Below are 144,179 nucleotides of genomic sequence, written 5' to 3' on the forward strand. Positions count from 1 at the left end.
TGAGGAACATGCATAACAAGTCAGTTTTACCATAGGGCGAACGGCGTAAATGCAAAACTCCCCGAAATCAAAACAAATTCGTTTTTTTTTCAATTTGACAGCGCAAATGATTTTTTTTCCGGTTTCACAACATATTTTATGGAAAAATTATGCCTGTAATTGCAAAGTACAATTGGTTTCGCAAAAAATAAGCACTCATATAAGTCTCTAGGTGAAAAAATGCAAGCGCTATGGACTTTTAAACATAAAATGGAAAAAGCAAAAGCGCAAAAACGAAAATTGGCTTTGACCTTAAGGGGTTAAAGGGACCCAGGTCGCTCTTAAAGGGACCGATTTTGCTCTTAAAGGGACATATTTTGCTCTTAAAGGGACCCATTTTGCTCTTAAAGGGACCCATTTTGCTCTTAAAGGGACATATTTCGCTCTTAAAGGGACCCAGGTCGCTCTTAAAGGGACACAGGTCGCTCCTAAAGGGACCAAGGTTGCTCTTAAAGGGACCCATTTTGCCCTTAAAGGGACATATTTCACTCTTAAAGGGACATATTTCGCTCTTAAAGGGACCGATTTTGCACTTAAAGGGACATATTTTGCTCTTAAAGGGACCCATTTTGCTCTTAAAGGGACCCAGGTCGCTCTTTAAGGGACCCAGGTCGCTCTAAAAGGGACATATTTTGCTCTTAAAGGGACCCATTTTGCTCTTAAAGGGACATATTTCGCTCTTAAAGGGACCCAGGTCGCTCTTAAAGGGACACAGGTCGCTCCTAAAGGGACCAAGGTTGCTCTTAAAGGGACCCATTTTGCCCTTAAAGGGACATATTTCACTCTTAAAGGGACATATTTCGCTCTTAAAGGGACCCATTTTGCTCTTAAAGGGACATATTTCACACTTAAAGGGACATATTTCGCTCTTAAAGGGACCAAGGTCGCTCTTAAAGGGACCGATTTTTGCTCTTAAAGGGACATATTTCTCTCTTAAAGGGACCCAGGTTGCTCTTAAAGGGACCCAGTTCGCTCTTAAAGGGACATATTTCGCTCTTAAAGGGACCCATTTTGCCCTTAAAGGGACCTATTTCGCTCTTAAAGGGACCAAGGTCGCTCCTAAAGGGACATATTTCACTCTTATAGGGATCCAGGTCGCTCTTAAAGGGACCCAGGTTGCTCTTAAAGGGACATATTTCACTCTTAAAGGGACCCAGGTCGCTCTTTAAGAGCGAAATGGGTCTCTTTAAGAGTGAAATATTTCCTTTAAAGGGACCCAGATCACTCTTAAAGGGACCCATTTCGCTCTTAAAGGGACCCAGGTCGCTCCTAAAGGGACATATTTCGCTCTTAAAGGGACCCATTTCACCCCCTCAAGGGACCCAGGTCGCTCTTAAAGGGACCAAGGTCACTCTTAAAGGGACCAATTTATCTCTTAAAGGGACATATTTTGGTCTTAAAGGGACATATTTCGCTCTTAAAGGGACATATTTCGCTCTTAAATGGACCCAGGTTGGTCTTAAAGGGACCCATTTTGCTCTTAAAGGGACATATTTCGCTCTTAAAGGGACATATTTCGCTCTTAAAGGGACATATTTCGCTCTTAAAGGGACCAAGGTCGCTCTTAAAGGGACCGATTTTTGCTCTTAAAGGGACATATTTTTCTCTTAAAGGGACCCAGGTTGCTCTTAAATGGACCCAGTTCACTCTTAAAGGGACATATTTCGCTCTTAAAGGGACCCATTTTGCCCTTAAAGGGACATATTTCGCTCTTAAAGGGACCAAGGTCGCTCTTAAAGGGACATATTTCACTCTTATAGGGATCCAGGTCGCTCTTAAAGGGACCCAGGTTGCTCTTAAAGGGACATATTTCACTCTTAAAGGGACCAAGGTCGCTCTTTAAGAGCGAAATGGGTCTCTTTAAGAGTGAAATGTTTCCTTTAAAGGGACCCAGATCACTCTTAAAGGGACCCATTTCGCTCTTAAAGGGACCCAGGTCGCTCCTAAAGGGACATATTTCGCTCTTAAAGGGACCCATTTCCCCCCCTCAAGGGACCCAGGTCGCTCTTAAAGGGACCAAGGTCACTCTTAAAGGGACCAATTTATCTCTTAAAGGGACATATTTTGGTCTTAAAGGGACATATTTCGCTCTTAAAAGGACATATTTCGCTCTTAAATGGACCCAGGTTGGTCTTAAAGGGACCCATTTTGCTCTTAAAGGGACATATTTCGCTCTTAAAGGGACATATTTCGCTCTTAAAGGGACCAAGGTCGCTCTTAAAGGGACCGATTTTTGCTCTTAAAGGGACATATTTCTCTCTTAAAGGGACCCAAGTTGCTCTTAAAGGGACCCAGTTCGCTCTTAAAGGGACATATTTCGCTCTTAAAGGGACCCATTTTGCCCTTAAAGGGACATATTTCGCTCTTAAAGGGACCAAGGTCGCTCTTAAAGGGACATATTTCACTCTTATAGGGATCCAGGTCGCTCTTAAAGGGACCCAGGTTGCTCTTAAAGGGACATATTTCACTCTTAAAGGGACCCAGGTCGCTCTTTAAGAGCGAAATGGGTCTCTTTAAGAGTGAAATATTTCCTTTAAAGGGACCCAGATCACTCTTAAAGGGACCCATTTCGCTCTTAAAGGGACCCAGGTCGCTCCTAAAGGGACATATTTCGCTCTTAAAGGGACCCATTTCCCCCCCCCTCAAGGGACCCAGGTCACTCTTAAAGGGACCAAGGTCACTCTTAAAGGGACCAATTTATCTCTTAAAGGGACATATTTTGCTCTTAAAGGGACATATTTCGCTCTTAAAGGGACATATTTCGCTCTTAAATGGACCCAGGTCGGTCTTAAAGGGACCCATTTTGCTCTTAAAGGGACATATTTCGCTCTTAAAGGGACAAAGGTCGCTCTTAAAGGGACATATTTCGCTCTTATAGGGACCCAGGTCGCTCTTAAAGGGACCCAGGTCGCTCTTAAAGGGACATATTTCACTCTTAAAGGGACCCAGTTCGAGCGAAACGGGTCTCTTTAAGAGCGAAATATTTCCTTAAAAGGGACCCAGATCACTCTTAAAGGGGTACCCATTTCGCTCTTAAAGGGACCCAGGTCGCTCTTAAAGGGACATATTTCGCTCTTAAAGGGACCCATTTACGCCCTCAAGGGACCCAGGTCGCTCTTAAAGGGATCCGGGTCGCTCTTACAGGTACTTAGTTCGCTCTTAAAGGGACCCATTTAGAGCGGCTTGGGTCCCTTTAAGAGCGACTTGGGTACTGTTCCTTTAAGAGCAGCTTGGATCCCGTACCTGCTACATGGCTGCCTCAGCTCTGCTATTTTACTGACTGACCTCTGCTATTTATAATGGTAAAGACCATTGCTCGGTTACCATGACAATCTTACTCATGTCAGGGAGACAAAATGGTTAAGGACCTTCCATATATTACATCTTCTATTGGCCAATAGTGGACATATGACTGTGGATGGTGTGATACAATGCATGACGAGACCTTAGAGTTTCTATTGGCTGCTATATTTTAGCTATTTGCATTTGTGCTGTGATTGGCTGTCAGCAGTTAGAGTGTGGCCATTATTTGCAATGGGCCATTATTTTCTATGGAAAATTTGGGGTCTTTAAACGTAAATTTCGTAAAAACGACAAATCCGATCGAAACGAAAAATAGATAGCAGACCACACACCGCCGAGGGCTTCGAAACGCAGTTTGAACGGAGTCTGTGCGCAAAGCGGTTAGGGCTGTATTACGCGCAGAAAAATGGCTGGAAGAAGAAACGGAAGAAAAAGAAGAATATGGATTACAATATAGTGCTTTTCAAGCACTATAAAAATTGGTCAGCTCTCCTAGAACACCGTTCACACTAGGCAGGAGCACGTACAACAGCAAGATACAGACCCACCACAGTCATGAAAATAGGTATTAGACGGATCTTGCATGCCCAGAGCATAGGCGTATAACACGCCATGGAGAGGCCATTAAAGTGTAGGGTCTGCCTCGATATGAGTCCACCTTATCGTGGTGAGGCAGTTTACGCTGTTTGCAAATAGTAACCAAGAGACTCATTATTTTTGTGGGAATTTTTTTGGGCAGTTGGGGGGCTGCTTTTAACTATTTTCATGACTGTGGTGGGTCTGGCTGTTGCGGTGAGCTGTTGCATTTTTCTGTGTTTTTGTGTGTTTGCAATTTCAGCCATGGCAACGTGGTCCTGCCTAGTGTGAATGGTGTTCTAGGAGAGCTGGCCAATTTTTTTCTTTTTTTTTTTTTTTCTGCATTATTTTGGGGGGGGGGGGGGTGGAACCAATTGTCTGCATTTCTATGATTTCTTATAGGAAAATTTGCTTTGGTTTAAGAGTGGATTTGGGTTGACACAGAATGGGGTTGACAACAGAGTGACCAAGTTAGATGAAGTAGCAGCTGAACCACCCAAAAATTTAGCCAGACACAGCATGGTGGTGACAACATAGTGAACAAGTTAGATGAGGTAGCACCTGAACCACCCAAAAATTTAGGTTGACATACTGTAGCATGGCGGTGACAACAGATTGACCAAGTTAGATGAGGTAGAGGGTGAACCACCCAAAAATTCAGCCTGACACAACATGGCGGTGAAAACAAAGTTACCAAGTTAGATGAAGTAGCAGGTGAACCACCCAAAAATTCAGCCTGACACAGCATGGCGGTGACAACAGAGTGGCCAAGCTAGATGAGGTAGCAGGTGAATCACCCAAAAATTCAGCCTGACACAGCATGGCGGGGAAAACAGAGTTACCAAGTTAGATGAGGTAGCAGGTGAACCACCCAAAAATTCAGCCTGACAAAGCATGGCGGTGACAACAGATTGACTAAGTTCGACTGAGGTAGCAGGTGAACCACATAAAAATTTAGCCAGACAAAGCATGGCGGTGACAACAGATTGACCAAGTTCGACTGAGGTAGCAGGTGAACCACCCAAGAATTTTGCCTGACACAGCATGGTGGTGACAACAAAGTCACCAATGAGATTGCAGTCAAAAGATTGTAGTTGACCCTCCGAAAAAAAAAAATTTTGAGTGTCTGTAGTTGATCCTCCTAAAAAATTCATTGGTGAGAGGGCCTGTAGGTGGCCCTCGGTTAACATTGTTTGAAGAGAACCAGTTGGCCCTCTGAAAAATTGCCTGTTGGCTCAGCATTTGTGTAGGAAGAAATGGAGGAGGAGGAGGAGGAGAGGATACATGAAGAATCTTTATGTTGAGCTGCTTTCCCTCTGTGAAGAGTAGAATTTTGGTGAAATTCAGGCTTTATTCAGCCTGTCAGCGCTGTCAGTTGACAGGTGGGTATGCTTATCAATGATAATGCAATCAGCTGCACCGTAGACCTGCTCTGACAACACGCTACAGGCAGGGCAGGCCAGCACCTCCAAGGCATACAGCCATGTGGGTCACGTGTCCAGGTTTGCAACCCAGTAGTTATATGGAGCAGAGCAGGGCCGTTTCTGCCATGAGGCAGAGTGAGCTTTCTGTCTCAGGCGGCAGATTCTTTGCTCCACTAAGGGCCGGCACAATCCCTTACTTTCACTTTCACTGCAGGCACATCACCAGGCACCTCTGCCTCCTCAGGCCCCTCTGCCTCCTCCTCAGGCCCCCTCTCCATAGCTCCATGACCGACAGCTTTGTCACTGGGGGCGGCTCCTAGCTGCTGGCTGTCTGTGTCGGAGCAGTGAGAAGGGGGAGGCAGGCCCAGCACCACAGCAGAGCCAACACAGCAGGTGGGACTGGAAGCTGTGTGTGCCCTGTCCCCGCCCATTCAGCCTGATCTCCTGACCCTTTCACTGCTGGCCTGGGATGTGACATCTGCTAGAGAGGAGACAGATACAGGAGGTTAGTGTGTGTGTGTGTGTGTGTTTGTGTGTGTACTGTATATATATATATATATATATATATATACTGTATATATATGTATGTGTGTGTGTGTGTGTGTGTATATATATATACAGAATATATGTGTGTGTGTGTGTGTGTATGTGTGTATATATATGTGTGTGTGTGTGTGTGTATATATATACACAGTATATGTGTGTGTGCATCTAATCTGCCCTGTATGTACAGCAGATGGGACCTGTATAACTATGGAGTGATCTTAGTAGCTGAGCCCAGTTTATGCCCAGGGTTCCCGCCTGCTATCTGTCACCACTGACTGGCATTCTGTTGTGGTATTATCTCCCCCACAGCCCGCCTGTACACACATTGTCCTTGCTAGGGAAGCAATAGAAAATCCTTAGATGCCATAGTTATAGCCGCACACTGTAATAATACCATAAGAATTAGTATACACTACTTACATTATTAGTGCAGTGTACTGTAAAAACATGTTAAAAAAAAAAAATGAATCCACTGTATAAAAAATGAAAATCACCACTTTTCCCTGTTTTTCAAATTAAAAAAAAATGTAGACAAAGATATATATAACTATGAGTGTATGTTCACACTATGGAATACGTTCGGAAATTTCAAGTAGAAACAGACTGACACCACTTGAAGTTCCACCTGTCCCACTGACTCAATGATATTCTCAAGCTCAATTCTTTGGGCGGACGGCGGATTGATCTTAAGAATATCATTGAGTCAATGGGACAGATGGAACTTCAAGCAGAGTCCGCCACAGGGCCTAAACTTGAAACTTTTGAGCGTATTCCATAGTGTGAACATACCCTGAGACTATAGAAACTATATATATCTATAGAAATATCTAAACTAAACAAAAACTACATTACTTTTCCTGCATGGTGAATGCCATAAAAAAATATATTCGTGCAATATATTCACTATTGGTATATATGTGCTGTATATTGCTGCTAGTATATATCTCTGTATGTATATATCTGTTTATGCAGTTGGCTACTTAGATTTCTTAACTTCTAATTGTTAATTGGGAGGGAGGGGGCGCTATTTCATTTCTCGCCTCAGGCAGCAGAAAACATAGAATCGGCCCTGGCTGCTAGGAAGCCTACACTGTGAGCATCAGTGTATCTACACATGATGTCAGTGAGTACCACCTAGCAGCAACTATACAAACACAGCATGCACGCTCCACACACTGTACACACACAGCATGCACGCTCCACACACTGTACACACACAGCATGCACGCTCCACACACTGTACACATACAGCATGCACGCTCCACACACTGTACACACACAGCATGCACGCTCTACACACTGTACACACACAGCATGCACGCTCTACACACTGTACACACACAGCATGCACGCTCCACACACTGTACACACACAGCATGCATACTCCACACAATGTACACACACAGCATGCACACTCCACACACTGTACACACACAGCATGCACGCTCCACACACTGTACACACACAGCATGCACGTTCCACACACTGTACACACACAGCATGCACGCTCCACACACTGTACACACACAGCATGCACGCTCCACACACTGTACACATACAGCATGCACGCTCCACACACTGTACACACACAGCATGCACGCTCCACACACTGTACACACACAGCATGCACGCTCCACACACTGTACACACACAGCATGCACGCTCCACACACTGTACACACACAGCATGCACGCTCCACACACTGTACACACACAGCATGCACGCTCCACACACTGTACACACACAGCATGCATACTCCACACACTGTACACACACAGCATGCACACTCCACACACTGTACACACACAGCATGCACGCTCCACACACTGTACACACACAGCATGCACGTTCCACACACTGTACACACACATCATGCACCCTCCATTCACTGTACACACACATCATGCACCCTCCATACACTGTACACACACAGCATGCACGCTCCACACACTGTACACACAGCATGCACGCTCCACACACTGTACACACACATCATGCACCCTCCATACACTGTACACACACAGCATGCACGCTCCACACACTGTATACACACAGCATGCACGCTCCACACACTTTACACACACAGCATGCACGCTCCACACACTGTACACACACAGCATGCACGCTCCACACACTGTACACACACAGCATGCACACTCCACACACTGTACACACACAGCATGCACACTCCACACACTGTACACACACAGCATGCACGCTCCACACACTGTACACACACAGCATGCACGCTCCACACACTGTACACACACAGCATGCACGCTCCACACACTGTACACACACAGCATGCACGCTCCACACACTGTACACACACAGCATGCACGCTCCACACACTGTACACACACAGCATGCACGCTCCACACACTGTACACACACAGCATGCACGCTCCACACACTGTACACACTCAGCATGCACACTCCACACACTGTACACACACAGCATGCACGCTCCACACACTGTACACACACAGCATGCACGCTCCACACACTGTACACATACAGCATGCACGCTCCACACACTGTACACACACACAGCATGCACGCTCCACACACTGTACACACACAGCATGCACGCTCCACACACTGTACACACACAGCATGCACACTCCACACACTGTACACACACAGCATGCACACTCCACACACTGTACACACACAGCATGCACGCTCCACACACTGTACACACACAGCATGTACTCTCCATACAGAGCATGCACACTCCATACACTGTACACATACAGAATGCACGCTCCACACACTGTACACACACAGCATGCACTCTCTATACACTGTGCACACACAGCATGCACTCTCCATACACTGTACACACACAGCATGCATGCTCCATACACTGTACACACACAGCATGTACTCTCCATACACAGCATGCACGCTCCATACACTTTACACACACAGTATGCACTCTCCATACACTGTACACACAGCATGCACTCTCCATACACTGTACACACACAGCATGCGCGCTCCATACACTGTACACACACAGCATGTACTCTCAATACACAGCATGCACGCTCCATACACTTTTCACACACAGTATGCACTCTCCATATACTGTACACACAGTATGCACTCTCCATACACTGTACACACACAGCATGCACTCTCCATACACTGTACACACACAGCATGCACACTCCACACACTGTACACACACAGCATGCACGCTCCACACACTGTACACACACAGCATGCACGCTCCACACACTGTACACATACAGCATGCACGCTCCACACACTGTACACACACACAGCATGCACGCTCCACACACTGTACACACACAGCATGCACGCTCCACACACTGTACACACACAGCATGCACACTCCACACACTGTACACACACAGCATGCACACTCCACACACTGTACACACACAGCATGCACGCTCCACACACTGTACACACACAGCATGTACTCTCCATACAGAGCATGCACACTCCATACACTGTACACATACAGAATGCACGCTCCACACACTGTACACACACAGCATGCACTCTCTATACACTGTGCACACACAGCATGCACTCTCCATACACTGTACACACACAGCATGCATGCTCCATACACTGTACACACACAGCATGTACTCTCCATACACAGCATGCACGCTCCATACACTTTACACACACAGTATGCACTCTCCATACACTGTACACACAGTATGCACTCTCCATACACTGTACACACACAGCATGCGCGCTCCATACACTGTACACACACAGCATGTACTCTCAATACACAGCATGCACGCTCCATACACTTTTCACACACAGTATGCACTCTCCATACACTGTACACACAGTATGCACTCTCCATACACTGTACACACACAGCATGCACTCTCCATACACTGTACACACACAGCATGCACTCTCCATACACTGTACACACACAGCATGCACGCTCCATACACTGTACACACACAGCATGTACTCTCCATACACAGCATGCACGCTCCATACACTTTACACACACAGTATGCACTCTCCATACACTGTACACACAGCATGCACTCTCCATACACTGTACACACACAGCATGCACTCTCCATACACTGTGCACACACAGCATGCACTCTCAATACACTGTACACACACAGCATGCACGCTCCATACACTGTACACACACAGCATGTACTCTCCATACACAGCATGCACGCTCCATACACTTTACACACACAGTATGCACTCTCCATACACTGTACACACAGCATGCACTCTCCATACACTGTACACACACAGCATGCACGCTCCATACACTGTACACACACAGCATGTACTCTCCATACACAGCATGCACGCTCCATACACTTTACACACACAGTATGCACTCTCCATACACTGTACACACAGCATGCACTCTCCATACACTGTACACACACAGCATGCACTCTCCATACACTGTACACACACAGCATGCACTCTCCATACACTGTACACACACAGCATGCACGCTCCATACACTGTACACACACAGCATGTACTCTCCATACACAGCATGCACGCTCCATACACTTTACACACACAGTATGCACTCTCCATACACTGTACACACAGCATGCACTCTCCATACACTGTACACACACAGCATGCGCGCTCCATACACTGTACACACACAGCATGTACTCTCCATACACAGCATGCACGCTCCATACACTTTACACACACAGTATCCACTCTCCATACACTGTACACACAGCATGCACTCTCCATACACTGTACACACACAGCATGCACTCTCCATACACTGTACACACACAGCATGCAATCTCCATACACTGTACACACACAGCATGCACTCTCTAATTGCCACTCCCCTTCATTTGGAGGCTTGTCCTGCGCCAGTTTGGCACTTTATGTCTACATGTGGGGTATTTCCATACTACATGTTTTGTGTTTTTTTTTCCCTTTCATCCCCTTGTAAAAAGGAAAAATTGAAGGCTGAATTAATGTTTTAATGTAGTAAAAAAAAAATTAATTTTTCCTTTTACACGCCACATTGTTCTTAAAATCTATGAAACACCTGTGGGGTCCAAATGCTCACCCCCTTGTTACATTCCTTCAGGGGTGTAGTTTTTTAAATGGTGTCCCTTTAGGGGTGTTTTTTATGTTTTGGCACCCCAGAGCCTCTGCCAACCTGAAGTCAAAAATGACCAAATATAACGGTGTTGAAATTCACTAGGCGCTCCTTTGTATCTGAGGCTTGTGGTTGCATCAAATAGCGCAATAGGGCCACATGTGGGGTATTTCTATAAACTGTAGAAACGGGGCAATAAATATTGGGGGGCATTTTTCTGGTAATAGGTTTACAATTATGAAAGATATTGGATTACAAAAAAATTTCTGCACAGAACATTAAAATTTTCTATCTTCTTACATACTTAGCTTTTATTTTTGTGACTCACCTAAAGGGTTAAAAAAAAACTTTCTGGATGTGTTTTTGGACAGTTTGGGGGGTGCAGTTTCTAAAATGGGGTGCTTTGTGGGTATTTCTAACATGTAGTCCCCTCAATTACACTTTAAACCTTAACAGGTCCCTAAAAAAATCTGATTTTGAAATTTTTGTGAAAATTTGGAAAATTGCTGCGAATGTTTAAAGCTTCCTATTATCTAAAAAAAAATCAAAACTAGTTTAATAAATGCGGCCAACATAAATTAGAAATGTTGCTAATGCTATTTAATATATAATTTATGTGGCATAACCATTTTCTGTACAAGCAGAAAAGTTTTAAAGTCGGAAAAATGTAATTTTTCCCAATTTTTCACGTTATTTTGTTTCTTTTCTCATAAAGATTTGTTAAAGTATCGACTTAAGTATCGAATTTAACAGAAATGTAAAGAACAATATGTCACGAGAAAACAGTCATAGAATCAGCCGGTTAGGTAAAAGCACTCCCAAGTTAATGAATAAAGTGAGACAGGTCATATCCATAAAATTTGCCTTGGTACTTCAGGCCCGGTCCTTAAGGGGTTGAAGTGTACCTGTTGTGTTTTTTTTATTAAATTTTTTTGCAGAAATCAATAGTACAGGTGATTTTTAAAAAAAAAAAAACTTTGTAATTGGGTTTATTAGGCCATTATCTGCATTCAAAAAGACTTTCCCCAAGCCCCCCTCCTTTCTCTCCTCTACTGCTCATTATCAGGAAATCTCGACTCTTTTACATCAGTCGGCCCCTGAGTAACCTATGGAGTGGGCAGGGGGAGGAGGGAGATTATTCACCAGCAGAGAGCAGAGAACAAAGGGTTGCACAGCGGGACCTGTGTGAAAGCCGAAATTCAGAGGACAGAGAGGTCAGTGCTGACTTCAGAGGAGATATCCCTGTGATGTAGCTGTAAATTAACTCCTGTCCTGTTTTGTTGTCTCATTTCCCTCAACCCCTCCCCTCTCCATAAGAGAATCATGACGACAGAGGGGAGAGCAGAGGGCAGAGATAGCGTCCGCTCTTCTAAGGTTATAACATAACCTGAAAAGCTTTGTTGCATACTCTGCCCACCCTTCCCTCTCTCACCTGCCAGCTTCAGTGACCAGGACATTGGGGGACTCCAGTATCAATGGTTACCATCAGGATCGATTCGCAGAGCCTCAATACGAATGGAGAGATATCTCTCCCTCTGTAGCCCTATAGATGCTGCACTTGCTGAGACACTCATCCTGGGATTGTTAATTAACCGTTCAGCATCAGTGATGGGAGGAGGTTAAGTTATTAAACGAGTATTTCTGTGAAAAAAGATATATTTTCGAATCAATGTCAGAAAGTTATATAGGTTTGTAAATAATTCCTATAAAAGATCTCAATTCTTCAAGTTATCAGCTGCTGTATGTCCTACAGGAAGTGTTGTATTCCTTTCCAGTCTGACACAGTGCTCTCTGATGCCACCTCTGTCCATGTCAGGAACTGTCCAGAACAGGAAAGGTTTCTACTGCTAACAGTATGCCTACAAACTCCAGGTATGTAGGATCAAGCTTTTCCCTTCTTAGGGTGCGTTCACACCTACAGGATCTGCAGCAGATTTGATGCTGTGTTCAGTTATTTAAATTAAATATGCTGCAGAAAATCTGCTGCAGATCCTGTAGGTGTGAACGCACCATTAAAAGGTTTATCCAGCGCTACACAAACATGGCCATCTCAAGTTCAGGTGTGGTTTGCAATTAAGCTCCATTCATGTCAACAGAACTAAGTTGCAAAACCTGCACCAAAACTGGAGACAACAGAAAGTGCCCCCCTCCCTCACTGCTGCGCCCTGCACTATAACTATGAGCACTTTTAACGAGTGCTCATAGTTCAAAGCTGTAACACTGACAGAGAGTGGGAGCTATTAGCTCCCTCCCTGTCAGTGACTCTTGAGGCCGCATGCAATGTTTTGTTTGCGGTCACAAGACCCGGTTCTCTCCCTGCTGTCCCAGCGTCGCGCTTGAGTGATGTCACTTGAGCACCGCTTGGAGAGGAGACCCGCGGGCCCCAGGTAAGTATGAATGGGCTTGCACAGTAGAAGCACAGGTTCTGCTCCAGATGGCGAGGCTTCTCCTCTGGCACTAGGCAAACTCTTACCACCTGCATAGGCTCTTCAGATGCTGATGGAGGTGAAGAAGCAGGTGGCCTCTGGAAAGCTGGTGCCAGCCGGCAATGACAAACAAACTCGGGTTCCTGGCAGACCTCCATCTCCCTCTGAGAGAAGTGAATGTCTGTCCGAGTGGCCAGGTGTATCAAGTCATTCAAGTAGGACAGGAGGTCCCGGCTGGAAAGCACATCATTCACCTCACTGGAAAGGCCTTTCTTGAAGGTGGCAACTAGGGTGACGTTATTCTGGCCGAGTTCGGCTGCCAGCGTGTGGATTTGAAATGCATAGTCACCAACAGACGAGTTCCCCTGACACAAATTGAGAAGGGCGGTCTCCGCAGACACTTATGCTGGACTCAAATGCACTCAAACAAGCTTTGGAACTCAGATAAGAAAACCTGGAGCTTAGCAGTGATCAGATCATCCCGATCCCAAAATGTCTGATGACAAAAGCTAACCTTAAAGCGTTCTGTGGTGAATTCATTGGCCAAGAGCTCGATGTGCATGAAGCACAAGGACACAAAACCCCTGGTCACCACCATACTTGGATGGCAACGCCAGGTGAAGATCCAATCCAAGAGGAGATGTTACTGGCACATGAGGTGGTGGAGGCACTGGCGAAGCATGTTGAGCAGAGGCAAGCTGCTGTAACATGGTAGACAGTTGCTGTAGCTGCTGTGATTGCTGGGACTGCTGTGCGACAATTCTGGTGATCTCGCAGACCACTGGCACCTTGCCAGGATCCATGGTTGGAGCATACTGTCACAACTAAAGCGGACCAGGGAGCGGAGTCTAAGGGGCCGCTGGTCTTCACCAGTGCCCATCTAAAGGCAGGATGGTCTTGCTACAGCAGTTGACCCTCAGGCCGCTACCCCTGGCTCGGCTTGCTAGTGGCAGGGGGTGAGGTGCAGTTGGAGACAAGTAGGCTGGTAGGCTGAGACTCAGTAGGACTCACTGCTGGAAACGGCATAGCAGGTGGGGGGGGGGGGTTGAGGATGACCAGTCTAGGGTGGCAGGATGACCAGACTGCAGTGGGGGGGCAGGCTGGGTGGATTGAACAGTTTAGGGTCACAGAAATTCGGTTAGAATGGAAAATTAGAAGTGAATTTTGATAAAAGATTCCATATAAAAGTTATATAATGGCAAGAAATAATGCTGCTTCACATGTACACACACAGGAGAACTTAGGCCTTATTCACACGTCCCGTAATTTATGGATCCGCATTTCCGTATCCGAGTTAGTGCACATTGATGTCTATTGGGCTATTCACACTATTAGTAGATGAAACGGATGAAAATCCCAGTGTCCCAGTGTGGACCCAGATTTTTTTACGGATCTTCTCATTAAAATCAATTGTTTACGGATTGTTTATGGATTGCAATACGGATGACTCATAGGTCACAAGGTTCTGTTTCTAAGCAACCACAGACTGACAAGCGATCATGTGACTTATTTTAGGGGTTGTGCCAACTAGTGCTATTTTTTTTTAACCTACTCAACTTTATTAACTTTTATAAAGCAGTCAGTAGTAAAAACGGATTTACGGAAATATGGATGCAATACGGATGTACTACGGATGTCCAATCCGTAATTTTTAGCGGGTTGTTTCAGGATTAGACAATATTACTGAACGTGTGAATAAGGCCTTAGCGAGTTGTTTCAGGATTAGAAAATATTACTGAACGTGTGAATAAGGCCTTATTCTGAAAAGTTACCTGAAATGATGGCTACACTTAAAGCGTAACGGTCATATTTTTTTTTATTGCAGAAATCAGTAGTATAAGCGATTTTAAGAAACTCTGTAATAGGTTTTATCAGCCAAAAAAGCCTCCTTCTGTACTCAAGAAGCAATCTCCCAGCCTCCCCCCCCCCCTGACTTCTTATCTGTGCATTATCAGACAAACACGTCTTCATAGTAACATAGTAACATAGTAACATAGTAAACAAGGTTGAAAGAAGACAAGAGTCCATCAGGTTCAACCTAGGAAAATCCTACTGTGTTGATCCAGGAAGGCGAAAAACCCCTATGAGGCAGAAGACAAACGCCCCACCACAGGGAGAAACTCCCCCCCCCCCTCCCCCCCTCCCCCGACTGCAATGGCAACCAGAACAATCCCCGGATCAACGTATCACCAGAAATCTAATGCCCATAACTTGTAATATTATATTGTTCAAGAAAAGCATCCAGGCCTCCCTTGAACTTATTTACTGAATCAGCCATGACAACATCATGTGGCAGAGAGTTCCACAGTCTTACCGCTCGTACAGTAAAGAACCCGCGTCGATGCTGATGATGAAATCTTCTTTCCTCTAGACGTAGAGGATGCCCCCTTGTCATTGTTACAGACCTAGGAGTAAAAAGACCACTACAAAAATCTCTGTACTGTCCATTCATATATTTGTACATTGTGATCAGATCGCCCCTAAGACGTCTTTTTTCTAGCGTAAATAACCCCAAGCGTGATAACCTGTCCTGGTACTGTAACCCACCCATTCCCTTAATGACCTTTGTTGCCCTCCTCTGCACCCGCTCTAGGTCAGCTGTGTCCTTCTTATATACCGGTGCCCAAAACTGTACACAGTATTCCAAGTGTGGTCTGACCAGTGATTTATAAAGAGGCAAAACTATGTTCTCATCTTTAGCATCTATACCTCTTTTGATGCATCCCATTATTTTATTAGCCTTGGCAGCTGCTGCCTGGCACTGATCACTAAAGTTGAGTTTACTGTCCACCAATACCCCCAGGTCCTTTTCGGAAGTAGTTTTACCCAGTGTTTTATTATTTAGCACATAACTGTACTTATTATTTCTATGGCCCAAATGCATAACCTTACATTTATCCACATTAAACTTCATTTGCCATTTCTCCGCCCAAGCCTCTAGCTTCTCCAAATCCCTCTGTAATATGATATTATCCTCCTCTGTACTGATTACTTTACCCAGTTTAGTATCATCTGCAAAAATGGAGATTCTGCTCTGTAGCCCCTCTACAAGATCATTAATAAAAATATTAAAAAGAAGTGGACCCAACACTGACCCCTGTGGTACCCCACTAGTAACTAAAACCCAATCTGAATATGTTCCATCAATGACCACCCTCTGTTTTCTATCACACAACCAGTTACTTACCCATTTGCATACGTTTTCCCCGAGTCCCAGCATCCTCATTTTGTAGACCAACCTTTCATGCGGCACAGTATCAAATGCCTTTGAAAAGTCCAGATACACAACATCCACAGCCTCCCCCAGGTCCAGTCTATAACTTACCTCTTCATAGAAGCCGATCAGATTAGTCTGACAGGACCGATCCCTCATAAATCCATGCTGGTGCTGAGTCATAAGATTATTTTCATTAAGATACTCCAGTATAGCATCTCTTACAATCCCCTCAAATACTTTACCTACTATAGATGTTAGACTTACGGGCCTGTAGTTTCCAGGATCGCTCCTTGACCCCTTCTTGAATATTGGTACCACATTAGCTATGCGCCAGTCCTGTGGAAGAATCCCTGTCGTAATAGAATCTTTAAATAATAGGAATAACGGTCTGTCTAACACAGTATTTAATTCTTGCAAAACTCTAGGATGGATACCTTCTGGGCCCGGTGACTTATGGATTTTAATATTTTTAAGGCGTTTCCCCACTTCTTGTTGTGTTAGGCAGGTGAGATTTATGGGAGGATTAACATTATCCCTAGTCATATCGTCTGTTATGGGATTCTCCTCTGTGAATACAGTAGAGAAGAATGTATTTAGTAGATTGGCCTTTTCCTCTTCCCCCTCCACCATTACACCCAGATTATTTTTGAGGGGACCAACATTTTCGGTTTTAAGTCTTTTGTTATTTATATAGGTGAAGAACATTTTGGGATTTGTTTTACTTTCTTTGGCTATCCTTCTTTCTGTTGCTATTTTTGCTTCTTTTATTTGCGTTTTACACATTCTATTCTTCTGTCTATAGTTGCTCAATGCTTCCCCACTACCTTCTTGTTTTAGTTGTCTGAATGCTTGTTTCTTATCATTTATTGCACCCCTTACAGCTGTAGTTAACCACATTGGATTTCTCTTATTTCTACTACGTTTATTCCCATATGGTATGTGTCGTTCACACGATTTACCCAGGATGCTCTTAAATATGTCCCATTTCTCTTGTGTACTTTTATTTCTGAAGGCATTGTCCCAGTCTATGTTCCCAAGGTCCTCTCTTAGTTTTTGGAAATTAGCCTTCCTGAAATTTAATGTTTTTGTAGCCCCTTTGCTAATCATTTTATTGAAGGATAATTGAAAACTTACTATGTTATGGTCACTATTACCTAGGTGACCCCCCACCTCTATTTTTGATATTCTGTCTGGCCTATTGGTTAAGATCAGGTCCAGAAGGGCCCCCCCTCTTGTTGGTTCCTCTACTAGTTGGGAAAGGTAATTATCTTTTACTATTTCCAAAAACACGCTTCCCTTCCTGGAGCTGCAGGTTTCTGCTTTCCAGTTGATATTTGGGTAGTTAAAGTCCCCCATAATAATGACTTCCCCCTGCTTCGCTGCCGCATCTATTTGTCTTATAAGAAGATTTTCTGATTCTTCCACTATACTTGGCGGTTTATAAATCACTCCTATAAGAATTTTATTATTCTTCGTCCCTCCCCTTATTTCTACCCAAAGAGACTCCACATTATCATCACATATATCCTCCCGCAGAATAGGCTTAAGGCATGATTTAACATATAGACAGACCCCTCCCCCTTTCTTATTTTTACGGTTATTTCTGAATAGACTATAACCCTGGATATTAACGGCCCAGTCATAGGTCTCATCCAGCCATGTCTCGCTTATCCCCACTATATCATATTTCTCTTCAACCATTATGAGTTCTAATTCCTCAGCTTTATTAGTGAGGCTTCGAGCATTAGTATACATACATTTAATATATTTGTCCATATTCCCTTTCCTTTTATCACTAGTGACTATTCTAACCCCTCCCGCCGCTCCACCCCAGTTCCATAATCTAGGCCCAGCTCTCCATCTACTCTGTCTTTACTTACTATATTGTAGTTGCCCTCCCCCCCGGTCCCTAGTTTAAACACTCCTCCAACCTCTTAGCCATCTTCTCCCCCAGCACGGCTGCACCCTCCCCATTGAGATGCAGCCCGTCCCTACCGTAGAGCCTGTAACCGACCGAGAAGTCGGCCCAGTTCTCCATGAACCCAAACCCCTCTACCCTACACCAGCTCTTGAGCCACTTATTTACCTCCCTAATCTCCCGCTGTCTCTCAGGTGTGGCTCGTGGTACAGGTAATATTTCGGAAAATATCACCTTGGAGGTCCTAGTTTTAAGCTTCCTGCCTAAGTCCCTGAAATCATTTTTAAGGACCCGCCACCTACCTCTAACTTTATCATTGGTGCCAATGTGCACCATGACTGCTGGGTCATCGCCAGCCCCTCCCAGTAATCTGTCAGCCCGATCCGCGATGTGACGAACTCGAGCGCCAGGAAGGCAACACACTGTTCGACGATCCCGGTCTTTGTGACAGATTGCCCTGTCTGTCCCCCTAATAATTGAGTCCCCCACTACCAGTACCTGCCTGGCCTGCCCTGAACTCCTGTTTCCCACCTTACTGGAGCAGACACCCCCCTGGCTTTCAGAGGCAGTGTCCTGCTGCAGCAATGCCACCCCTGAATCAACATCCCCCTCATCCGCCAATTTGGCAAACTTGTTGGGGTGTGCCAGATCAGGACTGGCCTCCCTCACACTCTTCCCTCTACCCCTTTTTCTAACTGTGACCCAACTAGCTGCCTCTTCCTCCTGTACCTCCATGCTATCACTCTCTCCCCCATCTACCCCTTGGAGTGCTTGCTCAGTCAGAAGCAGACCCCTTTCCAGTTTGCCAATGCATCTCAATCGTTGCAGCTGCTCATTTAGATCCAGGATCTGGGCTTCCAAACCAGCAACATGCACACATCTCCCACAATGGTATGCACCCTCGATCGGTTGATCAAGGATTGCATACATCGCACAAGATGTACATTGGGCCGCATTGTCAAACATGGCGCTCATTTATATGGGGATATTATGTATAAAGAAAGAAAAAACAAACAAGCAACAAAAGCAAACAATGTGTTCAAAAGCAAATAAACAATTTGTTTTCCTCTAAAACTCCCCGAATCTAAAGTCCCAGAATATTAAAGTCCCACACTTTAGACAAAAACACACTTCAGATCAAAAACTCGCACGCTCCAAAACTCGCTCACAATACAATATAGAAGTACTTAGCTTGCAGAGTTTGTTGCTTCTGGCTCCTGTGTTGGAGAAGCCAGTGAAGACGGGCTCTGCTCTCCCATTCTATCCTTATGGAGGGGGGAGGGGCCGAGGGAGATGAGGGAGCAGGAAGAAGTGACATGAAGGTCAGCTGTTTGTAGACTCTCTGGGCACCTAAAACGCAGGATTCTGGGATCAGAAAGGTCAGTGCTTATCTATGAACTTACTGAGAGATTGCAGGGTGATTGTGCTTTGCAGAAATCCTCCGTGCTCAGTCACTCCTAACAGCCCCTCCCCTCTCCATAGCCACATAATGGAGACAGAAATCCTGCTGCTTCTGAAGTGAGGGGGGAGGCTGGGAGATTGCTTTTCCAGCACAGAAGGAAACTCTTTTGGTTTATAAAACCTATTACAGAGTTTCTTAACCCTTTCCCCCAATATGACGTCCAGGGACGTCATGAAAAGCAGTGCCATTCTGCATCATGACGTCCCTGGACGTCATGGTTTCTTTGCCTCCCCCCACTGTCCCTAGCAGAGATCGGGCAGCAGGAAGAGGCTGTGACACACAGTCTCCTCCTGCTGCCACTGCCCGGAGGGGAGCCGTGCTCCCCCTGGACAGTTAACCCCATAAACGCCGCGGTCGTTGCGACCGCAGCATCTATGGAGAGTTTCTGTGTCTCCCGCAGATCGGGCGGCAGGAGGAGGCTGCAGCACATTGCCTCCTCCTGCCGCCACTGCCATCATCCTCCGGTCCGTCTCCGGGTGTCCCCCAAACTGTCCTCTCTGTGCTCTCTCCCCCATGCCCTCCCTCTCTCTCCCCATGCTCATGCTCGCCCCCCCCCCGCCCCGGCCGATCCAGCTTTGGCTCCCTCGTTCTCCCCCTCGGCGATCTGGCTTTCCTCCCCCCCGCCCGAACCGGCTCTGACTCCCTCTCCCTCTCCCTTCCCCTGTCCTCGTCCCCCCGTGTTGCGCCCCCCCCCGGATCGCTCTCTGGCTCCCTCCCTGTGCGCCCCCCATTCCGGCTCCCGTCGACCTCCTCTTGCCCTCCCCCCCCCCCCCCCGTGCTCAACGACCAGGTCCCTGATTGACTTGATCGTTTGAATGAATGAGCTGTCAGTGTGTAACATTGACAGCTCGTTCATTCACTATATAATGCATTACAGCACACATCATGCACTGTAATGCATTATATATATATATATATATATATATATCTGCAATTGTTTTAAAAAACACACACACACAAATAAATAAATTCATAAACAAATAAATTAAAACAAATTAAAAAATTAATTAAATAAACACATTAAATAAATAAATATACATATTCTCCATCCCTCCTTTATAAATGATCCCCTATAAATAAGATACACATATTTGGTATTGCCGCGTCCGTAATGACCCTGTCTATTAACCCGTTACATTAATTATCCCACCCAATGAACGCCATAAAAAAAATAAACAAAAAACTAACCAAAATGACAATTTTTTGCAAATCCCGCCCCCTATAGAATATAGAAAAAAGCTATCAAACTGATATATGTACCCAAAAGGTGTATCACTAAATATGTCAGCTTATGCTGCAAAACAAAATCCCTCACGTAACTCCATTTGCGAAAAAAGAAAAATATTACCGCTGTTACAATATGCAAGGCACAAACAGTATGTATAGAATAAATGTCATAAAATATAACGCGGCAATACCAAAAATGGATATCACTGTAATTGTACCGACCTGACAAACAACAATAACATGTCATATGTGACGTATAGTAAACAGCATACAAAAAAAATGATGAACAACACCTGCTAAATTGTGTTTTTTATTCCTACCACCTCATCAAAAAATAAATAAATATTGATCAGAGTGTCACATGTCCCCTCGAATGGTACCGATAGAAACGTCAACTTGTCTTAAACAAATATTTTGGCACCACAAGACCTCTGTGACATGGTATAATGGCTAAAAAAAAACCTGAAATAAAAAAAGGCCCCAAAATTCACCAGGTCTCTGTCATGGCTGCGGCTTGTGGTTGATTCAGGTGACGCACTGCGGCCACATATGGGGGATTTCTAGAAACATTGGAATAAGGAGAATGAATAGTGAGTTCCATTTCTCAGTTCGTATTTGCTGTGTTAGAGTAAAATATGGAATAAAATAGAATATCTGCAAAAAAAAAATGAAAATTTTAAATTTCCCCTCCAACTTGCTTAAATCTCTGCGAAACACCTAAAGGGTTAATAAACTTATGGAATGTTACTTTGAATACTTTGAGGGGTGCAGTTTTTACAGTGGAGGGATTTATTGGGATAACTATAATACAGGCCCCACAAATCCACTTCAGAACTGAACTGGTCCCTAATAAAATCCGAATTTGACATTTTCCTGTAAATGTAAAAAATCACTGCAAAATTTCAAAGCCCTCTAACATCCTAAAAAGTAAAAGGACATTCACCAAATGACGTCACCATAAAGCAGACATGTTGTAGATGTTGCATTAATAAAAAGTTCATGTGACATGACTATCTTTCTTAGGAAAAGAGAATTTTGAATATGAAGGATTGTAAATTTTGTCTAATTTTTGCGCAAATGTTGTGTTTTTTTACAAAAAACTACTGAGTGTATCAACCAAAGTATACCACTAACATAAAGAGGAATATGTCACGAAAAAACAATCTCAGAATAACTGTGATAGTTAAAAGCACCGTAGAGTTATCACTACATAAAGAGAGACAGGTCAGATTTGAAAAATAGGCCCTGGTCATTAAGGCCAAAATAGGCTGCGGAGGCAAGGGGTTAAAATCGCTTGAACTGTTGATATTTAATGTTTTCAACAAAAATGGCCCTGAAATTACAGTTACGCTTTAAATTAAACAACTGAATTATTTACTTACGTGCCAATAGAGAAATACTGCGAAATGTGATAGCATTGTGATTTGTTATACCAAAATAAATAAAACATGCATAAGCACATATATAACATGCACTGAACTTAAAACAAGTTTAAAAGCGGTCCATCCGCTGGTGTTTATTATCCATAAAACAATTCCTCTGACTAATGGATCCATTTCACTAGTGGACATGTTGCACGCAAGGCAGCAAGGTCACCTTTTAAGGCAGCAACACACCTGAAAGAACTTGAAGATAACCGGTGTGTAAATAAGTTTGAAAGGAAAAAAAAAGAAAAGCTATAATTAGAAAGACTTTTCTATGGAGCTTTTATCTGTAAATCCAGTAAATAGTGCAGAAACTAAAGTCCAAAACTATCCTACCTACAGTATATAGGGCTCAACAAATAAAAACTGCTGCCTGTTGGATGATACATCATTCATAGCAAGACATTCATGGATCATTCAGGCTTTTAAGATAACCTTTGACAAAGCTGCAGATATCCTGTAAAATTCAGATATCCAATCCATAGGAACAACAACATCTTACCGGCCTCAGCAAGGCTATTATTTTCACCATGATACAAATATAAAAAAAACAGAATACAATGTAGTACAACAAAAGTAAAATTGTTAGCTTTTTTATAGAAATATCAGTTTCATGATCCAATACCATAGTGATGTGAAAGGGAAAAAAAAGAATTCAATACCTGTAAAATTGAATTCTATAAAATAGATTTTTCTGTTGGTTTATTTATTTCAGTGAATGTCATATTCCTTCTAGAATGATGTTCTCTTTCAGCAAATACTAAAGAGGTCATGTATCCATATAGTCATTAGCTTGACACATTTGTTTTATTTCTAAAGATCAGGATCTGCAATCTATGTATTAAAATGTCATAGTACATGTCTTAAAGGGGTAGTCTCATCTCAGCTAATATAGTTATACTTGTAGGACTTGTCAAGCTTAATATTTTTGCATATACATTCACCTAGAAAACTTGCCTCCTTCTACTTATCCTGCTCTTTCTCTCCCATTGTTGACGGTTGGTTGTGTAGGTTACCAACCACCACTCTGTTTTTAGAGCAGAGTGGTGGTCTATAACCTTGTTCGGCTGAACAATGGAAGGGGGAGAGCAGCATATCAGAAGAATGAGAAAAGGTTGCCAAAATATATATTTCTCAAAATATTTCACTTGATGAGCTCTACAGGTATAACTATATTACTTGAGATGAGAATACCCCTTTAACTATGTTATATAGGTAACGCATTTAAGCCATCAGTTTATTTCTAGTGTCCTCAATGAGAGAAGCAAAATACTAGACTTGCAGTTATACTTTTTAATGGATAAATGAAATAAAAGAAATGTTAGTTTACCGGTAAGAAGTGTGGACATTTTATTTTCTCTGAATTGATGGGATTTCAGAGACCTGGTGTCCCCACTATGTCTGGAGTAGACGACTTAAATGTTGTAACATGACAAAAAACTGTTTTGAGTATCTATTCTCAGACTCTCCTGTCTCTTTCTAGTTTGAAATTCCATTTTGAGGATAGGTCCAGACTACGGAATCTGCGCTAATAAGTTCGGTGGATTCTGACGCTCGTACCCGTTAATGGCGGCGCATCTATCTGTCCGTTCCATAGACACCATTCTATGGTGGGCGGATTCCGCATTCGGCCGAAAGAACTGACATGTCGATTCTTTCGGCGGACAGCGGAATCAGCCCGGCCATAGAATGGTGTCTATGGAGCCGGCGGATATGCACGCCGCTGTGAACGGGTACGAACCACAGAATCCTCCGGAACTTATCCGCACAGATTCTGTAGTCTGAACCTACGGTAATATAACAACTTTTATGTGTTCTTGTTGTGTTCTGGGAGGCAAAAATGTCTAACCACAGATAAATGTGTCCCTTTTGCCTTGACTGTGTAGCAGTGAGACGTTATCCTTACATGTACAGTATTTTCTGTCCTGTTCTGTCCTTTAGGCTATGCTCACACACCATCAAAATAACAGCTGTTTTTATTGTGATTAGGGTTATTATCTTGTTGGAAGGTAAATCTCTAGCCCTGTCTGAAGTTCAGAGCACTCTGGACCAGGTTTTCTTCAGGACAAAAAGTTCCATCTTGGTTTCATCAAACCAAACAATGTTATTTTTCAGTATAAAAGTCCTTTCGGTGCTTTTTCACAAACTTTTATGTCTTTCACTGTGGAGAGGCTTCCTTTTGTCCTCTCCGCCATAACACCCAGATTGGTAAAGTGATGGTTGACGTCCTGTAAGTTTCTCCTATCTGTATCACTGTCGAATGACAATTGGATTCCTTGTTACCTCTCTTCCCAAGAATCTTCTCCCCTAATTATTTAGGTTGGTGGGGTAGCTTGCTCTAGGAAGACTCCTGTTTGTTTCAAAATTATTACATTTTAAGGGTATGATAATTCTTCAGATCAACATGACACTAGACACTAGAACAACATGTCTGACAGTGGCGGAACTACCGCCGTAGCAGCCGTAGCGGCCGCTACGGGGCCCCGCCGTATTGGGGGCCCGTGGCGCGGGCCCCCGGAGCTCACATAGCCTGTAGCACCCGGCGGCCGAGCAGGCCTCCCGGGTGCTACAGCTGTTTGGGGTCCAGGCAGTGGCCACGAAGGGGGGCCCGCGGGGCCCTCCCGATCAATTACTCTTGTGACCGCAAGCATTGTTTTGCTTGCGGTCACAAGAGTCCTGCTCCCCCGGCTGCTGCGCGGCTGCCGGGGGTGTCGCATCTTATCCCCGGCAGCGCGCGCATCCCAGAACTCCCTGCGCGCCTTGGGCCCTGACTTCCGGTTCCGGCGCGCAGGGAGCTCTGGGATGCGCGCTGCCGGGGATAAGACGTGACACCCCCGGCAGCCGCGCAGCAGCCGGGGACAGACCAGGAGGAGAATAAACGTGGGAGCGCGTTGTCAGGTGAGTTAAGTTTTTTTTTTTTTTTATCAGCCTGCAGGGTGGGGGGAAGGAGGGGGGCATCTATGAGGGTGGGGGGAAGGAGGGGGGCATCTATGAGGGTGGGGGGGAAGAGGGGGCATCTATGAGGGTGGGGGGGAAGAGGGGGCTTCTATGAGGGTGGGGGGAAAGGGGACCATCTATGAGGGGGGGGAAGAGGGGGCATCTATATGGAGGGGGGGAAGAGGGGGCATCTATGAGGGTGGGGGGAAGAGGGGGCATCTATGAGGGTGGGGGGGGGGAGAGGGGGCATCTATGAGGGTGGGGGGGAAGAGGGGGCATCTATGAGGGTGGGGGGGAGAGGAGGCCATCTATAAGGGAGGGTGGGGGGAGAGGGGGCCATCTATAAGGAGGGCAACATGGGGGAGAGGGACCATCTATTTGGGGGGGGCAACATAGGGAGAGAGGGAATACACAGAGGGGGGCATATATTATTAGGGGGTCACATAGAGTCAGGGCTACCCACTAAATGAGGGTGTAAAGGGGACAGTACAGATGTGCAGTGTGTATAGAGATAAGGATGGTGCCAGAGTGAGGAGACTAATATGTCTGTCTGGCAGATTCTGTGGATTCGTGGCTCGGAGAAGTTCTCATAATGGCCCAGGATGGATGGAGAAGAAGAAAGGAAAGAACTCCGATCATTAAAGACTTCCCCTGTGAGTCACCTGATATAACTGCACTGTAATGTATATGGTGTATAGAACCTGTGTAGAGCTGGGGCCACCTCTATATGACTGGATGAGGTGATTTAGTGTACTGGATTTGGTCAGTAACAATATGGTGGTGATGGTTGTGGTGTGGCAGTAATGTTTCCTTCCTATATACTGGTATTACTGGTAATATTGGTCTCAGTATACAGGATTTGGTCGGTCACAGTATGGCAGTAATATGTACGGTGATAATACTTTCTCTTCCAATATGCTGGTGTTATTGGTAATATCTGTCTTGGTGTATATATATATATATATATATATATATATATATATAATATTTATACACACACACACCAATAGCATCACTTGGTCGTGAAAGGAGGGGGGGGGCCAAGTTGGCCTCTCGCACCAGGGCCCAGGAGACATTAGCTACGCCCCTGTCCCGGGGATTCCCAGGCAGCACAGGTGACAGGCTCGGAGTGGCTTGGCGTCCGCCGGGGGCCAGGGTAAGTACTTCTGGTGCAGGGACTTCAAGCACTAACAAGCGTTCCTGTGTACAGGCTAGGGGCGGACTCTGAGCTCACTGGTACCGGTGCTTCCGGGGATGCTGCCCCCCCTTGCCACCGTATTGCTGTCCCGGCAGCACAGGTACCGGTGAGCTCAGCGTCCGCCCCCAGCCTGTACCTCCGGCACACTTGTTAGAGATGCACCCTGCGCCGGAAGTACTTGCCCCGGCGGACACTGAGCCACTCTGAGCCCGACACCTGTGCTGCCTGAGAATCCCCAGGACGCCCCCCAGGGAGAAGAGGAGAAGACAGCCGATGGGGGAGTTAGGTGAGTTGTGTTTTTTTTTATTTTCTATCTGCTTTGCAAAGGGGGATAATACAGGGTTGGGCCATCTATGGGGTATATACAGGGGGCCATCTATGAGGGATATACAGGGGGGCCATCTATGGGGGATATACAGGGGGGCCATCTATGGGGGATATACAGGGGGCCCATCTATGGGGGATATACAGGGGGGACATCTATGGGGGATATACAGGGGGCCATCTATGGGGGATATACAGGGGGCCATCTATGGGGAATATACAGGGGGGACATCTATGGGGGATATACAGGGGGGCCATCTATGGGGGATATACAGGGGGGAAATCTATGGGGGATATACAGGGGGCCATCTATGGGGGATATACAGGGGGGATATACAGGGGGGACATCTATGGGGGATATACAGGGGGGAAATCTATGGGGGATATACAGGGGGGAAATCTATGGGGGATATACAGGGGGGCCATCTATGGGGGATAATACAGGGGGGACATCTATTGGGAATATACAGGGGGGTATATATAGGGGGATAATACAGGGGGCCATCTATGGGGGATATACAAGGGGACATGTATGGGGGATATACAGGGGGGCCATCTATGGGGGATAATACAGGGGGGACATCTATTTGGAATATACAGGGGGCCATCTATGGGGGATATACAGGGGGGGCATCTATGGGGGATATACAGGGGGCCATCTATGGGGGATATACAGGGGGGCCATCTATGGGGGACATACAGGGGGCCATCTATGGGGGATATACAGGGGGCCATCTATGGGGGATAATACAGGGGTGCCAATCTATGGTGGATTATACAGGGAGGTATACATAGGGGGATAATACAGGGGGCCATCTATAGGGTGACACCATGAGGGGGCATTTATAAGGGGACCAAATGAGAGTTCATCTATAGGGGGACAACATGGGGGACCATCTTTAAGGGGGATGGACAACACGGGGGGTAATTTATAAGGGGCCAACAAGGGTGGCATCGGTAAGGGGGAATACACAGAGGGGCATATACTATAAGGGGATCACATAGTGTCAGGGCTATCCACTAAACAAGGGGGTAAAGGGGCCAATACAGATGTGCAGTTTGTATAGAGATGAGGATGGTGCCATAGTGAGGAGCCTAATATGTTTCTCTGGCAGATTCTGTGGATTCGTGGCTCGGAGAAGTTCTAATGGCCCAGGAAGGATGAAGAAGAAAATGAAGGAAACAACTCCGATCAGAGAAGACGCCCCCTGTGAGTCACTTAATATAACTGTACTGTAATTTATATGGTGTACAGAACCTGTGTAGAGCTGAGTGTGTTGATGGCGTAGTGGTCGATTGAGGGGGTGGGGGCCCCAATCAAAAGTTTGCTATGGGGCCCAGCCATTTCTAGTTACGCCCCTGATGTCTGACACTAGATGCTAGAAGACTGGGTTGTCGTAGATACATCTCATGCCGGGCAATTTCTGTGCTAATTAATATGCATTGTGCTCAGAACTTGCCAGGCATAGAAAATATACACAGCAACCAATCTAAAGAGAGGATCATAATGACAGGTGCCCTTTAAGAATTATGGAGGCCACTGAATGCCTGAAAACTTTGAAGACAGATGGATTTTTTTGTACCCATCTCCAGATTAGATTTGCATCTTTAGCTTTGTGAGACCTTATATAAAGAGTGTGTCTATTCAAATCATGACAATCATCTGAATTTACCATAGATGGATGCCAATGAAAGTGTAGAAACATCACAAAGAGGATCAAGAAAAATGGCAGTCCCCAGTGGTAAATTTCACCACTTATGTCAATGCAAACTTTTTTTTTTTTTTTTAACACATTTGCAAACTAAAATTCTGTTTTTATATTGTCAATATGGGGTACTGAGTGCAAATGAGGAAAAGAATGTGAAAAAGGGAAATCCATTGTAGATATATATATATATATATATATATATATATAGAGAGAGAGAGAGAGAGAGAGAGAGAGAGAGAATAGATACATAGAGTGATAAATGAGTTTCCTTGTTATGAATAGGTCCAATAAAACAATATTTCCAGTACATAAAAGATAGTTCCCAAAACTAACATAAATTCATTTTTATTATGAAAAATAACATTTCCATTTGAACAGCTGCTTTTTGTTTACAATCAGTGTACATGAAGATAGGAGTATTTTACAGGTTCAAACAACTCCAGGCTTACAGTGCAGAATACTGCAAAATATATAACATCAACTCACAAGAATTATTTTAAAGCCTTTATAAAAAATGATATTCTTTAAGTCAACATGCCACATGCATGGCCATATAGATCATGCTCTCTCAGACAAAAAATCACTTAACTGTTTTGTTTATGCCATACAGTACATCAGCATTATCGCAAGACATGCATTTTCATAATATACATAAAGAAAGAACACCGAATTACACATTATAGTAATTAAATAGTTCTACAATATTCACATTTTTTATTTAAGGGGGTATTCCCTTCTCAATTAATATAGTTAGGCTAGGTTCACACAACATTTTTCTTCTCCGTTTTTTAAAAGGAAAAGTGACGTGCTTTATTTTGAGTTTAAAATGATGGACGTCATTTAGCTGTTTGGCTGCCCATCAGTGCAATGATGGCTGTTGGTACAGTATTCTAGTTTAGGTGGACTAATTGGCTTTTGGATGTGTCTTTTATTGAAAAGTCCATTGAATTTAATAATTTTATTAAAAAAAAGTCCGCTGGTGGCAAAATAGGTCCATAAAATAATTGTCATGATCATTATTTTGAAATCCGCGCAGACAACGTCCATCATTTTATACACTGTGTGCATTGGACGTCTGTCATTCCACTGACTTCATGCATTGCATTGAAGTCAATTACATCACGGCAATAACGGACATCTTTTCAAATAGAACAGACATAGCCTAAGGGTCCATTTACACAGAAAGATTATCTGACAGATTATTGGCCAAAGATTTGAAGCCAAAGCCAGAAAAAGACTATAAACAGAGATCAGGTCATAAAGGAACGCCTGAGATTTCTCCTATTTTCAAATCCATTCCTGGTTTTGGCTTCAAATCTTTTAGATAATCTTTTCGTGTAAAAGCCTTATCAAGACTTATTAAGCCATAGATAGGACTCATCAAGTTAAATATTTTTTGCAGGTACCTCATTTAGGAAACTTGTCTCCTTCTGATATGATGATCAGGGAATCTAATTGTTAACGGCTCATTGTCTAGGTGGATACATTACACTAACTAAAAAGAAAAGGTGTCCGCTTTTCTTCTTAAAATGATGTCCATTATGATTGCATTTTGATTGACCTCAATAAAATGCATTGAATGACGGCCACCAATGCACACAATATATTCAATAATGGACGTTGTTTGTGCGGCTTTAATTCTTTTCGTCTTTTCAATTTTGTCTACAATTAAATTTGATGGAATTTTCAATTGAAGAAACACCCAAAGGGAAATCAGTCCACCTGAACTAATGTTCCAGCGGCCGTCATTGCAATGATGGGCACTGAACCATGCTAAACCCAAAGACGTTATTTGATATTCAAAACAATGGCTATTGTTTTAAATGTCAAACAATGGCCAGAAAAAAACATGAACATAGCCATACAGTTAAATTACTTTTTAATAACTTTTTTAAAAAATGTTTATTTTTTTATACACATATACATTTCCATTTAGTGGCAGCACTGACAAAGTCCCTCTGCTACCACCAATGCTTATGTTGGGAACTGCATGGTTCTAAGTCCTGCAGTTCCCGACACAAACTGCAGGGCTCCAATCTCCTGTTCTGCTCTAGCACTGCCAATTCTAGCACTGCACGATTGTTTAAGACAGCCATTCCCCACCTATGTACTCTTTATAGGAATATATAGTACACAGGAAGGAAAACAACCTCCTGCTCTTTGTAGCAGTAATGCTGTCCAACAGTGTTAGAACAGCGCAGGACATTTTGTGTCAGGAAATGCAGGACAAGTGTTGGTGGCAGCAGAAGGGCCTTGTTTTCCCTTACTGCTGCCACTATACGGAAGTGTGTATATATATCTGTATATAAAAAACTTATAATAATAATGTTATATTGCAAAGTAATATATCTGTATGAAAGCAAAGTGTTGGCAAAACAAATTGCCCTCAGTCTCCAGAGTATTCCTTTAACATGCCCTACAAGTTTAGTTATCTTTGTTAAGATAGGAATACCACTTTAATCATACAAACTGTACAGTTGCTTACCTTAGAAAATTCTTCACATTCATATTACAGCCACATTTTGTAGATTAAACGAGTTGTGTAGTGCTGTATATAAAGTACTATCAGTTGTGCAATTGCAAAGAAACAGACTAAAGCTAAAAATGAGGAGGTGGGATACAGATTTCCATTTAAAAGCATAATTATGTGTTACATAGAATAAATAGTATAATTAAAATATTTGGTGGTAGGGTACTAAATTGGAGTAGTTTTTGTACTTGATAAAAAATAATTCAAATGTTCCCATGTAGCATTTTGTCCAGTATTTTCAGGTAAATGCAAAAATGGGTCCATAGAGACGGTGCAAATGTCCTTCTTAGTTTTTCCTCTGTGTCAGTACTACTTGTTTCAGCTACAAATACTGACCAAAATATTACACTTTGACTGAAAAGAAATGTTTCACATAGACTTTTTTTCTTTACTGTATAGATGCCGAAACATTTTTTGATCATTATTCTTATTCTAGTCTGTTTCTATTTACTGACTGTAAATAGAAAAATAAGGGGGGGAAAATCACCCAAAATTCTTAAAATTATAATTACCATGAAAACTTGATTTAAACAATAAATAATTTCCTGATTTCCTGATTAAATATTCTCATTAAAAAGGATCCACAGCAGTGCTGTTTTCTCGAAAAATAAAATGGTTTCTCAAGCTTTTAAGCCTATCAATAATTAAATAATAATTTACTTTTTTTTTTAGACGGAAACATTTTTTATTGTAATCTATTTCCCGAGAGTATTTTTTTTTATTTATTTAATTTTCTTTAACATTATTATGGGAAAAGCCATCTTGCTGGAAATGTTTTAACTACATTTTAACCTTACTCCTCATGTATGGATAATTATATGTATCTCTCTGTAATGTCTATTTTTTGTCTATGTATGTACCCCATAATTGTAAAGTGCTGCGGAATCTGTTGGCGCTATATAAATAAAAATTATTATTATTAATATTATTATTATTTCAAGATATTCCTTTCAGAAAGCCCTATGGACATGGATAACAAGTCCTGGAGCTGACCCAGTCACATTATTGAGAAAGTTTTCTGGGCAAGCTCTGTGACCTGTGCCGAGGTCATTCTACAGGGAGGCGGAGGCTTAGCTGTGAGCTTCAGCTATTGTGTTGTCTAATTAAGGGTTTCACCATTCATTGTATATCTGTCTGTGATGCATTCCCATTAAGGCCTGCTATCGTTAAACTAGCTTGATATATCTACCGCGTTTATTTAAAAACCTTCTTACATAATGGACCATAAAGTGTTTTCAAAATTTAGCTTTTAATATATTTGTATTTTTTTTTCTTTTGCTCAATTATTTTGGTCATTCTATAAAAGAGTCGCCAACTTTCCACAACTAATGTTTATAAAATTGTCAAGTGATGTACAATAAAGTGGCCCATTTTTTCTATAATTTAGTCCAGAGCTATATCCAGAGTTCTTTTGGTTGTTTTTTGGAAAGAATTGATGAATATATGCTTACAAAATTGTCTGAAATTTAGAAGCTGTACTAATTGTATATCAATTAACTTACGCAGAAGTAAGTCCGAGAAAGACTAAAATTAAGGCCATTTAAGCATTTAGGCCATTTCTTTTTTTAAAAGCAGTGATTAAAAGTGATTTATTTTATAAAATATGGTTAAAAATAAGTGAGCAAGGTTGAAGTTACAACCTACTAGAAAAGGGAATGTGCCATTAAGCAAGAATAAATAGTCTCTAAACAAATTAAGAAAGTAGGGCAGAAGGGGGGGTATTTTTGTAAGCGGTGGTGCAATTATCTTATGGTCACATGATTTTACCAATGTTATATACCACAAGCACATAAACAGATATGTATTAAAGATCTCTAGGAACCAGGGGCGTAGCTAGGGGTTCAGCCTAGGGGGGGCGAGTGAGTCTGAGTGGGCCCCCAACCAAGGTTACCCATAGGAAACCTCAGCAGGTGACAAGGATTTCTGAATAATAAAGGGAATATTGTTCTACATTTCTGATAGTGAATAAGAATAAAGAGCCGTCTAAGAGGCTTCTACATCTGAAATATAGAACCGCAAAAAAGTAAAAGGGCTTAAGATTAGAAAAATATAGCTACCTTCTTCCACAGACAGCACCACTCTTGTCCTCAGTTTGTGTGTTTTATTCAACTAAAGTGAATGGAGCCAAGTTGTGATACCACACACAACCTAAGAGCAGGGGTGGCGCTGTTTTTGGAAGAAAACAATTATGCTGTTTTTCTTTTAATTCTGGAGAACCCTTTTAACCAGATTATCTTTGCCTAAAAATAATAGTGGTATAGGTAATAAGCTTTTAGACATCTATCTATCTATCTATCTATCTGCGATGCCCTGGCCCCTGGGGGCCACTTCCGCAGTGCTGGTGTTATGAGCGGGCAATGACCGGGGCAGCTGCAGGGGTTATACTTGTCACGGTATAGGCCTGAGGGCGGCACAGCTGTAGGGCCGGTCTGTGGAATCTGCGGGTGATGATGGGCATGCGATTCTTCGCTGCACTTAGTCAGGGCACCAGTTAGTGGACACCAATGCCAGGGTTCAGTAACAGCGGTTTTATTATAGATGAGGTAACTAGTAGCAACAGTTCTGTCCGGATGCAACCGGGTATATAGCAGGCTTTGACAAATAAAGCAGGAGTGGTGCTGCATAGGCTGTGAGAATACGTGCCGGATGATGAGAGTAGGAGTATGAGAGAAATAGCGTTGCTGGGTGGATTAGCTTGAGAATAATACTTGCTGTGAATCCTTGCAGCGATGAAGAGAGATATCGGAATGACACCCAGATGAGAGAGAAGAATCCGGTCACTTGAGCAGGCAGAAACAGCCGAAGACTTGAATATAGCAGAGCACCTAATCCACACTTCTAGTGGTGAAGTGGGAGCTGCAGAGAAGAAGCCCAACTCCTCTGAGGCAGGAGAGGGACGACACACATCCTCCTTGCTTGGAAGCAGGGGGAAGACTAACTTGTTAGGAGGAAGTGGGAGGTCACATGGTTGCTCCTGGCCAGAACTAGTCGGCCATTGGAGGAACCATGGTTACAGGTCACGTGATCAACAGCCTTGCATACCAGTGTACAATGTAATAATACACAGGAATACATGAGAATACACATGAGAATGCACATTACCAGAGAATACTAGGGGAAAACCAGCAGCAGTTGCAGTGCAAACCCTTACCAGAACAGGCATTGACACAGAAATAGAAATGGCCATAATAGGAGTAGTAGTCTGCATGTTCTGGGACACTGCATACCTCCCTAGCAAATTTGAGCCGACCTCGGCGAATCTAGAAGGCAGCAAACATGAATAGACTGGACAATCAAACAACAGGAATGAATGATGAGAGTGAGTGTGATGAGGTGTGTGTTTCCCACGCCCAAGGCACAGGTGAGAAGAGAGAGAGAGGATGAGAAACCCTAGTGGCAGGACTTCACCTAGGGGTGCCTAACGTACTCTGGCGACCAGGTAGCTAGTGCGTGAACCATCTGACGTGTAAGCCAGGACAACTTAACTGCTGGCGGGGGACCCTCAATATTCCAGCCAGTTAGACAGTAGGTTTTCTGTTAAATGTGTTACCCTACTGGAAAAGAGAACTGTGAAGACCTGTGTACTACCTTGGCGTGTCTGAGTAGTGTCTTGGATACCTGGAAGAGAAAAGAACAAAATAATAAAAGCAAACATACATGGGGAGCTCCCTTTCATACCACTCAATCACACACACAAGCACTCCACAGGCCAAACACACGAAAAGGTATCCAAGGTGCGATATGTATGGACCAGTGTGAAGGTTAGGTATGACTATGTGTGATAACTACTGTGTTGGGACAAGACAGAGGCGAACAAATACTGGAAACAAAAGGAAGGGAAACACAAGGGACAACAAATACTGCGAGGTCTTGAGGAGAACTGGCTCACATGAATCTGAATGAAAATCTGAGAGAAATCTGAATGAAAATCTGAGGAAAATTTGCATACGAACTGGCTCAACTAAATCTTTCCAGCTATAGATACGATAATAATACACAATACTGAGACTGGATGAGAAAATACACTCCTACATAAACTGGACTTTCTCTGAGGTATATATATATACTGACTTCTCTTACTCAGAGGAGGAGCTATCTGACTTTGACACTGGAAAATATACTGTTTTACAAAAGAGGCACTCTACTCTGAGGCAATCTATGTAACCTTGTGCTTACTCAGAGGAGGAAATACAAAGACTTTGATAACACTGGAATACAATAGTACAATAAGTGCAATAATGAAATAAGTGCAATAATACCCTGTGTGGAACACACAATCACAGGAAAGTGCATTAGGAAGGAATGGGTTAAGTGTCTCTGTGAGGTAGAGTCTCTTTTAGTCAATTAGAACATCGTCCATGTAAAAGGCTCTGGGACAGGCACTAGAGAACCTTTTGTTATTGTAAGTGTCCATCAGCTCATGGCTGGTTAGTACAGGGAACTTGGTCAGGAGGACCAGGCACGAACCTTAAACGTTGCATGAACTAAATGGTGAAACAGCACACAAAAAAAAAACAGTCATAGAACTCAGCCCTTGGGAGGACATTTAACAGAAATGTCCTGGAGGACCCCAAGTGGCACCCCTCTTTTTCTCCCAGGGATAATACCGGGAGGAAGCCGGAGCAGGAGCATCATCTGCTGCGGTGGTGACCACGAGGCTAGGGGTCACGGTGGTCACAGGAGAGACAGTAGGGGCTACTGTGGTCACAGGAGAGACAGTAGGGGGCACGTGGTAGGTGGTGGTAGTGGAGGAGACAGCAGCTTTAGCCACGGCAGGGGAAGGAGCAGTGCTGGCAGCCGAAGTAGATGGGCCCGGAGCAGGGGGCGCGGCGACAAGTGAGCCCAGGGGCTTGAAATCAGGCCAGTCCTCGTCCCATTGCTCTGATGGAGAAGGCAGGAAGGGCCGTTGCACCGCATGTTTTGGCCTGGTGATAGCGGCTGCCCAGGGGCCTTTCGGGGAACCCACCAGGGTATACTCTACCACCTCCCCGGGACTGAGGTTATTCAGGTAGCCCGGCTGATACTCGCGCATCACGGCCCTTCTGTTAGCGAGTACCAGTAGGCCGGTGTAGGAATCCATGATGAGGCCATACCCCCGCTGTTTATCAAATTTAGTAACGGTCCCCCGTCTCCGCTCTAGGGGAGCCTCACCTGGCTTAGGCCTCTCCAGCTTCCGGATGAACAGTCGCTCGGAAGCAGCGTTGGATTCAGCAAATGGAGTATATGGATGGTCCCACAGGGGAGCATACTTGGGATACGGGACAGCAGGGGATCCTTCCGGCACTAGGCCAGACTTGGCAGGCATGCCCCTCTGGGTAGTAGGTGACTGAGCCATAGTGGAAGTGGAGGCCTTGGTCACCGGAGGCAGGCGGGAGAGAGCTTGCTGAATCTCGTCCGCTATTTTCTTTACAATGGGGTCATCACCAAACACCCACAGCGGCAGGAAAGGCGTCTCTGGCCCGGGGAGTCGCCAGGGGCTGGAGAAACAGGAGGCCTTCGGGGCGATCCCTTTGCTAGGGCCGGTTAACGGGGTGTCCGGAGGTCCGGTACTCACTATTTCGTCGCCTTCAGGCGAAGTCGATCCTCCGGTGGAGAATGCTAGACTGGATCCGCTGGAACGATCCTGCTCCGGTGACAAGCTGCAGGCGGAGGATGCACCAGGCGCCGGATGACCGGGCTCGGAACAGGCAGACCGGTCAGACTCCGATATCACGGAACTCCAGCTGTCGTCGTCCGACGGTAGTGGCACTAGCAGACAGGCCGGGTCCAGCTCGGGCAAGCAAGACGGAAATTCCGGTAGCACCGCAGCGGCAGCTGTACACATGTCTTCCGTACTCGCCGCCATCTTGCTTTCCAGTGCCCGGATCTTGTAGCTGGAAGGGGAGGAGCGAGAGGGCAGAAAGCTCGACTCTCCAATCTGCCCAGCAACTGTGACGTCAGTGGAAGCGGCCGGCCAATCAGGAGAGACACAGTCATTATCAATGGCGCCAAGCAATTCCCGCTTCTCGGCCGCATGGCAGTTAACCCCCTCGTCACCGGGGGATGGCGCAGGTAGAAATAACAGCAAAAAGCGGCCATTTTGTGTACAGTCCCAGCCGTGCAGCGACTCAGTTATCAGAACTCCCATGGCAATTTTAGCACAGTCTCTGGAGACGATATTAAACTGTAGATCTGGTACACCGCGTGGCGGGTATATCCTGTTCGTGACGCCAAATGCGATGCCCTGGCCCCTGGGGGCCACTTCCGCAGTGCTGGTGTTATGAGCGGGCAATGACCGGGGCAGCTGCAGGGGTTATACTTGTCACGGTATAGGCCTGAGGGCGGCACAGCTGTAGGGCCGGTCTGTGGAATCTGCGGGTGATGATGGGCATGCGATTCTTCGCTGCACTTAGTCAGGGCACCAGTTAGTGGACACCAATGCCAGGGTTCAGTAACAGCGGTTTTATTATAGATGAGGTAACTAGTAGCAACAGTTCTGTCCGGATGCAACCGGGTATATAGCAGGCTTTGACAAATAAAGCAGGAGTGGTGCTGCATAGGCTGTGAGAATACGTGCCGGATGATGAGAGTAGGAGTATGAGAGAAATAGCGTTGCTGGGTGGATTAGCTTGAGAATAATACTTGCTGTGAATCCTTGCAGCGATGAAGAGAGATATCGGAATGACACCCAGATGAGAGAGAAGAATCCGGTCACTTGAGCAGGCAGAAACAGCCGAAGACTTGAATATAGCAGAGCACCTAATCCACACTTCTAGTGGTGAAGTGGGAGCTGCAGAGAAGAAGCCCAACTCCTCTGAGGCAGGAGAGGGACGACACACATCCTCCTTGCTTGGAAGCAGGGGGAAGACTAACTTGTTAGGAGGAAGTGGGAGGTCACATGGTTGCTCCTGGCCAGAACTAGTCGGCCATTGGAGGAACCATGGTTACAGGTCACGTGATCAACAGCCTTGCATACCAGTGTACAATGTAATAATACACAGGAATACATGAGAATACACATGAGAATGCACATTACCAGAGAATACTAGGGGAAAACCAGCAGCAGTTGCAGTGCAAACCCTTACCAGAACAGGCATTGACACAGAAATAGAAATGGCCATAATAGGAGTAGTAGTCTGCATGTTCTGGGACACTGCATATCTATCTATCTATCTATCTATCTATCTCCTATCTATCTATCTATCTATCTATCTATCTATCTATCTCCTATTTATCTATCTCCTATTTATCTATCTCCTATCTATCTCCTATCTATCTCCTATCTATCTATCTCCTATCTATCTATCTATCTATCTCCTATCTATCTATCTATCTATCTATCACCTATCTATCTCCTATCTATCTATCTATCTATCTATCTATCTATCTATCTCCTATCTATCTATCTATCTATCTCCTATCTATCTATCTATCTATCTATCTATCTCCTATCTATCTATCTATCTATCTCCTATCTATCTATCTATCTATCTATCTATCTATCTATCTCCTATCTATCTATCTATCTCCTATCTATCTATCTATCTATCTATCTATCTATCTCCTATCTATCTATCTCCTATCTATCTATCTCCTATCTATCTATTTCCTATCTATCTATCTCCTATCTATCTATCTCCTATCTATCTATCTCCTATCTATCTATCTCCTATCTATCTCCTATCTATCTATCTATCTATCTATCTATCTATCTATCTATCTATCTCCGGTCTCCTATCTATCTATCTATCTATCTATCTATCTATCTATCTCCTATCTATCTATCTATCTATCTATCTATCTATCTATCTATCTCCTGTCTGTCTATCTATCTATCTATCTATCTCCTGTCTGTCTATCTATCTATCCATCTATCTCCTGTCTGTCTGTCTGTCTATCTGTCTATCTATCTATATATCACTCCATCTGTCTGTCTGTCTACCTCTCTGTCTGTCTATCTATCTCCTATCTATCATCTATCTATCTCCTGTCTGTCTGTCTGTCTGTCTGTATGTATGTCTGTCTGTCTATCTATCTATCCATCATACTGAGTACAAATGCTGGAAAAGCTGGGTGACCTCCATTATACTGACTACAGGATACTGGAAAAGCTGGGTGACCTCCATTACACTGACTACAGGATACTGGAAAGGCTGGGTGACCTCCATTATACTGACTACAGGATACTGGAAAAGCTGGTTGACCTCCATTATACTGACTACAGGATACTGGAAAAGCTGGGTGACCTCCATTACACTGACTACAGGATACTGGGAAAGCTGGGTGACCTCCATTATACTGACTACAGGATACTGGGAAAGCTGGGTGACCTCCATTATACTGACTACAGGATACTGGAAAAGCTGGGTGACCTCCATTACACTGACTACAGGATACTGGGAAAGCTGGGTGACCTCCATTATACTGACTACAGGATACTGGGAAAGCTGGGTGACCTCCATTATACTGACTACAGGATACTGGGAAAGCTGTGTGACCTCCATTATACTGAATAGAAGATTCTGGAAAGCTGTGTGACCTCCATTATACTGAATAGAAGATTCTGGAAAGCTGTGTGACCTCCATCATACTGAGTACAAGATGGTCCCAGAGCTGTATATATATATATATATATATATATATATATATATATATATATATATAAAAATATATATATATGGCTCCTCCTGATTATTTGGTCATATATATACTGTATATAGCTGCTGTGTCTGGTCAGTGGTGTGGGTGGGTGGTTGTGTGTCTGTGTCTGTCTGTGTGTTGTCACGGCACGGCATCCGACAGCTGAGGGGGCCCGCTATTGCCAGGTGCTGATGGCTTCTTGGGGGCCCCGGCCAGGACAGACATGTGTTAAGGCTGTCTGCAAAAGCAATAGCTTTTGCAGACAGCATTAACTGTCTGAGACCTTAGTGGGCCCCTGCCTGAGTGGGCCCGGGGGCGACCGCCCCCTTTGGCCCCGCCTATTTTCGCTACTGCTAGGAACTCTGATTAACAACCTATACTTATAGGAGAGGATATCTTTATAATATTCCATCTTATAAAACTCATGGGCTCATTCAGAAAAATCTTTGAATGCCTCCTTAAAAATCATATTGTTGAGGAATAGTGTGTGACATAATATAGCACTTTACACCTTGGAACTGTAAAATTATAAAGGTCACCTTAATATACTGCTATTGGGGTGAGTTAGAGAACTGAGGCACTACTCTGTTTTGCCTTGGTGAGAAAGAGAGCTACTACCATACACTTGTATACAGGAAGGCGAACAAATCAGGTCCTAAGATTGTAGCAACTTCATAATACTTACAAAAATAAGAATTTTGTTGACCATAAAAGCTAGATTTCATCATAAGTTTGCAAGTTAAAGGTCACCAATAAAAGCAAACATCCATATTGTTATTAAGGAAAATACCAGTATTTTTCTTTGAAATATTTCTCACAAATTACCACTTCTGCTTACTGCATGTATTTATAGTCTGTTATTTTTATATTCTCAGGCTGCTGCTCTAAATGGTAACTACAGTAGATTTTCAGAAAAGCTGCCTCAGGACTGATCAGTCAACCACTCAAACCGGTATTGATTCTCTAAGGGGAAATTTTCATATCTATTACCCATTTATTTTTCTCATGTGTCAGTACTGTCAAGTGTTGAATCTTTCAAACACTAGTAAATTTATACGTCTGGAAACTTTTAAGATCAGACAAATCAACAGAACACAGAGAAAAAACTGATGAGACTCATGCACGTAATGGATTTTTCCTTCTACATATTTAAGAGCTTGAATGCAATGTAGAAGTAAAACATGTATGATTTGATTGTTTTTTAATTTTATGTTACAATAATACAATAATAATAATATTTTCATTATTATTATCATCATTATTCGTTTCTATTTTCTCCATTGGTCAAAATAAACATGACATTATAAATGTTATAGTTCTCAACTACTACTGTATAGAGCAGGAGAGGTTTTCTAGGTGAATTTGCTACTGTTCTGGAGAGTTCCTGACATGGACAAAGGAGACAGCAAAGAGCACTGTGTCAGACTGAAAAGAAAAAATATTTCCCGCATGACATACAGCAGCTAATAAGTAAAGAAACACTCAAGATTTTGAAATAGAAGTAAATTACAAGTCTATATAATTTTCTGAAATCATTTGATTTGAAAGAAAAAGATTTTTCCTAGGCAACCCCTTTAACATCTCAATGACCGGCCTATTTTGGGCCTTAAAGGGGAAGTTCCGGGCAAAATAATTTAAAGATATGTTATTGTTCATCATTATGGAAGATGCACCTATAATGCATTTTATCTGCACTTACTACAGCATGGCATCTCTGTAAAGTTGGTGATGTCATGTCACATAAACTGCCGACTCCTGCTGCAGCGGTGGGACAGACTGAAGCAGCAGGTGTCGGCAGTTAATGTGACGTGACATTTATTGGAGGAATAATAGAAAATGATCATTTATTTTTATTTATTTTTTTAATAGTAGACTTACACTATTCATCATTCAGTAAAAATAACATAAGAAATGTATTCTCTTGGTCACTACAATTACCACAATACCAAATTTGTATAGATCGCCACATTGAAAGATCCATAGCTTTCTTATCTTTTAAAGTGACTCTGTACCCACAATCTGTCCCCCCCAAACCACTTGTACCTTCAGATAGCTGCTTTTAATCCAAGATCTGTCCTGGGGTCCGTTCAGCAGGGGATGCAGTTATTGTTTTAAAAACAACTTTTAAACTTGCAGCGCTGTGTCTAACGGCCGGGGCTTACATTAGTATATGCATTAGGCTGGCACAATCTCTTCTTCCCTCCTCCCCACCCTCCTCATGATTAGGAATGCTCCAGGCAGATTGCTTCCTATTCCCCTTCTGTGTGCATAATGAACATGGGCTGGATCATTAAGACACCTGTGCAAAGCTGAAACAGCAGTAAATGTTCCTAGAGCATTCCTAATGCTGAGGAGGGAAGGAGAGGTGGTGCCAGCCTAATGCATATACAAATTTAAGCCCCGGCCGTTAGACACAGCGCTGTAGGATTAAAAATTGTTTTTGAAACAATAACTGCATCCCCTGCCGAACGGACCCCAGGACAGATCTTTGATTAAAAGCAGCTATCCGAAGGTACAAGTGGTTTGGGGGGTCAGATTGTAGGTACAGAGTCGCTTTAAGTGACAGAGCTGGTTTTGGACTACCAACTTTTACATGACTTTTTGATCTCTTTTATGATGCATTTTCTGAAAACAAAAAAGTTAACAGCATGTGTCGTGCAATATAATGATATCAAACATATATAGGTTTTGTGTTTTTTAAGTGTTTTATATAACAGCTTATTATATGTGGGGAATATGTGGGGGATGGTGCTAGTGATTTTTTTTGTTTTATGTTACACTTTTACACTGTTGTACATTACTGTATACTAGTGTATATTAATCAGTGATTTGCTGATTCAATGCACTACACTACTATTGGCATGGCTGCGTAGAGGAACACTGTTGAGAAAGACCTTTTGGTTTGAACACGTGCAGCGAACCACTTGTGTAAATAAACACACTTTCTTTATTGCAATTACGTGAGTGCCGAGATTTTGTTAATTTTTCATGGATACAGTGTTACCTTGGCACCGTGACCCTGCTGGAGTGCCGATCGTTGGTGTACATTGTATAGAGGAATATACATGGTTATCCAGGGGGCCTTTAAAAGTAGTTACAGGGGGAGATCAGCTGTCATACTGACAGCTGATCCCTCATGATGCCGTTGCAGGAGCGCGGAAAAGCCTTCTGTTACATATGTTGTAAAAAGTTGTATGTATTGGAATAAAGCCCATTATTGACAGCTGTGAAAAGGTGTATTGGTGGTCACTAACAGGTTAAATTGCATCATTTTTTTTTTTTTTTTAAATTGACTTTTTGTTTCTTTACAAATCCCAACAAATGATGAAGTAATATTTTTTTGGATGGCAAGGTTCATTCACGTACTGCAACTTTTTAAATAAGCTGCAAATTTTTGTGTAATGTGACTTCAACTTGGAACATACCTAAAGTCAACAGGGAAATTCTTTTCACACTTTAAGGCTATGTACACACTGCGTGTGAGTCCAGCCGCATTTCATACGCCGGCGTACATGTGCGGCTGAAACTGCGGCGGTGGGAAAAATAGACATGCGGCCGGATACGTACGAACCGCGAACATACGCCCGTAGTACAGTTATGCTTCCCTAGCTTGTTTCGAAGCGATCTAAGGCCGGTCATTTACTTGGAAATCTTCGCCCAGCCCAATAAAACACACAGAACCTTTTGGTTCGAAAAATCAAGTTCAATTTGGATGAAATAAGTACTCCGTACGGGACCGCATGGAAATCCACGGCCGTGAGTTTCAACATTTCCGTCCTTAAACAATGGTCTTGTTCATTTTTCACGGCGCCGTATACAATCCAGCCGTAAGCTCATAGTGTGCATTGTGCGGGCGTATATCGTATACTTTCAAACGAACGCATCAACCTCAAAACTACGTGCGTATATTCGCGGTTCGCACTACGGCCAGAAACATACACAGTGTGAACATAGCCTAAAGGGGTACTCCAGCGAAAAACTTTTTATTTCTTTCTGTTAAAAAATCTCCAGTCTTCCAGTACATTCAGCTGCTGTATGTCCTGCAGAAAATAGTGTATTTTTTCCAGTCTGACACAGCGCTTTCTGCTGCCACCAATATCCGAGACACGAACTGTCCTGAACAGTACAGGTTTACCAGATTTGAAAGAAAAATATTTTTGCCGAAGTACCCCTTTAGGGTTATGTTCCTACTTTGGGGGAAAGCAGGGGAAGGCAGCCATCTTGTAATATAGATGAATAGTAATAATGTTCATGATAATTATTAGCATCTGTTTATATTAATAGATGGCCGCCTTTTTCCACTGTGCTTTCAAAGTGGGAACATAGCCTAAGGTTATGCTCACACACTGTCAAAAAGACGGACGTTTGTTGTGGACGGACATCATTTAATGACAAATAACTACCTTTATTTTATATCTATGGCCTTGTATCATATAATAACGGCCATGGATATAAAATAACGGCCGTTACTTGTTGTTAAATGATGTCTGCCCAATAAAAACATGTCAATTTAACTGTGTGTGAACATAGCCATAGGCTCTAAAAGCCAAGTTAAACATATACTTAAATATAACTAACTCACTAAACATTGTGCCACTGTTTGATAAATTGGTTGCACACAAGTGCATTACTCACAGGCATAAAAACATCATCACTTGAGAGGCAAATGATAAATGTATAATTTAAAGTGTGCATCCTGTAACACACTTAACAACCTCCTAGAAGATGAACCTCAGTGAATGAGTTCAAGTTTCTAATCTAGAATTTAAAACGTGTGCTCTTAGCTACATTTTAATTGCAGTCTGCAAAGTTTTTTTTTAGTTTAATATAGGTCAGAATAAGAGAACTTGAATACTCCCTCCTGGTTTACAAAGAATGTGAGAGAATATAGCACTATGATAGGGAGAGAAGGTAGAAGGCGAACTATAGACAAATCTAACAATGCAATCGACCATGGTCCGGTAAGACCGTTTGGGACACTGGGGCACTGTCAGGGGCACTACCCCACCCCCATAGTGCTGATCCCCAACTTGGCCGTTCTGCCCTTACTAATGATTATTAATTTAGCAGGCCGGCCTGGGGCAGGCAGGATCATCATTATGGGGCAGGGCAGTGCTCCTAGCAGTCTTAATGGACCGAGGAGTAAACTACTAAGTGCACAGTAATGGTGCTGAGGATGATGGTGAGCTGCGTCCTGCATAATATGAACATATTAGCAGGTTAGATGCATCTAACCTACTGATAGTTCCCCTCAAATGTAAGCTAACCAACCAAAAGATAAAGTGACCTGTATCTGTAGCACAACAGATTATATATTTCTCTTAAATAAGAAATGAGTGAATATGAATTTATGAGTACTGTGAAGTTTTTAATTTTTTTCACTGTATGTACACATTCAGATATTTGTTTTTAATTAAAGTTTTTAGTTTCTCTTTCATTGTTCTTAATATGAAGCTTGTATAACAATAGATGACCAATTATCATTGAGTATGCATAAAAACAATGTTTATAACCTTGTATGATTAATTGGTCTCTACCTACCTCCACCCCCACTGCTGAAACAGTGATCCCCAGAAGCAGCACTGAATAGCAGCAGAAGACCAATAGAGCTGTCAATCATACCTGAGAGTTGGGACCATAAAAACTGTCAAAACAGGGAACTCCACTGTGCATCCAACAAGAAAAGCCAACTTCCTAAACACTTGCCAACCTTGAAGGGGTATTGCACTAAAAAAAAACTTTTCATATGTTGCTGCCCATGGGATAACATAAAAAACAGTGTATTCTTGCCTTTTCACACTCCCCTAGTGTCCTCCTAAGTCATCTTCATGTTCCCGGCTGAGCAATCCCACCTTCACATCCATTACGGAGGTGACAGCCCGCTCAGCCAATGGCCAAGATGGGACAGCACCACAGCCAGTGATTGGCTGAGGAGCTGTCACCCCCAGACTAGTCTGTTTCGGAAATGGAAGCAAGATTGCTTAGCCAGGGTCCCGAAGATTACACAGGAGAACACATGAGGATTGAAGAAAGGTGAGAATAGGCTGTTTGTTATGTTATCTCATAAGCAGCAACGTATGAAAAATTATTTTTGAATGGAATACACCTTTAAGGCTATGTATACACAGAATTTTTCCTAGCCATGCATGGTCAGGTATGGTTGGAATCCCCTCCCCAGTGTCTGCATGGGAATGTCAGCAGTTTTTATAGATTCCTTTTAATCACATCTGTGTAACTGAGCCACTGAAACTGGGACGAAAGAAATAAAAGGCTGAAATAAATCACTGTCTCTAGTATTATTCTGACATTTTTGAAATACGGTAGTGATTCTAGCTGAACTAAGAGGGGAAATGGATTAGGATTAAATGTCAGGAATTGGGGGAAAAAATGTGTTTTAAAGAATGTGGCTATAAGGTGTACTGTATGTAAACGTGTGACATCAATTTATGGAAAAATTACAATGACACTTCTTGCCGACTTTGACCATTAAGGAGAGAAGTGCTGGTAACTGTATTTTTAACATTGCTCTTCAACGATGTCATTTGTACATTAGATGAATTAAGCAGATAGCTAGTAGACCGCTGGTGTCGCTTCTTCCTACGACAGCAGAGTTGGCTGTTAAAATGTCTTCTAAAACTCTCACTTAGAAGATAGAGTGCAAAAGGATTTACACAGGAGTTTGAAAAACTTAAGACCCGGGCTACTAATGTAATTATCATATGTCCCAAAGAAGGATCAATTTCATTGTAGTTGAAAGACCGGTACATATATAAGACATGGTTTGGAAACCAGCAGAGTGCAAAGCAGCCAACAAACACCAGCACAATTTTTGCCAGACGTTTTCGAGTCTCCATCTGCAATAAGAACAATGTTATATAGTTAGTTTCAGTTCCATGCATTTTCATTTCATAACATAACAAAGAAAATATTTAGTAACATTTTCTAACATTTATCTTGTGTCCTTCCTATAAAATTGGGCAAAGCAATTTATAGAGATGAATAGAGATGAGCAAACCAAATTTCCCAAAGATTGGTTCGAACTTTGCCAACAGTTTGAAACAAGTTCACAAAGATGGCCGCAAATCTGAAGAAAAAAAAAGGGGGGGTTTCTTACCTGTCTGTGCTCTCCCAGTGTCCTCCTCTGGGTTTCCTGTGTCTCCAGCCAGTTTAGGCAATTATGAGACGGGACACTGCTGCGACCATTGATTGGCTGAGCAGGCTGTCACTCTCAAGACAAGAGAGGCAGCCCGCTCAGCTAATCACTGGCCGCTGCACTATTCTGTCTTAGACAAAGACTGGATAAACAGGATTTTGGCAGCTGCGAGGGACAGCGGACACTAGTGAATTATTTGAACCGCACTAAAACAGCTGAACACCTGCAATCATTTAGCTGTTTTAGTGCAGTTTGCTTAAGGTTCTCTTGATTGGTAAGGTATTACTATTATTTTAAAACAAGTAGAAGTAGGAGCCGCCACTCCACCACTCCGCAATACTGCAAATTCAGTCCTTTATTCTGACATCACACAAGTGAAAGGGAGGAAGATGAATGCAGGAGCATCCTGGAGACAAACTGTTTTGTGTACCTACTACACTTTTTCAACCTATGGCTTGGTGTAACAGGGCCTTTACTTCTACTTGTTTCACATTATCGCATTGGCTAGCTGTTGTTGCCTGCTGACTGCTTGTCTGTGGCAAAATTATCCTGCTTGTCTGTGTTTACTGCACAGTCTGAACATCTCCCTTTGGTGCATATTCATTTTTCTGCTTCTTGGATTACTATTATTTTACTGGATGTGAAAATACACAATTCAACAGGAATACAGTATATGCTGTAAAACAAAATTTAGGCTATGTTCAAACACCATCAAAATTACATTTTTACTGGATGACCATCATTTAAAGAAAACTGAAATCAAGTAATATACAAATAATGGCTGTTGTTTTAACCCCTTGACGATCCAGGATCTACCTGTTTGTCGTGGGGCAGGTAGGGGAGTTCGTGGGGCAGGTAACCCTGCTCTGAACCATGCACTATTAGTTAATTAGCCATATAAATTCAGCTGTCAAAACTAACAGCTGCATTTAAATGGCTTTTTTCCCCATCAGTAGTGGTATAGTGGGCAGATCGCCCATACCCCCCACTCGCTGCCCACGCCCAATGCAATTGTGGAGGGGTGATCCATGCTTGTTGCTGTAATGGCGCTGATCCTGGCTCGTCAATTTATTACTATGGGCTCCAGCAACCCATAGCAATGGATCACTAATCTTATTGATTAATGCAGTATGTAAATACTGCACTGATTTCTATGAGAGATCAGTATAGTTAACATAGAAGTCCCCCAGGGGGGCAGCAAATTACAGTGTAAAAAAATTAAAAAAAATTATTAACAAAAAATCCCAACTTATAATAAAAGTTTAAATTACCCCTTTTTCCCATTTTATAAATAAAATAAATAAAGAAACATAATTGGTATTGTCGTGTGCATAATCGCCCAAACTATTAAAAATGGCATTCCTCATTTTGCAGGGTAAATGCCAAAAAAATTACTGATTGTTGATTTTTGCTCACATCAAATCCTGAAATTTTTTTAACCCCTTAGTGACCAAGCCTATGACCAGGCTAATTTTTCAAAATCTGACCTGTCTCACTTTATGTGCTTATAGCATAGTGATGCTTTAACATATGCTAGCGATTCTGAAATTTGTTTTCGTAACATATGGTACTTTATGTTAGTGGCTTAATTTGGTCACTGTCTTGTGTGTTTTTTTGGGAAAAACATCGAAATATCTCGGAAATTTTGAAAAATTTGCACTTTACAAACTTTGAAATTCTATGCTTTTAAAAAAGAAAGTCACATGACATAAATTAGTTACTAAGTCACATTATCAATATGTCCTCTTTATTGTGATTCCATTTCGTAAACATATTTTACTTTTTTAGGGTGTTACAGGGCTTAGAAATCTATCAGCAAAGTATAAAATTTTCATGAAATTTTCAAAACTGATTTTTTTTTTTTAGGGACCAGTTCTAATTTTAAGTGGATTCAGGAGGCTTGTATACTGGAAACCCCCCATAAGTGGCCCCATTTTGGAAACTATGCACCTTAAATAATTAACCTGGGGGTATAATGAGAATTTTGACCCTACAGGGGCTTAAGGAAAGTATTCACCATTAGGCCATAAAAAAATGGAAAATAGAAAATTTCCAATATTATATTTGTCTAGATTAAAGTATCTCATTTTCAAAAGCAGCATGAGAGAAAACGCACCCCAAAACTTGTATTGCAGGTTCTCCTGAGTAGAACGGTACCCCATATGTGGTCATAAACCACTGTATGGGCACACAGCAGGGCTCAGAACGGAAGGAGTGCCAATTAGCATTTCTAGTTCAGATTTTGCTGAAGTTTTTGAGCGCCGGGTGCATTTGCAGTGCCCCTGTAGTGTTAGAAGAATAGAACCCTGCGAAAAGTCACCGCATTTTGGAAAGTACACCCCTCAAAGAATACATCTTGGGATGTGGTGGCCATTTTGACCCACAGGTTTCAGAGGAAACTATTCAAAATTAGACAGTAAGAATGAAAAAATTAAATTTTTCCAATAATATATTTGTTTAGTTTGACATTTTTAAATTTTTACGATGAACAAGAGAGAAAACGCACCCCACAATTTGAAACGCAGGTTCTCCTGAGTACAATGGTATCCTATATGTGGGTATAAACCACTGTATGGGCACACAGCAGGGCTCAGAAATGAAAGAGCGCCAATTAGCATTTTCAGTGAAGATTTTTCTAAATAAGTTTCTGAGCGTCAGGTGCGTTTGCAGTGCCCCTGTAGTGTCAGCAGTATAACCCCCCCCCCCCCAAAAGTCATCCCATTTTGGAAAGTACACCCCTTGGGGTGGGGGGAGCATCCCTTGGGGTGTGGGGAGCATTTTTACCCCACAGGTATTAGAGGAAAGTATTCAAAACTAATATGTTTGTTTAGTTTGAAATTTCTAAATTTCACTAGGAACAGGGGAGAAGACACACCCCAAAATTTATAACAGAGGTTCTCCTGAGTTCAACAGTACCCCATATGTGGGCATAAACCACTGTATGGGCACACAAAAGGGCTCAGAAGGGAAAAAGTGTCATTTTGGTTACGGGCAATCTGTGGGTGTTTATTGGCTATCTGGGGCAGTTACAGGCAATCTGGGGGGGGGTGTTAACTGGCTATCTGGGGTGGTAATGGGAAATTGCAGGACGTTTAATAGCTATCTGGGGTGGTGACAGGCAATATGGTGTGGTTATGGCCAATCTGGGGTTGTATGGGCAGTCTGTGGCAATTTGGTGAGGGAGGTTACGGCAATCTGGAGTGGTTACGGGCAATCTAGCAGTGTTTACTTGCTATCTGGAGTGGTTACAGGCAATTTTGGAAGGTTACAGGCAATCTTGGAAGGTTACAGGCACTCTGTGGCAATCTGGGGTGGTTACAGGAAATCTGTTGCAATCTGGGGTGGTTACAGGCAATCTGGGGGTGTTTACTGGCTATCTAGGGTAATCACAGATATTTGGGTGTGTTTACTGGCTATCTGGGGTGGTAATGGGCAATCTGGGTTTGTGACGGATAATATGAGCGGTTACAGGTAAACTGGAGTGGTTATGAGTAATCTGGGGTGATTACAGGTAATCCAGGGTGGTTACAGGTAATCCGGGGCACTTGACTTTGGTGACAGGGGATAAAAATTGCCGGCAGCATTTGGAACAAGCGATCAGCGGTATTTAGTATGTAAAGCTGATCGCTTGTGCCAGGACCACACCTGGTGGTCCCCGATCATTGCCCCATGCTCTCTGCCACCTCTGGTGGCGGAGAGGATAGGGCTTTGATCATTTTTAGTAATCCATCACTGTGAACAGAGTCTGTTCACAGTAATGGCGGTTGCCATCTTGGATCAGATGGCTGCCCGGGGAGGGGAGGGTTAGTGACCGGGTCACTAGGGTTAATCCTGGGGGCACAAGGGGGACATGTCTTTATGTCCTCTCACTGTGGATTCACGGTGAGAACAGATGAAAGCGTGAAGCGGTGCCAGCAATGCCCGTTACAGGTGGCCGCCAATATACTCTTAATAACGGCAATCGCCGGTGAGGGGACCAGCCGGGGCTGACCCCACACTCTGCCTCAACTCCTCAGCTACCTACGATAGTTGAGCGGGGGTCTGCGGGCCTTACTGGGGCCGCTTCACTATTCTGTGCCATAGCCATAAAGAGTTGATGGCAGCAGAATAGAGCCCATTAGTGACTGCCATAAAAATCTGTATTGGCGGTCACATAATAAATGTATTCTCTGGGTCACTACGGTTACAGCGATACCAAATTTGTATAGTTTTTTTTTAACTATTACCACTTAATAGAAACCACGCAATAGAAACCATCTTCCTAGCAAAAACCCACAAAAACGCCACATTGCAAGATCCATGGCGTTCTTATCTTTTGCGCAACAGAGCTGGTTTTGTGTAACACCTGGAGTAGTGGATCCACTGGACCGTCACCAGCGATGGCACTAACCTCACCAGGGAGCGGAGTCTAAGGGGCCACTGGTTTTCACCAGAGCCCACCGCAAGGCGGGATGGACTTGCTGCGGCAGGCGACCCCCAGGTCGCTACCCCTGGCTTGGTTGCTAGTGATGGCAGGCGAGGCGTGGCAGGAGCAGTAGGCAGGAGATGGTGCTGGCAGAGGTCTGTAGGCGTGATCGCAGGTGACAGGCTGAACACAGGGACAATAGTGTAACAGAGGAGCAGGAACCAGGAACAAGGACTAGCTGGTGATGGCGACGGGACAGGCTTAGTCGTTGTTCATGCCGAACCTCCTCCTCCCTCTCCGAAAAACGAGTATCAACTCTGGTGGCCAGTAGGATGAGTTCGTTCAGGGAGGTAGGTAGGTCTCTCACCCGACTGGACAGGCCCTTTTTAAAGGTGGCAATTAGAGCGGCCTCATTCCGGTCTAGCTCTGCTGCCAGGGTGCGAAATTGGATGGCATAGTCGCCAACGGAGGAATTCCCTTGTGAGAGATTAAGTAGAGCAGTCTCAGCCGAAGAAGCACGGGCAGGTTCCTCAAAGACGGAGCGAAACTCGGCCAGAAAGGTTCGGAGATTGGCAGCAGTAGGGTCATCTCGGTCCCAGAGAGGCGTGGCCCAAGCCAGAGCTCTACCCTCCAATAGGCTGATGATGAAAGCCACTTTAGAGCGCTCGGTGGGAAACTGACTACTTAAAAGTTCAATATGCATGGTGCACTGAGTCAGGAATCCCCTGCACAACTTGGGGTCACCACCGTATTTGCTCGGGAGAGCCAGTTGTAGTTTCGAAGAGACAGCAGTAGGTGGTGAGCGCTGAGCAGTAGTATGCTGCTGTAAGGCGGCAGTCAGTTGCTGGATCTGCTGCGACTGTTGCTGGATCTGTAGGGCCTGTTGAGCGACCACTCTGGCTACGTCACGGATGTCAGGCACCTCGCCGGGATCCATGGTTGGAGCCTACTGTAACGCCTGGAGTAGTGGATCCACTGGACCGTCACCAGCGATGGCACTAACCTCACCAGGGAGCGGAGTCTAAGGGGCCGCTGGTTTTCACCAGAGCCCGCCGCAAGGCGGGATGGACTTGCTGCGGCAGGCGACCCCCAGGTCGCTACCCCTGGCTTGGTTGCTAGTGACGGCAGGCGAGGCGTGGCAGGAGCAGTAGGCAGGAGATGGTGCTGGCAGAGGTCTGTAGGCGTGATCGCAGGTGACAGGCTGAACACAGGGACAATAGTGTAACAGAGGAGCAGGAACCAGGAACAAGGACTAGGGACCAGGTAGCGGACAGGAATCAGGAACAACAGGGAGCTGGGCCAAACGCTATGGAAAGCATGTAGAAGCTCCAACAGCCGGGAAGGGGGCAGGGCTGGAACTTATAGGAGAGTGTGATGTGCAGCAACCAATTAGGGGTGGAACTGGCCCTCTAAATCTGAGACAGCCGGCGCGCGCGCGCCCTAGGAGGTGGGGACGCGCGCGCCGGCCGGCACAGAGAGAGATAGGAGCGGAGGAAGGTGAGGCGCCCCCTGGGGCCAAACTAGCAGCAGCGCCGGGTCCCTGCACAAGGACCCCGGCGGCTGCATGGGGCAGGAGGAGGTTGCGGCAGTGGCCCGAAACACGGGACGCCGCCGCGGCCGTGACATTTTGTTCTTACTTTTTGTGGGAAGATCTCTAGTTTCTATTGATACTAAATTGTACATATATATGACTCTTTGATCTGTTTAATGACATATTTTCTAAAGCGGATTTATAAAATACAGCTATTCTGGTACTGTTGTGTTTTTTTTTTATTTTGTACAGCGTGTGACATGCGATTTCATTATTGATATAATTTTATAGATTGGGTTGTTACGGAGTTGGCGATACCAAATATGTATAGGATTTGTAATTTTGATCTGTTTTATATAACATTTTATTGTTAATAGGAAATGTAATTCATTTTTTATTGGGGGGGGGAGCTGGGGGGGTGTTTTGTGTTTTGGTGTACTTTTTTTTTCGTTTCACTTTTACACTAGTGTACATTATTGTACACTAGTGTATTACTTATCAGTGATCATTGATCACTGATACAATACACTGCACTACTACTGTAGTGCAGTGTATTGTATATGTCAGATAGGCAATCTGCTCAGCCATACCACTGTATGGCCGAATAGAGGGATATCCATCGTAAGCCCGGGGGCCTTCATTAGGCCCCCGAGATAACCATGGAGACCATCTGGGGATCTCGTGGGACATTGCCATCACGTATGTATGCCCTGCAGCCACTGGAACACATTAGATGCCGCTGTCATGATTTGACAGCGGCATTTAACGGTTTAAACTATGATAGTTACAGGGGGAGATCAGCTGTCACACTGACAGCTGATTACCAGCTCTGCTGCCCCAGGAAGGGCGGCAGGGCATTCCGATACAAACGCCATTAAAAGGCGTATGTATCCGAATAAGGCCCATTAGTGACTGGCGTGAAAAGACAGCTCGGCGGTCACTGAGGGGTTAAAAAAAGTCGCATATATGCATGCAAGGTACCAATAGGAAGTACAGATCATGGTGCAAAAAATGAAACCTCACACAGCCCCATAGACCAAAGCATGAAAGCGTTACAAGGATAGTAATAAAGTAATTTTCACCCTTTCTAGAACGATACCATTGATGCACGGATGTCAGGGCCAAAATAGTGCAATGTCCCTCCCCTGGGGTGTCATTTTTTGGGAAATGATCTCTAATTTTTATTACTATCATTTTGGTGTAACAGAAAAACTTTGATTTTTTTTTTATGAATTTTTTTGTGATATATAATTTTAAAAAATCAGCAATCCTGGTGTTGCTGTTTTTTTTTTCGTTTACACCGTTCACCGTGCGGCAACAATAATGTTATATTTAAATAGATCGGACAATTCCGCACGCTACGATATATAATGTGTTTATTTATTTTTTATTTTTTTATTTTTATAATGGGCAAGGGGGTATATTAAACTTTATTGGGGAGTTATAAGGATTTTTTTAATACTTTTAAAAAGTCCCTCGGCTCCCGGGACACCAATGTGTGCGGGGCCGCTCTCACTGCAGCAGTCCCACACACATAAAACCCCTCTGACGAGCAGAAATGTATATATATATATATATATATATATATATACATTCCTACTGCACGGGTATGTGCAGTAGGAACGTATATGTACGTATTACTGACATGAAGGGGTTAAAACATTGTTGTTTTTTTTAAAGTTTTTATTTTTTTTAAAAGCCGCCAAATAAAATAAAAGTTATATAAGTTGCATATCATTGTAATCCTACTGAGTTGAGGAACATATACTGTATAACATGCCATTTTTACCATAGTAAGAAAAGCGTAACCATTTTTTTCAATGTCACTGTGCAAATAATTTTTTTCCTGGTTTCGCTGCATGTTTTATGGAAAAAATTAAGTCTGTCGTTGCAAAGCATAATTAAAGCCACAAAAAATAAGGACTCATGTGGATCTGTAGGGGAAAAATGCAAGAACTATGGCCTTTTAAACACAATGAGGAAAAAACAAAAATTGGCCTAGTCAACAAAGGGTAAAATAAGAATTTGTCATTAAATGACAATAATGCGAATAAAAACATCCGCCATTTCTATGGTTTGTGTGAATAAAGCCTTTAGCCTTTACATGTGTACACAGGGCCTTATTAACAGCTACTGCTTCCCTAGGCACCAAGCCTGAAGACGCCCCAGCTTCAATCAATTAGCATAATGATTTTCTAATTTCTCAACATCATATTGATATCTGATCAGTCTTAGCCCCCCCCCCCCCCCCCTGAAAAGATGCCATATTTACTGGCCAGTCGGAAGGAGAGGTGGGAGGATAAAAAAATAAGGATAAATTGTTTTCTTCTTCCCTGCTCCCTGGTGCTGCCCCCCTGCAAGGTGCTTGCTGCCCTAGGCACAGGACCACGGGTAAATACGGCCCTGTGTGTACAACATTTACTTGGCTACATAGTGATATGCTCTGAGCTAAGAACTAAAGTAGAAGAAACGCAAAATGAGTATTGGTAATCTATATGTTGAGAGCATAAAAACAGAGGCTCACTGGGTTATTTTACTTCTATGACCTTTCCAGGTTTTACAGACAAATGTAGATAATTTTACAGCCATGAAACCTATAAGATGTTCGTCCTTTCACATTACTTTTAATGCTTTCTCTCTCATAGCCACAAAATGTGTCAGGCTGAATATATGGGTTCATATGTCAACCATATTTTCTAGATGTATAGCATGGCTAAGTCTGTGACCAGAATTACTAGGTACATTAAAGAAAATTACGGTATATATTTTTTTCAAGCATAATACTGTACATCATGATTTTAGTCCATTTCATTCAGACAAAAAACCCTCTTCTTTGATAAATCATAATTGTAGACTGTAAAGATTCTGTAAAACAGGGGGTGTCAATCTCAAATACACACTAAGCCAAAATTGGGCTAAAAAATTGGACAAAGTCACAGTTTGATATTTATTGACGTGTGCATGCATGAGGTGCTCTTGACACTGTTGGAGCAGTAAGTGACATTCCTGGCACTGTTAGAGTGGCGTGCAGCATTCCTGGCACTGTCAGAGTGGCGTGCAGCATTCCTGGCACTGTCAGAGTGGCGTGCAGCATTCCTGACACTGTCAGAGTGGCGTGCAGCATTCCTGACACTGTCAGAGTGGCGTGCAGCATTCCTGGCACTGTCAGAGTGGCGTGCAGCATTCCTGACACTGTTAGAGTGGCGTGCAGCATTCCTGGCACTGTCAGAGTGGCGTGCAGCATTCCTGGCACTGTCAGAGTGGCGTGCAGCATTCCTGGCACTGTCAGAGTGGCGTGCAGCATTCCTGACACTGTTAGAATGGTGTGCAGCACTACTGGAACTGTCAGAGCCGCATGCGTGCAGCACTGTTCTGTCTCTGATATATGTATCAGTGGCATATGGGAATGGCTGGATTGCAGTAAAATATACTGGCTCTTTTAGGGCAGGAAGCATTCAGTATCAATAGTGCCCCATATAATAGTGTGCCTCATATAGTAGTCAGCCCCCCTAAATAGTGCCCCAAATAGTAGTCAGCCACCCCCAATAGTGGCCCATACAGTTGTTAATTGTGCCAATAGTGCCCCACATAGTAACTACTCCCCCATTAGTATCCCAAAAGTTTGCTTCTCCCCTGGGTAAATGGGCTGGACTTACCTTTCCCCGTTCCCTTGCCAGGGCTCCAGGATGAACCCAGCGCAGGCAGCATGTGTGATGATGTCACCATGCTGCCTGTGTTAGGACGTGACACCACCTTCTATAACAACTCACTTCTAGTCTGCAGGCAGCGCTAGACCTATGGCCTAGAAGTGAGATGTAAAAGGAGGCGACACCGCGTCCCAAGACAGGCAACAAGGTGACGTCATCCCACATGCTGCCTGCTCCGGGCATATTCTGCTGAGGATAATATCGGCAGTCTGGCTGCCTGGACCTCCCATATTGTAATAAGCTGCACTGTCCTATTGGTGGGTTAGTTCTAGGAAATCACATGATTTCCTCTGCAGGCCAAAAATATTGACAGCATGGGCCAAAGTTTGACATGCCTGCTATAAAATAGCTGAAATATTATTATGGCCATGTATCTACAATAAAGGAAATAAAAAATAAAATCGACTCATATAAAAAAACTATTTAGATTGCATTACACTTGGTCTGTTTTTACATCTTAGGCAGATGTTTAGTTGATTATTGTCACTCTTGAAATTATATGGAACCCTAATTCAAAAAGGTTTACACAATAACTCAGTTATCATTATTGAGAATTCAGCTACGAAATGCTAGTGAGTAGATCAAACATTATTCTGCTTGTCAAGTAGTGTGTTAACCAGCAATCCATCATGCACAAGACTGTTTCTACAGGGATCGTCGTTCTCTCCAGCTTCTGCCCATTCTGATTAGTACATATGGTGTTGCAGAAAATTCTTCATTTGTCATTTTTATTATGAATTGCCTTATGTCAGTTAAATTCCCGAGTTATCTCAGAAAAAACATATTACTTTTCAATATTAAAACTGACACACTTTATAGCAGTTTAGAAAATTGCTTTTGGTCCTGCTTCTCTTCTATAATAAGAGAAAAATTTAATATATTGGTGAAAACTTTTATAGAGCGCAATTGTTAGGAGATAAAGAATAATGGTGGGATATTATTAAGCGATAACAAACATAGGGAAAGTTACATTGGTTAATCTGAGGCTTAGTCTATTTAGCAAATATATGGTATATATTCAGATGTAGCAGATTGGCTGCAGAAATTTATGTGACTGTCCCATTTGTCTATATTGGAGTTGTAGAAATCCTTAAACATGGAATTATATTTTCAATGAGCCATGAGGGGAGTTAACCTCATGCATTTATTATACCATTAATACCATTCTCCCTGGCAATCTCCAGAATGCCCCCGACTCCGTTGGCGGCAAGTGACCCACAGCTCTATTCATTCTCTATGGAGCTGCCAGAAAGAGCCGAGTGCTGTACTCATTTAGGCATGGCCTGAGCATCAGAATGTATATGAAAAATATATGGTGTGACCATACCCTTAGAAACACCCTGTATAGTTATACTGCTGGCCTAGGTTTGTTTAGGTTAAAGTGGAACTCTGGATAATAAACATTTATGCCTGTTTAATCCCCACCCATAATCTAAGATAGCTTGTGTGTAATAGATTTATATTACATGAATTGATCTGTTTGTCTGCAGCACATCCTGACTCACCCTGAAGCTGCTGAAAACCCTCACTGCATGCTCCACTCTGTCTCCTCTCCTCTGTCCTCACCCTTCCTTCTGAGACACAGGTCACATGATCTCTGTTTCTTCTGTTGCCAGGCAAACTGTAACACCTTATCTGTAACCCTGCCCACCACTGACATCACACAGTGATCACCTGAATAAAGGCGGGGAAACAACAACCTCTCCTGAGTAGTATAGGGGAAAGAAGACACTGCTGTTGTTTCATCTTTCTCTCTTTCTCTAATTTATCTATGCAGATAGATAGATAGATAGATAGATAGATAGATAGATAGATAGATAGATAGATACTGTGTTTGCTGTGCAAAGTAGAAGCAGATGGAGCCAGTGGTAGGCAGATACTACAAGACATGGGGTACCTGATAGTTGGTTCTGATGTGAAATTCATGCTAGGATGTAGTTTACCAGCCAGGTGCCATGATGTAAAATTGGGATAATTTGTAAAAGTTTGAATCTGGGGCCAGGAGTAGTAACAAGTGGGAAAGGTTTATTGTTCTAATGAGGTAAATTAACAATTGTATCATAACCATAAATAACATAATAACTACATTGATTAAATAATGAAAAATAGTAAATCCATTAGGATTACTTCACCACAAAAATTTGTCAAGAGACTTTTATATGATTCCATTACAGTCATGGCTTTAAATAGAGAAAATAATTTTTTGCAAAAAAAAAAAAAGTCAAAATTTTTGAATGTACAACCACATTGGTAGAAAAAAAATCATGGCAAAACCTGCATATAACATAGATTTAGCACATTGTGTGCAGTAGTGAGGTAAGCACTATGTTTGAAGATAATAACATCTCAAAGATTTATAACTTATATAAATTATTAAATTACCAGTATAGAATATCTGTTTCCTTCTATACTGCTAATACAATGGAAGAAACAGAAATAGACCAAGCTATTTCTCACTTTATTTTACATTGAGATCTTTTGCAATAGTGAAAGACAAACATCTGTCAACAAATTATAGGGGAATTCTGTGTTTTCAAATCAACTAGTGTCAAAAAGTTATATAGCTTTGTAATTTACTTTTGTTTAACAAAAATCCAGTCTTCCAGTACTTATCAGCTGCTGTTTGTCCTGCAGGCAGTAACGTATTCTTTAGAGTGTGGCAGTGCTCTCTGCTGCCACCTCTGTCCGTGACAGAAACTGTCCATAGTTGGAGCGGTTTTCTGTAGACATTTTCTACTGCTTTGGAAGTTCCTGGAATGGGCAAAAGGGGCAGCAGAAAGAGCTGTGTCATACTGGAAAGAATACACTACTTCCTGCAGGACATACAACAGCTGATAAGTACTGGAAGACTGAAAATTTTTAAATAGAAGTAAATCCATATAACTTTCTGATACCAGTTGATCTGAAAGGGAAAAAAAAAGTTTTGTTTTGAGATGTTCTTTACATCTGCCTATATATCAAAAGCTACATTATAGTAATACACTTCTGAATCATTATAAAATACAAATTGCCTAAATGATAGGAAAATCTATCGCAAATTATATAAACTTACAAGGTACATAGATTATAGGAAATCCATACCAAAAAGCCCAAGAAAATCAATATCATTGAAGACTTTTCTACAGTAAAGCTGAATTACTAATTAGAGGTATCGTAAATCATATTTTTATTGACTTTCATACAAGCACATAAGGAGCTATATAAACATCGCTTCAAATACCATCTTGTCCTAATGGGGTGATTAATATTGCCCTTACAATGGGAAATACCATTAAGGGAAGAACATGCTGAAGAATATATATATATATATATATATATATATATGTATATATATATATATATATATATATATATATATATATATATATATATATATATATATATATATATAATTAACTTCAATGTCTTATTGACTAGTGCATTAGGTATAGAGCCTTTTGGTGTAAAAGCTTTTTGATCTTACATCTGTCAGCATGGAGAAAGTGCTATTCACTGTAAAAAAAAAAAAATTGTTCTTTGAAATATTTTCTGGCATATTCGGTATAAAAGTCACCCATTCGCAATAAAACAATTTCAGAAGGCTTAATGTTTGCTTTGTAAAATAATTAAAACAGTATAATGTAAAAGCTGGTTCTGTAAAAGGTGTAGAAATCATACCCTCAAAGTCAATATACTAGACTTAACAAGTGCTGAAAATAGTGCGTTTATATTCAGACCAGCCTTTCAGCTTTATGTTTTCAGAAATACAGTACATGTGGAGAGAAAGCTATCAATGACTTTACCCCTATTTTTTAGGTGAATAATTAGACTATACGTTCTATTTTTTAACCAGTTTTTTTTAAATGATTTTTTAAAAATCTGCCCAAAATTCACATAATACAAGGTTTTTCATGTATCATTTGTGACTCTTGAAAAGTCAGGAGAAAAAAACAGGCTTTGTGTCTGTTAGGCTAGGTTCGCACAACGTCAAACAACGGCCGTTTTTAATATTAAAATAACGGCTGTTTTTTCCGCGATTTAACTGACCACAATGGCAATGCATTGAAGTCAATGGGGAGACGGACGTCCAATGCACACAATGCATTGAAAAATGACCGTTTTAACCGTGGCAAAAACGGCCGTTTTTTCAATGCATTGTGCGCATTGGACGTCCGTCCTCCCATTGACTTCAATGCATTGCCATTGTGGTCAGTTAAATCGCGGAAAAAAGGGCCGTTATTTTTAATATAAAACGGCCATTGTTAGACGTTGTGTGAACCTAGCCATAAAGGGAAAAATGTTTTCTTTCGAAGTAAAGGAAAAATCTGGTTATTTGCAAAATCTCACAGCCAAAACAATTCTATAGCCTTATACCACTCAAGAAACCACACGAGGCATTAAAAACTCACACAATAAGTAGCCTTTAAAAGCCATTGTGCAACTTCTAACTATCATGCTGATATTGTAAAAACTCCAAGAACATTTATTAGCCAATCACCATGCTTGTCCATAAAAATGGGATAGGACTGTTACTATTCCCTTTGACAAGTGACAGTGACTAAAAACCCCACGGCTATGGTAAAAAGAAGGGAAATGTCCTCTATGAGCAACATAGTCATGGTGATTTGTGCCTGGATGATATAGGTTGCATGGTGTCCTCCTATTCTGGATGCATTGAGCTGCTGTGGATAATATATGCCTGTGTTGCAAATGGTTTTATTGGTCCAGGGGTGGGGAACCTTTTCACTGTCGAGGGCCAGTCAGGCATTAATAACATCATTCAAGGGCCGCATACAGTTTGTAGCGTGGGTTCGCAGCACCCAGGGCAAGGCAAAGTATTGTTCCCCTAATGATCCTATTGTAGTTAACCCTCTGTGATGCCTCTAGCACCTGATGTGAATCCTTAGTGATGCCCGATAGCCAGAGTTAACCCCCAGTGATGCCCCTGGTTGTCCTAATAAACCCCCAGTAATGCCCCTGGTAGTTGATGTTAACCCTCCAGTGATGCCCCTGGTAGCTCTCATTAACCCCTTATTAATGCCCCTGGTAGCTCTAGTTAACCCCTTATTGATGCCCCTGCCAGCTCTAGTTCACCCCTTATTGATGCCCCTGGTAGCTCTAGTTAACCCCTTATTGATGCCCCTGGTGGCTCTAGTTAACCCCCAGTGTCTGTCTCAAATAAAAAAAATAAACATCCCACTCACCTTTCCTCTGCTCTCACGTCCTCTTCTCTCCCCTCTAGCCTGTGCCCATCCTCCCCTGCAGGGGGCACGCGATGAAATGACATGATTGGCCATGGCCCTCAGGAGAAGGAAGACGTGCGCCGCTCTGGTGGGTAAGGGGACGGCACTCACAGCATCCTCCTGTGTCTGGCAGCTGTCACAGACACAGGAAGATGCTGTTTATTCCGGCTCCTGCCCCACCAGAGCGGCGCACGTCACAGGAGAGCGCCGCAGGCCCCATCAGGAGGCCTCAGGGGCCGGATGCGGCCCGCTGGCCAGAGGTTCCCCACCGCTGGTCTAGCTCATGGGCAGTAAATGTGAAGATGTGGTTCTTTTAAAGTATGCAAATCAATTATGTGTATTTCCTTTAAACTCTTTAATTTAAAAAAATAAATTAAAAATTTAATTAAAAAATCTTAATAAAAAAATTAAATAAAAACTAGACAAATATTATAATTAAATTTGAAATAAAATAGAATTGTTTAAAAAATTTAAAATATTTCAAGAAAGACCAGTCTCAGAAATTGTTTGAATGAGCTACAGAATCCCAGAACTATAACATTAGAGGATCCCTTCATTCTGTAATAGTCCAGGTATTGTAGGTACTATAGTTTTTGCTGTTTTATAGAAATTTATTAGAATTCGACTCACAAATATTAGCACATTTGACCTAAAATTTGCAAACCTTGCAAAACGAATTTTTAGCTGCTTCTATCATCTCTACTTAGTATATTTGTAAAATATTACCTACCCATATTATAAGAACAATGCCAGATTAACTGCATCTAAATGAATGGTTTTTGTAAACATACACTAAAAATCACCAGTAGGGGAATTTATCTATATGCACTCAGGACTATGCAGCATATGTTCTGCTCTCTTGATGGGCGGGCAGGGGGGCACGGAAAGGGTGGAGGATCATGCCTGATTTATCATGACTTATACCTGCTAGCAACTGTAAATCATTGCAGAAATCTGCTACATAGCAGATGTAGATTTCCCTGTCTGCCATTCTTTATGTGAAGGTCTGCCAAATTAACTAAGAGGCATGCGTCTCTTAGTAAAGTCATCAGGGAACATGGGGCAGGGTTTTATTTAAAGACTGGCATACGGCTTCACCGGTCTTGATAAATTCCTCCCTTGGATGAAAGATCTGTGTAAAGCACATACTGTGTTTCTCTGAAAAATAAGAAATATAAGCTCTACACCAAAAATAGGCCCTAGTTACAGTCAGATGACCAGACCCCTGACACTGGGAGCTGAGCATCAGCCAATCAGTACCAGATTTGTTATGCTCCGCCTCCACCTGCTCTACAAAGGCAATGGGGGGAACAGACAGTACGTGGGCCAACTACCGAGGGGGAAGGGAGGGATACAGGATGGGGACTATCTGCAGAAGGAATGTTTACAGTATGAAGACCTTACTGCAAAGGAGGGATGTATATAGTATGGGGGAACAACTACAAAGCGGGGAGAGAGGTATACAGTATGGTGGGCCTTACTGCATAGTTGGGGATTTATACAGTATTGGGGAACAACTAAGGAGGGGGGCAGAGGTAAACAGTATAGAGACCCTTTCCCAGAGGGGGAATGTACTTTATGGGGGATAACTACAGAACGGGAGGAAGCATACAGTATGGAGGCCTAACTACAGAGGGGGAGGGAGGTATACAGTATGGAGGCCTAACTACAGGGGCATTTACAGTATAAGAGCCTAACAACAGTGCGACATACACTATGGTGGCTCACTACCGTATAGAGTGGGGACACATTGTAGGTACGTATTGTGTTTCTCCACAAATAAGACCTAACCCGAAAAAAAGCCCTAGCTCTTTTATTTAGAGCAAAAAAAATTATTTAAGATGCTGTCCTATTTTCAGAGGAACATGATAGCAGCAGATTTAGATTCCTGGCAAATGTAAGGTTAAGGTCGTAGTAGCTTGTGGGTCGCGAAGCACCTTTATTAGCTGTGAGACAGGCAATGTGACACTACATTTCTTGGTTGTGTGATGGGTGCCAGTCAAATTTATAACCTACTATTTATGTGAAATTGTAGAATGTAAAATGATGAGATCTTTTTAGGTTTCTTTGGCATAGAATATATCCTGACCAGGGAATTTATGAAATATCTTTAATAAAAAGACAAAAAAAAAAAGAGAAAAATGATGAATACAAATTATGTCAAGAGAAAAAAGATAAAAGGGCCTATGTCATCAGCAAACAAAATTTATCATGGATGAAGTAAAATTCCCAAGAGTCAGATGTCACTTAGATATTAAATCTTTTTTTTCCCCCAGCTACAGTATACATTTATTCAATTCAAGACTTACCTAAGGACCTTGTCAAAAAGTACATGTCCAAAAAAATACAGTTTGTGGCCTTCTCCTAATTTCTACACCTAGTCAGTTGTTCTGATATACAATACAGAACATACTACCATGTTCCTCCAAAAATTAGACAGGGTCTTAAATTATTTTTTAATCCGAAAAATGGACTATTGCTTATAATTGGGGTAGATCTTATTTTATTCCATGAACAATAATCACACATTATGCTCGATTCCTTTCTTGTACTCTACAGAGTACATTTTCTTTTTGAACGTACGTAGTTGAGGCCATGTTCACACTTTGTAAAACACAGAATGGCCGGTGTCAGAGAAGATCATCCCCTGCCGGCTGATCTTCTTTTCTGATAAATTGGGATGTGGGCGCATCAGTGTACGCCTGCATCCCGATTCACTGCTGCACACAATGGAGCGTGCAGCCAGAGCAACACACTGCATTGTGTGTACTGACATGTCTTCTGCAGCCGCTAGCGGGCGTTAGTTTTTTGTAGCGATTCCAGCCAGAGTGTATACTATGGGGGACATTTATCATTTGCATCTTTTTTTGCAAATATTTTTATCACTGTGCACTGGCTTATATGTTTGCAGCCTAGTCAAGTATTTATGAATATTCGCATGTTGGTTCATAAATCACCTGCCATAGCTTCCCTGGCGCTGCGCATTTTACTGCAGGTATTCATGAAGTGACCTTAGTTAGGAAAATTCTGCTACCCTGGGACTGGAATAAAGATGCAAATAAATATGCGAATATTCCAAAATGCGTACATGATAAATCACAGCTAAGAAAATTCTTAGAAATAACCACTCCCACATAGGTCAAGAAGGAAAAAAACAGGGGCAAGCTGTCATATTCACACATACTGTACGAGCTAAACTGTTTAGTAAACAGGCCCAGACTGGTAATCTGGCAAGCCGGGCAGATGCCCACTGGGCTGGCCGGATTACCAGTCCATGGGCCGCCCGGGCTGCACAATAAAAAAAAAAAAAAAAACATTATTAAAAAAAAAAACACCGCTGCGGCTCGCTCCTTCCGGCCCGCGCTTCTCTTCTCCCGAACCGCTCTTCCACCGCAGCCACGTTGTACGTGCATCACAGCCGGCCGCAGCGGCCCCCACGTTCCTTCTCCACATTGATTGGATGAGCACGTCAGGAGCGGGCGGGCTGGCTGCGGTGGAAGGAGCAGTCCGGGAGAAGAGAAGCGCGGGCTGGGAGGAGAGAAGCATGCTGCGGTGCGGTAACAGTGGGGTAGTGTGAGTGTGTGTGGGGGATTTGTCAGGTGGGGTAGTGTGAGTGTGTGGGGGGGATTTGTCAGGTGGGGTAGTGTTTGGGTGTGTGGGGGGGTCAGGTGGGGTAGTGTGAGTGTGGGGATTTGTGAGGTGGGGTAGTGTGTGAGTGTGTGTGGGGGTCAGGTGGCGTAGTGTGAGTGTGGGGATTTGTGAGGTGGGGTAGTGTGTGAGTGTGGGGGGGGTCAGGTGGGGTAGTGTGAGTGTGGGGATTTGTGAGGTGGGGTAGTGTGTGAGTGTGTGTGGGGGTCAGGTGGCGTAGTGTGAGTGTGGGGATTTGTGAGGTGGGTAGTGTGTGAGTGTGTGTGGGGGGTCAGGTGGGGTAGTGTGAGTGTGGGGATTTGTGAGGTGGGGTAGTGTCAGTGTGTGGGGGGTCAAGTGGGGTAGTGTGAGTGTGTGTTAGGGTTTTGTCAGGTGGGGTAGTGTGTGAGTGTGTGTGGGGGTTAGGTGGGGTAGTGTGAGTGTGGGGATTTGTCAGGGGGGTAGTGTGTGAGTGTGTGGGGGGGGTCAGGTGGGGTAGTGTGTGTGTAAGGGGCAGGGCCATTTTTACCACCGGGCGACTGCACGTGGCACCACTGCTGGTGGCACTTCCCAGATCTTAGATTAGAACATCATGCTCAGACCGCCGATAGTGCCGCCCGCCCACAGCCCCTGGGACCGCGTGTTCATTGGGAGGATTCGGACTGCAAGGAGAAGATCAGAAGAGAGAGGGACCCGCTGTATTCCAGGATAAGGTGAGTATAAAGTTTTGGTTTGTATTTGGCAATGCGGGAGGGGGGGATGTATTATGGGGCAGAGCACGGGGGGATTACTATGGGGGTGCGGCACAGGGGGATTACTTCTGGGGTGCAGCACAGCGGGATTACTATTGGGGTGCAGCTCAGGGGGATTAGTATGGGGGTGGGGTGCAGCATAGGGGGATTACTATGGTGGAGCACAGGGGGGATTACTATTGGGGTGCAGCACAGGGGGATTACTATGGGGGTGCAGCATAGGGGGGATAACTATGGGGACAGCACAGGTGGGATTATTACTATTGGGGCACTGCAAAGGGGGCCTTATTAATATTTGGGGGTACAGCAGGAGGCATTATTACTATATGGGGGCACAGCAGGGGATCTTGCATACAGGGGGCAATCCACATACCTACTAACTTTACTGCACATGACACAAAAATGTGGAAGTTGTTGTAAAAGTGTGGACCCTAAGATGTCTGTCTCGCAAGTTCAGAAGAAATGAAGCTGGAAGAAATCCTCATGATGGTCTGCGCTGGATGGAAAGAAAAAGGAAAGTGACGCCTCAGATCAAAGAAGACTTCACCTGTGAGTCACTGATTGACTTTTTTAATGTAAGAAAATAATGTGACAGTAGTAAAGCTAAAAAAAAATCTGCTCAACATAGTTGGTGCAATAGGTGTGTGTTGGGGATATATATGTGGGCTGGTGGGGTTTGTGTGCCCGGGCTGCTTTTCAGCCCCAGTCCGGCCCTGAATCTGACAAAGGTCTGTGCACATCACACATACACCAAAAAATGCTAAGGAGCACAAGGTCCGTCCGGGATTCCCTCTAGCTGCAGCAAAATGTAAGTTAAGTATTAATCACACCCGTCATTGCAAATCTGCAACAACAGCCGTGATTAATACTTAAGTTGTGTGAACATACCCTTAAGATGTGAAAATCTATTTGTAGATTCGGCCTGAATCTGCAGATTTGGGAGTCTGGAGCAGGAGTGGGTGAGTGGAATTTTCCCTGCTGTGGTAGGAGTTGGCGGGCACTTGTCCAGGATGGTTGGGAGCTACTGTTTGCCTATTCTCCGTCCCTGTGATGTCATGTGATATAACCTAATGCTGGACACGCTAACTGTAACTAGGGCTTATGGTCTACACAAAAAGACCCTGCAAAATAAAACTATGGCTTATTTTTAGGGTAGGTCTTATTTTTTGGAGAAACAAGGTGGTATCCTATCTGAAACAGTATATTGACCAAAACACACTGCAATTGTTCTCAGGATTTTATTGTTAACTTGTGCTAAATGGTGGTAGCTCAAAGCGTGTTGATAGCAGAAGAGAATTAGCAGGCAATGGGAAGGAAAGCTGTTGAAGATTACTTCCACAAGGCAGTATTTTGGTCATGATCAATTTGATAATAATACAATGAAGTGAATCGTCAGTGATGCAGACTTTTAGAGCATGCTAGTGAAGTGCTTGTCAGCCTGTAATTATTTATCAGTTTACAACTCATAAGGGATTTTATATCTTTTCTGGTAAAATCAAGTACACACAAAAAGAATTAGCTTTTATATTATGATAATCCTTTGAGCTAAGATAATGTAGTAGGTCAGAGCAGTTTCTGTCATGAGGCGAAATGAATTTATTGCTCAGGGGGGCAGCTCTAAAGGGAGGCAGATTTTATGGAGTGGCCATAAATTATACTGTCTGCTATACATCCCTGACCCCATGACCTGCAAATGATAGCTGGACTCAGAGGTAGAATGCAAGAAGATCAGGACTGCAAACACCTTGCAAGTAATGTTATATGCTTTACATATCACTACACTACAAGTGATCACTACCCCTTTAAATGGATCACAAGGCGTAATGGTAGTATGACCATGAATAAGATCACCATCACAGTAGTCAGAGTGCATTGAATCTTGTATATGTTAAGTGCTTTTATTCTTGGAGAATCTAAGATTAAAGAATTGTATGCACACTTGTGGAATTCCAAACTTTAAAACTTTTCCTGTTTTTCCCTCACCAAGGATGGAACTTACTGCTTGAACAGGGTGATTTATGGTGGAGCTAGTTTGTGTATGCACCTATATGCACCAGAATGTCTGCCCACATGCTTCACGATTTTCAATAGGTGTGTGTGTGGGGGGGGGGGGGATGATTGGGCAGTGTGGTCACTGGGGAGGGAAGAGTGTTAGGGTGGTGTGAACATTGGGGTGGCACCATTTCAGGTTTCACCTCAGGGAGCAGGAAAACTAGAATCTGCCCTGTAGTAGGTAGATACAGTGGGGGGAAAAAGTATTTAGTCAGTCACCAATAGTGCAAGTTCTCCCACTTAAAAAGATGAGAGGCGTCTATAATTTTACATCATAGGTAGACCTCAACTATGAGAGACAAAATGAGAAAACAAATCCTGAAAATCACATTGTCTGATTTTGTAAGAATTTATTTGCAAATTATAGTGGAAAATAAGTATTTGGTCATCTACAAACAATCAAGATTTCTGGCTCTCACATACCTGTAACTTCTTCTTTAAGAGTCTCCTCTTTCCTCCACTCATTACCTGTAGTAATGGCACCTGTTTAAACTTGTTATCAGTATAAAAAGACACCTGTGCACACCCTCAAACAGTCAGAATCCAAACTCCACAACATGTCGTTTTTGGAGGAAAAAGAATACTGAGTTGCATCCATCAAACACCATACCTACTGTAAAGCATGGGGGTGGAAACATCATGCTTTGGGGCTGTTTCTCTGCAAAGGGGCCAGGATGACTGATCCAGGTACATGAAAGAATGAATGGGGCCATGTATTGTGAGCTTTTGAGTGCAAACCTACTTCCATCAGCAAGGGCATTGAAGATGAAACGTGGCTGGGTCTTTCAACATGACAATGATCCAAAGCACACCGCCAGGGCAACGAAGGAGTGGCTTCGTAAGAAGCATTTTAAGGTCCTCGAGTGGCCTAGCCAGTCTCCAGATCTCAACCCTATAGAAAACCTTTGGAGGGAGTTGAAAGTCTGTGTTGCCAAGCGACAGCCCCAAAACATCACTGCTCTAGAGGAGATCTGCATGGAGGAATAGGCCAACATACCAACAACAGTCTGTGCCAACCTTGTGAAAACTTACAGAAAACGTTTGACCTCTGTCATTGCCAACAAAGGATATATAATTGAGATGAAATTTTGTTACTGACCAAATACTTATTTTCCACCATAATTTGCAAATAAATTCTTACAAGATCAGACAATGTGATTTTCTGGATTTGTTTTTTCATTTTGTCTCCCATAGTTGAGGTCTACATATGGTGTCAATTACAGGCCTCTCTCATCTTTTTAAGTGGTCGAACTTGCACTATTGGTGACTGACTAAATACTTTTTTCCCCCCACTGTAGATATCCTGATAAGTTGAGCCATAATACAAACTTACCATGTATTGCCAGGGTAGCATGCAATAAATGGATCTTGCTTAAGTTCAGACTTCGCAAAAATAAATAAATAAATATGAGAAATATAGCTTGTCAGTTAAAAATTTATTTAACAGAGTCTGGGCAAAGCAATTTTTTTTAACAAGTGCTGGGGAGGAGAAGGATAAAAGAAATAATGTACCCTTACCTTCTTCGCTCCAGTGCTGGTGGCCGCGTACCTCCATTCCAGTCCACGGGTCCCCTGCCCCTTTCTGTTCTGATCAGGAAGAGTCTTGGGACCCAGGGATCAGAGCGGAAGTGGGGAAAGCATGTTATTTGTTTTATCCCCACCCCCACCCCAAGCACTTGAAAAAAAAATAGCTTTGCTCGGACTTATGCTTTAAAGCGCGGTTGTATACAATGCAGTCAACGGCACTGCCGGATGAATTCCGTCTTTGGCAGGCACCTAAACAGGGAGCATGGCAGAAGGATTTTGACATTGTATCCAGCCACCAAAGAAGAATGGTAGATACACTTTAACTACCACCCAAAGGTATATAACTTGTAAATATAGTGTTATCGCTAATTGTAAAGGCTTCAGCAACATTTCCGTGCTTCATCACTGATAGGAAATGGAAAATACCTTGGCTGGATCTTGTCTCTGAGCTGTATCTCTACCCCCTGAGTGATTCCCTATCTCTGACCGACCCCTCCAGCCAACATCACCATCTCCCTGAGCAGACAAGGAGTGAAAGAAGCAGTTGCTGTAACACTGTGCAATAGGCTGCAGTGAAATTAGATGTTCTGCAACAAGTGTGGGAAGGGATCTGGCAGGAGTGCTGGAGGAGGGGAGTAGGCAGAGTGGGAGGACTGTTATGAAGCTTTGAGGTAAAAGAGATGCATCCTGGGACTTGAAGTACTGAGCAACTGCTCAACCAGGAAGTACAGCCACAAAATACAGAACTAAGACCTCCAAAACAAAAGGCTTTATGTTGGTTTCATACCCAGGGCAGACTGGAAAGCAATACTATATGCTTCTGCTGCATGTTCATTTTTTTACGTGATTTCTGAGTACCCCTTTTAAGTATTTTGTTAATTCTAATCTTGGGAGTCAATGGGATTACACTAATGGGGATAACTTTATTAAAAAATATTGTCCCAAATGTATTAAAGGGTGTAAAATAGACACTGATGTAAACTGCCTACAGCAACCAATCACAGCTCAGGATTCAGCTCTGGTAAATTAAAAAGCTGTGATTAGTTGTTATGTGCAGTTTCTGTTTTACACCCTTGGATAAATCTGGCCCATTGTCTCTAATCATAGGCAACCTAGTTGACTCTACAGGCAGTAATTTATCCTATATCTAGACAGTTATGTGACTGAAAACATTTATAATTCTATGACTTTGTAAATCCTTTGTTTGCCCCTTCTATTCAGACCCTCAATGTCACCCTATATGAAGGTAAAGTACCCCACACACCAGTATAGCCCTGGGTTCTCATATAACCATGACAAAATATAGATGCACCTCCCTGACGTCTGACTCGGAAGCGTAGGGTGCCTCCAATAAAAGGGGACAAAAGATTTTCCTTGAAGGAACAGCAGCAACAGGAAAAAAACATTGGCCTGACATGACTCTGTCATCAGAGATGGCACAAAAAAGTCAACCCTGTGCTCAAGATAGCATAGCACCACCACTCCCTATTAAAATAGTAAAAAGTGCTGTTTACTGTAAAGCAGCCGGGATTCTTTCAAAATGACAAGAGTCTGCTTCTCTATGTAATTGCCTTGGTAACCTACACTAGGGCACCATGAAAACTTTGTACTGACCAGGAGACCTTATTTTTTGTGCCACTAATTGTACTTCGCAATAACACTTAATTTTTGCATAAATATGCTGTCAAACCAGAAAAAAAAATTATATGCGCAGTGAAATGTTGTGGGGTTGTGACATGTTATATATTTTCCAAGTCGGTACGATTGCAACGATTTTTTTTTCTTTTAAACTAAATGTTCCTTAAAATTGTAAGTTTCCGGCTGTAGCGCGTTCCGTGAATAAGCGGCCGGAAACTTACGTAGTTTGCGTACAATGTAAAGTATACGATCTACGGCCGCACAGTTCACACTACGTACGAACTTATGCCCGGATCGTATGCTGCGCCGTAAAAAATGAACCAGACCATTGTTTCGGGACGGAAATGCTGTAACTTACGCCCGTAGCGTTACATGCGGTCCCGTACGTAGTGGTGATTTCTTCATTTTGAAAGCTTTTTGTGCCGATCCAAAAGGTTCTGTGGGGTGTCCGGGGCTAGGCGAAGATTTCCAAGTAAAAGACCGCTGTCAGATCGCTACGAAGAGAGCTCAGGAAGCGTAAGTACACTACGGGCGTAAGTTTGCGGTCCGTACGTATCCGGCCGCAACTTGCGTAAAGTCCCGGCCGAAGTTTCATATGTATATGTTCGGCCGCGGAAAATATGCGGCCGGACATATACGTAGTGTGAACATAGCCTTAAAGCGTAACTGTCATTTCAGGGTCATTTTTTTGAAAACATTAAATATCAACAGTTCAATCGATTTTAAGAAACTCTGTAATAGGTTTTATGTACTAAAAGAGTTTCCTTCTGTACTGAAAAAGCAATCTCCCAGCCTCCCTCCTCACATCAAATAAAGCAGGATTTCTGTGTCCATTATGTGGCTATGGAGAGGGGAGGGGCTGTTAGGAGTGACTGAGCACGGAGGAAATCTGCAAAGCACAACACCCTGCAATCTTCTCTCAGTAAGTTCATAGATAAGCACTGACCTTTCTGACCCCTGAATCCTGCGGTTTAGGTGCCCAGAGAGTCTACAAACAGCTGACCTTCATGTCACCTCTTCCTGCTCCCTCATCTCCCTCGGCCCCTCCCCCCTCCATAAGGATAGAATGGAGAGAGCAGAGCCCGTCTGCACTGGCTTCTCTGTAATGAAGACGTGTTTGCCTGATAATGCACAGATAAGAAGTCGGGGGGGAGGCTGGGAGATTGCTTCTTGAGTACAGAAGGAGGCTTTTTTGGCTGATGAAACCTATTACAGAGTTTCTTAAAATCGCTTATACTACTGATTTCTGCAATAAAAAAAAATATGACAGTTACGCTTTAACTCTTTTCCGGTCTGTGCACTGACAGGCCCCGACCGCACAGCCAATCACTGGCTGAGACAGGCTGCCAGCTGCTTAGCCAATCACTGCCCGAGGCCTGTTTTGTTCAGTAAACGAGCACTGATCTAGCAAATCAGCGCTCATTTACAGTTTATTATCGGGCTGTCTAATCGGACCCTTAGTATTCACCATGACTATTAACATATTAGCTGTCATCAACATTTATCCTAATAAGCAAGTTCTCTCTTTTGTTGTATGTATTATTCGTTCCCTGGTTTATCTTCCTAGGAAGCCAAAATCCTTCTCTGTTGCTTTTGACGTGTAGAATTTAGAGGTTTAATTCTGTAGCTAATTATTTTAGTTCTATGGCACAGCAGAAGAATTCTTTTTTACGGTTTCCAGGTCATTATCTTCACTGCAATTCCTGTAGTATTTGCATAAACAATTCACCGCCATTCATAGGTTTTCTGTATAATCTGTGCAGCTTATTTTTTTTTTATCATTATCCAACATTACCCCCACCATGACTGTGAAAAGAACTGAACCGAATTATAGGAACAAAACAAAACTGCATTGAACAAATGGATAATGAATTGGATTTACAAATGAATTTTATACTAGATTGGGCTTGAGGAATAAATTGAAAGGTTATTACATTGTATTGTTTTGTGTAGTTTGCTGTTTAGCAGTCATGACATTCCATTATTTCAAGTGTCAAGTAACAATGGTATAACCTTGATCTATGACTTTGCTGGTAAAATGGCTATATTGCTTAATAGCATAAAAGAAACCGATTTGTGTACTGCAAGACAAGCTTAATATACAGCGGATCATATATAGATTTAAATGATGGGTCTTTTATTGATACATTAAAAAGGAGATACAGTCAAAGCCGGTATATTTTTTTCTATTAAGCGCAGCTAATATAGCCATCTGGCTCTAGATGAATTGAGTATTTATTTGACTTACCGCTCAATTATTCATAGGGAACCTGTCACCCACAATTCTGTGAAGTATGCACTATAATTAACCCTTTCAGGACTGGGCTGATTTTGAGCCCATATTGTTAAATCTGACCTGTCTCATTTTATGTGGTTATAGCTCTGTGATGCTTTAACTTATCCTAGTGATTTTTGAGACACTTTAGGTTCCTGGGAAATTTAGACTGATATCTTTTTTTTTTTTTTGTAAACAATGCCATTTCATGAAAAAATTACAAAATAACCCTTTTTCTAACTTAAAATTTTCTGTGGTCACTGTGCGGGTTATATCATGTGATTTTTTTGCCAGCATCTTTATGCACGCGGCAATACTAAATATGTGATATTTAATTCCCTGAGGCATAATACATTGCAGTGCTGACCTATACTGCATTGTATTGTGCCTGTCATAGGCATTGCTGATCACACTTAGCCTGATCCGCCACCATAGCTATGATACTGGAGGCTTTTGCGTGTCATAGCTACCATCAAGTCTGTGCGATTGCTTTGTGCGCCCCGTTGTTAAACAAAGAGAGAATTCTCCCTCTGTTCTACAGTATAGATGTTACTATTTTCCACCGGGGTCCCCCGAGGTGGAAAAAGGTTGGAAAGCACTGACCTATAGGTTTAACTGCTGTGATATAAGCTTGACTCAGGTCTCTGCAGTTGTGGCAGGTATATCACTGACAACCAGGACACGCTGCGGATGGGACAGAACAGAACTGTATGACCATGACCTAGAATGCACTGCAAAAATGAATGTACAGTTGAGTCCTTGGTCAAAAATGTTACCATTAACCCATTCCATCCTGAGACATTGTACTTTGCAATGATAGACTTCCTTTTCCCATTAAACATGTTGTTAAATGAGAAAAAAAAAAACCTTTTTTTTTTTTTTAAAAAAGGAATTCGTTTTCATTTCAGGGAGTTTCGTGTTTACGCTGTTCACCCTATGGTAAAACTGACATGTTATCTATGTTCCTCAAGTCAGTACGATGACAACAATATGTAACTTGTATAACTTTTATTTTATTTGATGGCTTTTAAAAAATGAAAACCTTTTTTGTAAAAAAAACTAAATGTGTTTAAAATAGCACTATTTCCATCCTTATAACACTTTAATTTTTTGGTCTATAGGGCTCTGTGAGGTATTATTTTTTGTGCCATGATCTGTACTTTCTATCGGTACATTTTTTGTGTTTATGTGACTTTTTGATCACTTTTTATTGCAATTTTTTTGGATTTGATGTGTCCAAAAATGCGCAATTTTGCACTTTGAAATTTTTTTCCGCTTACGCCATTTACCAAGCAAGATCAGGCATGTGATAATTTAATAGTTCGGGCGATTACGCACATGGTGATACCAAATATGTTTGTTTATTTATTTGTTTATATTTATAAAATGGGAAAGGGGGTGATTTAGACTTTTATTAGGGTAGAGGATTTTTTTTATTAATAAAACACATTTTTCCTTTTTTTTACATGAACTAGAAGTCCCCCTGGGGAACTTGTACATACACAACATCTATCTGTCATAGAGATCAATGCTGTATATATACAGTACACAGGGCTGATCCATTAGATCAGTGATACAGTGCTCTGGTCTACTGCAGACCAGAGCAATGTTTAGCAGAGCTGGGGTCAGCGTCACTGTGACACTGAGGCCCGGCCCGACCAGCAGGACGGATCTCCCCTCTGCAATTGCATCATAGGGGGTGGAGAGCCATCCCACTAGATATCAGGGACGTGCGGACAGTTTCATTTAAATGCTTAATTATTATTAGTAGTAGGCTCTCTAGCGTGACCCCCTTTAAATGGTCTAGATTAGTATGTTCGATATTGGGTGTATATCGGTTCTAAGAATAGGTGGTTGGGAACAGTATCGCAATTCATATGAGTCAAAGTTGTATATGGTAATAAACACTTTTTTTATTCATAAAATACAGAAAGAAAAATAAAGATAAAATTAAAATGCATATCTGTAGCAAAATTCATAAGAACATACGTGTCTATAAACATATATGTCAGTATATATCTCTGTAGTGTAATTCATAAGATGGTCATAGAAATATATATAATAAAATTCATGACATAAAAATATTGTAACATATAAAATATTTTTGTATGGTATATTTTATGAGATAATCATGAAAAATAGGATTCTGTCCATATGCGACTTTGCAGGTCGCTATAGTTAATGATCACTGTGCTTATATTGAGTGGGTTGTTATTCCTCTATTTATCAATTCGGGATGTATTGTAACAGTTAGTAGTAACTATTCCCGTATTCGCAGAGGTAATACACTTAAAACAATATAGGGAAATGGCGGAAGTCCACCTCTCACCAGTCCGGAGGCTCTATGTTTGCAGCCGATGCGGCCGCAGATTATGGGGAGCGTGTGGATAGATTTGTAGCTTGTAGCCCGAAGATGTTTCAATCGGGGAGCTCTCCTCGGGGTATACGGCAAAGATCTTGTCTTGAGCGTTGTATAGCTCAAAGTGATGTGCTTGGTATCTGGTTATCTCTCCCGATGCAGCTGGGCGTTCACCCTAGGCTGGGCGCTATTCCCGTGGTTGCTGCCGGTAGGGGAGTGCTTTCAATGCATCCAATATACAATAAAAAGGTAGGCGATACAGACTGGTGGTAATAGTTTGAGCACAGTGCGTCTTTGTACTGTATTTGATGAATATTGCAACTCTTAGACGCGTTTCAGAACGATGCTCCGTTCTTTCCTCAGTAATGTGTTGGATTTTCATAATTTTGCTACACATATGCATTTTAATTTTATCTTTATTTTTATTTATATTTTATGAATATAAAAAGTGTTTATTTCCATATACAACTTTGACTCATATATGAATTGCGATACTGTTCCCAACCACTCATGTTATTCTTAGGAACGATATACACCCAATATCGAACATACTAATCTAGACCATTTAAAGGGGGTCACTCTAGAAAGCCTACTACTAATAATATTTACATTACTGTTTTTTGGTGCCAACCAAGTAGTTCACACACTCACTCACCATAACTGTACTATTAGGTCGAGTTCTTACACTAGAATATTCTAAATGCTTAATTAGCCTCCAAGGCAACGGGACATGCGTCGACTAATAGAGGTGCTACCCGGCTGCAGATAACAGCCGGGACTGGTGCCGTTCAGAGCTCTGAACTCCTTTGCGCCTCCATGATGTACGAGGTACGGAATGGGACGTGAAAGGGTTAAGTAACATTTGGATCCATAAAAAAATTTCTTAAACATAAAAACAGAGAAATATAAAACTTTCACTGATCTTTGTACTGTATATTTACTTTTCCATTCTTGCAACAGTGTATTACATATGTTTTCTAACCTACTGTTAAGAGGGTTATCCAGGATTATAAAACATGGCCGCTTTCTTGAAGAGACAACACAACTCTTGTCTCTAGTTCAGGTATCATAATACCTGTAAACGAGTGCCGATCTGCTAGATCGGCATTCGTTTACTGGGCCTATTACACGGCCCGATAATTGTTTAACAAGGGCTGCAAGGACATTGTTACTGATGCCCTTGCAGCCCTTGCTTAAATGGTATACTTTACCTATCCATGCTCCAGGGCTGCTCCTGCAGTCCACTTCTCTCTGGGTCCCGCGCACTCTAGCTTCTGAGCGGCCTGTCAGCTGACAGGCCGCTCAGCCAATCACAGGCCAGGACCGCCGCTTCCTGTGATTGGCTGAATCCACAACATATACAGCGTGAGCGCACACTGAATAAATGATAATATAAGAGAATGGAGTGCAAGCTACTTCAGTAAAAAATGACCGGAACAAACAAAGAAACAAGCCTGAAGAAAAAAATGCTCAGCACATGCAAAAAAAAACACACAAAAAAAGAAAGAACAGCTGTATACAGCAATTAAAACTAACTACAAGGAGGGAGACCAAGATAAGTCAGCCCTCCAACCGAGATCCTCCACATGAATAAATCATGCTTTAACCCCTTCACGTCAGTAACATGTATATATACGTTCCTATTGCACATACCCCGTGCAGTAGGAATGTATATATACGTTCCTGACTGAGGGGGATTTTATGATGAGAGCGGGATCGCTGCAGAGATAGCGATCCCCCTCTCATCTGACTGCAGCCCCGGAGATAATGAGAATCAGCTGCGATCCCGGAGCTGAACCCCATTAACCCCTTAGTGACCGCAGAAACGGCGGTCACTAATGGGCCGGTGCCACCGCTGTATTTCATCTCCCCCCACCGTGAATCCACGGCAGGGGGAGATGAAATAAGTAAAATCAGACCCCAGATCAGCCCCCCTAGTGCCCCGGTAACTAACCCCACCTCTTGCGGCGGCCATCAGATCCAAAATGGCCGCCGCCATCACTGTGAACAGACTAATGTCTATTCACAGTGATCAAAAAAGAAAAATGAATGAAAGCCCCATGCTCTCCACCACCGGAGGTAGCGGAGAGCATGGGGCAGTGATTGGGGACCCCCCTGTGGGGTCCAAGTACAAGCGATCAGTTTTTACTACACACACTTTTTATTATAGTAATAATTGCAGTTTACTCCCAGATTACCCGTAACCACTGCAGGTTGCCCGTAACCACCCCAGGTTGTCCGTAATCACGTCAGATTGCACGTAACCCCCCAGATTACACGTAACCACCGCACGTTGCCCGTAACCACCGCACGTTGCCCGTAACCACCACATGTTGCCCGTAATCACCGCACGTTGCCAGTGACCCCCTCCAGATTGTCCGTAATCACCCAAGATTGCCTGTAACCACCCCAAATTACATGTACCCACCCCAGATTACCTATGAGCACTTCAGTCTATCCGTAACAATTCTAGATTGTCTGTAACCACTCCAGGTTGCCCGTAACCACCGCAGGTTGCGCATAACCACCACAGGTTGCCCGTAATCATGCCAGATTACATGTAACCCTCCACCGCACGTCGCCACTGACTACCGCACCTTGCCTCTGAACATCGCACGTTGCCACTGACCACCGCACGTTGCCACTGACCACCACACGTTGCCTCTGACCACCGCACCTTGCCTCTGACCACCGCACCTTGCCTCTGACCACCGCACCTTGCCTCTGACCACTGCACCTTGCCTCTAACCACCCCAAATTGCCAATGACCCCCTCCAGATTGCCCATAACCACGCCAGATTACAGGTACCCACCTCAGATTACCTATAAGCACTTCAGTTTATCCGTAACCACCCCAGATTGTCTGTAACCACCCCAGATTGTCTGTAACCACCCCAGATTGTCTGTAACCACCCCACGTTGCCCGTAACCACAGCAGGTTGCCTGTAACCACCCTAGATTGTCTGTAACCACAGCAGGTTGTCCGTATCCACCCCACGTTGCCCCTAACCACCCCAGGTTGCCTCTAACCACCCCAGGTTGCCTGTAACCAACCCAGGTTGCCGTAACCACAGCAGGTTGCCCGTGACCACCCCATGTTAACCGTATCCACCCCAGATTACCCGAAACCACCCCAGGTTGCCCGTAACCGCCTCCAGATTACCCGGAACCACCTCAGACTGCCCGTAACCACCTCCAGATTACCCGGAACCACCCCAGACTGTCCGTAACCACCCCGCATTACCTGTAATATCATTTTTTTTTATTTTAGTAACTGCGCTATTCTAATAACTATTACTAGCTGCGGTTTTGCTCCAGCAAATTGGCGCTCCTTCCCTTCTGAGCCCTGCTTTGTGCCCATACAGTGGTTTATGCCAACATATGGGGTACCATTGTACTCAGGAGAACCTGCGTTACAGATTTTGGGGTACATTTTTTCTCCTGTTCCTTGTGAAATTTAGAAATTTCAAACTAAACCAACATATTATTGGAAAAATTCAAGTTTTTCAGTTTTACTGGGCAATTTTGAATACTTTCCTCTAATACCTGTGGGGCCAAAATGCTCATCCTACCCCAAGATGAATTCTTTAAGGGGTGCACTTTCCAAAATGGGGTGACTTTTGGGGTGGTTCTATTCTGTAGACATTATAGGGGCTCTGCAAACGCACCTAGCGCTCAGAAACTTCTTCAGAAAAATCTGCACAGAAAATGCTAATTGGTGCTCCTTTCCTTCTGAGCCCAGCTGTGTGCCCATACAGTGGTTTATGCCTACATATGGGGTACCGTTCTACTCAGGAGAACCTGCGTTACAGATTTTAGGGTGAATTTTTGTGAGTTTTTCATTTTTACTGACTACTTTTGAATACTTTCCTCTAATACCTGTGGGGTCAAAATGCTCACCACACCCCAAAATGAATTCTTTGAGGGGTGCACTTTCCCAAATGGGGTGATTTATGGCGAGATTTTACTCCACTAGCACTACAGGGGTACTGCAAACGCACCTGGCGCTCAGAAACTTCTTCAGCAAAATCTGCATTAGCTAATTGGCGCTCCTTTCCTTCTGAGCCTCACTGTGTGCCCATGCAGTAGTTTATGCCCACATATGGGGTACCGTAGTACTCAAGAGAACCTGCGTTAACAATTTTGTGGTGCTTTTTCTCTCATGTTCCTTTTGAAAATGAGAAACTTTAATCTAAACGTATATATTATTTGAAAATTTTAATTTTTCATTTTTTTACGGCCTAATGGTGAATACTTTCCTCCAGCCCTTGTAGGGTTAAAATGCTCATTATACCCCTAGATGAATTCTTTAAGGTGTGTAATTTCCAAAATGGGGTCACTTCTGGGGTTTTCCAGTATACAAACCTCCTAAATTAACTTAAAAAAAGAACTGGTCCCTAAAAAAATCAGTAACTAAAAAATCAGAAACTTTCACGAAAATGTGGTTTTTGCTGATTCATTTCTAAGCCCCGTAACACCCTAAAAAAGTAAAATATGTTTATGAAATGAAGCCAGAATAAAGAGGACATATCGGTAATTTGACTTAGTAACTAATTTATGTGATACGACTTTCTTTTTTTAGAAGCAGAGAATTTCAAAGTTCATAAAATGCTAATTTTTAAATTTTTTTATGATATTTTGATGTTTTTCACAAAAAACACACAAAGTAGTGACCAAATTTTGCCACTAATATAAAGTGCCATATGTGACGAAAAAACTATTTCAGAATCGCTAGCATATGTTAAAGCATCACTGAGCTATAAGCACATAAAGTGAGACAGGTCAGATTTTAAAAAATGAGCCTGGTCTTTTAGATGCAAATAGGCTTGGTCTTGAAGGGGTTAAAAATCTAGTACCCCTCACTGGTTTTTAAAATACAGGTATACAATACATGCATGGATAATGATAAAAATGAAATAACGTGAAAATTGTACATGCACAAAATGACTTAACACATGCAGTATTGTAAAAACCAAAGTATAGGAGTTGTGGAGGGTTGAGAGTGACCCCAGTATATACCTTTCCCCACGCGTTCCGTCAGCAAGACACTGACTTCATCAGTGCATGTACAATTTTCACGTTATTTCGTTTTTATCATTATCCATGCATGTATTGTATACCTGTATTTTGACACCAGTGAGGGGTACTAAATTTTAAAGCATGATTTATTCATGTGGAGGTTCTCGGTTGGAGGGCTGACTTATCTTGGTCTCCCTCCTTGTAGTTAGTTTTAATTGCTGTATACAGCTCTTCTTTCTTTTTTTTTGTGTGTTTTTATCTGTCAATACTTAATAAAGTATATTTTGTGTATAATTTTTGGATGTGCTGAGCATTTTTTTCTTCAGACTTGTTTCTTTGTTTGTTCCAGCCTGTGATTGGCTGAGCGGCCTGTCAGCTGACAGGGACCCGGGGAGAAGCGGAACGTAGAAGCAACCCTGGAGCGTGGATAGGTAATGTATATCGTCAGTGGTCGGCACCCGACAAATATAGGTTCTAACCTACAGTATATCAACGATCAACCGATGATCGTTGTCATCGGCTGATCGTTGTATTTATTACACGGAGTGATAATCGGCCGAATCTGGCCCATTCAGCCGATTTTCATTCCGTGTAATAGTACCCTCAAAAAAGTTTTAAAGTCAGTAAATGACCTTAATGATTATTAAGGTACAGTAGGGCCCCTGTATCACTTAATAAGTAATTTTATATAGCCAGGGATATGTGCTCTGGCATAGATAAAATGCATGTGCACTTGTTTACATGCCACAACAAAAGAGAAAAAAAAAAGCACATAGAATCCACAGTTAGATACCCCAAATATATCAGGCACCCCATCAAAACATGCATATGTAAATACCCCAAGTGTGATATCCCCAAGCTAGTATAAAGGGGAAAAAATAAAAGCGAGAGACAAAAAGAGAGATGCAAGGGAGCCCTATTATACCCAATAAATACATTTCTCACAGTCCTAGAAGAAGCTGCAAAAGTAAAAAGTTTTTGTGTGTTTTTTGGATTTGTTCTAAGGGTGCCTAGGAGGCCAGTCTATGTTTTCTTAAGGGGAAATCATGTGTAGCCCTATTTAACCAATTACACATTTTTTATTTAGTTTTGAAGTGTTTATAATTAAAAAAAAAAAAAAAAACTCAGGAACAAGAGGACACAAGTTAGTTGGAGGAAAGATTAGAAGCAATGTGAGAAAATATTACTTTACTGAAAGAGTAGTAGATGCTTGGAAAAAACTTCCAGCAGATGTGGTAGCTGAATGTAAACCTGCCTGGGATAAACATAAATCTGTCCTAAGATAATAAAAAAAGAAAATACAAAAAGGGGGCAAACTAGATGGACCAGGGGGGCTTCTTCTGCGGACAATCTTCTATGTTTCTACGAAACTGTAATCGTTTAAAGGGGATGAATTCTCTAAATTAGCGTAAAAGAAAAATGAGACCATTGTCCGTAACAATGAATCAGGTTACAGCTCTTATATTTCCAATGCCCTTTTAAAATGAGAGTAGTATCCGATTGGTTGCTATGAGTAATGGCTTCGCTGCGAAGTGCACTGCCAATTCCTTTATATGGAATTAAAAAAATCTAATTAGAAGCATTGGATCATGAGGACTACGCCAAAGGCTGATTTTCTATAATACAGGACATTTTTGTGCTCATATAAGGAAATCTCACTCAAGCGCTGTTTGCACAATGATGTACTCTACTCTCGGCAGCTTCATAGATGTTCACATGCACATGCATGCAGAGCATGTGCAGAACATCTACGAAGCCTGTGAGAGTTCAACATTATGCACTCTTCATCCCACAGTTAGATGGCACAGATCTCTGCGCAGTGCACTGCATTATATAAAAAAAAACTATTATTATGTGTTTTAAACACTATTTAACCCTTTCACTTCCACAATACGTATAGTTACATAGTTACATAGTTAATACGATTGAAAAAAGACACATGTCCATCAAGTTCAACCAAGGAGGGGATGGATACAGGGAAGGGGGAGGGATGATAAGTTCTATTCATATGCATTTATATTATTTTGGTCTAAGAACTTGTCTAGCCCTGTTTTGAAGCCCTCTACTGTTTTAGCTGTGACCAGATCCTGTGGTAGACTGTTCCACAGATTCACAGTTCTCTTTGTAAAGAAGGCTTGTCGTCTCCGGAGATTGAACTTTTTTTTCTCCAGGCGGAGGCAGTGCCCCCTTGTCCTTTAAGGGGGTTTTACCTGGAACATCTTTTCCCCATATTTCTTGTAGGGGCCATTTATATATTAAAGCGTAACTGTCATTTCAGGGTAATTTTTCTGAAAACATTAAATATCAACAGTACAAGCGATTTTAAGAAACACTGTAATAGGTTTTATGTACTAAAAGAGTTTCCTTCTGTACTGAAAAAGCAATCTCCCAGCCTCCCCCCTCACATCAGATTAAGCAGGATTTCTGTGTCCATTATGTGGCTATGGAGAGGGGAGGGGCTGTTAGGAGTGACTGAGCACGGAGGATTTCTGCAAAGTACAACACCCTGCAATCTTCTCTCAGTAAGTTCATAGATAAGCACTGACCTTTCTGACCCCTGAATCCTGCGGTTTAGGTGCCCAGAGAGTCTACAAACAGCTGACCTTCATGTCACATCTTCCTGCTCCCTCATCTCCCTCAGCCCCTCCCCCTTTCATAGGCTTACAATGGAGAGAGCAGAGCCCGTCTGCACTGGCTTCTCTGTAATGAAGACGTGTCTGATAATGCACAGATAAGAAGTCAGGGGGGGAGGCTGGGAGATTGCTTCTTGAGTACAGAAGGAGGCTTTTTTGGCTGATGAAACCTATTACAGAGTTTCTTAAAATCGCTTATACTACAGATTTCTGCAATAAAAAAAACATGACAGTTACGCTTTAAATAAATTAATCATATCTCCCCTTAAACGTCTCTTCTCCAGACTAAACAAATGTAATTCTTTTAATCTCTCCTCATAACTAAGATGCTCCATTCCCCTTATTAGTTTAGTTGCCCGTCTTTGTACCCTCTCCAGCTCTAGAATGTCCTTTTTATGAATCAGGTTCCAAAACTGGACGGCATACTCCAGATGGGGCCGCACCAAAGCTTTATAAAGCGGTAATATTATATCCCTGTCCCGAGAGTCCATGGCTGTTTTAATGCATGACAATATCCTGCTGGCCTTAGAAGCCGCTGACTGACATTGTGTACTGTTCTGTAGTCTATTATCTACAAGTACACCCAGATCCTTCTCCATCAGCGACTCTCCCAGAGTAACTCCCCCCAGGACATATGATGCATGTGGGTTATTAGTACCCAGGTGCATAACTTTACATTTATCCACATTGAACCTCATTTGCCAAGTGGACGCCCAAACACTCAGTGTGTCTAAGTCATCCTGTAACATCTGCACATCCTCCATAAACTGTACTGTACTACAAAGCTTGGTGTCATCTGCAAAGATAGAAACATTGCTGTTAATTCCATTCTCAATATCATTAATAAACAAGTTAAACAGAAGAGGGCCCAGTACTGACCCTTGGGGTACACCACTTATTACCGGGGACCATTCGGAGTAGGAATCATTGACCACCAGTCTCTGGGTACGATTATTAAGCCAGTTTTCAATCCAGTTACACATTAAACTTTCCAAACCGATAGACTTTAACTTACCCATCAGACGTCCATGAGGAACTGTGTCAAACGCTTTAGCAAAATCCAGGTACCCGATATCCACAGCTGCGCCCCCATCCAGGCTTCTACTCACCTCTTCGTAGAAACATATCAGGTTGGTTTGACAGCTTCTGTCCTTAGTAAAACCATGCTGGTTATCACTTATAATACTATTAGCCACTACATATTCCTGGATGTAGTCCCTTATAAGCCCCTCAAATAGTTTCCCCACAATGGACGTTAAGCTTACGGGTCTATAGTTACCTGGGGAAGTTCGAGAGCCCTTTTTGGAAATCGGCATTACATTTGCCTTACGCCAGTCCCTCGGCACAATACCAGTAAGCAAAGAATCACTGAATATTTCATACAAGGGTAGAGAAATTACAGAACTCTGGGGTGAAATCCATCAGGCCCTGGAGCTTTGGTTACATTGAGTTTATTTAATTTATCTTTGACCATATCTATAGTAAACCAGTTCAGTACATTACATGTGTTAGCAGCACTGGCCCTACCCACCTCAGTACTGGCCCCACCCACCACAGCTCCATCCTCTTCTTTTGTATATACAGAACTGAAGAACCCATTAAGTAACTCAGCTTTCTCCTGATCCCCAGTTATCTCCCCATCACCATTATTTAGGGGTCCTACATGCTCTGACCTTGTTTTTTTTGCATTATTATATTTGAAAAAAAAAATTTGGGTTTCTTGTGCTATCTATGGCTACCTGCCTTTCATTGTGAATTTTTGCTGCTTTTGTTAAATTTTTACAGGTTTTGTTGACTTCTTTGTAATGTTTAAAGGCTAAAGCTGACCCCTCTGATTTGTATTTTTTGAATGCCCCTATTTTCTCATTTATAGCCCTTCTAACCTCGGTTGTAAGCCATGTGGGATTGGATTTTAACCGTTTATATTTGTTACCCATAGGAATATATTTGGCAGTACAGTTATTTAATGTGGATTTGAAGATTTCCCATTTATTAGCTGTATCAGTATGTGACAGCAGCCACTCGTATCAGTATGTGACAGCAGCCGCTCCCAGTCTATGCCCTGAAGTTCTGTTCTTAACCCAGGAAAAGAGTTTTTGCCCTCCCAACATGTTTTTCTTTTCTACACTTTAAGCTAAAAGTCACTATATTGTGGTCACTATTACCCAGGTGTTCATGGACACTGACATCCCCAACCAGCTCAGCGTTGTTAGAAATAACCAGATCCAACAAGGCATCACTTCTAGTTGGCTCCTCCACAAACTGGCCGAGAAAATTATCCTGCAGAGGTTAAGAAATTCCCTCCCCTTTGTGGTTTTAGCTGAACTGTGACCCCAATCTATATCTGGGTAGTTGAAGTCCCCCATTACCACTACTGTCCCCTCCCGGGCAGCCCGCTCTATTTGTCTATTCAACTGACCATCTACCTCCTCAGTAATGTTGGGGGGTCTATAGATTACACCAAGAATAATTTTTTCACTCTTTACCTCCTTCTGTAGTTCTACCCACAATGCTTTCACATCATCACAGTCATCGCCCACTATTGCATCTTTTACACTCACTTTAATATCATTTCTGACATACAGACATACTCCTCCTCCCCTTCTGCCCACCCGGTCCCTTCTGAACAACGCAAAACTCTGAATATTGAAAGCCCAGTCATGTGAGGAGTCCAGCCATGTCTCAGTCACACCAACCACATTAATGGACTCCTCCAGAACCAAGGCCTCCAGCTCCCCCATCTTGCTGGCTAGACTTCTGGCATTAGTAACCATACACTTTATATTACCATCGAGTTTAACCGCTACATTATAAGAAATAGGATTTATTACAGTGCTGTGGCTACAATCATCCCCCCTGCTCATCTGCACCATATGGATCTCCCTATTCACTGCTCTTATCCTCCCCCCACAGGACCCTTCTCCTCCCACCTCAATGTTCTGTCCCCTCTCTAACCTTTCAGCCACTATATTACACTCTCCCTCCACATCCCTAGTTTAAAAACCCCTCCACCCCTTCTAGGATTCTCTCCCCCAGCACAGTGGTCCCCCTTCCATTAAGGTGCAAATTATCTGCGGAAAATAGTTTGTACCCCAATGAAAATTCAGCCCAGTGCTCTAAAAACCCAAATCCTTCTTCTCTACCCCACGACTTGAGCCATGCATTTAACTCCCTAAGCTCCCGCTGTCTTTCCTGCGATGCACATGGCACAGGCAGTATTCCAGAGAATACAACCTTGGAGGTCCTTCCCTTCAACTTCGCACCTAGTTCTCTAAAATTATTTTTAATAGACCTCCACCTACCTTGTATGCTGTCGTTGGTTCCCACATGGACCACAACAGCTGGGTCATCCCCAGCCCCCCCAAGTAATTTATCCACCCTTTCCACCACATGCCGAACCCTGGCACCAGGGAGACAGCAAACCATTTGGTTGAGGCTGTCTTGGCGACAAATTATTCTATCCGTCTTCCTGATTATAGAATCCCCTACAACCACTAACTGTCTAGGCCTACCTACAATACCATCCCGCCCACTACTAGTTGGACTGTTCCCCCGGCTGTTAGGGAGAACAGGTTCCACTAGAGCTGCCATTTCTGACACTGATGCCCTCGCATCATCACCTAACTTGTCAATTTTGCTTGGGTATACAGTAGGGGAAGTGGCCTTCCATTTCTTGGATCCCTTACTGGTCCCTCAAACTACATTAACCCAGCTACTTACTTGGGCCTCCTGATCTATATCACCACCCTCCATCTCTACCCCACTAACTTCCTGCTCAGTGAGCAGAAGTTCCCTCTCAAGGTGGCCAAGTTCCCTCAGTGTTGCAATATGCTTCTCCAGATCTCTAACTCGAGCTTCTAGATGGGCAACATGCTCACATCTGTCACAGCGGTACTCACCCTGGAACTCCTGCTCCAGTTGCGCGTACATGCGGCAGACTGCGCACTGAATAAAACCTCCCATCTCACTAGCCATCATCATCAGTGCAAAAAAACTGTGAAAAAGAAAGAGATTTAGCACTTACCAGAACTTGGAACTCCTTCTTTTAACTCCTCTTTAAACTCCACTTATTATCAACCACTTGTCAGCAACCACTGCAGTGAGTATATATATTTTCCTGCTGCAAATGCCACATGCAGTAGTGGCATATATATATGTTCCTTACTTCAGGGGCTTTTCACACACTGCCACACATCAGTGTGTTTGGAGCTGAGGATATTGACAGTCCGCTGTAATCCCGCAGCTGCCTGTCATTAGCCCCTTAAACGTTGCAATCTATAGCGATCACAGCGTTTAACCTCTTAGGGACATATGACGTACCTGTACATCATATGTCCCTAGGAGGTGTTCAGAGCGGGGCCGCGCGGCGACCCCGCTCTGAACCGCCACGATCCCAGGTGCCGCGTGTAGCCCGGGACCGCAGCTATTAGCGGGCATGGTCTGATCGCCGTGCCCACTAATCAGGTAATCAGGGTCAGCTGTCAAAGTTGACAGCTGCCTCCGATTACCGGAGGCAGCCGTTCCCCGGTGTCTAGTGGGGGAGATCCCTGAGGAAAGATCTTCGTGTGCCGGCCAGGGTCCGCTCCAAGATGGCGCCGACCCCGGCTGGGCATTCGTTTGTTTTTTTTCGGCTGCAGCAGCCGAAAGCAAACGAGTGCCGATCTCATTGATCTTTGCTGTATTACTATACAACAAAGATCTCAATGAGAGATCAAAGTGTATATACACTAGAAGTCCCCCAGGGGGGCTTCTAGTATATGTGTAAAAAAAAAGAATTGTTATTAGTAAAAAGCCCCCTCCCCTAATAAAAGTTTGAATCACCCCCCTTTTCCCATGTTTTAAATAAAAGTAAATAAATAAATAAACATGTTTGCTATAGCCGCGTGCATAATCGCCTGAACTATTATTATTATTATTATTATTAATCACATTACTGATCTTGCACGGTAAACGGCGTAAGCGCAAAAAAATCCCAAAGGGCAAAAATTCGCATTTTTGGTCGCATCAAATCCAGAAAAAATGTAATAAAAAGCGATCAAAAAGTCGTATATGCGCAATCAAGGTACCAATAAAAAGTAAACATCATGGCGCAAAAAATGACACCTGACACAGCCCCATAGACCAAAGGATAAAAGCGTTATAAGCCTGGGAATGGAGCGATTTTAAGGAACGTATATTTGTTAACAATGGTTTGAATTTTTTACAGGCCATCAGATAAAAGAAAAGTTATACATGTTACATATCGTTTTAATCAAAACCACTTGAGGAACATGAGTAACAAGTCAGTTTTACCCCAGAGTGAATGGAGTACAAATAAATACCCCCCAAATAAAAGAAATGCTTTTTTTTTTTTTTCAATTTCACCACACTTTGAATTTTTTTCTGGTTTCGCAGTGTACTTTATGCAAAAGTTCAGCCTGTCATTGCAAAGTACAATTAGTGACGCAAAAAATAAGGGCTCCTGTAATTTTCTAGGTGAAAAAATGCAAGTGCTATGGCCTTTTAAACACAAGGAGGAAAAAACGAAAACGCAAAAACGAAAATTGGCCCCGTCCTTAAAGGGTTAAGGTAGTCAGTGACAGGACAGGCACCTGTCACTGACTGATTGGGATGGCTGCTGTGGTCCTGATTGCTTGTACTGACGGGCGGGGTAAGCCACTTACCGCCATTCTGTCAGATCAGCCATCTATGCTCTCAGGCAGGCTCTATGCATAGATCGCGGATAACACTGATCTATGCTATGCTATGGCATCACATAGATCAGTATATGCAATCTAATGATTGCATGTTTTATAGTAAAATATAAGTGTTAAAAAGTGTAAAAAAAAAGAAAGTTTTTAAAAGTATTAAAAATAAATAAATAAACATATTATTACATATTGTAGCGTGCCAAATTGTCCAATATATTAAAGCATAACATTACTGTTCCCACACGATGAACGGCGTAAACGGGGAAAAAACACACCAGGATTGCTGATTTTTTTTATTATTTATCAGGAAAAAATGAATAAAAAGCAATCCAAATTTTTCTGTTACACCAATATGATGTTAATAAAAACTAGAGATCATGGCATACAAAATGACACCACAACCAGCCCTGTAGGTGGGAAAAATAAAAGCGCTATGGCTCTTAAAAGGCGGGAAGGAACATTGCGTAAATTTGGCCCGGACATCCTGGCACCAATAACCTTGGTCATGAAGGGGTTAAATATCATTAGAGGCAGGAATTACATTGCAGATAACATAACTGTTGTACTTTAGGAGGCCTAGGTAAGGCAGGATGGTAACATCATATACATCTAAATCAACCATGCCACTCACTGGACTCTGTGGTAGGGTACCATGGATCTTTCTAGAGGCTATATTAGTTTATTGACATTTTCTGGCAATTCCCTTCCATTTATTGCAGCTGCCATAAAGAAACATACCCAAGCTAAAAGTAGATACAGAAGGGATGTGTAATACACAAGATGGTCAACACCTGGACCAATAAAATAGTAGCTAAAACATAAAAACATTTATATCTTCTAAAGCGTACATCTAATAAAAATAGACTAAAAGTTAATACATAACACATTCCATTAAACCCATTTTGGTATCTATTTTAGCCATGTAATCTTGTCTATCTATCTATCTCTTCTTTTATCAATGTAAGTACTCACCTGTCGTTTGGAATGTTCACTGTATTCTCCAGGGATGTTGTGTGCACTTTTAATCAGAGTCCTAGCAATATGATAATAGTAAATGCTTATAATAGTCAGTGGTACGAGATAGTAGACCAAGAATATAAGAACAGAATGGATCTTTGGATGCATGTCATCATTTTGTGGATATGGGATACAAGCTGTGAAGCTGACATTGTCTGATCCGTTGATATGTGCCACTTCAGAAAACACAGCTTCAGGGACTGCCAAAAGCATTGAAATGATCCAGATGGCTGTAGCTTTTAAACATGTCCACAGAACAGCACTTGATGTTTGGATGTCCATTGGATTTACAATAGCTTTGTACCTGAAAGATAAAAAAGAAGGAATACATTTAAGATACCAATAGGGAGATGATCAAGTTAACCCCTTAAGGACTGAGCCAATTTTCATTTTTGCGGTTCCATTTTGTCCTATTTGTGTTTAAAAGGCCACAGCGCTTACATTTCTTTCACCTACAGACCCACATGAGCCCTTTTTTTTGCGACACCAATTATACTTTGCAATGACAGACTTAATTTTTTCATAAAATATGCTGCAAAACCAAAATAAAATATTTCTGCAGTGAAATTGGAAAAAAAAAGGTAAATCATTTTTTTTGAAGGTTTTCGTGTTTACGTTGTTTGTTCTATGGTTAAACTGGCATGTTATCTATGTTATGTAAATGATATGTCACTAGTATAACTTTTATTTTATTTAAATTTTTTTTTTTTTATTCTAACTTAAAAGAAAAAGTTCTTCATATTGCTCTATTTTGATCCATATAATGCTTTTATTTTTTGGTGTATGTAAGGTATATTCTTTTGTCCACTAAAGAAACAGAAATGTCATATATAGGAGCACACCAACAATGATTGAAAAAATACAAAAATATGTTTATTAGTAATTACCACACAAATACAAAAGCACACAAAATGGCAAAGGAAACCGGATCCCTGCACATTAAAAACATTTAAAATTCCCAAAAAGGGAAAAACACAGTGGGACCCACACAATAATGGGAACCCACAGGCCAGCAAGCGGTCATGAAATGTAGCCCTATAAACCCTCAAACAACATGAAGTGAATAAACAACATAAACATGAATAGAAGTGTCTACATAAAATATATATATATATACATGGGCCGCAACGAGTCGCTTCTCTCCCTCTGTGTTTGGTGACATGCACTACTGATTTATTTATTGTTTAGTATTTCATAGTTTAGCCACCATTCAGATTACACTTGTATATTTTGTTTTTTTTTATGTAGACACTTCTATTCATGTTTATGTTGTTTATTCACTTCATGTTGTTTGAGGGTTTATAGGGCTACATTTCATGACCGCTTGCTGGCCTGTGGGTTCCCATTATTGTGTGGGTCCCACTGTGTTTTTCCCTTTTTGGGAATTTTAAATGTTTTTATTGTGCAGGCATCCGGTTTCCTTTGCCATTTTTTGTGTTTTTGCATTTGTGTGGTAATTACTAATAAACATATTTTTGTATTTTTTCAATCATTGTTGGTGTGCTCCTATATATGACATTTCTGTTTCTTTAGTGGTCTATGTATATTGGTTTGTCTTAGGAAGCACCCTATTCCTTTATAAATTGGTAGTGCAGGCCCCGCCTCTTTTCTGTTTGTTATAATTTTTTGTGCTATGATCTGTACTTTTTTATTGGTACCTTGCTTGCATATATGCGACTTTTTGACCACTTTTAATTACAATTTTTCTGGATTTGATGTGACCAAAAATCAGCAATTTTTACAATTTGCATTTTTTTGCACTTACGCCATTTACTGTGCATAATCAGGAATGTATTCATTTAATAGTTTGGGCGATTATACACGGAGCGATACCAAATCTGTTTTTTTATTTATTTTATAAAATGGGGGGATGATTTAACCCTTTGAGGACCAGGCCCAAAATGACCCAGTGAACCGCGCAAATTTTAATCTTTGCGCTTTCATTTTTCCCTCCTCCCCTTCTAAGAGCTCTAGCACTTTCAGTTTTCTATCTACAAGGCCATGTAATGGCTTATTTGTTACAGGAATAGTTGTACTTTGTAATGGCGTCTTTCATTTTACCATAACATGTATGATGGAATTCCAAATATATTATTTATGAAGATATAAATAGGTGAAATCGTAAAAAAGAATGCAATATGGTAACGTTTGGGGGTTTCCTGTGTCTATGTAATGCACTATATGGTAAAAGCGACATTATACAATTATTCTATAGGTCAGTCCGAACACAACCATATGCAGGTTTACACAGATTTTCTAATGTTATATATTTTTTTTTAATGAAATCCTTTTTTTGGGCAGTTAAATATTAATAAAATGGGCCTATTGTGATGCTTATAACGGTTTTATTTTTTTACCTATGGGGCTGTATGGGGTGTAATTTTTTCCGCCATGATATCTAGTTTTTAATAATACCATATTTGTGAAGATTGGACGTTTTGATTACTTTTTATTATTTTTTTTTATATATAATGTAACATAAAAACGGTAATCTGCGCACTTTTTTCCCTCTTTTCGTGTACGCCGTTCGCAATGACGCTTGTTATATTTTAATAGATCGGACAATTACGCACGCTACTGTATATTATATGTTTATCTATTTATCTATTTTTATATGTTTTATTTGTATAATGGGAAATGGGGGTGATTTAGACTTTTATTGGGGGAGGGGTTTTGGGGTTGTGTGTTGGTGTTTTTAACTTTTTTTTTACACATTTGAAGTCCCTTTGGGGACTTGTACATACAGTACTTTGATTTCTACACTGATGATTGCTATGCCATAGGCATTGATTAGTGTGATCGGCGCTCTGCTCATTGAGCCTGCCTGTGCAGGCTTAGTGCAGCAGATCGCCAATCGGAATCACACTGCGGGGGTCCCGATCGGTCCGATCGGGGAGTTCCCTGTCACTTACACTTTAACGCTGCGGCAGCGCCGCGATCACGGCGTTTAAGGGGTTAATGACAAACGGCAGCGCGATCGCTGCAGCGTGTCATTACCGGTGAGGTCCCGGCTGCTGATTGCTCCGGAGCGTGCTTTATAGCTCAGGACGTACCGGTACGTCCAGGGTCGTCTGGGGACAGACTTTCAGGACATACCGGTACGTCCTAGGTCGCCTAGGGGTTAAACTTTCATTAGGGGAGGAGATTTTTTAATAGTAACACTTTTTTTACACACATACTTTAACTTTTTTTCTTTAAAATCTTTATTGAAAATACATCTTATATACACTTAAAAATCTGTAACATCCATATGTATTATAAAACATAGAAGCCAGTAATATAAACGTTTACATAAAAGCATAGTTTACTATCTCCGTTGAACATCCGCAGGGCACTTTTTTTTATGTTATCATATCTGTATCCTTTAAAATTCTACTAAAAACTACTAGAGGGAACCATCAGGGTTTATATTTCCCCCAAAACACACATATTTTAACTTGTAGTTCCCGTGGGGTACTTTTATTATTGCTGCACTGATCTCTCATAGAGATCAGTGCATTATACTTAATACAGCACTGATCAAGTAGATCAGTGTTGTATTCCTCTGAGCTGCTGCAGACCAGATCTATAGATTGGAAAGCCAGTATCAGCATCAGTCCTATGCTAAGGCCCAGTAACAGAAAGGGATCCCCCTCCGTGATCGCATTGTGGGGTGGGAGGGGGAGATCCCCCCCATTAGACACAAGGGATGTGGGACACAAGCTATTTAAATGCAGAGCCGCATACTGCAGAGACGGCCCACGCTGTGAGAGGATAATCCTAAAAGGTTAAAAGTTGAATCCTGCCCCAGAAACACAAGATTTAGTCTAAATTATTGTAATAAATTATAATACATTTATGGATGGATACCATAGTACAGTTAAATGAAGTTAAACGTACAGTTTTGCATAGCTAGATAAAGAAGATGGCCTTTTAGTTTTATCTTCCCTGGTGGGTTCAGTCCAGTCCAGTCCCATCCTAATATTATGGTGTTTGCACATTATTTTAGTTTGGGTTAGTAATTGGCCTTTGGGTGTGGCTTAATTAAAAAGTCCATTGAATTTAATAGTAAAAACGGAGAGAGAACAGTGACAAAAGAAAAACTGCTTGTAAACAACTAATAAAAAACTTCCGCTGTTTGCAAAAGACGTCCAAAAATAATGATCATGTTCATTATTTTGACGTCCATGGCAAAAACGTCCGTAATTCAATGTATTGTGCGCATTGGACATTCGTCTTCCCATTGACTTCAATGCATTGGCATTGCAGTCAGTTAAATCATGGCAAAAACGGACGTTATTTTAAATATCAAAATCGTCCTCCTTTTCTATATTTTTGATGTTGTGTGAACATAGCTTTTCACTGTATCCATTTTTTTATGCTTAATTTTAATGTACAGAAGACATTATCAATCATGTTTTTGTGTATGCTAAAGGAACAAACAAAAAAAAGGGATTAGTTTCAATTTGCATTTCTTTATATTGTAAGTCAATGGAAAATGGATCTTGTTAGATAGCATACAACTGCATTTATTTTTACCATCCATTCCACACCCCACCCCACCCTCCATCAAATGGATATGTTAAACTGACAGCAAAAAAGCAGTGTGAACTAATTATTTTTTGAGGAATTGGCTAAAGGTCCTCTTTAAGGTGGTTAATAAAAATATTATCCAAATCTGTTACGACATACAAATCAAAGTGTTGGAAATTTAAAAAATTTTCTTGCATTTTGTAAGTCTGTTAAGTCTCCCCTCAAAAATACAGGTATGCATAATTAAAAAAAATCATAGATTTTTTAGGACGCTGGCTTTTAGCATTTATTTGCTATTTTCAAGCAAAAGCTATAAAGGGTAAATATATATATATATATTTTTTTTTTAAAACCAGCAACTCACAACGTAAATGATGTTTTCATATCCAGTCCACAAATTCTGGTTATATTACCTTTTTAACAATACGAGTTTAGCCTCAATATCCTGGCTAAACCTCATGTGCTTTTATAGCACTTGTCCTACTAGGTATATCTTTGAACATTAAAATTAATAGACAAGAATAAATTGAATAGATTTATGCCATTTTAATTTGAAAGGCTTGTGGCAGCTGTTAACAGCTCTCTTGGATCCCCTCTCAGGAATAGTGTATTGAAGAAGTTATTTATGCTATTATAAATAATGGAATTCACTGTCTGCAGTGGTGCAAGAACTGTCAGTGCACAGCAGACAGGAAATGCAAGTTGCTAATAATCACTAATATGAAAATGATATACAGAGATAAAACAGATACATTGTAACAAAGTACATGGCAATGCTTAACATGTTTTGATTTCTTCTTCCAATTCTAGACTTGGCATTTTTTTCAGTTTTTTCTTCTATCTGGTGGAACAGAACAAAGGAGATCATTTTCAGCCATCTTCCAACTGTGTACAGTCTATTTAATCACACCATCTGCTCCCACTTACGAGGCTTCCTTTTTCTATTTTTGTACTGAAGTATAGAAGGCAGTAATGACTATGGGATAATGTTACTGTTGGATGGATACTGTACTTTTTCCATAACCAGGCAACATGTCATTGGTTTAAAGCATCACTGCCCTCAAGTTACTTTATGCACATAAACGCTCCTCGTATCATGATGTAATAGCACATAAAAGAAATGCATTGTAATCTCTGTAAATAGAGAAACTATTATCCAGCTTTATTTAAGGAATAGCCAGCTTTATTTAAAGGGGTACTCCAGCAAAAATGTTTTTCTTTCAAATCAACTGTCAAAAAGTTTACTTTTATTTTAAAATCTCCAGTCTTCGAGTACTTAATCATCTGCTGTTTGTCCTGCAGGAAGTGGTGTATTCTTTCCAGTTTAAAACAGTGCTCTCTGCTGCCACCTCTGTCCATGACTGGAACTGTCCAGAGCAGTAGCAAATTCCCATAGAAACCCTCACCTGCTCTGGACAGTTCCTGACACGGGCAGAGGGGGCAGCAGAGAGCACTGTGTCAGTCTGGTAAGAATACACCACTTCCTGCAGGACATACAGCAGCTGAAGGTGTGGAATAATATATAGTACACATATTATTAGAAGATATTATTAGAAGATTAGAAGTACTGATTATTAAATAGAAGTAAATTACAAATCTCTATAACATTCTAATACCAGTTGATTTGAAAGTTGTTGTTTTTTTTGTGTTTTTTTTTTTTTTGCCTTTTAGTTTTTTAAAGTATGCCTTTAAATGAATGTCCAGTTTAACACCATAACATGTGAGTTTTAGTGTCAAAGTTTTTATTAAGGAAGATTTAATGCATACAATAAACAGGATCAAGGCAAAATCGCCCCACGCAGGGGGGATAAAGTACATTGGATACCTCCTCCAGGTTTGGAAGAAGAAAACACAAGATCAGGGAAGAGGAAACATAAAACAAACAAACAACAAACAAACGGATATACCGTATTAGCATACAAGGTCGTTCAAGTGCCTGCAGGGTTTAAACATGAAGGGTAATAGAGTCCCTTGGGGGGGGAGTGGAGGGTTTAGCTCATGCATAGGTACGGAGGATTCCATCGCTAGAACATGTGAGTTTTAGGTTCAATCTTTTGTACTGCTTAATTTTTAATAGATATTGGAAGGAGCAATATAGAGTCCCAAATCTTCTGTCCAGGCATAGATATCACATTTTGGATGCCTGCAGCTACCACAAAAATTCTCTATATTAAAACATCCAATTCAAGGCTTGTTGGCATCTGACCTGCATATCATACCACACAGTACCATATGTTATCGTATGTACCATACTGTAAATAAACTGAACAGTCATATCAAGATATCAATGTTTAGTAAGTTTGTTATATTAGAAATTATATAAAAAAAAGAATTAGGCTATGTTCACACAACGTCAAAAATTGAGAAAAGGAAGCTGATTTTGCAATTTAAAAAAAAGTCTGTTATTGCTGCAATTTATGTGACTGCTATGCAATGCATTTAACTCAATGGGCTGATGGACATCCAATGCACAAGATGTATTGAACAATGGACGTTTTTACAGAGGATGTCAAAATAATGAACATGATCATTAGTTTTGGCCGTCTTTTGCAAACAGCGGATGCTTTTTATTAGGTGTTCACACACAGTTTTTCTTTTGTCACCGTTCTTTCTCCGTTTTTACTATTAAATTCAATAGACTTTTCAATTAAGCCACACCCAAAGGCCAATTAATAACCCAAACTAGAACAATGTAAGGGAAGTCCAGGCTGCTAAATGACATCCGTTATTTTTGACTTTAAACAGAGTTTAAACGGAGTTAAAAAAAAAATGTTGTGTGAACATAGCCTTATACAGAAAAGAATGAAAAAAAGAATTTCAATATAAATTAACAGGTGAGGCAATTGAGTCTTTTTTATTATTATTTTGTTTCATTTATTTTTTTATTGGAAAGTAATTTTTCCTCCTCTTTCCTCTTCTTTTTGACTCTCTTATTGTGTGTTTTCTTGCTTTGTTTTGTGTTTTGTTTTACTTCTTTGTCCTTTTCCTCTAGTCTTTATCTAGAGAAAATATTGTTTCAAAAGAATAGCGTGGGATTACGTTAGGTAATAATCAGGGGCAGGCTACTCCTTTGTAAATAAAAATGTAATTTGGGTAGAGGCGGTATGAATAAGAGGGAAGGGTGAGATAAAAAAAATTGGTATTAGTTTTTTGTTTTTTGTTTTTTTTTATGTAAAACTGGCTATTTGTACAATAAAATTTATATAATTGAATAAAGAGAAAGAAACACAGAAAAAATGTACAAAGAATTCTAATTACATGTCCAAAACACAATAATATACAGCTATATATGAGCTGTAGAATAGCTTTTTTTTAATCAATAATAGGCTAGATTTACACTAAGTTAAAAAAGTCTGTTGTTACCAAATTATAACTGAAGTCAGTGGAATGCATTGCAAGCATACATTATTATGATAAATGCGGCACGGGAGGAGGCCACAGCTCCTTCCTGCCTTGTCGCGCTCCCCTGAGCCCCCCTGCCCGCCAATCGGGCGAGCAGGGGATACGGCAGGCATACGCCAGGGAGAAGGGGCAAATCTGCGCCTTATTCCTGGCCTATGTCTCTGGCGGACCCTTCCTAAATGTCCCCCATAGTGTATTGAATACCAGACATTTTTTGCACAGACATAAAATTACACAACAATTATTCGTGGATGCTTTCGCCATCTTTACTACTAAATTCAACAGACCTTCAAAAAAAGAACAACACCCAAAAGGTCCTGAATTAGAATAATGTACCTACAGCTGTCATTATAATGACAGGCGCCAAAAATGTGAAATGACAAACATCATTTGGTATTCTAAATGACGTCTGTTATTTAGGGAAAAAATGGACAGAAAAAATTCACTGAATTAACCTTGTTAAATAGATCAGTGGTAGCGATACCTATTTTTCAGGTAATGCTTTATGGAAAAAAAAATATGCAAATTCTCTCAGATACAAAACTATTAAATACTAGCCAGACCAGAGTCTTCTCTAAAAGGCAGAGTCTTTCATCTGTGGATATTTTGGGATTCTTGTCCTTCATCAGTAAAAAACAGGGTAAAATACTTTTCAAAAATTAATCTCAATCTCACTGAGCTCTTTAAAGGGGTTATCTAGCGCTACAAAAACATGGCCACTTTTGCACCACTTTTGTCTCCAGATTGGGTGGGGTTTGAAACTCAGTTCCATTGAAGTAAATGGAGCTTAATTGCAAACCACACCTGAGCTGGAGAGGGGGAAAAGCGGCCATGTTTTTGTAGCGCTGGATAACCCTTTTTAATGAGTCACAGCCCAAACCTCTCTCACCATAATTATTATTTGTTTGCTTCTGAAAAATGTGATCTGATAAAAAGTGTGCCAATAAACAGAAAAGTTATAATACAAAAGAACCCACAGTAATTATCCTCACCTTCACAATTGTATTGGAAATTATTGACCACTTAAATATTTTTTGAAAAATGTAAGCTTTTTTAACACAACTGCACATTTTTTGGGGAAAACCCATTTTATTAGTTTGGAGCTTGTTCTTTTAAGGTGTTGAGATTTGCTAACATTTTGGCCAAATTTTGCAGCAAAAGTGGCAAAAGTTAGCATTAAACTGTCTGGATTGCAGTAAAAAAAATCTGGGACACTGTTCTATAGTGAAAGATATGTATTCCGAGTCAACTGTTCATAGATGGGCAACTCTTCTTTTGGAGGAAACTCTGGTTTGGCTAGTATAATTTCCTTCACTCTAGAGAAGAGCTAACTTTTCTAAAATTAACCTTTAAAATTATTATTTAATAGTCTAATGCTGCGTTTACACGGAGCGATTATCGTGCGAATTTGCACAATAGCAATCCATTTCGAACGATAATCGTACGTGTAAACACAGGGAACAATCAAGCGACGAGCGAGAAATCGTTCATTTTGATCTTTGAACATGTTCTCAAATCGTCATTGGTCGGTCGCAAAAAATTCGCAGATTGTTCCGTGTAAACAGTCGCTCACCAATTTAACCTATGTGCGAGATAGGCTTAAGCGATGGCTAAACAATCGCACACAGATTTTTCCGTACGATATATCGTTCCGTCTAAACGCTGATCGTTATTAAAAAGAATTGTCACTTTGAAATCGTTAATCGTGCGATCGGGCAAATTATCGCTCCATGTTAACCCAGCATTACCCATAAATACAAATTTATTACAGTAAAATGAATTTCATTATAATGGTATTATACAAAATAAGCCAGATAAACAATGGCCATGTCATCTGACAATTATTAACACAAGTCTTGAAGTAGAGATGAAGAAAGCCTAACTAACCTAATATTAGTGGTATATTAGTTACCTGCAAAACATTATTGAAAACTGATGTTTAATTGTAATTTATTATCATTCTATCCTCATCCTATGCAATTCTGTCTACTGATTTAAGAGAAACTAACTGTCCATAATGACTTCATGTTTACCATCTGTCAATAGCCTGCAGCCAAGCTGAGCTTCTGCTAATATAGTGAAGTGGATTTCTGATTCTGACTCCCATTAATCAATGCAGGTGAGCTGCTATCTAACGGAGAAAAGCTAAGAGTGTATTCACACATTTAGGCCATGTCAAACAATGGCGAATGTAACAGATGTTCTCCTTTAATACAGAGTTTCAAATCCTCTAAGTTTATGGTTGTATAGGGCTTCTCAGTCTGATTTAATGTATAGCTTGCCTTTAAAAACAGTGCCAAGATGTCTTTTTAATAATATGAAATGAGCTTCAAAAGCCCAGGGGGTGTCCCCCCCTGTATAAAAAAAAAACCCTGCTATGAAAATCCCATGGCTTGCCTACAATGTTCCTGCTCTCGTTTCTATCAGCCTTCAGCTGCTTGAATGACGTCCACTAGGCTTTACTTTCAACTTGAATGATCTGAGAGCTGAGCTTCTCCCAGCAGCCCTAATGACTGGTCTGTGCTTGGGATTTGACAGCTCAGGCATCCCCTAGAGGCAGCTGAGAGAAGGCCAGAGAGCCACGCTTGCACTGAGCAAGGTTGAGCATAGTTGAGCTGCCCCAGCTACAATTTATGTCTGTAGAGAAACTGTGCCCTGAGTGTTGCCAATCTCCTCCCCCCCCATGATCAGTGCAAACTGTCACAAAATAAAATAAAAAAAAAAAAAATTGGTGTAAAATAATAAATCTCTCTCATTGTTTTGTTGAAAGGTCCAAGCAAGAGCACTATCAATTAGATTTTCATTAAGAATATCTTAATATTTTTCTCTATTCTGCTTTTCTCTATACTGCAGAAAAAAATAAACACGTCCAAAATACGAAGATGCTACCATCATTTTTTACCGAGGAGAGGCTTTTTTCTGGCCTCTCTGCCATGAAGCCAATATTAGTCGAGTGCTGCAGTAATGGTTGACCTTTTGGGTGTTTCTCCCACCTGAGGAGAGAATCTTTGGAGTGACCTTTGAGTTGGTTGGCTGATTGTTTCTGAAGACTTTCTAAATGCAGTTTAACCGGCTGGGTTCACACTACGTATATTTCAGTCAGTATTGTGGTCCTCATATTGCAACCAAAACCAGGAGTGGATTAAAAACACATATTTACTGGGGTGGGATAGGGGGTGGTGTATAGTTAATATAGAATTGTGTACTCCATACTATACCTGATAATAAGTAAAAGGTTCATGTCTAGGGTGAAACTGAGTGGATGGCCGCCATATAACAGTAAATAACTGCCATTATTTCAATATAACAGCCGTTGTTTTAAAATAACAGCAAATATTTGCCATTAAATGGCAGCCATCCACTCAATTTCAACATTGTGTGAACAGATCCTTTCTGTGCTTTTAATCCACTCCTGGTTTTGGCTGCTATGAGGACCTGACATGAGGACCAAATACTGCCTGAAATATACTGTGTGTGAACCCAGCCTCACACTGTAAATATGTGTTGTTGTTTTTATTTTTTTATTTTTATTTTAACCCTTAGGGGACACAGCCAGTTTTCATTTTTGCGTTTTCGTTTTTCCCTCCTCGTGTATATAAGGCCATAGCGCCTGCATTTTTCCACCTAGAGACCCAAGTGAGCCCTTATTTTTTGCGCAACTAATTGTACTTTGCTATGGCAGATGTAATTTTTGCCTAAAATGTGCCGGGAAACCAGAAAAAAATTCAAAGTGTGGTGAAATTGAAAAAAAAAACGCATTTCTTTTATTTGGGGGAAATGTGTTTTTACGCCATTCACCCTGGGGTAAAACTGACTTGTTATGCATGTTCCTCAAGTTGTTACGATTAAAACGATATGTAACATGTATAACTTATATTGTATCTGATGGCCTGTAAAAAATTCAAACCGTTGTTAACAAATATACGTCACTTAAAATGGCTCCATTCCCAGGCTTATAGCGCTTTTATCCTTTGGTCTATGGTTCTGTGTGAGGTGTCATTTTTTGCGCCATGATGTGATCTTTCTATCGGTACCTTGATTGCGCATATATGACTTTTTGATCGCTTTTTATTACAATTATTCTGGATTTGATGCGACAGAAATTGCGCAATTTTGCACTTTGGGATTTTTTTGCGCTGACGCCGTTTACCGTGTGAGATCAGGAATGTGATTAATTAATAGTTTGGGCGATTACGTACGCGGCGATAGCAAACATGTTTGTTTATTAATTAATTTATTTATTTTTATTTATAAAATGGGGAAAGGGGGGTGATTCAGACTTTTATTAGGGGAGGGGGTTTTGTGTTATTAAAAATACATTTTTCTTTTACTTTACACATATACTAGAAGCCCCCCTGGGGGACTTCTAGTATATGTACTCTGATCTCTCATAGAGATCCATGCAGTATAGTTATACTGCATGAATCCATGAGATCGGTGTTCTATTACTTTTGGCTGCTGCAGCCAAAAGCAATAGAATGCCGAGCCGGGATCAGCGCCATTACGGAGCAGACCCCGGCCCGGGATGGATGCGGGGATCGCCCCCCCGCAATCGCGCCGCAGGGGGGCGATCCCCCCACTAGACCACCAGGTATGAATAAAAGCAAGTATTTAGAAGCAGCTGTCAACTTTGACAGCTGCTTCTAAGTACTTAATTAGCGGGCACGGCGATCGGACCGTGCCCGCTAATAGCCGCGAGCCCGGGCTACACGCGGCACCCGGGATCGCGGCAGTTCAGAGGGTAGTCGCCGCGCGACCCCCCTCTGAACTCCCATAGCGGCACGAGGACGTTCAATAACGTCCTGGTGCAGCTATGGGTTAAATTTCTTCTCTTTATTAAATTTTCATAGTACAAAATCATGTTAAAACCTCAATGATCCACATCCTACCCCATACTATCTCCATCAGCTAAATACACCCGGTCTAGTTCATTACCATCCATTATAAACCATAACCAAACAGCAATATAATCCGGAGGGAATTTCACCAGGGGGCTCAATCCATATCTTTATCAGGAACTATCTAAAATCTTCCCCTTACCAACAGTATATCCCAGTTTACTAACACCACCACTATATCTTACCACTATACTATACAAACGAAATTACAAGATTACAGAGATATACTTCTGTTTTTTATCCACCTGGTAATTCCATCCATTCAGGGTACCCTCTCTGGCCGAACTGCCCCATCTATGGAGCCGTTCTGCCCAACAGAGCCCTTCCCACCAACCATTCCTTCCTGGAACACAGGAAAGCCAACTCAGGTAGACCACCAGTGCTCCATACACTCAACTAAACTCCCGGAAGGGCCTCATACACCATTTATCATGATAAATTATGGTCCCCCCGTCAGCTTCCATTCCAAATCATCCCTCCACACCTCAGGTGTTATACAAATAAATAAGTAAAATCAAATAAAAATTAAAACTTAAATAATAATAATGATCGTAAAGAATACTAAGAAGAAAAAAAAAACTAAATGAATAAAAATATATATAATAAATAAAAATTAATTAAATAAATATTTATAATTTTACTACTGAGACTTAAAGAAGAGCAGAGCCGGCCTTAAAAACAACCGAGGCAATCCCTCAAATCTTATAATCAGTCGTTTACCTTTACCTCTCTCCCGATTGTGTCCAGATCCACGGCCCCACCTACAACCCATCCTTTCACCCATTATCAACATAAGGTTAACAAGCCACCCTGGTTCTTCCTTCTCCAGTTACAAATATAACATATAATCATCCATTATCTTAGTTCAATAACATTTACTCCTTTCCTAGCCCTAGACATGAATCTTTTACTTATTATCAGGTATAGTATGGTGTACACAATTCTATATTAACTATACACCACCCCCTATCCCACCCCAGTAAATATGTGTTTTTAATCCACTCCTGGTTTTGGTTGCAATATGAGGACCACAATACTGACTGAAATATACGTAGTGTGAACCCAGCCTGAATCAGGGGTTTTATAACTCTGCAGTAAATTACTTTATAGACACACTGCACTATTGCTCCCCTAGGGCAGAAATGCTTGGTTAAAGATACTCTGCTTATGTTGCTCTAAGGGTAACATAAACTAGTGACAGAGACGCTGACCAGAAGGATGTATCACACTGTTCTATGCAGCTGATTTAGAGATATCTTCCCAAATAACAAGGGCAATAACTAGTTCTCTCCATTTGTGCATGTGTTCAGAACTCACGGATATATGAGCACATGCACACTCTGCACACTGGCTGCAGATTGGCAGTTGTCTTCCCATGCTGTGTATAGGCAGAAAGCTGTCAATCAGCAGCTGGAGGGCAAACGGTGGTGGTGTAGTGGGGCATAAAGTGCCTATTCTGCTGTTTATCAGGAGAACTGTTAAACTGAATGATGTAAGTAATACATTGTTCTCACCAGTATCTTTGTCACTAGTTTATGCTGCCCTCATTTAAGGCAGCACAAACCTACTAACAGATTCCCTTAACCCATGGCTGTAGCTAGGGGGGGCAAGGGGGGCAGCTGCCCCGGACGCTGAGACCAGGGGGAGGTGCCATTACAGGGAGCAGAGAGAGAAGGATTACAGTGGATGAGGCAGCCTGGAAGCGTCCTGCCCTCTGTCAGTGTAAGGAGGCAGGGGACGATTTTTACTTCATTAAAAGAGGTTTTTCCCATACTGTATTGTCTCCTGGCTGCTGTTTAGCTATAATTTGGCTAAACAGCAGCCTGGAGACAGTACAGCAAAGTTACAGGACCTTGACATGTGACTATGATGTCACCGCAGGTCTTGCATGTACACTGCACAATGGAGGAGGAGGAAGAAGATACAGGTGTGTGGGAAGGGGAGGACAATCAGGGGTGGAGAGGGGGGTACAGGGGGGTACAGGGTGACACTTATCTGGGATGGAGGGGGGGGGAGACACACAAGAGAGTTGGGGTCCAATGTCTATTTAGGGGTCTCTCCTGGTTGTACATTATTCTATACTTAAAAGGGTTGTCCAGCGCTAAAAAATTATTCACAGAATAACACACATTACAAAGTTATACAACCTTGTAATGTATGTTATGTCTGTGAATGGCCCCCTTCCCCGTGTCCCACCACCCCCACTCGTGTACCCGGAAGTGTGGTGCGCTATACTCACTTGTCACGTGCCGACCACGGTCTCCGATCCTCAGCAGTGACGTCTTCTTCGGGCGGGCGGCGGATCTTCCCGAGTGCCGGCCGCCCTCTGCAGCGTCATCCGAAGCTCAGCCGCGATTGGCTGAGCATAACTGTGCTCAGCCAATCGCGGCTGAGCGGCTGATGACGCGTCCACGGGGGAGAGAAGCACAGGAGAGAAACATGGGGGAGAGAAGCACAGGAGAAGCAGGGGGAGAAGTATGGTGGAGAGAAGAACAGCAGAGAAGCAGGGGGGAGAAGTATGGTGGAGAGAAGCACAGAAGAGAAGTAGGGGGGAGAAGTATGGTGGAGAGAAGCACAGGAGAGAAGTATGGTGGAGAGAAGCACAGGAGAGAAGCAGGGGGGAGAAGTATGGTGGAGAGAAGCACAGGAGAGAAGTATGGTGGAGAGAAGCACAGAAGAGAAGTAGGGGGGAGAAGTATGGTGGAGAGAAGCACAGGAGAGAAGTATGGTGGAGAGAAGCACAGAAGAGAAGTAGGGGGGAGAAGTATGGTGGAGAGAAGCACAGGGGGGAGAAGAAAACAGGCCCAGGTTTCACACTGAGTGAGTATAAATACATTTAGAATCTATATTATTAACTATATGTATAATATGTACTGTTTTAGTGCCATTTTGGTTGGTGGTGTGCCCCGGGATTTTTTAAGTATAAAAAGTGTGCCGCGGCTCAAAAAAGGTTGAAAATCACTGCTATAGAACTCGAACATTCACAGACCTGCCGCATTAGATTGCTGATGCCTTCCCAGTCCGTGGGGAAGGAGGAGAGTGCCTGGGTACCGACTGGAATTCCTATTACCTAGGCTGAATTTCAGAATTCCAGTACCCGGGCAGTCTCCTCCTTCCCCACGGACTGGGAAGGCATTGGGAATCTAATGCAGCAGGTTCGTGAGTGTTCAAGTTCAATCAAACCTAGGATTTCCCGAAGTTTGATCAAATCTACTGCTGAGCGTACCTGTGCATTAGGAGAGGGCACCATAGGATCACATTACACTGGGTGTCACACTGGAGGTAGATCAGGAAGCTTTGCCTCATATTTCACAGGTACAGACAGCAGGGAGCGGAGACAACGGCGCCTCCACAGGTACAGACAGCAGGGAGCGGAGACAACGGCGCCTCCGTTACGGTATTTAGGAAACAAATTTTAAATGGGAACATTCCAGGTACACAGTAAATATGACATTATGTATCCCATATTGTGAACACCACACTAGTGCTGCCAGTAGAGATGACCGAATTGCTCATCTAAACTTCACTCCTGCTTGCTTCGGCGGTTCCCGGCATGTCCCGCTCGGCAAATCAGTGCGCTGCCCCGCCGCAGCGCACTGATTGGCCGAGCGGGACGTGAAGACACTGGGAACCGCCAAAGCAAGCAGGAGCGGGGACCCGCTAATGTATAGCCTTCGGCTAGTTAATAATATAATTAGCCTAAGTTAATTGCCCTCATTTGATATACAACCTGCATGATGAACAGGTGTCTTTCCTTGTATAAGTGCAAGAACTGGGTCTTCCAGTGTTTGGTTTCTTTTTTGAGAAGAGGAAAGACCAAATATCGTCACGAACACAGTTTGGATGTATATTTAACATTGATTTAAAGGGAAGCACTCAGCCCAATTGGGCTGATATGGTTCCCAGGAGTGCTGTATAAAGCTCCTGCAGCAGCTGTGGCATGTATCGGCCACGGCTGCAGCAGGAGCTTTATATCGGAGAAAAAAAGAGTTTTATTCTCCGGGCATGTGACAGACACAGCCGGGGAAGTAGTCCCCTGGATGGCTCACCGCCCGTATTTAGTCGGAGCGCTCTGCCTGTCAGCACGCTCGGAAGGGATGATTGACAGGCAGAGAAGTCCATTATTGGATGGAGAGGTCCATCCTGACAGGCAGAGCACAGTGACTAGATACGGGCGGGGAGCAGCCCAGATGACTACTTCCCCGCCCGTGTCTGTCACGCGCCCAGAGAATAAAACTCTTTTTTCTCTGGTATAAAGCTTCTGCTGCAGCCTTGGCCAGTACGTGCCAAGGCTGCTGCAGGAGCTTTAGGCAGTGCTCCTGGGAACCATACTGATTGGTTCCCTTTAAACATAGAAAACCTTAAAAAATTAAGTATATTGCAAAACTGCTTGCCACTACAACTGTTGATTTGAAGAAAAAAAAAGTACGCTTTAAACTTCCTGTATAATTTCACTGACACATGTGTAAAGTAATAAATAAATAAATAAGAGCCTCCATGCAAGATTGAACCTCTTTCAACTAGTTTGTGTGGTTTGAAGCTGGCAAGTAGTAGCTGCAGAAAGGTATTACTAGTATGTTTCTGTCTATTTCACTGATTAGATTTTGCTCAGTGGCGTAGCTACCATGGAGGCAGACCATGCAACTGCTATAGGACTTCTGGGGCAGGCAGTAAATAGTGGGCTGCCAGCATGATACTAACCATCCTTTACCTGCACCACCCAATCACTCCCCCCCTCCCCTGACAGTGACAGGACCAGGCATGGAGGCCAATGGCACCATCCTTCCCTGTCCCTCCTGTCCACAAAACACACCCAAACAGTGACAGGGCGCGCTCCTCTAACCAACTCCACGCCCCTTCCCTCGGAGAGTAGCAGGACACAATCCTCCAACCCCCACTCCCTGATCCTGTATACAGTGACAGGGTCAGGCGTGGTGGCTGCTGGAACAAACCTCCCCTGCACCTCCCACCACAACCCCAACAGAAACAGGGCACACTCCTCCAACAATTCCCCCCCCCCCCCCCATGATACAGTCACAGGATCAGGCGTGGCAGCTGCTGTCACCATCCTATGGGAGAATGAAATGCTGCAGGACTGCACCACATCATGTAATAATATGGGGTGGGGCTCTGCAGGATTCATGGGGCCCATGCAGTTTCTTGCTATGGGGCCCCATGCATCCTAGCTATGCCCCTGATTTTGCTGACATTTAAAGTTAGCCATACCAAGGGCAAATACCTAGTATCTGTATGGTTATGACAGGTTAAAACTGATATTCATGGTTACTCTAATAACACTGGAGGTGTTGGTGGTTAATATTTAATATTTATATAACATAGATTTTTGCTGGCTGATAGTTTAATGCTTATGGAGGCATCCTTAATGTCCATTGACAGCAGATATCAAGAGACACAAAGATTATTAAATGTTAACATATATAATCCTTTGTTGAGTCAAGAAATGGGCTACTGTCTTATCTACCTCTCCTTTGTATAATAAACATACAGTATATCCAGCAAAGCATGCATATTTATAGGGAGAAGGGTACTAGGAGAGGTAGCCGTTGTCCAAACAGCAGTTAATGATCTATTACATGGAGCGTTTATTTGCAAAATCAAGCAGATATTGTTCTGTGTATTAGGGGCAGTGATCAGCCAACAAGCAAGCGTTTGCACGTTTGCTGGTTCACTTTAAGGCTATGTTCACGCTTGGTAGGAGACCGGCTGTTCCGTGACCCGGACGGGTCACGGAACGGCCGGTCTCTGAAAAGATCTTCCCAGCTGGTACTGCAGTACTGGCCGGAAGATCTTTAGGGCCGCTGAGTTCTGATGCGGGAGCATCAGTGCGCACCCACATCAGAACTCCCCACAGCACACAATGGAGCGTGCGGCTGGAGCCGCTTGCTCCATTGTGGGAACTGACAGTGTTTTCTGTGGCCGCTATTCACTGAATGACGCATCAGTTTTCTACGGCACTGCTAGGGATCCCGGCCGAAGTGTATACTATGTGTATACACTTCGGCCGGGATTCCCTCAGCCTGCAGCACTAAGAAAGCCATGATTTCTGCGGAACTTACGTAGTCTGAACATACAATGCCGTTGTTTTAAGATATCAGCAAATATTTTACATTAAATGATAGCCATCCACTCAATTACAACATTATGTGAACAGAGCCTTTCTGTGCTTTCAATCCACTCCTGGTTTTGGTTGCTATGAGGACCTGACATGAGGACCAAATACTGCCTGAAATATACTGTGTGTGAACCCAGCCTCACACTGTAAACAAAATATCTATCTATCTATCTATCTATCTATCTATCTATCTATCCATCCACATAGATAGATTTGAAAGAGAGAGAGAGATGAAACATCTGTGTCTCTTTTCCCCTATACTGCTTAGGAGGCTGTCACTGTTCTGTTGTTTCAACGCTCCTTGGTCAGGTGCTTACTGATCTGTGTGAAGTCAATGGTGGACGAGGTTACAGATTAGATGTTACAGCTTGCCTAGCAACAGAAGAGACAGATAATGTGACCTCTGTCTCAGAAGGGAGGGGGAGGACAGAGGAGTGGAGATAGAGTGAGGCAGGCAATGAGCATTTTCAGCAGCTTCAGCAGTGAGTCAGGATGTGTTGAGTAGAAATTAACCAATTTATGTAATAGAAACCTAATACACACAAGCCTATATTATGGGTGAGGATTGAACAGGGTTAAATCTTTTTTTAAGTGGAGTACCCCTTTAAAAAATAACCTGGCTGCACATTTACCCCTATAATAGATGATCAGACTACGGCAAACTAAAGTAAAGGGCTGCATGAATGATCTAGCCCTGGCAGCACAATCATCGAGCCATGCAATAGACTGAGCCCCAATTTAACAGATTGTGTTCTTTTACACCATGGCTTGGGCCACTATGGGATTATATGGCAAAAAGTGTCCGTCTTTTCATAATGAGAGACGCAAATAATGATCACTAGAAAATGTACCCAGCGCTGCCCGGGTATAAAGTGTCAATGTGTTTATTAGATTTGTTCTAAGGTGCCCAGGAGGCCAAGCTAAAAGTATTGTTTCATTTGAGTTAATCAGTGGAATTAGTGTATACCTGTAGTGCATAGTTGGAGGGGTTCTGTATACCTGTAGTGTGTAGATGGGGGGGCTGTATACCTGTAGTGTATAGTTGAGGGAGGTCCTGTATACCTGCAGTGTACAGTTGGTGAAGGTCCTGTATACCTGTACTGTATAATTCGGGGGTCCTGTATACCTGTAGTATATAGTTGGTGCTGTATACCTGTAATGTATAGTTGGTGGAGGTCTTATACCTGTAGTTTACATTTTGAGGGTCCTGGATACCTGTAGTGTCTAATTGGTGGAGGTCTTGTATACCTGTAGTATATAGTTCGGGGGTCCTGTATACCTGTAGTGCATAGTTTTAGGGTCCTGTATAACTGTAGTATAGAGTTGGTGGAGGTCCTGTATACCTGTAGTGTATAGTTTGGGGTCCTATATACCTGTAGTATATAGTTGGTGGAGTTCCTGTATACCTGTAGTATATAGCTTTGGGGTCCTGTATACCTGTAGTATAGAGTTGGTGAAGGTGCTGTATACCAGTAGTATAGAGTTGGTGTTGGTCCTGTATACCTTTAGTGTATAGTTTTGAGGTCCTGTATACCTGTAGTGTATAGTTTGGGGTCCTATATACCTGTAGTATATAGTTGGTGTAGGTCCTGTATACCTGTAGTCTATAGTTTTGAGGTCCTGTATACCTGTAGTGTATAGTTTGGGGTCCTATATACCTGTAGTATATAGTTGATGGAGTTCCTGTATACCTGTAGTGTATAGTTTTGGGGTCCTGTATACCTGCAGTGTATAGTTTTGAGGTCCTGTATACCTGTAGTGTATAGTTTGGGGTCCTATATACCTGTAGTATATAGTTGGTGGAGTTCCTGTATACCTGTAGTGTATAGTTTTGGGGTCCTGTATACCTGTAGTGTATAGTTAGGGGTCCTCTATACCTGTAGTATATAGTTGGTGGAGGTCCTGTATACCTGAATTATATAGTTGGTGGAGGTCCTGTATACCTGTAGTGTATAGTTTTGGGGTCCTGTATACCTGTAGTGTAAAGTTTGGGGTCCTGTATACCTGTAGTATATAGTTGGTGGAGGTCCCGTGCACCTGTAGTGTATAGTTTTGGGGTCCTGTATACCTGTAGTGTCCTGTATACCTGCAGTCGTATTTACCATTAGGCACCCATGGTCTGGTGCGTAGGGTAGCACCTTGCAGAGGGGCAGTACCCTCCCGTTCAGACTTGGCAGAAAATCAGGTGTCTTTTCGAGGGGGGTATGGCGGTATTGGTCAGGTCTGGTATAGCGGTGTTATCCAGTCACAGTATGGCGGTATTGGTCAGGTCTGGTATGGCAGTGTTATTCAGTCACAGTGTGTCGGTATTGGTCATGTCTGATATGGCGGTGTTATCCAGTCACAGTATGGCGGTATTGGTCAGGTCTGGTGTGGCGGTGTTCTCCAGTCACAGTGTGGCGGTATTGGTCAGGTCTGATATAGTGGTGTTATCCAGTCACAGTATGGCGGTATTGGTCAGGTGTGGTATGGCAGTGTTATACAGTCACAGTATGGCAGTATTGGTCAGGTCTGGTATGGCAGTGTTATCCAGTCATAGTATGGCGGTATTGGTCAGGTCTGGTATGGCAGTGTTATCCAGTCACAGTATGGCGGTATTGGTCAGGTGTGGTATGGCAGTGTTATTCAGTCACAGTTTGTCGGTATTGGTCATGTCTGGTATGGCGGTGTTATCCAGTCACAGTATGGCGGTATTGGTCAGGTGTGGTATGGCAGTGTTATCCAGTCACAGTATGGCAGTATTGGTCAGGTCTGGTATGGCAGTGTTATCCAGTCATAGTATGGCGGTATTGGTCAGGTCTGGTATGGCAGTGTTATCCAGTCACAGTATGGCGGTATTGGTCAGGTCTGGTATGGCAGTGTTATTCAGTCACACTGTGTCGGTATTGGTCATGTCTGGTATGGCGGTGTTATCCAGTCACAATATGGCGGTATTGGTCAGGTCTGGTGTGGCGGTGTTCTCCAGTCACAGTGTGGCGGTATTGGTCAGGTTTGGTATAGTGGTGTTATCCAGTCACAGTATGGCGGTATTGGTCAGATGTGGTATGGCAGTGTTATCCAGTCACAGTATGGCAGTATTGGTCAGGTCTGGTATGGTAGTGTTATCCAGTCATAGTATGGTGGTATTGGTCAGGTGTGTTATGACAGTGTTACACAGTCACAGTATGGTAGTATTGGTCAGGTCTGGTGTGGCGGTGTTATCCAGTCACGGTATGGTGGTATTGGTCAGGTCCGGTATAGAGGTGTTATCCAGTCACAGTATGGCGGTATTGGTCAGGTCTGATATGATGGTGTTATCCAGTCACAGTATGGCGGTATTGGTCAGGTCTGGTGTGGCGGTGTTACCCAGTCACAGTATGGCGATATTGGTCAGGTCTGGTATGATAGTGTTATCTAGTCACAGTATGGCGGTATTGGTCAGGTCTGGTGTGGCAGTGTTACCCAGTCACAGTTTTGTATACCTGTAGTGCCCTGTATATACATGTACTGTATAGATGGAGTAGGGGGTCTACCAGTTATTTCTGTGGATGTTGTGAGGCAGCTGCCCTAGCAACCATTGCTCCCTGTGAAAATGAAAGTAGTAATCCTATTGGTTGCTAAGGCTCCCAACTGCCGTTTACTGCTGGAGACATGCAGCTAATTATATCACCTGTGTTTGCAGTGAGGAGATTTTCCCATTCATCTCTATGGGGCGCTCTTTCCCCTCCCCCTCCCCTCCTGTAAATCTGGCGGGGACGGGACCTTTGCAATAACCTTCCCGGGCACCCAATGTATCTGTGTGCCAAATTTGGGGTCAAACGGTTCAGGCGTTTGGAAGTCTATTTGGGACAGACAGACAGACTTTCATTTTTATTATATAGATGACAAAATAAAATATGCAAAGGGTATCTCATAACGTAATGAAATATTGTTATGGTGCTTTTGCACAGGCAGATTTATCTGACAGATTTTTTTAAGCCAAAGCCAGGAACAGACCATAAACAGGGAATGGGTCATAAAGGAAAGACTGAGCTTTCTCCTTTTTTCAAATCCATTCCTGGCTTTGGCTTCCAAAATCTGTCAGATAAATCTGCCTGTGTAAACATTTAGAATATTTTCACGTTAAGATAGGGCCTAAAATCCATTTGCTGCTGCACTGCTTCCCCTTCTAAAGGCCCTATTCCACGGAACGATTATCGTCCGTATTCGGCCGATATCGGCTGCTACAGACAATAATCGTCCCGTGGAATAGAGTGCAACGATCAGCCGACATCGTTCATGTCGGCTGATCATTGCAGTCGCTTTTTTTTCAACATGTTGAAAACAAGCGACTGATATAGCAGCGATCTGCTGCCGTCGCTCCGTTGAATAGGAGCGTCGGCAGCAGACGCTTCTATATCCTATGGGCTGCCCGGACGATCTAGCGATAACCCGGGCAGCACCCCCGCAGCTCCCCGCCGCCCCTCCGGCACTCACCCGCTCGCTGCCGCCGCGTTGAATAGCGGCGGCAGCGAGCGGGGAACGAGGAGCAAACGAGCGCTGAGAGCGCTCGTTTGCTCCTCTGAACAAACCATGTAATATGCCCTTAAGCTCTTCACCCTTAAAGCAACCCTCTAGCCATCTGGCTGTGCAAGTAAATGCAGTCCAGACTTTTCAAGTATTTTCAAGAATGATTTCAGGCACCTTTACTTGTATAACACAAAATGTTCCCAATATTTTTTAGGCTATTTTACAGCTTGTGGCTCGGTTCACACGTTGTAACAGTGCGGCTGTATTTGCGGCTGTAATTGTGCGGCGGTATTTTTGGTGGTTCGTGTGTATGCTTGGAAGTATAGGATATGCGGCTGCACAGTGCACACTATGTCTGAATCTACGGCCCTATCGTAAACGGACCCGTAAAAAATGAACAAGACCATTGTTTGCGGCTGAACATGCGGCCGAGGATTGACAGGCGGTCCGTACGGAGTACTTCAAAAATAGCCGGCAATGATGCCGAATGCCGATGCCTCTAATAGTTAATATATTAAATTACTAAAACACATTTTCTTTGTAATCAAGACACTTTCGTTGGTCAATAATTTATTTCTAACGAATCCATCATTTTGCAATTAAATATACTGTTAAAAAAATAGATATATAAATAAATGTATATTTATCTATATATTTATTTTTTGACAGTATATTGAATTGCACAATGATGGATTCGTTAGAATTAATTTCCACGAAAATGTGTTTTATTCATTAAATATTAATTAGTACAGGAAGCTCTATAAGCCGTTAATTCATATTCCCGGCAATAGAGCATTCTGTACTAATCATCACTTTACTTTAATTAAAACATCAAATGTTTCTTCTAATTATGTTATGACAATAGCATTATTAGAAGAAACATTTAGAATTATATGTGCGCTCAGCTGATTGGCTGTTCGGCTGAGCGCACATATAATGAGCCGGTCCGCAGCACAGTGACTTCATTGTGCTGCGGACCAGCGAAGAGACAACATCGGGACATCGGATGGTGAGTATAGAGCTCTCCCCACCCCCTCCCAGGCACTGCACCCCTCCCAGCAAGGAAGGGGGGGTCAGTTAACCCCTTCCTTGCTGGGATGGGTGCAGTCTGACATCAGTCTGGCCCCCAGGGGGTTAAGGGGGATGCAATACATCCTCCCTTAACCCCTTGGGGGTCAGACTGTAAGCAGCGATCTGTAAAGATGCTGCATACTGTAAGGTGCACAACACCACTCACAATGATGGGTGTTGTGCTCCTGTTTGTGTGTTTTTTGTGTGTTTCTCCCTTTTTGTTTTTCAGATATCGGTATCCTGGGGATTACGTCGGATTCCATGGACTACGTCGATGACCAGCGGTTGTTCTTTGAATTTTTTGAATAAAATGGTCAATGAGGGGTGTGGGGGGGGTTTTATTTGAATAAAAAAATATTTTAAACTTGTGTCTTGTCTTTATTTCTTTACTTTATAGACTTAGTAGTGGAAGCCGTCTAATAGACGGAATCCATTACTAAGTTGGGGCCTAGTGTTAGCCGGTATAAAATGGCTAACACTAACCCCCCATTATTACCCCAGTACCCAATGCCACCAGGGGTACTGGGAAGAGCCGGGTGCCAGTGGTCCCGGAGCGTCAATATTGGCGCTCCTGGACAGGGCGGCAGCAGGCTGGTAAGATTTAGGCTGGGGAGGGCCTAAACCAATGGCTCTTCCCACCCTGGTGTTACCAGGCTGCTGTCGTTTGGTTTTTAACCCGGCTGGTTATAAAAATAGGGGGGACCCTATGCGTTTTTTTTTTATTATTTATTTATTAAAAAAAAAACCCGCATAGGGTCCCCCCTATTTTTATAACCAGCCGGGTTAAAAACCAAACGACACGATAGTACAGAATGCTCTATTGCCGGCATATGGATTAACGGCTTATAGAGCTTCCTGTACTAATTAATATTTAATTAATAAAACACATTTTCGTTGAAATAAATACAGTTTCTTTGTTCAATAATTTAATTCTAACGAATCCATCATTGTGCAATTAAATATACTGTCAAAAAATAAATATATATATAAATATACATTTATTTATATATATATTTATTTTAACAGTATATTTAATTGCAAAATGATGGAATCGTTTACATTTAATTATTGAACAATAAAAGGGACTTTATTAGACAGAAAATGTGTTTTATTAATTCAATATATTAACCATGAGAGACATCGGCTATAGTGCAGAGGATCGCAAACCCCGGTAATAGCGATTCATGTAAACTGTTTCCCTGCTTTCCCAGATGCATCCAGAGGTGTTTGCATCACTTTCTTAACATTTTATTTATTTTTAGTTGAACCAGATTTCCAAGTAAATGACCGTATGTTTTGAGCCGCATGTCTATTTTTTCCCACGGCCGGAGTTTCACCCGCACATTTACAGCCGCATAAAAAATACAGCCGCACAGTTACAGCGTGTGAACCCAGCCTGTGGCTATGTGTGACACAGCCTCCTCCCGCTGCCTGATTATTGTTAGGGACAGCGGGGGGGTAGGGGAGGGGGTAGGGAGAGAATGACGTTCCGGGAACGTCATTTTGCGGCAACGGGTTAAGGACAACTGAAATATTTAGGCTACTTAACAGCCATTGTTTTATAATGACCACTATAATTTGCACAATCACGGTCATGATTTTAAAATAACAGCCGTAATTTGGCCTTAAAAAGACGTCCGTCCCCAAAGACAGTGTTTAAGCATAGTTAATGAACACCCCGCAAACCAGTTATATTTTCCTATTGAAATAAGGGCTCTTTCTTCCCACAGAGTTTACTTCTACAGCCATAAGTGTAGTTGCTGTATACCTAAGTGCAGGAGACTTCTTTTGTGCACACAGAAAAAAAAAAGTTGAAAAATTTAAATACTCCCAGTTACAAGTGGCGGCCCTCTCTGTTAAGACCTGCAGCCTATGAGCCGCAGGGATGGAATCTTCAGACAGGCACAATGGCGTCATACCTGCCAGTAAGGGGAACGTGTCCCAGGGACTCATAACCTGCAGTGAAGGGTGGAACAGATAACTCTCGCTCTGTCCTTCTAGTTTACTGTATCTTTGTCAACAGATGCAATTAAGGGAGATCTTGGGACCTCTAGCACCCATGTTTGAGGGCCCCATTGTATATCCTATAAGTGCCAAAATACATCTGTATGTTGCCAAGTAATTTCAGATTTAAAAAAAAGAAAGATACACACATCCTTTTCAAGCAGCCATTTTTAGGTTAAAATACAGCCCAAAAAGAAATTTGCAAAGAAAAATTAAAAAATTTATAAAATGTCAGAAAACTATTGCATCACTGGTCTTTTCATAGTTTCTGTTTGCTGCCCAGAACCCTGATTTTTGGATTCCAATTTGGTTCTGATGTTAATGTATCAACTACAGAAGACTGAATTGTTCTTTTCTATCTAGAGAATAAAGCATATAGTACTAAAGTAAGTTGTTCTCTATTCTCTGTGGTTCGTTTTCTATAAATGGTTGCTGTATTTTAATGCAAGATTCCCAGCGGTTTAGAGAACATCCCCTTAATGTTCTCTGAGGAATGAGAGCAAGATAAATAAATTAAATCTTATTTTTAATTCTGAGGCATATTTGCATGACAACGGTTTCCACTTCTTACAAGGAATATTCTTTAAACATGTTTTATTTAGAACATTTGTACTTTAACTTGTATCTTTTGATTACCTCACTATAAAAAAATTATTTTCATATTTCATTATACAATGGTTTCTGTAATTTTTTTTGTACATTTTTATTATATGTTTTCAGCTATTTTCTTGAAACTCAAGAATGAAAATCTTGTCCTCACTGCCGTATGGACAGCAAATTCTCCAGCTTTTCTTCCACTTACAGAATGAAAGATTCTATAAAATTCCAAGAATGTTCCTTATTGTACATTACTGTCAATTACTGTTTGTACTGCAGAACCATGGTGTATAGCATCTGAATTTGTACCCACTGAAACAGCTTTAGGCTGGGTTCACACTACGTTTGACACTGGCTGTTCTGTGACCCGGCGGGGTCACAGAACGGTCGGTGTTAGTGAAGATCATCCAGTAAAGATGATATTCATTAGAAATGAGCGAACCGGTTCGGCCAGTATGGGATCCGGTTCGGATTTTTCCAAAAATCAGATTCCGATCGGATTCGGATTTTTGGAAATCCGCTCCAATTTTTTTTTCTTGCTTTCTAAAATAGCAGCCGCCATTCTGGAAAGCTTTTCCATGATGCCTGGAACACATCCAATCAGCAGGGATCTTAAACTAGCCCACACCCTGTGTGACGTCGGTATTGCTTTAACCCCTGAAATGGCCTTAAGGACCGGAACAAATTTTATGAATATGACCTGTGTCACTTTATTCATTAATAATTTCAGGATGCTTTTACCTATCCGGCTGATTCTGAAAATGTTTTCTCGTGACATATGGTACTTCACATTTCTAGTAAATTGGAGTCGATACTTATAACGAATCTTTATGAAAAAAAACAAAATAGCGTGAAAAATTGTGAAAAAAATGCATTTTTCCAACATTAAAACTTTTCTGCTTATACAGAAAATGGTTATACCACATAATTTATATATTAAATAGCATAAGCAACATGTCTACTTTATGTTGGCGGCATTTATTAAACTATCTTTTATTTTTTTAGACAATAGAAAGCGTAAAACATTAGCAGCAAATTTTTAGTAAAATTTCAAAATCAGATATTTTTAGGGACCTGTTCAGGTATAAAGTGTATTTGAGGGGACTGTATGTTAGAAAGCCCCACAAAGCACCCCATTTCAGAAACTGCACCCCCAAAACTCTGCAAAAGCACATCCAGAAAGTTTTTTAACCCTTTAGGGGAGTCACAGAAATTTGTAAGAAAGTGTGTAAGAAATTTGAAAATTTTAATTTTCTGTGCAGAGATTTTATTGTAATCCAATATTTTTCATAATTATGAACCTATTACCAGAGAAGGGCACCCCAATATTTATTGCCCCGTTTCTGCAGTTTATAGAAATACCCCATATGTGGCCCTATTGCACTATTTGATGCAACCACAAGCCTCAGATATAAAGGAGCGCCTAGTGCATTTCAACGCCTCCGTTATATTTAGTCATTTATGACTGTACCACTTCAGGTTGGCAGAGGCTCTGGGGTGCCAAAACCTAAAAACACCCCTAAAGGGACACCATTTAGAAAACTACACCCCTCAAGGAATGTAACAAGGGGTGCAGTGAGCATCTGGACCCCACAGGTGCTTCACAGATTTTCAGAACAATATGGCGTAAAAAAAGACAAAAGTATTTTTTACACTAAAACGTTGTTCTACCCTTAAATTTTTCATTTTCACAAAGGGATAAAAGGAAAAAAAAAAACACAAAACTTGTAGCGCAGTTTCTCCCGTGTACGGAAATAACCCACATGTGGACATAAAGTGCCAAGCGGGCGCAAAACAAGCCTCCAAAGGGAAGGAGCGCCAATTGGCTTTTGGAAGCTGGATTTCACTGGAATGGATTTCAAGGGCCATGTCGCATTTACAGAGCCCTCGTGCTGCCAAAACACTTGAAACCCCCCACAAGGGACCCCATTCTGGAAACTACACCCCTCAAGGAATCTAACAAGGGGTGCAGTGAGCATATGGACCCCACTGGTGACGGGCACAAATGTGGAACAATGTGACGTGAAAGTGAAAAATTTCATTTTTTCACTTTCACGGCACAAATGTGCCCGTCATCAAGGGGTCCATATCCTCATTGCACCCCTTGTTAGATTCCTTGAGGGGTGTAGTTTCCAGAATGGGGTCACTTGTGGGGGCTTTTCACTGTCTTGGCAGCACAAGGGCTCTGTAAATGCGATGTGGCGTTCATCATCCATTCTAGCCAAATCCAACCTCCAAAATCCAAAAGGCGCTCCTTCCCTTTGGAGGCTCGCCCTGCGCCCACATGGCGCTTTATGTCCACATGTAGGGTATTTACGGACTCGGGGGAAATTGCTCTAAACATTTTGTGTTTTTTTCTCTTTTAACCCCTTGTAAAAATGATAATTTCAAGGCTAGACCAACATTATAGTGTAAAAAATGTAATATTTCATTTTCACGCCACATTGTTCCACATTTGTGCCCGTCACCAGTGGGGTCCATATGCTCACTACACCCCTTGTTACATTCCTTGAGGGGTGTAGTTTCCATAATGGGGTCACTTGTGGGGGGTTTTAACTGTCTTGGCAACACAGGGGCTTTTTAAATGCAACATGGCCCCTCGAAATCCATTCCAGCCAAATCCAGCCTCAAAAAACCGAATGGCGCTCCTTCCCTTTGGAGGCTTACCCTGCACCCGCATGGCGCCTTATGTCCACATGTGGGGTATTTCCGTACTCAGGGGAAATTGCTCTACACATTTTGTGTTTTCTTATCTTTTAGCCCCTTGTGAAAACGAAAAAATCATGACAAGATCAATGATTTAGAGTAAAAATTTTAAAAAGATTGCACTAAATGTTGGTCTAGCCTTGATTTTTTTTCATTTCCACAAGGGGTTAAAAAAGAAAATAAACGCAAATCGTGTAGGGTAATTTCCCCTGAGTATGAAAATACCCCACATGTGGACATAATGTGCCATATGGGCACAGGGCAAGCCTCCAAAGGGACAGTGCGCCATTTAGAGGCTGGAAGGGAGGATGGAGGCCATGTATGTAAGCGATCCTGTATGCAGAGGCCAGGGTGATCAGGACAGGTGTCACACTGGAAAATGGTGTCTTTCCTGATCCCCCTGTTACACCACACTCTGCGCTTCTTCTGGGGTCTCCTGTTTTCCAGTGTGGGGGACGTCACCTGGAAAATGTTGCCCGGGGGCGATACGGGGTCCTTCATATCCAGAAGTGCTGGGTCCGCTCCATGGCTGCTAAATATTAGGGCTCTATTACGGCTTCTGATATTTTTGGATCGTGCCGTAAGCTACAGTAGCTCAGGCAGCGAGGGACCGGAAGAGGGGGTGCTGGTATAAAAGTTATCCCCGTACAGGTGGTAACATTTATTTAGCAGTGGGAACATCAGTTCCCGAACGATCTTCCCACTAATTCCGAGGATGGGGGGGGGGGGATCTGGGGGCTAGATTTGGTGTCCCTTCCTTCATACACTCTAAGTGTACGTGCACACTGCGGAATGGCGAAGGATAACCCTTTGTGCATTCCGCAGCTGGCACCCACCGGCGGACTGATGCGGCACGCGTCTCCGCCCGTGTCATAGACTCCATTCTATGCACGGGCGGATTCCGCTCTCCATCCAACGTATTCATTCTTTGGACGGACAATGGAATCCGCCCGTGCATAGAATGGAATCTATGTCACGGGTGGAGACACGCGCCTGCATCAGTCCACCGGCGGGTGCCAGCTGCGGAATGCACAAATGGTTATCCTTCGCCATTGCGCAGTGTGCACGTACCCTAAATCTGTAAGTGTACCATGAGGTACTCTCACAGAGTTTGTAGAATTTCACGCCATACCGTCATCTCTTATTGGGACGGTACTGGCGGAAAAGACGTGTCTGGGAGGCAGCGTACGCTACGCTACCCCCAGACATGTCACTGGAGGATGAGAATGAATGGAGGAATGAAGGATCCCCCCATTCATCCTCACTGGCTGTTTCGGTGTCGGAGGCAATAATAGCGTATGCGTCCGATACCGAAAACACGCCGGGGGCCACTTTTATATAGGGATTGGTATATGGGGTATGTAGTGGTGTAGTGTCAAACTTTATTCAATGTAGTGTAGTGTGGTGTAATGTAGTGTTTTTTACGTGTTTTTTTACAGTAAGTATAAAAAAAAAACACCTACGCCAAAAATGGTGTTGCTGATAAATGCCGCACTTATGTACGGCACTTATCAGCAGACCGTGGCAGTAGGATATAGAAAAAAAACACCCTACGCCAAAAAGGATGAGTTGCTGATTAGCAGCGCACTTTTGTGCGATGCTGATCAACACTCAGCGGCGATAGGGTGCGGAAAATAGAAAAAAAAAATTTGGAAAAAAAAACTTTATTACATACTGAACATCCCTATAGCTGCTGATAAGTGTATTACACTTATCAGCCGCTAGAGCACAGCAGAGCGCAAAATCCCAAAAAAGACGACGCTGGAGCCAAAAAAAGCCGAAGGGGACCGCACGGAAGAAGCCGAAGACCCGACGAGAAGACGAGGACGCCGCGAACCCGGAAGACGCCGATCAGGACCCCGGGACAGATGAGTAATGTACAAATACCTGCTCTGGACCCCTCAGCTACCTAGCTGAGGGGTCCAGAGCAGGTATTTATAACTTTTGGGGACTTTGATCGCCGTGAATGGCCGGCTGGCATCGGCCTCGGCCTCGGACAGCACCAACCGCCATTTTTTTCCGGGTCATCGGGTTATCGATGGCCCGAAAAAGGTTCTGATTGCCGCTATTGGCTGATCGGAACTGATAAGCCAATAGCGGCGATCGTCGGCATGGGGGGGGTTAACAACCCCCCATGCCGACAGGGAGAGATGGCCTGCAGTGTATTTCTGCAGGCCATCTCTCCCGATCGTATGCGGCCGGTCCGCGGCGCCCTCTTAAAGGACCCGCTTACCGGTACGTCATGGGTCCTTAAGTGACAGTGATCCATGACGTACCGGTACGTCATGGGTCCTTAAGAGGTTAAGAGGAGAGGTCACATGACCGCACCACGCAGTGTGTAGAGAGAGAGAGGAAGCATACTGTTAGCGGTGCATAGAGCTTGTCATTGACAAAAAGCTGCTGCTGCTGTTGTGTACTACAGACTACTGAGAAGATATTGTAGGAAAGGAAAGATTAGGAAAGCGGAGAGGAGAAACATCTAGTGATTGAAAGAGAAATATAGAGAGGGCGATAGATAGATAGATTAGGCATAGGACAGCAAAGGGTGCCCGGAACAAAAACGTGCTGTACAGATATACAAGTCCTATACTTCTGATAGTGTGTATATTACATCCGTCTTATCCTGAGAGACAAAAATACCTGGTGCAGGTGTATAGCAGAATATCTTTTAAAAAGTGCTATATATATGGACAATGTTTATACTTGGACTCTTCTGATAGTGTGTATATCTAATCCGTCTTATCCTGAGAGACAAAAATACCTGGTGCAGGTGTATATAATAAAAGTCTTAAAAAAGTGCTATATATATATAGACAATTTCTATACTTGTCCTATATATTACAAGTCATATATATATATATATATATATATATATATACGCAAGTCCAATATATTACAGAAAATACTGTTCTCATCTACCAAGTGTAGCAATCAGAATTTGAATATAAAGTCATGGCACAGCGGCAGCAGGAAACCTCACAAAGTGTTTCAGGCAGAGTGCAGGGCAGAGAGTCTGGCTCAAGGAGCAGAAGAGGAAGTAGCGCAGGAAGAGGGTCCAGTGGCAGGCCTGAGCTTTCTTTGTCACACCAGGGTCGTGTCCACACGTCTAATTCCACAGTCCTGGAGTGGCTGGCTCACACTTCGATGTCCACAAGGATGAGTAGTGAGACAGCCAGCCAGGTATCTGTGGGTACCTCGGACACGACCCTGACTTGACACGGGCGCGCAGCAATTCCCCCACGTCCTCCATCTGACATCCTCAGCAACATCCCGCTAATTTTGACCCGCCGCCTGGAAGGCAACTGTTGGCGTCTATGAGAGGCGAACTGCTCTTTGATGATGATGAGCATGTGGGGGAAGAGACAGGGGACAATCAAGTGCAGGGCATAGCTGTGTCGGAGGCGATATCAGAGCAGGCCCATGTTAGGCCTGGCAGGAGAGCAGTAGGCAGTAGACGAGAGAGGGCTGGGCAGGAGCCTGATGAGGATGATAGCATTATTCTGGAACAGGATGATGCTACATCGGATGTTACTTGGGATCCACGGCAGGATTTGGCTTATTCAACGGATTCGTCAACCGGGAATGGGTCCGCCAGCAGGCCCGCCACAACTAAAAAGCAGACAGGCAGCAGTAGTCAACTAACAAGTCGGAAGTGTAGCCGGGACAAGCAGATGACCACTGGGGAAACCTCCTCCACTGCAGGTCCTAGTATAGGCAGCGCCTGTCCATCCTCGTAGCCTGTTGTAGCTGATTCCTGCAGCAGAGCAGTCTTGTGTTCCCTTGACTGGCAGGTGCCTTTGCCAGTTAGGGTGTTTGCTATCTGAGCGCAGGTTCAGTAGGGATCTGGACCAGACTCCTTCACCTCTTTGTAGTCAGCAGCAAGTCGCTGGCTATTAGTTTGTCTAGGATAAACGTTTTCATACTGTTCCTAACTATCCTTGACCTCTGCTTAATTCCTTCTGTCGTCCTGACCTTTTTTGTTTGACTCTGAACATCCGTCTGTTATCCAATTTTGTATCTTTGCTGTCCGCCGTTATCGACCGGATCTGTTCACTTTGTTCCCTTTGGCTTATTGTGTTTGTCTCCGTTGTGTGTATTTACTTTAGTAGTAAAGGGACCGTCACCGTGGTTGCCCACAGTTGTTTAGGACTGTCTTGAGGCAAGTAGGTAGGGACAGTGGTGGGGTCCATTTCAGGGCTCACTGTCTTGTCCTGTCCTCTACCTGACTGATCGTCCCTGATACTTGCAAGTAAATATACACAATACAAGCTGTTGGTGTAGAAAGCAATAGACGTGATCCCTGTATGCTGATTGCTTTCTACCCCACCAGCTTGTTTTTGTATATTTACTTATGACAGCATGTTTTCATTCCAATGTTGCTGTTTTACATTTCCAACAGCAACATTGGAACACAAACATGCTCTAATAAGTAAATATACATAAAGAGGAGGGGTAGAAAGCTAGCATACAGAAAACTTTTCAAGTATGCAACTGCTTAGTCCCCTAAAATAATATAAATTATATAATTTTAGAGGAGTAAGAAAAATATGGGTTTGTCCAAGCCGAACCCAAACCTTTGACTCAAAGTTCAACAAACCTGCTGAACCGACATTTTGAAAAGTTTGCTTTTCTTTATCACGTTCTACATGCTCAAACATGATTCTTTTTTTTTGCCAGATTTTCCATTTCATAATGTACCACATCTTTCATTGGTGAAAGTTCTGGACTGCAGGCAGGCCAGTTCAGCCCAGGTTTCTTCTTTTGAGAAACCATGCTGTTGTGATGGGTGTAGCATGATGTCATGCTGCCATCAAAGTAAATGTCTCACTTTAAAGTACTGATATTTGTTCTATGTTCTAAATTGAATAAAACATGCGTCTCTAAGATTTGCATAGCATAGCACTGTGCTTTTATCTACATTTATTAACATTTACATGGTGCCCCAGCTTTTTCACGACTAAATTTGTAAATTTGTTGTTTCATAAACAATGTTAACTTTTTTTTTGTAACTTCAAATGATTGTATCCAGATTGTATTCATTTGGCATTTCAAATGAAGTCCTCTATTTCCATATGCTAAGTGAAAGCTTATTAGGCACTCAAACTTTTGCTATCAGAGACTTGTAATGATGGCTTCATAAGCAGATCAGGACGCCTCATCATACTGTATTTTAGAACCTGATCACGTTAAGTGTTTTTCAGCACTCTTGTAATGAATTCTGCTGGGAAACAATGGGGAGCCAGAAGGGACCTGTTCTTTGAAACTACATTCTTGTCGAGTCGATTACTAAAAAAAAAACACACAGTTCACACCAGCTAATATTTTCCTCTCATCTTTCTTTATTAGTTGTTTGTCTCCTTTTTCCTCTTAAATTTTTCATTTTCTACTGTGGATATCTTGGCTGCTTAACTTTGTTTCCTGCATAGAGGTTGTCTTCAGAGAATTCTATTTAATAGACATATTAGAAAACAAATTGACTATTATAAATAAAGGGCCTGTTGTACTCAATTTATTCATTAAAGGTGACTTGGTCCCATGATATATGGCATTTTTATAAGCCATAGAAAAAAGCAGCATGTTTGCCTTCCCCTAGCGTACATGTTCTATTTTATTATGATAAGTGTCAGATACTGTGAATTAATTTATTTTTATGGCAAGTTCATTAGTGCAATATCCTATAGTAATCATATTATAGTATTTCCGTGTAGCGTACAATTGAACAGAGAAGAGATAATTTCATTGTAACTATAAACTTTTTGAATTCTAACCTGTTTACAAAAGATTACAGGATAAATGGTAAACCCAATTATAAAGGCATATCAGGCCAGGTAGTGGCAAAGTCAGTCTATTCAATTGTTAATAAGAGTTCAGAGTCACTGGCCTCTGATTCCTTCAGTAAATCAGCCAAATTGCAACACCGGCCGCTATTTATTGAAAGGGCGAATTCAAATTGTTTCCAATAGAATCCCGTCCAGAGTGCATACACACTGTGCATAAACACTATTCAGAAAACTGAATAGCAGCTGCACAAAATTTACTGTGCCGACAATGTAAAGTAAGGCCTCGGCCGTACTTTATATTGTCTGCTATGGTTAATTGGAGTGCGGGCACACCCGAATGTGCCCGTATTCCAATTCAAAAGAAGTACCGGCAAGGGTGAACTTCAAAGACATCAGCCACTGTGCGACACGGCTGTGTCACAGTACGGCCGCTGTCTTGCAGCATCTGATCCAAACCATCAATAACCGCCAACCGTGCAAACACTACTTGTAATGCCAATGCACGGCCAACGACTGAAGAATGTGTAAAGTAAAATAATACATTTATACTTACCTCTCCCCGCTCACTGCAGCCATCACTAGCATGTCTGAAACCGTCTGTGCAGTGAAAAAGCACTATCCCTGTCACTTCAGAGACAGCTGCAGGGAGTGGGCAGTACTAGAAGGACATTGGGGAGCAAGGAGAGGTAAAGTATATACTTTATTATTTACTATATTCAGCAAGGGTTGCCTGGACATCGCTAACAGACCATCATCAAGCCGGATAATAGGCTGAGTAAACAAGGGCCAATCTAGCAGGTCGACGCTTAGTTACATTTAATGTTGGCCATGTAATACGGCTGTAAGGCATTGTGTGTCTCATTTCAGCTACAGTTTTTATATTATGGGACCATTTTTGACAAGCTAAATACGCTGTTTACTTTTCCTACCTACATGAGCTGGAAATGATACTATAATCATATGCATCCTCATGCTCATAATTAGCTCATAATCAGCCAAATGGTGTAAAAAAAATATCTGTTTAAGCTCATTAGCATTTAGTCATTTTTACCTTAGTTTATTACACTCTTTAATCAAATGCAAAGCATTTTTATTTCTGAGGCAACAACTTCCACATCATACTATATTCTCTTTTATTTATGTTTTATTTATACATTTGTACTTTAACTTGCACTAAACGATTAGTGAACAATTAGCGAACAAATGTGGAATTACAGCAAGCGATTAGCAAACAATTAACAACGTTTTTAGGTTCAGCTCAAAAGATGCAATCAGCGGTACACGGACTGCGGGAGGCTAGGCTCTATAGTGAGAGGACATGTCTTTCACTGCTTGGCTGCGTCCAGAGAGAATCCCATTCAATCATTGTTCCCAAAGAGCTATACACCTTTGAGGACTTCATTCGTTACTTTCCTAAGCCAAAAGGAACAGTTTAGGGGTGTATTGCCCTGATAGATGAGATTTTTAAGTTGCAGCCTACCTCTCCTGCAGAACCCAGCCTATCCAGCACACTGCAGTGCCCAGTTGGGTCCCAGCTGGTATCTGGGCTCCCTCTCCTCATCTCCCCCCCCCCCCCCCCCCCAATATAAAGAGGCTCCCTGCTAGAGACTCTTTATTAACAGTAAGCCTTCAGCACATACTAAACCAGGACTATAATCAGTATTATGTAACTTGAGGTACTATACTCCTGACTACACTATTTGTTCAACCTGCTCTTTGATTGCTCAGCCTCGACTGCTACTTAGTGACTATTCTGCATCTTCATTGAATATGACTGCTCTTCAACAGCAATACTTCTTCCGAACCACTGGTTGAATTTTTCAGGCCTGTTGTACAAATAGGCTGCTGACTGTTATTTTTCAATTAATGTTTAACTTCTGCCTACCCTAAATTTCTTCAGTTCATAACATTTTCTAGGCTGCCCATCCTACATTGTTTATATATCAAGCTCACCTTGGGACCTTCTTACTAATACTCTAGGTGCTCCACTAGTCTAACATGGAGCCAGCTGTTAAATGCTACTTCCTTACTGTTCTATCATGTAGGCGTTACTGTACCCCAAATTAGTACCTCATCAGCAATGTGAAAGAAACAGATCTGCACTATGAAACCTGAATATACTGCCCAGCTCCTTAAGTTACCCTCCATGGTCTGTTCTATTGTTTCTTTGTCATTTAAGTGGATGAAGGCTAAAACTATAAGTGTCCATTCACTACCTTTGCCAGATTGAGAGGAAGTTGTTCCACCTGTCCCGTCAAGATGTTGGCCTTTTATTCCAGACTCAACTCTACAATATGTAGAACACACCCCACTGCTCTTCCAAGACTTCTCTGCCCTGATCATTGGTAATAGAACGGCGCCATATGTGGGAACTGGGCCACAGCTCAAAAAAAGGACCGCAGCACCACATTCACAATCCAAAATATTCTCTTGCATAGGTCACACAGTCCCCCTCTCCCTATACGTCTCGCATAGGTCACACAGTCCCCCATTCCCTATACGTCTCCCACTGTTCTATCAAAATGTTTGAGTGGATTGGCTCTTCTTATTCCGTGGCAATGTTTTCACCCCACTGGCATAAATTTTATTTTCTACCCAAAAATACACAATGGCCCATATTTATCAAAGGGTGTAAATATACACTGGTGTAAACTGCCTACAGCAACCAATTACTGCTCAGATTTCATTTTACCAGAGCTAAACGCTAAGCTGTGATTGGTTGCTGTGGGCAGTTTACGCCAGTGTATATTTTATACCCTTTGATAAATCTCCCCCAATTTCTTTACTAGATTAGACTATTGGTTAGTATCCCTCCTTATATTTCATAGACTTAAATTTGTAAATATTCTTCTTCCAATCATCTCACTCCCCCCAGTAATACTCCAGCTCAATATTTGCCCCAGATCCATTCTCTTTTGGTACCGCTTTCCTTCTTATTTGTATGATATAGAACATCTTGATTAAATCAATCTGCTCTGGGACACAGCAAAATCAGTTCTTAAACTCAATATAATTTCTTGTTCCTCTCAGGAAAGATGCAAAATGATGTCCTCAACACAAGTTCTCCTTCATAATCTTACACAAATGTTCGGGGACCCTAATTTTGATAGAAGCCTATGACATGGCTAAACGGGACCTTGAGGCCTTGTTACAGGAACAGGCTAATACACACTGTGATTGGTTGCTTTTGACAACAAAGATAATTTTACTAGGCATAGTTACATAGTTGATAAGGTTTGAAAAAGACAAGAGTTCAACAAGATCAACCTATAACCCTACTGTGTTGACTGCTTGATAAATTCCACCCATAATCCTGAAGGTTATGTTTATACATGAGTGCTGCATTCGGCTATGCATATATTAGGTAGATAGTACTAGGTTTATTTTCTACATATTCTATATTTGTAGCACTAGCTATTGTGTCAAACTATAATGTCATTCCAAAGTGTTACTGTATGGCTATATGAATAAATCACACATGTTGTGATTTCTGTCTTCCCACCTATTCAGCAAATTATCAAACTTCAAGATTGGCTTCCACCCAAATATCCTATATATTGAGCCCCTGGCTCCTTTTAAATGACCAGACTATAGTATAAAATATTAAGGTATAAAACTACTGTCAAACCCATCACTTCTCTTCCCTAAATTATTCATTGCTTCTCATGAAAATTAAAAAGTTGCAAACCATCCAATTCCCCTTTGCGTTATAGAGGGGTAGGGAAAACACCTTTCCTGCGACTTTCTTTAGAATCCTAACCACCCAAGATTTCCTAATACTAACCAGCTGATCAGGAGCATGCCAGTCTTTAATATATTATGCATTTTTTATACGATTAAGGAGAGAAAGGAGCTGCTGCACCTCACACCTATGGCTGACACTAATGCCTCTTGGCTACATTTAAAAACCAACGCAAGGATGTTAGTATATAATTTGATCAAACCATATTGCCCCATGTACCACGTGCAGGTGCCTTGGATCACAAGAGTCCCTACCAAGTCCCCAAAGGGCCCTCCCAAAACCCAGCAGGCACCGCCAGGGGAGAAAGCTGCCACAAAGCAACACAAGTGTGAACATGGTCTTATCACTCACCATTGCTCCTGCAGGTAGAATGGGAAAGATAGGAGGTACTAGTCATGTGTGCACAGGTGCCTCCTGCTGATTGCAGTCATGTGGGTCTTACCAGGAGGAGTGCAAAAACTCAGAAAACAGAGAAACGTAAAATACGGACAAGGAGAGAAAGGAGCGCTGCACCTCACACCTATGGCTGACACTAATGCCTCTCGGCTACATTTAAAGCGACTCTGTACCCACAATCTGACCCCCCCCAAACCGCTTGTACCTTCGGATAGCTGCTTTTAATCGAAGCTCTGTCCTGGGGTCCGTTTGGCAGGTGATGCAGTAATTGTCCTAAAAAAACAACTTTTAAACTTGCAGCCCTGTGCCCAACGGCATGGCCTAGTGTCATGAATGTGCCTGTGCCGAACTCCGTGCGCCCCTTGGCTCGTGCTGCGCGCCTGAGATGGCGCTGATATTCAGTATTTTTGTATGTTTGTGCGGTGTCCTGGGCCTAGTCTGAACACTGGCCTATTTCCTTCTGTGTTTGTTCAGCCACACCCGCTTTGCCTGAGATACTCCTGGCCACTCCGGAGTTAACTCTGATGCTGGTTAGCTAGTCTGGTCAGGTTGCTCTTGCCCCAGGTGTTCTGAGGAGATCAGGGGTCTGGTCCAATCAGCTCCTGCACTGGACCTCTGGTCTCCTATATAGTGTGTGCCAGCCTGCCTCTCACTGCCGAATATTGAGCTTGTCTATGCCTGGTTCTGCTTCTCTTGCTCTGTTTATGCTGATCCCTTTGCCTGTGTTTCTGACCATTCCTGCTAGCTGCCTGCCCCTGACCATACTGCCTGTTTATTGACCTTGCTTTTGGATTGTGATTTTGTACTGTGCTGCCCGATTGTTGTGACCCAGACTGTTGACTACTTTTTATTGTGTTTTGTCTGTCTGTCTTGTCTTTGTGTCCCACCAAGCCAGTACAGGGACCGCCGCCCAGTTGCTGCCCTAGGGTTTAGCCTAGGGGGGCAAGTAGGTAGAGTCAGTGGGCGGGGCTGAGCTTAGGGTGCACTGTCTGTGTCCGCCATTTTGTCTCTCTTAGTGACTAGTCCTGACACCTAGATTGTGTACGCATTAGGCTTGCACCCTCTCTCTATCCCTCCTCCCCACCCTCCTTATCATTAGGAATGCCCCAGGCAGATTGTCTCCTATTCCCCACCTGTGCCAGCCCGGCACATGGGCTGGATCGTTAAGGCACCTGTGCAATGTTAAGACAGGAGAAAATGTTCCAGTGGCATTCCTAATGATGAAGAGGGTGGGGAGGAGGGACGGGTGGTGGTGCAAAGTTAGGGCACAGATATTCTAAGCCACGCCCGTTGGGCACAGGGCTGCAAGTTTAAAAGTAGCTTTTTAGGACAATAATTGCATCACCTGCCAAACTGACCCCAGGACTGATCTCCGATTAAAAACAGCTATCCAAAGGTACAAGTGGTTTGGGGGGGTCAGATTGTGGGTATAGAGTCGCTTTAAAAACCAACGCCAGGATGTTGGTATATAATTTGATCATAACATATTGCCCCATGTACCACGTGCAGTTTCCCTACACTAACTCACCACTATGTCAGTCAGCGACTGCTAACCCCGCAAAGCGAGCGCAAAGAGGGAAAGGAGGCCATAGAATGGCCCTGCAACCCCAATGTCACAGGACCAATCCCCAAGGGCCCCCCCAAAACCCAGTAGGCACCGCTGGCAGAGAAAGCTGCAACCAAGCACTGCAGGCTCTGCAGGGTTAGCGATCACTAGCTGACACAGTGTTGAGTTAGTGTAGGGACTCATGTGAACCAGGGGACCTGCACGTGGTACATGGGGCAATATGGTTTGATCAAATTATATACCAACATCCTGGCGTTGATTTTTAAATGTAGCCGAGAGGCATTAGTGTCAGCCATAGGTGTAAGGTGCAGCGCTCCTTTCTCTCCTTGTCTGTATTATGCATTTTTTGTTAGGGCTTTGGTAGCATCCCGAGCTTCAGGCCACCCCTGCACCCTCTCCTTCTGCCCCTCTCTGCCCGTGGTTCCTGCCCATGGTTTCTGCTGCCTTTGGTCTCTGCCCATGGTTCCTGCTGCCTGTGGTTCTATCCATAAGTCCTGCTGTGTTTCTGCTGCCTCTGGTTCCAGCCGTGAGTCTTGCTGTCTTTCTGCCTGCCTACATATCCCCAGCTGCACCTCACCCGCCGCTGTTAGCAAACCAAGCCAGGGGTAGTGACCTGGGGGTCGCCTGCCACAGCAAGTCCATCCTGCCTTGCAGTGGGCACTGATGAAGACCAGCAGCCCCTTAGACTATGTTCCCTGGTTTGACTTATGCCATTGCTAGTTGTGGTACAGTGGATCCACATCTTTTTTTATGTTATGCCTCATGTAAAAAATCTAATTTTACTGGGGAACCGCCTTTAAGAGATCTTTTGTTGTAAATTTTGTCTAGAAGAGCATCATGCATATACATTACTGTGGTTAACAAGTACATACTGTATAGCCCAGGACAAATATTGGAAGAATAACACATTGGTATAATAAATTGCTTCTTTTCAGGATTTCTGCATTTATCACAAAATTGATATGTGTATGTGCAAACTCAGACTAGACAATTTTTGAAGCGGTTACAAATATGCAAAAAAAGAGTCTGTGGAGCCTCATTTAAAAGTCTCGAAACAAGGACTAGCCAGATATCCCTCCAGGGATGTGCCCAGCCATTGGCCCTTTCAGTCAATGTCCAACTCAATTTACTAGCACAAGGACATGACAAGGGGAACCAAAGCCAGGTATCCATCCACAGACAGCTGTTGCCCCTCAACCGTGTGGACTAGGATTCTGGCTAGGCAACAGCAATTCCTAGTAAAGCCATACGGTAAACAGATCACTGATGTCATTGAGACCAGCTAAAGAAAACACTGCCAGCTGCTGGTTAAAGCAGTGAAATCCTAGGTGCATTGCCCCATGGGAAATACAAATATGCAAAAAAGAATCTGTGGAGCCTCATTTAAGAGTTTCGAAACACAGGACTAGCCAGATATCCCTCCAGGGAAGGGACTAGCAGAGGGGTGGATCCAGTAAGTAAGTAATCTTTAGGCTGGGTTCACACTACGTATATTTCAGTCAGTATTGTGGTCCTCATATTGCAACCAAAACCAGGAGTGGATTGAAAACACAGAAAGGCTCTGTTCACACAATGTTGAAATTGAGTGGATGGCCGCCATTTAATGGCAAATATTTGCTGTTATTTTAGAACAACGGCTGTTGTATTGAAATAATAACAGTTATTTACTGTTATATGGCGGCCATCCACTCAATTTCAACATTGTGTGAACAGAGCCTTTCTGTGTTTTTAATCCACTCCTGGTTTTGGTTGCAATATGAGGACCACAACACTGACTGAAATATACATAGTGTGAACCCAGCCTTAGGGTGCGTTCACACCTACAGGATCCGAAGCAGATCTGCAGCAGATCCGCAGCATATTTGATGGTGCAGATTTGATGCTGTGTTCAGTTTTTTAAATGAAATCTGCTGCGGATCCGCTGCAGATCCACAGCAGAAAATACGCTGTGGATCCGGTAAGTGTGAACGTACCTTAAAGGGGATGTCCAACGTTTGTCATTATCTAACATGCTGCTGGTGCAAATAAAACAATAAACATGTTATCCTTACCTCTCTGCAATCCTTCTCTGCAATGTCCTCTGGTGTCATCGGAGTCCCCCACTGACTGCAGAGCCTCAGGTCAAGGACCTGTCACTGACTGATCGGGACCCCTGCAGCATGGCTGCAGGAGTACCGATCACTTGTATTGGCAGGTGGGGGTAAGCCACTTACTTCCATCTTGTTGGATTTGCAATCTGTAAATAGAGTCTGCTCTTAGGCAGACTCTATGTAAAGATGGCTGAAAATACTGATGAATGCAATGCTATGTATATGCAATCAGAGCATTGCATATATAAGTCCCCTAAGTTTTAAAAAGTTTTGAAACATATTGGTAAAAAAAACTAGTAAAAATGTCTCATTCCCATTATACAAGTAAAAATGTTACAAATATATATTTAAAAAAAAACATATTATATATCATAGCGTACGGAATCATCCATTAAAATGTAACAATATTTTTCCTGCACGGTGAACAGCAACAGAAATGCAATGTGAAAAAAACACCCGAATTGCTGATTTTTTTAATGATATTTTACACCAATATGATACCAATAAAAACTAGAGATCATGGCACAAAAGATTACTCCCCAACCAGCCCTGTAGGTGAAAAAATAAAAGTGCCATGGCTCTTAGAAGGTGAGGAGGAACATTGCATTAATTTGTCCCGGACATCCTAGCACAAATGGCCTTGGTCATGAACAGGTTAAACATGTTGGAAAAGCATCTAAAATGCATAATAAATGTAGAGAAATGTCCAATACGGCCAAAATTCTGTCACATTAGTATATCTGGGTCAATGTCTCTGTCTCTGTTAACATAAATATTAAAGGGAATATCCAGCACTACAAAAACATGGCCACTTTCTTCCAAAGACAGCCCCACTCTTGTCTCCAGCTTGGGCGGGGTTTTGCTGCTCAGTTCCATTGAAGTGAATGGAGCTTAATTGCAAACCGCACCTGAACTGGAGACAAGATTCGTGTTGTCTCTGAAAGAAAGTGGCCATGTTTTTGTAGTACTGGATAAACGCTTTAAAAGGAGTTATCTAGGCTTACAAAACCATTGTCGCTTTCTTCCAGATAAACTGCTCAGCCGCGATTGGCTGAGCATAACTGTGCTCAGCTAAGCGCGGCTGAGCACAGTTATGACACGGCAGAGGGGGGTTGGCACGAGGGATGGATGGAGCGGTTCGGCCGGCCGCCCTAAGATGACATCATTGTCCCAAGATGGCAGACGGGGGTCGACACGAATCAGGTGAGTATAGTGCACCACACTTCCGGGTCTAGCGTGAGTGGGGGGAAACACGGGGAAGGGGGCCATTCACATACATAACATACATTACAAGGCTAGGTTCACACTATGTAACTGTGCGGCTGTATTTTTTATGCGGCTGTAAATGTGCGGATGAAACTCCGGCCGTGGGAAGAAATAGACATGAGGCTCAAAACATACGGTCATTTACTTGGAAATCTGGTTCAACTAAAAATAACAAATAAAATCTTAAGAAAGTGATGCAAACACCTCTGGATGCATCTGGGAAAGCAGGGAACACAGTTTACATGAATTGCTATTACCGGGGTTTGCGATCCTCTGCACTAATGCCGATGTCTCTCATGGTTAATCTATTAAAATAATAAAACACATTTTCGTTGTAATAAAGTGCCTTTCGTTGTTCACTAATTAAATTTAAACTAATCCATCATTTTGCAATTAAATATACTGTTAAAATAAATAGATATATAAATAAATGTATATTTATATATATATTTATTTTTTGACAGTATATTTAATTGCACAATGACGGATTCGTTAGAATTAAATTATTGACCAACGAAACTGAATTTATTTAATCGAAAATGTGTTTTATTAATTAAATATTAATTAGTACAGGAAGCTCCATAAGCCGTTAATTCATATGCCGGCAATAGAGCATTCTGTACTAATCATCACTTTACTTTAATGAAAACATCAAATGTTTCTTCTAATTATGTTATCACAATAGCATTATTAGAAGAAACATTTAGAATTATATGTGCGCTCAGCTGATTGGCTGTTCGGCTGAGCGCACATATAATAAGCCGGTCCGCAGTACAGTGACTTCATTGTGCTGCGGATCAGCGAAGAGGACACATCGGGGTGAGTATAGAGCTCTCCCCACCCCCTCCCCGGCACTGCACCCCTCCCAGCAAGGAAGGGGGGGGGTCAGTTAACCCCTTCCTTGCTGGGATGGGTGCAGTCTGACATCAGTCTGGCCCCCAAGGGGTTAAGGGGGATGCAATACATCCTCCCTTAACCCCTGGGGGGCCAGACTGTAAGCAGCGATCTGTAAAGATGCTGCATACTGTAAGGTGCACAACACCGCTCACAATGATGGGTGTTGTGCTCCTGTTTGTGTGTTTTTTGTGTGTTTCTCCCTTTTTGTTTTTCAGATATCGGTATCCTGGGGATTACGTCGGATTCCGTGGACTACGTCGATGACCAGCGTTTTTTTAATGTTTTTTTTAATAAAATGGTCAATGAGGGGTGTGGGGGTGTTTTTATTTGAATAAAAAATTTTTTTAACTTGTGTCTTGTCTTTATTTCTTTACTTTATAGACTTAGTAGTGGAAGCCGTCTAATAGACGGAATCCATTACTAAGTTGGGGCCTAGTGTTAGCCGGTATAAAATGGCTAACACTAACCCCCTATTATTACCCCAGTACCCAATGCCACCAGGGGTACTGGGAAGAGCCGGGTGCCAGTGGTCCCGGAGCATCAAAATTGGCGCTCCTGGACCGGGCGGCAGCAGGCTGGTAAGATTTAGGCTGGGGAGGGCCTAAACCAATGGCTCTTCCCACCCTGGTGTTACCAGGCTGCTGTCGTTTGGTTTTTAACCCGGCTGGTTATAAAAATAGGGGGACCCTATGCGTTTTTTTAAAATAAATAAATAAAAAAAAACGCATAGGGTCCCCCCTATTTTTATAACCAGTCGGATTAAAAACCAAACGACAGCAGCCTGGTAACACCAGGGTGGGAAGAGCCATTGGTTTAGGCCCTCCCCAGCCTAAATCTTACCAGCCTGCTGCCGCCCGGTCCAGGAGCGCCAATTTTGATGCTCCGGGACCACAGGCACCCGGCTCTTCCCAGTACCCCTGGTGGCATTGGGTACTGGGGTAATCATGGGGGGTTAGTGTTAGCCATTTTATACCGGCTAACACTAGGCCCCAACTTAGTAATGGATTCCGTCTATTAGACGGCTTCCACTACTAAGTCTATAAAGTAAAGAAATAAAGACAAGACACAAGTTAAAAAAAATTTTTATTCAAATAAAAACACCCCCACACCCCTCATTGACCATTTTATTAAAAAAAAAAACATTAAAAAAACGCTGGTCATCGACGTAGTCCACGGAATCCGACGTAATCCCCAGGATACCGATATCTGAAAAACAAAAAGGGAGAAACACACATAAAACACACAAACAGGAGCACAACACCCATCATTGTGAGCGGTGTTGTGCACCTTACAGTATGCAGCATCTTTACAGATCGCTGCTTACAGTCTGGCCCCCAAGGGGTTAAGGGAGGATGTATTGCATCCCCCTTAACCCCTTGGGGGCCAGACTGATGTCAGACTGCACCCATCCCAGCAAGGAAGGGGTTAACTGACCCCCCCTTCCTTGCTGGGAGGGGTGCAGTGCTGGGGAGGGGGTGGGGAGAGCTCTATACTCACCCCGATGTGTCCTCTTCGCTGGTCCGCAGCACAGTGACTTCATTGTGCTGCGGACCGGCTCATTATATGTGCGCTGAGCCGATCAGCCAATCAGCTGAGCGCACATATAATTCTAAATGTTTCTTCTAATAATGCTATTGTGATAACATAATTAGAAGAAACATTTGATGTTTTCATTAAAGTAAAGTGATGATTAGTACAGAATGCTCTATTGCCGGCATATGAATTAACGGCTTATGGAGCTTCCTGTACTAATTAATATTTAATTAATAAAACACATTTTCGATGAAATAAATTCAGTTTCGTTGGTCAATAATTTAATTCTAACGAATCCATCATTGTGCAATTAAATATACGGTCAAAAAATAAATATATATATATATAAATATACATTTATTTATATATCTATTTATTTTAACAGTATATTTAATTGCCAAATGATGGATTCGTTAGAATTAAATTATTGACCAACGAAAGGGACTTTATTACAAAGAAAATCTGTTTTATTAATTTAATATATTAACTATTAGAGGCATCGGCATTCGGCATCATTGTCGGCTATTTTTGAAGTACTCCGTACGGACCGCCTGTCAATCCTCGGCCGCATGTCCAGCCGCAAACAATGGTCTTGTTCATTTTTTACGGGTCCGTTTACGATCGGGCCGTAGATTCATACATAGTGTGCACTGTGCAGCCGTATATCCTATACTTTCCAGCGTACGCATGCACCACCAAAAATACCGCCGTACAATTACAGCCGCAAATACAGCCGCACAGTTACATAGTCTGAACCTGGCCCAAAGTTGTATAACTTTGTAATGTGTGTTATTTTGTGAATAATTGTTTAGCGCCGGTGTACCCCTTTAATAGAAGTAAATTACAAATCTCCGGCACTTATTCGCACCAGTTAATTTAAAAGAAAAAAAAATGGTGAACTACTCCTTTACCTTCTCAACACTGAAATTGCAACACCAAGAAGAAAGAGTTGTGAAATTGTGGAAATCATTGAATCAGTACACATGTTAATAATATGCAAAGTATGAAAAAAAAAGGGGGGAGGATTAGAAAAATCTTTATCGAGTCTTGAGTATGAGCACATAGGCACACTTATACGCATTTATATGCGTTGGCCTGCTACAGTATCTATGAAGTTATTAAAGGTCGTCTGAGGAATGTTCTTCCACGCTTAAGAAGGTGGTTTAACAGAATTCATTTCCTTTGTTGCCCTACAATATTTATTTGATTCCTGTTTTGCCGAACAGATAGCCATCTAAACACACCAAGACTGATAGGACCCCAGATGAGTTATGATTTATTTAATCTTTAGTGAAAATGCTGCAGATGTTTTTTTTTTTTTTTTTATCCCTTACCCTGATACTAGGTAGCATGATACAGCACTTTTGAAAAAAAAATATAGTTTTGTATATAAATAAAAATATCATTAATTATTGTAACCAACTCTTGTAAAGGGGATGAATTACATAATCATTCTTCCAGAAACTATAACATTTATAAATTGTTGCCTGTCACTTTAAATCAGCACTATGCACCTGGGAGATTGTGAAAGAAGAGATTATGGCAGCATAGTGTGAACATAGCCAGTAGTTGAAAGCACTGTCGCTGTGGAAAAGATTAGCTCTAGTAGGTCTGCTGGGGCTGTGGGGACATAGCCAGCCCACTATGCTTAACCTGTCAAGAGACCTGCTGGAGTCCTCAAACCTAGGGGACCCTTGTACTCTGTGCAAGGGACTTTAACATATGCCTGGGGATGGGTTGTTTTAAAATAATAAATCACATTGATATCCTGCCAAGACTGCAGTCAGTGCAGCATTGCTGGTACTGCTATAAGGAAAAAGGGCCTGGGGCCCGCTGATGTTTGCAATTCGATGTATTGCTTAGAAAACAAAATGGGCCCTTGCAAAGCAAAAGCATATGAACTGTATGTGTACAGAATGTGTATTGTGTGGGTGTAATAGATTTATGTATGCATGTACACCCTGAACTTGTCCCTGTCCAATGTCCTGGACAACTTGCCTGAAACAATCCTAAGCCACTGTGGACAACCACGGATATGTGGGGACAGTGGACACCTGCGACAATGTGAAACATAAAACAAAGACAAGATAAAAAAAACACAAAAGGGATAGGTAAACAGGCCAAGGTCAAAACCAAACAAGCAATGCAGTACAAAATCAGAATCCAAGTAGCAAGTTCAAGGTGCAATAAGCCATAGCCAGGTAACAGGGTATAGTAAGACAGAGAGCAAGACACAAGGAATACAAAGTAATAGTCTTAGTGATACTGAGCCTCCCCTCGTGTATATTCTTACGCGTATCAGCATTATAATAGAACATGGGTCTCCAAACTACGGCCCTCCAGCTGTTGCTAAACTACAGTTCCCATCATGCCTGGACAGCCAAATCCAAAGCTTTAGCTGTCCAGGCATGATGGGAGTTGTAGTAGAGTTGTGTAGAGGGCCGCAGTTTGGAGACCCATGTAATAGACTTAGGGAAGCTGTGTGTCTCAATAGCGCTGCAACTGTGGCACAATAAAGAAAAGTGAGCAGTGACTTATTTCTACTCGTTCCTAACACAGGCAGCTTCCCCAAATGTAATGTCTATTGTAATGCTTATATGCAGTACCCAGAAAGCTGGAAAATAACAGAATTTTTGCTCCAGTTTTGCAAAATCTGCAACAAAATTGCTGAAAAAATTGTGTTATGTTACAGTAACTTTTGTTGAAATAAAACAAAAGAAATAACCCAATTTTTGCTGCAATTTTGCGGCAGTAAAGTAATGTCATTTTTGCAGAGATTTTCAAGAAAATTTTCCAGCAAAACTACATACGAAAGTTGTAACGACACCAATTTTTCCGCGATTCAGCTGCACACATTGTAAAATTGCTGCAAAAATGCTGTTATTTTACTGAAAATTTTGCTTTTGCGGTAAGATAGATATGACTGGTGGAAAGCATGAAAGTCTTATGACAAAAAAAAAAAAATGACATTTACATTTGTACTTTGAAAGCTGCTAATCTACTCTTCTATAAGAAGTCTGCTGCTGGGCTCACTGCATTGTGATTGACAGCACAGGAGTGGAGAACTACAGAAACAGCTACACCCAGTGGTCACTGTTATAACTTTCAATTGCACACAGAAAACTTTTTGTTAATTAAAAAAAGGGATTACAAATTTGTTAGATGCAGAGTTGTATCTCAGAAGAGATCACTGGAACCAAGGTAAAACCCCTAGGAGGGTCAGAGCAGGTGAACATCCAGGAGACCAGAAAAATCACAGTAGGAGCATCACAGAGAGATGGGACTCAATTGTTCTGTTTAATAGCGCAGCGCGTTTCGGTCTGTTTTTATTGTGCCAAATTAAGGTTTGTTGCAAATGTAACAATTAAAAATGAAACACAACCTAAAATGCTTATAAGAATCATAATGAAAAATATATTTTGGAATTCATGTTTACAAGTATATAAAAGCACTGGCAACAGGTTCTCAGTGGCCTGCCAGTCAACCACAGTATGCCATTTCTCAATAGGACAGTAACCTTGAAGTAATGCTGAAAACTTTATTTTAGAACTCCTATCTTAAAAAGGATAGCTGGTAAGCTGAGGCATGAGACTGGAGAATATTGTGGACAGTGTAAGTTATACTGTGTATGTGGCTGCTGAGGTAAACCTTAAATCTTCCTAAACTATATATCAACAGAAAGTGCCCTGAAAAATTAGTCCTATACGCAAAAAATGCAAATCAGCACAGAAAAAAGGGGAATATATCCAAGAGATCCCGAAAACATTTTTTTGCTGGGATATAAATAATATATCACAATATATCTTTATTAATTCATGATTAAAAACACATAAAAAATGGAGACGAAAAAACAGTACAATACACAAAGTAAGGAGAGGGAACAAATAAATCAGTACATGACAGTATATTGCACGTATTCACAATATATATATATATATATATATATATATATACCAACAAAACACAACAATCACTGAACTCAGGGAGAACAGTGAAAAATTCCAATGGAGTACTCATTTACGAGTCTCCATTGATTGTCCCATACAAAATTTAAATATGCAAAAAAGGGGTCCGTGGAGCCTCAGTTACGAGTCTCAAAACACGGGAATAGCCAGATATCCCTCTATCCCTGGAGAGAGGGATATCTGGCTATTCCCATGTTTTGAGACTCGTAACTGAGGCTCCACGGACCCCTTTTTTGCATATTTAAATTTTGTATGGGACAATCAATGGAGACTCGTAAATGAGTACTCCATTGGAATTTTTCACTGTTCTCCCTGAGTTCAGTGATTGTTGTGTTTTGTTGGTCTATTTATCATTGACCCAGTAGCCAGAATCCTGCTCCACACTGACGAGGGGCAAATACCCCAAAACTGCAGTCTGTGGATGGATGCCTAGCCTTGGTAACCCTTGTCTTATGTCGTTATACTCGCCACAGAGTTAGACTTTGACTCACAGGGGCCACCCTGGTGTTTCCCTATTTAGGTCCTAAAGCTCGCAACAGAGTGAGGACCTGAGGGACTACGTATCAGGGTGGTTTGGTGCTCTCCCCACTAGGAGGCACCCCTTGGCAATGGGCTTCCTTCTCTGGAGAGAGGGATATCTGGCTATTCCTGTGTTTTGAGACTCGTAACTGAGGCTCCACGGACCCCTTTTTTGCGCATATATATATATATATATATATATATATATATATATATAAATGCAGGCAGATACCAGTAGATGGCAAATAGAGCCAAAAATTTGAAATGAATAAAGTCCTATACACCAAAAAAATGATTGAATCAATGTGGGAAGAATTGCAAGTGTGAAAATAGGTATACTAGCAAGTAAGAAGAAAAAATATATGTATATATACTACTTAGGGATGGTCCGAAACTGCCGAGGTTCGGGTTTGTATGAACCTGAACTCTCGGCATCAGATTCCCGCTGTCTGCCCACTCCGTGCAGCAGGTGGGTACAGCGGGAGGACCGCCTGGAAAACTGGGATACAGCCTATGGCTATGGCTGAATCCCAGTCTTCCAGGCGGTCCTCCCGCTGTATCCACCCTCTCCACAGAGAGGGCAGACAGTGGGAATCATTGCCGAGAGTTCGGGTTCGTACGAACCCGAACCGAACTCGGTTCGGACCATCCCTAATACTACTGGTAAATGCACAATGTCCCCCCTGCCTACTCAGGTGGATCCGCAGCAGAAAATCCGCTGCGATACGGTGTGTGTGAAGCTACCCTGAAGGATTAATCTTTGACATAGTGACTGCTTTTTGTTCCTTATCGCAGTAAAATATTAAAAGTAAGCATGGATAGTTCAAAGTTGGGTCAAGGTTTACCCTCCAGCAGCAGTTGACTCAGAACTGTTTAGTAGTCTGTATCCCACACTGATTGTAGACTATAAGTGGTAGTATAAAGTGATACTACTGACCATGTTCCTGTAGTATGGCTGAGGGCCACCCTGGTTCAGCCCTACGACAAATCACACTTTAGCTTCTGAAAAAAAGTTTTTTTTAGTGGGAGGAAACCCTAGCCCCTCTATGATAGGGTTTAATTGATTCTAATGGAGTCATGGAGGGGCTGGGGTTTCTTCCCACTGGGGGTGGGTCGGTCTGCCTCCAGTGCTTCAGCCTGGGCTTGGTGGTACAGTCACTTTAAACTTTTAGGCAGTCCATGAACCATTTACTAAAGTGCCATTTTAAGATTATAGCTTATAGCTAGTGTTGAGCTGAGAGCCCAAACTGTTTGGGTTCGGCAACATTCTGCAAACCTGAATGCTGGCCTTTGACCACCAATGGCTGCAGAGGTTGGATGTCACCCTAAGGAATCCTGGAAAACATGGACACAGCTTAAACAGTTAAGCCTCTCCGCTCAACCCTTAGGGTATGTTCACACTGAGCAAATACAGCGGAATTCCTCTGCATTCTGAACTTGAACTTTGTTCTTTAGCTAAACATTTTTTTAAGCGTGGATAGTGGGTTGTCCATGGTGAGTTTAGCACTGGAGAAACTTCACATACAGTACAGTACTGTATAAGACTGCTGGAGTGCATATACAGTACAGTAGTAGTACAGTCAGTGCACCACCATCTCCCATCTGTTACAGTGCTGGGATGGGGGGAACTCTATACGGTAACAGATGAGTGAGGAGTTAGTGACTACTGTACTATAATTGCTAGTTTCTTGTTTTAAATGTACTATACATTATAGTCCAGTTCTGTACTGTACTGTAGTAGTAATTAAACTGGGCACTTATCAATGTAATAAATGAGTATTGTAGGTAATTATTGGTGGCTGCTGGAACCAATTAAACACATATACATTATTTTCTATGGGAAAACACTGCTCGATTCTCAAACTGCCTTCCGGAACCAATTAAGTGCTAAAACCACCAATTAAGTACTAGACCACCACCAGTAAGATACTTATCACCTATTCGATGGATAGGTAATAGGAATTTATTGTTGAGTCTAATAGCTGCAATTTCACTAACTAGTATTAGC

General features: G+C 42.4%; 1 protein-coding gene across 3 annotated transcripts; it reads right to left on the reverse strand.

Annotated features, from left to right (window-relative positions):
• Window positions 1-46,064: 46,064 nt before the first annotated feature.
• Window positions 46,065-113,070, reverse strand: NMBR (neuromedin B receptor). 3 transcript variants are annotated; one of them, XM_069973752.1, is made up of 4 exons: window positions 113,012-113,061; window positions 95,900-95,958; window positions 90,561-90,909; window positions 46,065-46,852 (listed from the first exon to the last, which is right to left on the reverse strand). In XM_069973752.1, coding segments are annotated over exons 2-4 (750 nt in total). In that variant the 5' UTR covers window positions 95,902-95,958; window positions 113,012-113,061; the 3' UTR covers window positions 46,065-46,453. The 3 variants fall into 3 exon arrangements, with proteins under 3 accessions (XP_069829853.1, XP_069829855.1, XP_069829854.1); XM_069973754.1 differs by lacking the exon at window positions 95,900-95,958 and having other exon boundaries at window positions 113,012-113,070; XM_069973753.1 differs by lacking the exons at window positions 95,900-95,958; window positions 113,012-113,061 and adding an exon at window positions 101,493-101,538.
• Between the last annotated feature and the right edge of the window lie 31,109 nt (window positions 113,071-144,179).

This window comes from Dendropsophus ebraccatus, chromosome 6 (genome assembly GCF_027789765.1).
Source record: "Dendropsophus ebraccatus isolate aDenEbr1 chromosome 6, aDenEbr1.pat, whole genome shotgun sequence".
Classification (NCBI taxonomy): Eukaryota; Metazoa; Chordata; class Amphibia; order Anura; family Hylidae; genus Dendropsophus; species Dendropsophus ebraccatus.

Coding starts and splice junctions, on each gene's coding strand:
- NMBR (XM_069973752.1), bottom strand. Junction 46,853..90,560: donor GTGAACATTCCAAACGACAG/GTGAGTACTTAC, acceptor TTCTTATTGCAG/ATGGAGACTCGAAAACGTCT.